The sequence below is a fragment of the Vulpes lagopus genome, chromosome 21, assembly GCF_018345385.1.
Source record: "Vulpes lagopus strain Blue_001 chromosome 21, ASM1834538v1, whole genome shotgun sequence".
In the NCBI taxonomy this organism is placed as follows: Eukaryota; Metazoa; Chordata; class Mammalia; order Carnivora; family Canidae; genus Vulpes; species Vulpes lagopus.
The window spans coordinates 28,538,661-28,682,839 of record NC_054844.1 but is presented as its reverse complement, the minus strand read 5'-3'; the positions used below and the strand labels follow the sequence as shown (position 1 = coordinate 28,682,839).

Sequence of the window (144,179 nt, the reverse complement as noted above, 5' to 3'; positions counted from 1 at the left end):
GGGTGGAAGGCAAGCACTAAACCACTGAGCCACCCAGGGATCCCCGATTTGTGTATACTTCTAACAAGACAAAAACTTGAGGTTGTTACCCAGAATGCACAGTTATGTAAATTATTTCTGAGATAAAAATTATTTGCTCTTCAAAAATAGAAATTATTTATTTTCCAAGAAATTATTTCCTGTTTAAACACAAATGAATAATAATGAATTAAAATAAGTGGCAGATAAGTAAAATAAGAAGATTCCTGTGTTGTTTTCTTTTGCTTTATGTGTAAAAATAAACCTTTCTGACAATAATCTCTCTCTTGTAAGTATACCAGGTATATATCTGAAACCTTATCACACAGATCAGAGTAACAATTCCCTGACTTTATGAAAGTAAACAAAACAAAAACTAGTGAGACAATCCTCTATTATGAATCAGAAAATTGTTTCACAGACCAGGAATGAGGAAGATTGTTTTTCTTCATGTTCTTGTTTTTTATTGTCTTCAAGAGTCCTCCCTATCTATCTGTTCATCCATCTGTCTATCTATCCATCTATCTATATTCCAGGTTTACTGAGATATAATTGACCTGGGTTCTTACTATTTATATCACCAGGTCAACTAGCCCACTCCTAATGATCCTGGGATGAAAGTCGTTTTTGTTTCTCTTGTCCAACAGTCAGAGGTAGATCTCTGAGGAGCTTGGCCTTCTAAGTATGAAACAAAATCCAGAAGAGATCTTTTTAAATGACAAACTTTATTACTAAAAAAAAAACTATTCAAAAAAAAAACTATTCATGGCATAAGTCAAGAATTTATTAACAAAGTCAAAAGACAAATGAGAAATACCTATCCAGTAAGAATCCCTGGAAACACATAAGATCATTACAGTGATTGGGATGTAATATCATTGAGAAAGGACTAGAATGCAATTGTACCCAACATTGCTAAAATATCAACTTTACACTACCCAAAGAAATTTTGTAGTAAAAGCAAATGTTAGAGGAGATAATGAAATGATACTAAGAGAGCAAGGTTTTGGCACTGATTACCGAATTACTATTTTGAGTCCTAAGAAATTGACTATAGTGGACACATATACTCTGATTTTGCGATAGTTCTGACTCCTGAAGGATAAAGTTGGTTTACTCTACTCATCATAGTTTGGATCAAGAATTTCACAGTTTGGATAAACAATATATTTCCCATTGCTCTACTTCTATTCTCCCCTAAAGAAACTGATTGTATAAATGCTTCCCAGTCACCTAAACAGAGGACATGAAAAAATACATAATTTCCACTATAAATTTTTCTGATAGATGTCCTGGCTTATAAATAGAAAGTTTCTTCTGAGTTTAGTTATCAGAGTATTGGTCAGAATCTGATCAATTCTGGGTTTATTAACAATTTTAAATTTCACATCTGTGAGCTGAGAACCAGACTGCACATTGATGGCTTTTTTTCTTTTTTAAGATTTTATTTATTTAGTCATGAGAGACACACACAGAGAGAGAGAGAGAGAGAGAGAGAAAGGCAGAGGGAGGAGCAGGCTCCATGAGGGAGCCCTACGTGGGACTCAATCCCAGGTCTCCAGGATCACTCCCTGGACTGAAGGCAGCGCTACACCGCTGGGCCAACAGGGCTGCCCTCAGGTAGCTTTTCTTGCATTACAAATCACCCCCAAAATTAGTAACCTAAAACCTAAATTTTATTTTTCATAATTTCTGTGGATTGCAGTTTGTCATCTGGGTGGTTCTTCTGCTGACTTTTCCTGGAATCACTCATGTGACTACAGTAATCTCTCCAAGAGAGTCTCATTCATACACCTGGCACAAGTGCTGGCTGTCAACTGGCATTCCTAGTTTATGGCCTTATGTTCCAGAGCTTAGCTTGAATTTATTTACACGGTAGTCTCAGGGCAGCGTTCTAAGAGAGCAAGAGCAAAAGCACAAGACCTTTGGAGGTTAAAATTCAAAAATCTGTAATACTGCTTCTACATTTTATAGAGCAAAGTAAGTCATTAGTCCAGTCCTAGATTCAAGAGGTAGGCATGATGGTTAATTTCATGCATCCACTCAACAGGCATAGCTGGTAAAACATTATTAACATTTGAATCAGTAAACTGAATAAAGAAAATCACTCTCACCAGTGTGAGTGGGCATCTTCCAGTTCTTCAAGGGCCTGAATAGAACAAAAAGGAGGGACAAATTCACTCTGTCTGCTTGAGGTGAGACATCCATTTTTTCCTGCTCTCAGACACTGGCAGTCCTGGTTCTCAGAGGTTCAGACTCAGTTCAAGACTCATACCATTGGTCCCCTGGGTCTCAGAAATTCAGACTTGGACTAACTTATACCACTGGCTTTCTTAGTTCTTCAGGTTACAGATGGCAGACCATGGGACTCGTTGGCCTCTGTGATCACATAAGTCAATTTCTCTTATCTAAATATCTAGATCTATTTCTATATCTGTCCTACTGGTTCTGTTTTTCTGGAGATCTCTGACTTATACAATGGGGGAACAGTCTCCACCTCTTTTCAGGGGAAGCTACAAGTAAATCTGTACTATATGTCATCCTCTACTATTTCTAACATAATTCATCAGTAATCCCAATGATGTCCTTTATAGAAATTATTATTGTAGATAATACCAATTATTTCATAAAGTTGTGAAGATTAAAATAACATATGTACTTAGAGTGATTATCATTTATTTATTTTAACTAATTTTTACTGGAGTTCTATAATTTTTATTAGTGTTCTAGAAATACATAAGTAAAACAATATCCTTGCCTTAAAAGAGATTATAGTCTAATCTACAACAGATGTTAGCAAACTTTTTCTATAAAGGACCAGAATATAAATATTTTAGGAGCCATACAAGAAATACATAAATGAATGGGTGTTGCTGTGTTCTAATAAACTTTACTTACAAGATATGCTGTAGGCTAGACTTGGCCCATGGGCCATTGATTGCTGATCTCTATTCTATAGGAAACAGATCAACAAATAAATAGAATTACAAGTTTCGGTAAGTGTTATGAAGGAAAAATTCAGATATTACAAGATTATATAACACTGACCTCATCTTGTCTAGAATGTCAGGGAGAATAATGCTGAGGAAATAACATGTATGCTAAGACCTGGAAAATAGATAGCCAGTAACTAAATATACTGTGGTAGGGAGATTTCCAGGCAAAGCAAATAGGATATGCTAAGGTACTAAGGAATAAAGTTGCAATGTATTTTTAAGAGCTCAAATAAAGCCAATGTGACCAGAGGGCAAAAACATAAGTAATGTGAAAGCCTCTAACAAATGTTTATTAATTTCTTACTACATACCATGCATTGTTCTAGCTAAAAGGAATATATTGGTAATTAAGACTGACATTTGGGATAGAGGTGGATAATACACTCACAAATAAATAGTTACATATTTAATATGTAACTGTATGTATGTATATGCATGTATAAATGAGTGTAGTAATATATTTTGTTAAGTGTTAAGAAGAAAGTAAATATTTTCTTCTGTGATATAAAACAGGATAAGGGCACTTTAGATTCATGGTTGGAGGAGACTTTTTGAGGAAGTGACACCTGATCTGATATTTGAACACTGAAAAAAGGCCAAACACAGAAAAGCAGGAAGAATAATGTTAAAAGTGTGAAAACAACAAAAATAGATGAGACAATAAAGAGCCAGTATTGAGGATAGAACCCTAAGGGAGCCAAAGTGAAAATGCTTTAAAATAAGATTGAAGAGGTAGGCATGGCTCAGACCATGTAGCCTTGAAGTCTTTGGTGAAAATTTTAGATTTTATTTGAAATGCATTGAAAATCCATTGCAAAGTGTTATTGAAGGGAGTTACATTACATTTATACCTTGAAACGATTTTTCTGGGTGGTAGTGTGGTGAATGCAATAGAGAAAACCAAGATCAATAAGCAGAAAGGCAAGTTAGATGCTATTTGCATTAATCAAGGTGAGAGCCTACAAAGCAGCTATGAGAGGGTGGCAATAGTATAGATGGAAGGAAATGAACAGATTAGAGAAATATTTAAAAGTCAAAATTGATTGGATTTGGTGGTTGATTGGATCTGAGCATTAAATGAGGAAGATGATCCCTAAGCTTCTGAAAGGAGATGTTGGGTGAACAGTGGTGCCATTCACTGGGACATCCCAGTGGAAATTTTGGTAAATATGTAGTTGAAAACAGGAGCTCAGAAGAGATTTTATGAAACTGGGGATGCACTTGTCCACTGATGGTCACTGAAGCCACAGATGTAGATAGTAACACTTGGGAAGAAAGCATGAAGTAAGAAGGGAAGCCAGCCTAAGACTGAGTCTTGAGAACTTGGACATTTAAAGATGGTAGAAGGGGACAAACTGATCAAGGAGGCTAGGAAGAACTGAATGTAGTGTAGGTGAAAAACCAGGAAGCATACTGTCACAGAATGCTGCTGAGAGAACAAAAATGAGAAGTGAAAAACAGCCACTGGATTTAAAGACAAGGAGGTCACCAATAACCTTGGTAAGAGTTATTTTATCAGAGAGGACAGAGCCAGATCACAGTGGTGACAGGCAGTAGACATTGAAAAATGTAGACATAAAAGGAATAGACATAGGCCACAGACTAATCTCTCAGTAAATAATAGTTTTTGTTACTACTATTTTATTGTCATTTAATAAATGCTATAGATAATTGAGAGCTTTCACTTGAGTATCCAATTTGCTTGCTTAGCCCATATTAATTTTTAATTTTGCCTTTTAAAATACGCAATACATCCAAATGGTTCCAAATTCAAAAGGAACAAACTGTACAGTGAAAAGTTTACTTCTCATCCTGTTCTTCAACCCCCAATTTCTTTCCCAGAGGAACCAATGTTATGAGCTTAGCTGTCTCATTCTTTTTAACAACTGCATGGTAAGTACCTAATTATATATGTTACCGTACTTTATTCAACCAGTATGCTAGCAACAGATACTTAGCTTGTTTAAAGTCTTTTCCTATTACAAACAATAAAACAATGGATAATCTTGTATGTGTAATTTCACATATGTGTGAGTATCTTAGGTCTGTCTCTCTAGAAGCAGAGATTCTGGTGGAGGCTCTTGTGCAAGTGTTTTATTAGGAGAACACTCTCAGGAGTAAACCTAGAAAAGTGAGAGAAGCAGGACAAGGAAGCAGAAGTTAAGCAAGAATGTGGTTTCAGAGGAAGACTGGACTAAGTCTATTCCTATAGGAAGCTGGAAAGCATAAATTGCAAGCAACTTTTACCTGCCCTCAGGCTAGGGACCAAAACATTTGCACCCTCACTGTAGGAGTGCTGACAACACTGACTCCATCTTTGGCTGTTCATCTTGTTCATGTCTTCATGATGACCTCCCTCAGGGCTATGCATTTCAGGCCCCCTGGAGGTTAACGTGTATGTCCTGATGAGAACACAGGAAAGTGTGCTCTGATCTTCCCTAAATAGGTGCGTAGAAGATGCCACTTTAGATAACTACTAGAGATGACTGGCCCAATAGAAGGCACCACTTTAGATAACTACCCTTTGACCTCACCACAATGATCCCTTCACTCTAAAAAAAAAACCACACAGGTTAAGGTCCAAACTGGGCAGAGAATAGCTGTCTAGTGCCTGGATCCTTGCAGGCCTGATTTCCTCCATCAGTAAGTCACTGTGAATAATATACTCTATACGTAGCATGGAGTGGCTTGCTTTGTTTTTCAGTCTCAAAGTACCTTCTCTGTCTGGAGAATACGTTAGTGTCCCTCCCTCTACCTTCTAACACCCAAATAGTCACTGGCTACTCCAGGATGGGTGTGAGGGTGGGGAGATATGAGAGAAACTCTTTAAAGTTCACGTGGTTCTAATCATCCAAAGGGAATCCTCTGGGGTTGTAGGTGGGAGCCATTCCCAGCAGCTCCCACTGCTGCCAGGGAGGAGTGGTGGAGGAAACAGGCCCAAAATGGTAGCAGGGAAGCCTGGGGGCACGACAGATTCTACAGTATAACTGTAGGGTAAATTCCTAGAGGTAAAATGACTGTATGGGGCTAACATTGCTAGTTGCCTACTCAAACAAGATCCACCCTAACCCTGCCCAACTCTTCTCCCTAATAGAGCACTGATTTCATTCGAAGTAGCTCTGTGCCCAATTCAAAAAATACTTCCCCATCCTCCTTGGCATTGGGGCTGGTCGTGACAGTTTTTGAAATAAGATGAATGTAGTAGTTTCTGAGAAAGTGTCCCTTACAGAACTCACTGTGAGTCATCTCACAGAACTCACTCTTTTCTGAATAAAATGACAAAGCTTATTTTGTCCTCTTCGCCCTTTACTTCACATCCTTCTTTCTGCTAGGAATGTACAGAAATGTGTCTATAGATGCTGCAGCAACCCTCTTGTGACCATGAGACAGAAAGTAGGAAAATGGAGGCCTACGCATGAAAGTGGGGGAAGTCAATACGAGCCATGAATAATAATAATGTCTTCCTGTACCCAGGCCCTAGTGTAGTAGCATTAGTAATAATCATTAAACAAACTGACATTCATTTATATGGTATTTTCCAAGTCATAAGTGTGCTTTCACAAAATTCACCTCACCCTCATTCTTTCTTTCAATGCTTCCGCCTCTGTGTGATAGGTATCAGTACCCCGGGGGTACTCCAGGTATCTCCTACAATATTAAGAGCACATAACTCACCAATGACTAATTTTGAGTTAGTTTGCTCTCCTTCTAGCACCTAGAAGTATGGAACTTTTTAATTTGGAGACATAGGACAAAAGTAATCTTGTGGCATAGAGTATTTTGAAAAGTATCCCATACCCCAAAAGTGATAGAGTGGAGTCCCACAAGAGCACCAAAGATCAAAGGAAAGATGTGCTAAATGGGAGAGAAAGAGTGCAGAAAGCATGCCCATACATTACACAACACAAATTTTGCCCATTCTGAAATTTTGCACTGTAGTCTGTGGGAAAATTAATTTTCCCTGTATTCCTGTGTTCCTGCAGGACAGTGATCTACTATGAAGATGAGAATGTTTGTTTACTGCCTTGCTTATAAAACTTATCTTACCTGGAGTCAAAGCGTTACATTCCAGGACAAGGAACTTTCCCTCCTTCCCTAGAGATGCCTAAGGAAGGATTTGGGGAACTATCTGACTGTGTGTTTACACATCAAAAGAACAGAAAATCCAGGTTCTGATTTCAAAGAGGCTGGTTTTATCTTCCCTCAGAGATAATTTAGATAGTTGAGCTTCCAAAGGGTAACAATCCAAGATTCTTCCCTTTCTGTTCCTAAGAAGAATTAGTTTACATTAGAGGCACACTTTTCTCCCTCCTTCAAGAAAGGGAAAGAAGAATGGTTATTCCTCCCTATGTCAACTCCCAAAGGCCCTCTCCGCTAGGGTGATCCCTCCCTACATGAAGGCCTCCCCACCTTATTCCCATTGAGTCTCCCTGTGTGGGGCTTGACGCCTGAGAGACAACACAACTCTGTTAGACCACCGGGTGTTATTGCTGTGAGTAAATAAAGCTCTGATCTCTCATCCAGACCAGGTGTTTTTGCTAGTACCAACCTTCCTCCCCCCTACCTACCTATCTCTATGCAAGCAAGGTAGCATCTAAGACCCATCTCAATTTCTTTTTTTTTTTTTAATTTTTATTTATTTATGATAGTCATCAGAGAGAGAGAGAGAGGCAGAGACACAGGCGGAAGGAGAAGCAGGCTCCATGCACCGGGAGCCCGACGTGGGATTCGATCCCGGGTCTCCAGGATCGCGCCCTGGGCCAAAGGCAGGCGCCAAACCGCTGCGCCACCCAGGGATCCCCCATCTCAATTTCTATCTTGGCATAATCTTCCTTTAAGTAATTAGTGAATTACTCTCTTTAACAATGATTCAATCAACACTGAGTTTCTAATATGTATACAATATCACTTATGCATTTTCCTGCCTAAAATGGGGGGAAATCTAAACATTGGGAAAAAAATCTTAAATAGTGAGCATTCTAAAATCATATTGGCCTCTGTGCTTCAAAAATGTCAATATCAAAAAAAAAAAAAAAAAGGTCAATGTCAAAGAAGACAAAGTCTGAGGAACTGGTCCAGATTAAAGGAGGCTAAAGGGACATAGGAACAGAATGAAAAGTATGAAGGAAGAGGAGTGTTACAGAGGGCATTATTGGAACAATTGGTAACATTTGCACATGACTGTATATTAATAATAATAGTGTATCAATATTAATGTTCCTGAATTTGGTAACTATACTGTGGTTTCATAAGTCATTACCTTTTTCTTTTCTTTTCTTTTCTTTTCTTTAAGATTTTATTTATTTATGCATGAGAGACACAGAGAGAGAGGCAGAGACACAGGCAGAGGGAGAAGCAGGTTCCCTGAGAGGAGCCTGATACAGGACTCCATCCCAGGACCCTGGGACCATGACCTGAGCCGAAGGCAGACTCTCAACCACTGAGCCACTCAGGTGCCCCTTTTTCTTAAAGATAGATCCTGAATTATTTAGGTGTGATAAGTCATGATATCTATAACTTAGTTTCAAAGAGAGAAAGGGGAAAAAAAATTCAAATCTGGAAAAATGTTTACTGAACATTTTTGATCTAGGTGAAGGGAGTTCCAGAGTTCATGGTACTGTTCTTATAACTTTTCTTTAATTTAAAATTTTGTTTTTGAAATAGGTAAGAGGAAATGTAGTCCTGACAAGAGAGTCTAATATGTGGCAGGCTCTAACCCAACCTATATAGCCCCAGAAATAGAGTAATGGATGTGATATATTCCCAGGCCTCAAAAATCTGGCAGCTTCTAGTGAAGGAGATAAACAAGGAAATTAATCTCATGTGATAAAATTAAAAAGCATATTGTTTATGTTTATGTATGCTTATGACTATCTCTTCACATGACTTATGTAACACCCATCTTTCTTGAGTCCCCCTCTTGTCACACTGGCTACTGCTTCTCAGTATCCTCTGCTAATTCCTTTACATCTCACAGAACTCACTCTTTGGACTTCTTCCCTTCTCTGACTAACCTTGCCCCTCAGGTGGACTTAATTAATTGTATGGCTTTAAAGAGAGAAGCTGATAACTCCCCAATGTTTTTTTTACATTTTTTAAAATTAATTAATTAATTTATTAATTAATTTATTTATTTGTTCATAGAGACAGAGGGAGAGAGAGAGAGAGAGAGAGAAAGGCAGACACACAGGCAGAGGGAGAAGCAGGCTCCACGCAGGGAGCCCGACGTGGGACTCGATCCAGAGTCCCCAGGATCACGCCCTGGGCTGCAGGCAGTGCTAAACTGCTGCGCCACCAGGGCTGCCCTACATTTTTCAATTTAAATTCAATTTGCCAACATATAGTATAACACCCAGTTATACTATATGGCACCTCATGCCATCAGGTGCCCTCATTGCCCATCCCCCAGTTACCCTATCTCTTCCTCCACCTCCCCTTCCACAACTCTGTTTCCCAGAGTTAGGAGTCTCTCATGGTTTGTCTCCCTCTCTAATTTTTCCCACTCAGTTCCCCTCCTTTCCCTTATAATCCCTTTCACTATTTCTTATATTCCACGTATGAGAGAAACCATATGATGATTGTCGTTTTCTGATTGACTTATTTCACTCAGCATAATATCCTCCAGTTCCAACCATGTCAAAGCAAATGGTGGGTATTTGTGTCTTCTGATGGCTAATAATCCATTGTATATAAATGCCACATCTTCTTTATCCATTCATCTGTCAAAGGACATCATGGCTCCTTCCGCAGCTTGGTTATTATGGACATTGCTGCTATGAACATTGGGGTGCAGCTGTCCCGGTGTTTCAGAGCAGAACTCAATGAAATAGAGACCAGACGAACTGTAGAACAGATCAACAAAACCAGGAACTGGTTCTTTGAAACAATTAATAAGATAGATAAACCCTTAGACAGCCTTATTAAAAAGAAAAGAAAAAGACTCAAATTCATAAAATCACGGACGAAAGAGAAGAGACCACAACCAATATCAAGGAAATACAAATGATTTTAAAAATATATTATGAGCAACTATGTGCCAACAAATTAGGCAATCAAGAAGAAATGGATGCATTTGTGGAAACTCACATATTACCAAAACTGGAAAGGAAGAAATAAAAAGCCTGAAGAGAACAATAACCAGTGAGGAAATTGAATCAATCAAAAACCTCCCAGGACACAAAAGTCCAGGGTCAGATGGCTTCCCAGGGGAAATTCCACCAAATGTTTAAAGAAGAAACAATACCTATTCTACTAAAGCTGTTTTGAAGGATAGAAAGGGATGGAGTACTTCCAAACTCATTTTTTGAGGCCTGCATTACCTTGATCTCAAACCCAGACAAAGACCCCACCAAAAAGATTTATAGACCAAACTCCCTGATGAACACAGATGCAAAAATTCTCACGAAGATACTAGCCAATAGAATCCAACAGTACATTAAGAATATTATTCACCATGACCAACTGGGATTTATCCCCAGGATGCAAAGGTGGTTCAACACTCGTAAACAATCAATGTGATAGATCACTTCAATAAGAGAAAAAACAAGGACCATATGATCCTCTCAATAGATGCAGAGAAAGCATTTGACAAAATACAGCATCCATTCCTGATCAAAACTCTTCAGAGTGTAGAGATAGAGAGAACATTCCTCAGCATCTTAAAAGCCATCAATGAAAAGCCCACAGCAAATATTCTCAATGGGGAAACACTAGGAGCCTTTCCCCTAAGATCAGGAACATTACAGGGATGTCCACTCTCACCACTGCTATTCAACATAGTACTAGAAGTCCTAGCCTCAGCAATCAGACAACAAAAAGAAATAAAAGGCATTCAGATTGGCAAAGAAGAAGTCAAACTCTCCCTCTTCGCAGATGACATGATACTGTACATAGAAAACCCAAAAGACTCCACCCCAAGATTGCTAGAACTCATACAGCAATTCAGCAAGGTGGCAGGACCAAATTTTTTTTTTAAGATATATTTACTTATTCATGAGAGACACAAAGAGAGAGGCAGAGACTTACGCAGAGGCAGAGGCAGAAGCAGGCTCCCTTTGGGGAGCCCAAGGCAGGACAGTCCTAGGACCCTGGGATCATGACCTGAGCCAATATATATATATATATCCAGCCTCAGCCTCTCCTCCAAACTCCTGCCTATTCCACATTCCCACCTGGATGTCAAATAGTGATCAAAAACTCAACTTCTCTAAAAACAAACTCCTAATTTCCTTTCAACCTTACCCTTCTGGGAAAATATTTTCAAATTATATATCTGACAAAGGACTTGACTCCAGGGTCAGCCTGGGTGGCTCAGTGGTTAAGCGCCACATTCAGCCCAGGGTGTGATCCTGGGGAGCTGGGATCAAGTCCCATGTTGGACTCCCCGCATAGAGCCTGCTTCTCCTTCTCCCTAAATATTGTAAAATCTTTAAAAAAAAAAAAAAAAAAGGACTTGACTCCAGCATATGGAAAGAACTCCCAAAATGCAGAAGAACATAAACAGTCTTATTTTTTAAATGTTAAAAGATTTAAATAATCACTTCACCAAAAAAGATGTACAGATGGCAAATAAGCATATGAAGTGATTTTCAACATCACTAGTCATAAGGAAATGCAAAACTACAATGAAAATGAAATGCTACATACCTCTTCGCAACACACACACAATTGACAATACCAAGTGCTGGTGAGGACTCACAGTAACTGGAATTCTTTTTTTTTTTTTTTTTAAGATTATTTATTTATTTATTCATGAGAGACACACAGAGAGAGGCAAAGACACAGGCAGAGGGAGAAGCAGGCTCCTTGCAGGGAGCCCAGTGTGGGACTCAATCCTGGGACTCCAGGATCACACCCTGAGCTAAAGGCAGGCGCTCAACGGAAGAGCCACCCAGGCATCCCAGTAACTGGAATTCTTATACATTGCTGGTGAGAATGCAGACTAGGACAACCAATTTGGGGAACTCTTTGGCAGTTTCTTTTAAAGTTAAACATATACTTAGCATATTTATCTAAAGGTAATGAAAATCAATGTTCACACAAAAAAACTGTATGTGAATGTTTAAAGCAGCTTTATTCATAGTCATCAAAACCTGGAAACAACCCAAATAGCACTCAACTGGAAAAAGAAAATCCACCCTCCCTATAGCATTACCCAGCTTAGTAAAGAAAAAATTCTATTCTATGCCTAGAGCAAACATCTTGGAGTCATATTTAATGTCTTTCTCTCAAACTCTACATGAATCCTTTAACAAATTATATTGGCTTTAAATTCTAAATGTAATATATCCGTAACTGACCATCTCATAGTACATCACTGCTACCACTGTGTTTCAGACCATCATCATTTCTTGCCCAGATTATTGCAATAACTTTCTAGTTAATCTCTACACTTCTCTGTATCTGTTCTTCATACTATTAAAAATGCAACCCGGATCATGTCAGATTTTGGCTCAAAACCTGCAATGAAGTCCTAACTCACTTATGATTTTACAACCAACACCTAACTCTAGCCTCCCTGGCCTCATCTCCTTTTATTCTTCCCATTGGTCCCTCAACTCCAGCTACACTGGCTTCCTTTTTTTTCCTGAATGGAAGCATGCTTCTACCTCAGGACCTTTGTACTTCCTTTTCTTTTTTTTTTTTTCTCAAATTTTTATTTAAATTCTAGGTAGTGAATATACAGGGCAGTTATTGGTTTCAGGAGTGGAATTCAGTGATTTATCACTTACACACAACACCAAGTGCTCAGCATAACAATGCACTTGCTTTTCCTTCTGTTTGGAATACTCTTTCATCACATAACCATATGGCTTCCTCCCTTACTTCCTTCAGGTCTCTATTTAGATGTCACTTTCATGGTGAAGCTTTCCCTGACCACCCTATACACTATTTTGTATTTCTGCCACCCTTCCCCAGGACTGCCTCACCCACCTTGCTCTTATTTTTCTCCACAACACCTATTACTATTTGATATATTATCTATTTATTTGTTGGTTTTTTTGTGTTCCCCAATTAAATGTAAACTCCCTGAGAGCAAAAACTTAGTTTTCAGCCTGTATTATCTCTATACCTAAACCAATGCCTGTCATATACTAGGTGCTTAATAAACCTTTGTTAAAAACATGAATGAATGAATCATAATAGAATGTAAGAAATACACATAGAATCTCCATAGAATTATTATATGTGCTGCCAAAGCAAGCACAGAATCTCCATAGAATTATAAAAAATAATTACATTTGGTAAAAAGCCTTGGAAAATGGTGAACAGGGTCTTATAGATACGGGTATTTTGAGGATTTTCAGTTCTACAGGAAAATTATTCTGGTCGTCAATAAAGAGGAATGAAGTTGCATAGCTGGCTCTCAGATAAGAGAATGAAGACCAAATTGTGCTTCAGACTTGAGACTACCAGACCTTACTTACCAAGTAAGTCAAGAGCACATTGGAAACTGGCCAAGGAAATGGGTAAAGGGCTCCACAACACAGGACTCCCCAGGCATGCACTGGTTACCAAGCAGATGCGCCACCTCCTGAGGATAATATTATAATGAGAAATGAAGTAAATTGTCAATAAGAGGTTGGTCTAAATAGTGCCACCTTGGAGGACGATTTGGGGGAGATGTAACAGTCGATTAAAGATAAGATAACCTGAGCACAGATTTTAGATTGTAAATAAAATATAAGCCAAGACTTGGGTTTAAGAACTCCATGGGTATTGAATATCTGTGAACCTTTCTGTGATTGGATTAGTGATTGGGGTTTGTGTTTATAAATTTGATGTGTGATTCAACAACATTGATTCATTGTATACTTCAATAAAAACAGAGTTGTTTTTTGTTTTTGGGTTTTTTTCTGTGGTGAAACAGAACTCCCTCTCTAGGTAGTTTATGTACCCTGGCAAGGAAGGAATGCCTATGGACTCTTACTGCTTTGTTTGCTTTCACTGCCTCTTACTATAGTAAGAGCAAATAAACTAGGCAAAGAGAGTATCAAAGAGAAGAGCAACATAAATCAATATTTAATATACAGTGGAGTGAACTAGGCTTCTTGTGGTGATTGTTTCCCAACATACATAAATATCAAATCATTCTGTTGTACACTTGAAACTAATATAATGTTATATGTCAATTATACCTCTACAAAAATTATATATTCATACACATATGTATTCACACAAAGTTTTCATGGTGCAGGTCAGCAATATTAGTAATAATTAGTGATAATCATTATTAAAATGTTATATTTATATGGTACTTTACATTCAAGTGTGCATTATACTCTCATTTCATTCTCACTACTGCCCCCTTCAGTTAGGTGTTAACACTCCCATTTACAGTTCAAGCAGTTAAGAGAACTTCGTCATTCAGCTGTGACCTACACCTAGAATGAAGATAGTCCTATTTATGCCTATTGTCCTAGAATAATTATTAAGAGCACTCTTTTTCCAAAGTCTCCCAGTCGGAAATAAATTTTATGGTCACTCTACCAAAAGCCTATTTCTTTCATTCACACAATTTCATTATCACTTTGTTTCTTCCATTTATAGCAACTCATGGTGGTTATAACAGCCTAAAGAGCTGTCTTCAGACCATGAAATCACTTCTCTAAGAAAGGGCATTTTAGTTTGCAAACAAACTCAGCCAGTAACTTTTAAAATGGAAAATTATCAATATAGTATAGCAGTTAAATGATCAGGGTCTCATCTTAGCTCTACTACTTCCTAGCCATGTGGCTTTGGGGAAATTAATGTGGAAAAAAATCAGCCAGAGCACCATTAGCATAAGACTTTATTTTAGGGGCACCAGGGTGGCTCAGTGGTTGAGCATCTGCCTTCAGCTCAGGGCGTGATCCTGGGGTGCTGAGATAGATGCCACATTGGATCTGCCTATGTCTCTGCCTCTTTCTCTGTGTCTCTCATGAAAAAATAAAATATTTTTTTAAAAAAACTTTATTTTAAAATGTTGGTCCTGGGTGCCTGAGCAGTTCAGTTGGTTAAGCATCTGCCTTCAGCTCCCATCATGATCCCAGAGTCCTTGGATCAGAGCCCTGCATCTGGCTCCCTGCTAAGGGGGAGCCTGCTTCTCCCTCTCCCTCTGCCCCTCCCCAATGCTCCTGCTCTCTCTCTCTCTCTCTCTCTTTCTCGCTTGTGCTCTCTCTCTCCAATAAATAAATAAAATCTTTAAGATAAAATAAAATGTTGGTCCTGACATTTCATGTCAGACAATTTTCCAAAGAAAACATCCAGATGAAAAAAATTAAAAAAAAAGAAAGAAAGAAGAAAACATCCAGATGGCCAACAGACACCTGAGAAGATGCTCAACATCACTCATCATCAGGGAAATACAAATCAAAACCACAATGAGATATCACCTCACACCTGTCAGAATGGCTAAAATTAAGAACACAAGAAACAGGTGTTAGTGAGGATGTGGAGAAAGAGGAGCCTCTTGCACTGTTGGTGGGAATGCAAACTGGTGCAGCCACTCTGGAGAACAAACAGTATAGAGGTTCCTCTGAAACTTAAAAATAGAACTATCCTATGACCCAGAAATTACAGTACTAAGTATTTATCCAAAGCATACAAAAATACTGATTCAAAGAGGTACATGCACCCTGATTTTTATAGCAGCATTACCAACAATAGCCAAACTGTGGAGAGAGCCCAAATATCCATCGACTACTGAATGGATAAAGAAGATGTGGTATATCTATATCTATATATACATATATATATGAATGAATAAAGAAGATATAAATATATATAATGGAGTATCACTCAGCCATCAAAAAGAATGAAATCTTGCCATTTGCAATGACGTGGATGGACCTAGAGTGTATTGTGCTAAATGAAATAAGTCAGAGAAAGACAGATATATGATCTCAGTCATATGTGAAATTTAAGAAAGAAAAAAGATGAACATATGGGAAGGGAGAGAGGGAAACAAACCACAGAGACTCTTAACAGAGAACAAACTGAGGGAGGTGGTGGGGGGAGATGGAATAGATGGGTGAAGGGAATTAAGGAGGGCACTTTTTGTGATGAGTCACTGAGTTCTACTCCAGGAACCAATATGCACTGTATGTTAACTAGTTAAAATTTAAATAAATAAATATTAAAAAAATAAAATGTTTGTCCTGAGAAGGCTCCTGAAGGAACTAGAAAACAGTTTGTCTTTAGGAAGGAAGGGTCAGGAACTTATAGGATTTTAGCTGGGATCAAGAAGGGGACTGTGGGCCAAAATTCAGTCAGTTCTGGGAATAGCTGGTCAGAAAAGCATCTAAGAATAGGAGGAAATTGTTATTGCAAATTAGTAGCCATTGTTTGGGCAATTTAAATTAATCAGAATGGATGGGAGCGACAGATCAGGAAGAAAATCCTGTGCAAGGGGCAGCCCAGGTGGCTCAGCGGTTTAGTGCCTGCCTTCAGCCCAGGGCCTGATCCTGGAGTCCCAGGATCAAGTCCCACATGGGGCTCCCTGCATGGAGCCTGCTTCTCCCTCTGTCTGTGTCTCTGCCTCTCTCTCTCTCTCTCTGTATCTCTCATGAATAAATAAATAAATAAAATCTTAAAAAAAAAAATCCTGTGCAAGAAGGAATGGGAGGAATAATTTAGGCCAAGTAGACACACAGGGGCCATGTGGAAAACTTTCAGGATGTCAGGGACTCTCACATAAATTAATTTCCTCATCTGCAAAAGCTCAATTTCCTCATCTGCAAAATAAGAGGATGTATAGTACTACCTTTTAAGTTGTTGAGAGGACTACATATGTTATTAAATATAAGGCAGGCAAAATATTAAGGACTTAATAAATATTATTATTATTTTCTTTCTTTACTTCCCTCTGCCTTCTGAAAGAGGGTAGAATGGGAATAAGGGTGAATCTATATTTTCCAGAAAGGTTTAAGGCAGTATCATCTCCAGAATTTTTATGAGTTTGGGCTTAGCGCTCACAATTCTTTTGGAACGGGGACAGTAACAAAAGGAGGCTTGGATTGGCATTAGTGCCTCCATAATTTTAATAAACTCTCCCACATGTGCCCTTTGATGTGGAAAATGACTTTTTCTCAAAGAACTAGCCCAACACTAATCCCTGTGATACCGTATACCATTCGCCATCCTTCTCAACCCAACCAAGCTGCCATCCGTAAACCCCAATGTTCTGGATCTGTATGGAACAGCTAAGGGACTTTCTCAAGGCTTTCTTGTATTTGCATAATAAGTTCACCATTCTCTATTTAGATTACATATTTTAGATAAATATATAATCATTTACATAAAAAAGCACAATTTACTAAATAATAAAACACAATTTACTAAAGAAGCTTGATTTACACTTTCCATAAGTTTGAGAAAAAAATCAGTTCTTTATAATAAAAGACGAAAACTCCAAAAGGCATCTGAAGTGAGGAATAGACAGCATGCATAGAGATTATGAAGGCAGGGAACTTTCCAAGTGGTACTCAGACTTCATCCACTCAACAGATTGAAACACAGACTGGCGATCCATGGTAGTTTGAAGGTGTTTTATATGTTATTCATTACTTAAAGATTTTACTATATTTTTCTTGGAAGAAAAAACCTCCTTCTTTTGGCTTTTTGAAAATAAGGTAGATTTCATCAGATGTCAAAAGTATCAATGACTAGTTCAATAGCTTCTCTTTAACTCTAAGACTAAAAGAATAGTGATTAACTCTGCTACTTAGTAGTTTCGTTCCATAAATCACAAATTTTCCATTATTTTCTTGCTGGAACTGTCTAAACTCTATTTAGAACCAAAGGCCCTGATGATACTAACAGTTTCTATTCTAAGTGTCAACACATTTACACACTTTTACTCTGTGCAATGGCACAAGTGCTTTATAGAGATACATGATTCTATGAATCAAGGTCTGGAGAGGCTGTCCATTTTTTCTTCTGTTCAAGGAGATCAGTGTCCTCTGAAATCAAAACTCACCTAACAAAAAAGGAACTTGATGTTTTACTCCATGAAACAAGTATCATGTAGAGAGGGGTAACACTTTTATAAAGGCAAATTATTGTTTCTAAATTCAAGTTTTATACTTCTGGCACCAGACTAGATGGTCCATCCCCATCACAAGATTACACAAATGTTTGACTAGGGTTTTTTTTTTCTCTTCTGTGTTTATTGTTTTATGACAAGTGTTTCATTTCATTTTGCTCCTTTATGTTTTCTATATTTTAAATTGAACAAGTCTTACTTTTATCATAAGAAAAAAGAAAAAAATAAATTTTAAAAACGCACACATACAGTATTCACATTGTGTCAAATAAATGACCAGATAGGCAATAAGGGCAGAAAGAGTTCCAAGAAAAACAGATGGACACTAAGGTGGCACAGCTGGGAGGGCAGTGGGATTAAAATAGCCTTGAAGATGGGCAGCCCAGGTGGTTTAGTGCCGCCTTCAGCCCAGGGCCTTATCCTGGAGACCTGGGATCAATTCTCCCTCTGCCTCTCTCTCTTTCTCTCTCTCTCTCTCTCTCTCTGTGTGTGTGTGTGTGTGTGTGTGTGTGTGTGTCTCATGAATAAATAAATAAAATCTAAAAAAAAAATGGCCTTGAAGAGAAGTGACATAGGTTAAGAGGAGAGGAAGGGGGGAACAAAGGATCAGGGAAAGGAAGAAAACAACAAAGCATTGTGAAGTTTATGCTTTAGGGGGAAATTAGTCAGTTCCTTTATTAGTTTATTTGAATTTTTATGCAAAAGAGAAAAATTGGGGGATATAGGACCCACATTGTAAAGAGTTTAGAATTAGGATTAAAGGAACTTTATTCTGCAAAACTCAGACACAAATTCAAGAACTGAGTAGTTTTAACTTGCATTTGCAAAAGAGACAAGTTAGTGCAGAATTGACTCACTTAATCAAGAAAATAGAAGCCTTTGAATTAAAAATCACAAGGTCAGGAGATAACTCTGTTCTATGGTAGTGAGTAATTCTAACTGGATAACTTTTGGGTCCATTTTGATACAAAAGAAAACATATTTCTGTCTTTTGAATAAAAAACAACTTTCTGGCTTATCTTAGAGTTCAAGGCTTTTAGAATGGTTCCTGTTTTTTAAAAGTTATCTTAGAGTGCAAAGTTTTAGAAATGTCAGTCTTTTCTAGGCTTTGGTACAGAATGGGCTTGATTAGTAGTTATTGTGGACAGGGCTAGACAAGACATCAGTTTTCTTTGACATATTGTATAAACTAGAGTATAGAGCTTCAAACGTCCAGAGGTTTCAACCAGACCATGGGGTAGAGCTGTGATCATACTGGTTGTGCATGGCACAACTGTAGGGGGTGCTATGTACACAGTGCCCTCTGGAGACCTACAATGCCAAATCTGCTCAGCTTTACTTGGAAACCTAGAAGCCAGCCAAGTAACATAAATCAGTGAAACATAAAATCCACCTAAAGGATTCCAACCAATAAAAAAAAAAAAGTTCAAAACACAGTGGAGCAATAAAACAAATTTGCAGTCTATGTCCAGCCTTGGAGCTCCACTTTGCAGCCTCTGCCTATAGAACCTAGAAACAGTCAATATTTTTGAGCAGTGTAATGATATATTAAAGAGGTCTGTAAAATGAATTAGAGAGAAAAAAGACTAGAAAGAAGGAAACCAGTAAGAAAACTACTTCAGTAGCCTAAAGTGGGAGAAACAAAGGCCTGTCCTAGGCTTATGGTAATTGGATAAAAAAGGAAGAATTCTTCAGATTCAGTGACAAAATTCAGATCTGATTCAGAATCAAGTCAATTCAGAGGCCTTCCCAGAAGAAAAAGAAGCAAAGGAGTTCAGAGTAATACAAGATTTGGAACATAGGTCCTTACGAAAATACTTGGAGAAGAAAAGATTTACCTTTGAAATAAATTCAGATTTTTTTAAATTTTTTTTAATTTATTCATGAGAGACACAAAGAGACTGAGACATAGGCAGAGGGAGAAGCAGGCTTCCTGCGGGAAGCCTGATGTGGGGTTCACACACTGAGCAGAAGGCAGACGCTCAACCACTGAGCTACCCTGGCATCCCCAGATGTTTTTTTTTTTAAAGAGATTTTTAGATTTTAGATCTAAAAAACAACTTAAATTTTACGTGCAAAAAAAGAAACAATTTTAGACTATGATAGTAAAAATCATATTTTGAAAGATTATTTAATGCTATAGTACTATGATTCAAAATACGTGGGAGAAAAAAGCCAAAAAAGAGGGAGAAGGGAATTGGAAAAACTATGCAAAAATGTTAACAGTGACTGTTTTTGAGTAATGTGATTATGAGTTCTAATAATTCTCTTCTTTATATTTACATGCAGTTTCCAAATTTTCCACAATAAATGTGTTATGTTTATAATTAGAAAAATCAAGTGTTTTAATATCCCAAGGTACTTACCTTTCATATAATCTATATATCTATATGTATATATATTTTTAAAGATTTTATTTATTCATGAGAGACATAGAGAGAGAGAGACAGAGACCTAGGCAGAGGAAAAAGCAGTCTCCCCAGGAGGAACTCAATGTGGGACTCAATCCCAGGACCTCAGGATCATGCCCTGAGCCAAAGGCAGACACTCAACCACTGACCCACCCAGGCATCCCTACATAATCAATATATTAAGTCTCCATTGGTTTTCTTGTTTGTTTGTTTCAACTATTTGCAAAAGCAAATGCTAATAGGTTAGTTGTTTGTTTGTTTGTTTGTTTGTTTGTTTGTTTGTTTTTTAAGTAGGCTTCATCCATGGTGGAGCCAAATGCAGGGCTTGAACTCAGGATCCTGAGATCAGAAGTCTGATGCATAACTGACTGAGCCAGCCAGAAACCCCTACTTTAGCTTCCTGGTGTTGGGAAAAAAGATCTTGTTCTAGGGTGTGAAATATAAAGTCTTTGCAATCCCAAAGATATATTTGATATTTTCCAGTAATATAGACTTGTTTTAGGCATTATTTTTGACTCAAAAATTAATTTCAAATGTGTTAATAATTTTGTTTAAAAAACAATGGGTTTGTTTTCTTTTTTCAGCATTAGCCATGAGTCTTTCTCACATTGCCCTCAAGACTTAAAGACCATCTGAGCTTTTGCCAAGAACATAAAAGTTCAAGGTAAGACGAAATGATAATAGAAACGGCAATAAAAATAATGTTTATAGCTTTAAAAATAGTTTCACATATATTTGATACAAGGCTCATTTGACTTTTAAGAAAAAAATAGAATGTAATAATGGCAGAGGGTTTTTTTAGCTCTACTTTGTGGAGGAGACATTGAGACTCAGAGGTCTTTCGCTCAGTATCACACACAGCTACTAAATTAGTAAAATCAGAATTCAAAGTCTTCCATTTCTAAGTACTGTAATTTTTCCTACAGAGTATTAATGGGAAACCATGAAAATTATGTCCATCTCCTTAGACCCTTCTCTGTACTGACAGCGGGGCCTATTAATCTTGCACCTTTGCCCAGGCCCATGACCTCTCACTATGGTCCAGCCTACTCTAACCTAATGAAACCCAAAATACAGCAAAGGAGATGAGATAGTGATTAAACACACACACACACACACACACACACACACACACACACACACACACAAACACCACCACCACCCTAAAAACAAAACTTGTTAAGGAAAAAAAAAAACACTGTCTTTCATTTCTTTGAGACATATTTGGCATTTTAAACGTTGCACAATGGTTTGCATATAAGTCCTTCCTAAATGAATACAAGAGTAAAGTTCTGAGATAAATAATGGAAATGATTGAAAATTCACAAGTTTATTACGCAGTAAGTCACACCCACCAAAAGAATAATTTTTTATGCATGAATCTTGTACTTATCATAAACGGTTAGAAAGGGGGTACAACTCTCTTGGATGACCTGAGGCATAACTGCAAGAATCAGCTTCAGTTCCACCTGGTTATATCCCCCAAATTAGCTTTCCCTTCATACGTCTTTTATATGATACCATTTGGCAGTTACACCTACTTGCTGGAAGAATTTCTCATTGTTCTGTGATCAAGAGTATCACTTGTCTTAACTGATACTCTACTGTTCGTCATGCAAACATGATTACATGATTTTTGCTTTGAACACCACTTTGATTTGATACATTCTCAAATTGTTCTTCATGCATGCATGGGTTCTTTGTGTCATTTTTTTTCTACCTGGATTATTAACTTCTCACATATACTATTTGGACATTTGTTCATGTTTTTATGCTTAACACCCACACTGCTTTGTTCAATATGGGTGGATAATTTGGATATACTAGCAAATAGCTCATCTGTCACTGTACTAATCACTTTAAAAGCACACTGCTTTTTCTAAAGTTTATTGTCACATAATAAGTAGTTATCAAATGAATCATTAAATGGATATCAGCTAAGAGGTATTATAGATAACTTTGAGTGGGATGTTACAAAAAGTAGATTCATGGGGGTTTTACTGAGCAATAAAGATGATTAAAGCCTGGTTATAAATTAATATTTGAAATTTTTTAATAATAAAGAATAAACTTAAAGAACAAGAACTTGTAAAAAGGATGACTTGATAATTTCTCAAAGGAAACAGAATATCCCTCCTGCCCAAAGGTACTCCCTCCTGTATTATTTATCTATTTATGCTGATGGGGTTCAGAACACGCTATCCCAAAATATGAATATTTTAACTGAAGGAGTTTGAGAAAACAAGCAGAAGCAGGAAGATCACTCTGACCTTCCTCCTACACTTCTGCCTTGAATCGGGTCATAAAACCCTCATGGACGAGGTGCCCTCCCTATACATGGTGGAAAGAGCATCATTATCTCCAGGACAAAAGGACATCAAGAGGAATCCAAACAAACGGCCTTGTTGAGTTTGTTACTATAATTACCTCATAATCTCTCATACTCCTCCATAACAATCCTCTCTTCAAACCTAGCATAAAAGTATTCAGGTCTAACTGTTTCTTTGGGTCTTCATTACCCTATGAAGGTTCCTGTGTCCCATAAAACTTGTATTAAATTTGTATGTTTCTCTTTTACTAATCTGTCTTTGTCGGTTTAATTTTCAGACTAAGCCAGGGACCTTCACAGGTTTGAGGAACACTTTTCCCTCCCTTACACTACATAGCAAATTACTTGAGACTTGGCAGTTTCAAACGATAAACATTTATTATCTCACACCATTCCAAATGGTGAGGAATCTGGGAGCAGCTTAGCTGAGTGTTTCTGCCTTAGACTGTCTCCTGAGGTTACAGCCAAGATGTCAGCCAGGCTGCAGTCATATGAAGGCTTACCTGAGCTAGAGGATCCCCTTGCCAGTTCGTCACCTGGTTGTTGGCAAGAAGTCTCAGCCTCTCACCAGATGTGCCTCTCCATAAGATTGCTTATGAAGTGACAGCTGGTTTCCCCCAGAATCAATGATGAGAGAGAGAGAGAGAGAGAGAGAGAGAAGACACCAAGATGAAAGCTACAGTGTCTTTTATGACCTCTTCTCAGAAGCGACATAGCATCACTTTTATTGTATTCAGTCAGTCATGAAGACCACCCTGGTATGACATGGGAGATGTCCCAAGGGTGTGAATACCCGGAAGCAGAGCTCACTGGGGGACATCTTGGAGCCTGGCTGTCATCCTTCCCTTGTATCCTTTACTATCTTCTTCCGCGCCCATCACCCTTTTGCTCTGTCAACTTAAACTACTTCCTCCTTGCTAGATCCCCCCCTATGTTGGTTCCAGGCACTCTGAAATTATACTCTGAAGCTTCACTTCTAATCATCTTGGGGGAAAAAGAAAACACAAAACCCTTCCTGAACTGCTCTTCCTACTTTGGCTCTAGTTACCCACTCTGTCTCCACGGTTGAACTCCTAAAAGAGAAGTCCATGCACACTCTGCTTCTTCACCTTCTATTTCTTTGTCCCACAGCAATTTGACCTGCACCCAAACTTTTCCAGTGGAACTGTGATCCCCAGGTCACTGGAACATTGCAAGGAGCTCTTGGTGTAAAATTCCAATACATTTTCAGCACTTACTTAATCTCTGCAGCGTTTCTTTTCATGAATCTCATATCCCTGGGCCACTGTGACACCATTCTTCCTTGGCTTTTGTCCTAACCTTTTTATGACTATTTCTCAGCTTCCATTGTTGATCTTCTTCCTTTAAGTAAGTATTGGTATTCTTCACAATTCAACCCTCACTTCTTTTTTCTTATTATTCTGAACACTGTCCTTGTATTTTTTTCTATTCCAGAATTTCTAATTGGGAGGGGAAATTTAAAAAAAAAAAAAAAAAAAAGATACTCTAAAGGAAACCTTATCTCCAAAAAGAGTTTTATCCATTTGGTAACAAACTCTAGTGCAAAGGCATAATGAAGTGTGATCTCAGAAGAAGGCTTCCCTCTCTTCCTAGAAGAATCCACCAATATATCCACCAAGTCAATATTCACCATTTTAGTTCAACATTAAGAAGAGCAGACTGCCTACTCTCATCATCAGTTTATGCAGAGATTGCTAAAAGCAAGAGCTACACCCAGCCTCATAGTCACCTCCTGTCAGCACCTCTTTCAGATACTTCATGGTGGCTGTGCCAAGACTCCCAGAATCGTGCCACATTCTGTTCTCCTAGACAAATTGTTCAACCAACCTCTCCCTGGAATGCTCAGGGTTTCAGACCTACACATCTCCTAAATTATTGTCATGAGACCACGTTCTGAGTCATACCCCACAGTGTGTTCTTAGCACAGACACGGCTATTGCTACTACAGCTAGTCCTGCTGTCTTCGCACTTCCACCATACTATGTACTATGAACAAGAGCTTATGATCAGTAACATCGTGATGCCCAGTAAAGGGCACTGGGCAGCAGCCTGCTGTTCATATACCTACTCGATCAGAAACTTTTAACATTTCCTTGTTGGTATGTTCCCCTTCTCAGGAGCAAAGCTAGAAGTCAGGTAGGTAGGTGTTTCCTTGTATTCAAGCCACAAACCTTATTTTGCCAATGAAATCACTGGCATTGAGAAAAGTTTTCTTTTTCTTTTTCTTTTTTTTTTTTTTTTTTGAGAAAAGTTTTCAATTAGCAATAATCACGCCTCAGATAAACCTCATTGGTTACGATACTGCCACTATGCAAAGCTGAAATCACTGGCATTGAGACTGAGCACCCAGAATTTCTCCACATCTTGGAGTCTCCAGAGCCTCATTCTAAGGCTAATGAAACCATCTCTGTACTTCAAGCCCATTTAGTCAGAGACTGCCAGAAATAGCTACTGCTCTTCTAACATATAAAACTGATTAGGGATCACAAGAAAAACTCATGTTTCATCTAGGGAAAAATATCTAAACATCAGTAGTGTGGGGAGGAAATTGTAAAATAAAATGAAATGTTAAAAGGAGAGAAAATCTGAAACATATGTTCCCAGAAAATGTTATGTCTAACAAATTTAATGCTAGTCCTAGATTATTAATGGAGAAAAGGCAGAGAAGAAGAAAGGAAGGAAGGAAAAGGAAGAGAAGGGAAGGGCAAAGTGAGGGGGGAGGTAGGGAAAGAAAAAAATATATAAAAAGAGTCTTTTTAGAAACCAATGAGAAAGGCACAAGGTTTGGTTCTAGATACCCTGAAACCACCTTTGCAAATTAGTCAAGTTTTCTTCATCTCATAGTGCTTTCTATTCATTGGGATTGCATACATTTATGGCTGGTGTTTATACGGATATGCTTGTATTTTTGTCATTTTGAGAATGCTTTATAGACTCATAATTAAGACATAATTCAAGGTGAAATAGACAAAGGGGATTGCAAGTACCACTTAGCTTGATGAGCACTAACAAATGTATGGAATTGTTGAGCCATTATATTGTATACCTGAAGCTCATATAGCACTGTATGGTAATTATACTTCAACAAAAAAAGACATAATTTGCATCCTTTACCACATTAATTATTTGTAGCCACATGTAATCTTGATGTTCTGATGATTGACTAGGAAGAAGGCACACAAAATTTCAAATAGCATCTCTAGTACTGGGACAAACCAGAAGCATTCTGATCCTGACAGTTGTTCAAAGAGCAAATAGTACTGACTTCACATCATACCAGAAGCCTGCAGTAAGAAGAGAAGTTACCATATATGACCTTCAAGTCCAACATCATCAAATTAGGAGGAAGAATTTCAGCAGCAGAAAAGAATACAACCTCACTCCATCCATCTGCCCAGTCTAACTGCATATTATACTGGTACATATATGCAAGAAGAATCAATTTAATTATTCTGACTATTATAAACACTTATTATAGGATGTAGGTAATGGTATAAAGAGACTCTTACCATTGTTGTAATCAATGTTGCAAATTTAGGATGGCTTTGATTATATATGTTTTTTTCAAAAGTTTATTCTCTTGAGCTAGGTTTGAGATATCATGACACCGGCATGAATCACAAGATCAATAAAACTTTCCAAGGTTCTGCAAACCTGGTACCTCTGTTTCCTTGACATTTTCCTGTTATGCTTAAGACAAGCTGTTGAGATTGAGGGAGAGGTTAAATGGGCAGCTTGAAGAAAATTGTAAATGTTTGTAAAATCTGCTGAGGGAATTTTGTAGAAGCAGATGGCCCAGAACAAATAAAAAGATTGTCAAGCTTTGTGGTAGGGTCACCTAGTTTCGAGGTCATGGATTTATTGTCGCTTTTGCAGGCCAGAATCACTAAGTTTATTTTCATATTTAATGCATGACATCTATATATGTAAATGTAATTTTTCTTGATTATACAGAATTTAAGTCACTAATATAACCTTCACAGCTAGTTCGTTAGGGTCTTGTGGTTGCAAACAACAGAAAATTGCTCTGGCTAATAAAAGATAAAGGGAATTTCATTGGAAGGATAGGTGAAAGCTATTAGAACAAAGGGAGGGCTAATCAACCAGTATCTGAAGGACAAAACATTTTCACAGATCTCAGTTGTAGAAAGAGATAGATGCCTATGTAAATCACTTAATGTCTTCGAGTCACTGCATTCCAGAGTCCAGTTCTAGAGAGAAACTGTTTGCCTTAGCAAGGGTCATATGTTTAGTTTAGGAGAGCTGCCAACAAGCCTGGAGGGTTGGACAGGTAATTCACTAAAGGAGAACTGTAGTGCTGTTGTCAAAAGAAAAGGGGTTGAATGATGGTGAGCAAAAATTAATAAATGTCCACTGAAGATAAAGGAGCAGAATTGAGATCCGAATCTATATTTGTCCCAAGTAAAACCTAATATGGTACGTTCTTTGTCAAGTTGCCTCCTAATAAGAATGGAGAAGGTATGCTGTTGGTCAAAGGGTTACAGTAAAAGTGGAACAGAAGAGTAAGAATATGAGAGAGTTTTGCAGGCTGCAAATAACAATGGACAGTGGGGCCTCCAAGCTAGGGATGAAAGTGAAACCAGAAGAGGCCTTCAAAACTAGGAGAACTGGAGGGACAGAGTGGTAAAACAGGCATTTCTGGGAGTCTTCTGAGAAATTTTGTGATGTAAACCAAGTGAGAGACATGTCCTGAGAAGCTGAGGTATGTCATGAGGGTCATGAAAGAACAAATAAAGTTCAGTTGTGTTTTAGTTTCTGAGAGAGTCAGAAGCACGCTAATTATGTGGTTATTGAAAACTTAAGGAGGAAGACCGTTGATTGCCATACCCATCTTAAATATAAAATCTGCTCCAGAGACTTTATGGCTTTGTGTTGAACAAAGGAACAATGAAAACTATATTGGCCAATGGTATTTACAAACTAAGTAAAGAATGTCTGAAGAATATCTTATGAATGAATTTATTTTTCTAACCACACCTTTCCCCAAAGAACTGTTTTATGACTCCAGGTAATTCTCTCAAACACAGTGTTAAACACAAGCCTAGAGGCAATAGCTTTTAGGTACCTAAAGATAGTCCTACTGATAAAAAGAAATTGAAAGCAGGTGTCTTTGTTTGCTTTATATTGAACTCACCTGTCCCCAAAGCTAGGAAAGTGCATTTTGTTTGTGCTGCTTTTCTTCTTAATTAAACTTTATTTTGAGGTAATGATAGATATACACACAATTGTAAGAAATAATACAGAGAAATCCCACGTAGCCTTTATCTGGCTTTCTCCTGTGATAACATTTTGCAAAACTATAGTACAATATCACAACCAAGGTACTGACACTGATACAGTCAAGGTACAGCTTTGGGGGAAAACGTCACCCCTACCCCTTGTGTTTCCATATGCAGTAATTTAAGCTGGACCAAAATGATTCTCTAACCTGATTGTTCATTTGTTCCCTGGGTGACCTCAAACTTCCTGGAAAGCTGAGAATCACTAAGTCTCTCTCTGCCCTTCATTTACTCCTCCCCAGGGGAATAGGGGAGCCTAGCTGGACAGGTGAGTTGAGGAGAATAAACAGCTCACCCTTCCCCCACCATTTCTAGATCTGTGTTTTGCAGAGAGTGCGTCAGCTTTCCCCTCACAGGCCTGTATTCTACAGGGAAGCTGTGTTGTTCAACAGTACCAGTAACTCCTGGACAAATCTCAGGAAAGTACGACAGCGCCCACTTGGCCATGTCTTCTAGTCAGTGTTACTAAGGACAGTTTGACCTTCATTTATCTGATACTGTATCTCTTTCAACTGGTTCTGACCTCAAGAGGAAGAAAGGGACAATACTTCTTAGGTACCCGTTTCCTACAAGAAAAGGGTTTTCAGAGGGCATGACCTCATACATCAGACGGGGGGACCCTGGGGATATGATCTTAGATTTGCCTTCGTGCCACTCTGCTCTCCAGAATGTAGCAAAGTAAGATAAATGTGGAATGTTGGCAGGTTAGATTGCACCTGGCTTACAGAAGCATTCATTGTGAAATCTCTGACTAATGAGTTACAGCTGCACCGGGAAGCATGCGACTTGGCATTTACTCCTGAAGAGCAAGCATGGGATTATACACAGGGAATAGAAGGGGGGGCTGCCCCAGCATGAAGTTGTCTGTCCCGGGTTCAACCTCATCTCTTGTGACTGAGCCCTGTTGAGTGGAGGAGAGAAGCTGCACCTCACCTGTCACCAGGTGTCATATAACGTGCGTAGCAAGTGGTCCACTAGAATTCCAGCACCTGGTTCCTGCTCTTCAGCAACTAGACAAAGTTCTTTGTTAAGATCACTTAGCTCTTGTCTTTCTGTAGGTTAGCATATCTATCACTCATTTCCACACTTATTTCCCTTTTCCTTCCCTTTTCAGAGATGCAGGGAAGCTAACTTAAACTTCTCAGACTACCCTGCAGTTAGAGGCGGCCTGGCCCCCAAGACTCAGTTCTGGCAAATGAAATGCCAACTGAATTTTTCCGGTACTGCCTCTTCTACTTCATTTTTCTTGCCTGGAACACGTGCACAACGCTCGAGGCTTAGTCATTGCTAAGGATGCATACAGCAAGACAGAAGGGGTCAGTTGATGGCACTGTTGATCTAGCATACAAGTCTTGGACCTCCTATCACCAGATCTGTGGAGTGTCCTGGATTATACAGCTGCACCCAACATGATCATAAAAGTCCTTATAAGGGAAAGAGGGAGGCAGAGAGAAGGATCAGAGAAAGATGTGACAACAGAACCAGAGTCAGAAGAATGCTGTGTGGCTGGCTTTGAAGGAGGAAGAAGGAGGCTACAAGGCAAGGAATGTAGGCAACCCCTAGAAGCTGGAAAAAGAAGCAGATTCTTCTCCAGAACCTCCAGAAGGAATGCAGCCCTTCCAACACCTTAATTTTAGCCTACTGAGGCCTGTGTCAGGCTTCTTCTCCTTTTTCTTTTTTTTTTTTTTTAAGTTTATTTATTTATTTATTTATTTATTTATTTATTTGAGAGAGAAGCACAAGCAGGGGGAGGGGGTAGGGAAAGGGAGAAGCAGACTCCCTGCCCAGCAGAACCCTGGGATCATGACCTGAGCGAAAGGCCAATGCTTAACCAACTGAGCCACCCAGGCACCCCCTGTCAGACTCTAACCTACCCAAATATAAAACAATACATTTGTGTTGTTTAAACCACTAAATTTGTAGTAATCTTTTACAGCAGCAATAGAAAATGAATACACTACACTAAGACCTTTTAATAACAAATTATGATTAGTCTAAGGAAATGGTTTCCTTTCAGTGCAAGACACCTCTAGTTTTCAAATCAAGGGCAAGCAAAAAAAAATTCAGTGCAAGACACCTCTAGTTTTCAAATCAAGGGCAAGCAAGGAAATGGTTTCCTTTCAGTGCAAGACACCTCTAGTTTTCAAATCAAGGGCAAGCATTTTTACTTTTACACCTTTTAAACCTCTAGTTTTCAAATCAAGGGCAAGCAAAAAAGAGGCATAACTTATTTTTTTAAGAAGAAAAAAAAAACCAGGATACTATGAAAAGATTGATGTTTATAGCCATGATATTTTCAAGCTGGTTTTATTAAACCTATTTAACTGATCAGTGACAACTTATTCCAGTAAACATGCCTCAGGAACAGAAAACACACTTCTATAACCCGTGTTTCTAAGGCTGATTTTTCAACTACTCCTGCCTCAGTAGCCAATATGTCCCCAAATAATACTTTCCATAGAACTTCTATTTGTTCTGCTCAGTGAGACTGTGTCTGATCAGTATAGCTTTCCCTTACCTAAGTAAGCAATAAATTTCTAGGTTTCACATTTTGGATGATGACCTCATCCTTTGATACACTGTACGTTCTTCGTAGAAGAAACTCGTTCTTAATTTTACAAGGGTCAAGGAAGATACAAAGTGCCAGGTTTTCCTACCAACTGTTAAGTAAAGGAGTTGGGAAAGCAGTATATTAGAGTTTTTTGATTATGTAAAGAAATAAATTTATATGGTTCCTTAAAATTCTTGATTTGTTCCTATATTTATATTTGAAAAACAAAAACTCTAAAACTAAATAAAAATCACTCATGATTCCACCATCTTCATTTTTAAAATATTTTTTAAGGGATCCCTGGGTGGCGCAGTGGTTTGGCGCCTGCCTTTGGCCCAGGGCGTGATCCTGGAGACCCGGGATCAAATCCCACATCGGGCTCCCAGTGCATGGAGCCTGCTTCTCCTTCTGCCGGTGTCTCTGCCTCTCTCTCTCTGTGACTATCATAAATAAATTTAAAAATTTTAAAAATTAAATAAAATAAAATATTTTTTAAAATACAAGTCCTTGATCTCCTTCCTACCAATCTCACCCAACAGGGGTAATTGCTAATAACGATTTTATGTATATCTTTTCAGATGTAAACTTAGGCATAGAGGTGTTATAATAAGCCTATTTTAACCTGTTACCATGGGGTTGCTGGGATCTTTGAAACATATTTTACATGGTTTAGTTTGGTATTTTAGCATACCATCAAGTCCCCCATCTGGCTCCTGTGGAGAGCCGGCTTCTCCTTCTGCCTGTGTCTCTGCCTCTTCCTTTCTGTTTCTCATGAATAAATAAATAAAATCTTTAAAAAATAAAAAAATAAATTTGTTTGTAAATTCCAATTTCCCCAGAACTATTCATTAGAGACTATTACTCCCACCCTCCCCCAACGTTGAATTGTCTCAACAGCCTTACTGAAAATCATTTTATCATAAGTATATGGTTTTTTTTTCTGGACTCTCAGTTCATTCCATTTATCTACATGTCTATCCTATGCCAGTACCACATAGTCTTGAATACTCTAGCTTTGAAGTAACTTGGAAATGAGGAATTGTGTGTTCTAACTTTAAACTTTTGGGGGTTTTTCCTGTTGATGTACATCTGACATAGTCTTTATTAAAACATAATTGACAAAAAAAAACATAATTGACATAAAATATTGTATTAGTTTCAAGTATATAACATAATGACTTGATATTTATATGCATTGTGAAATAGTCTCAATAAGTCTGTCACCATACAAAATTGTAACAGTATTATCAACTATATTCTCTGTGCTGTATATTATATCCTTGAATCTATATATTTTATAACTGGAATATTGTGCTTTTTTTTTTTTTAAAGATTGTTTTAGCTCTTCAGGGACCCTTGCAATTCTCTATTAACTTGAGGGACAGCTTTTCCATTTCTACAAAAAGGCAATTAGAATTTTGACAAGATTTTATGGAATCGGCAGATTAATTTGGGGGAGTATTGTCATCTTAATAATATTAGGTATTCCAATCTATAAGCATGGGTATCTTTCAATTCCAGTCCTCTTTAATTCCTTTTAATGGTGTTTTATTTTTTCACTAGGAGTCATCCACTTCTTTTGTTAAATTTAAGTATTTTATTCTTTCTACTACTATTGTAAATGGAATTGTTTTCTTCAGTTTTGGATTATAATTACTAATGTGTGGAAATACAACCCTTTTTGTATATTGATCCTGTAAATATTTGCAATATTGCTAAACTGGCTTATTAGCCCTAATTGATTTGTGGGCTTATATATATAGAAAATCCTGGAGATTTTGGAATTATGTCATCTGCAAAGAGAAATAGTTTTACCTGGAGATTTTGGAATTATGTCATCTGCAAAGAGAAATAGTTTTACTTCTTTTTTAATCTAGATGCCTTGTATTTCATTTTCTTGCCTAATTGCCTTGGCTGGAACCTCTAGTACAATGTTGAATGGAAGTAATGGAAGCAAACAGATTTATATCCAGTATTTTTTAACTTCTAATTTATCCCCAAATTATAAGATAACTGCATTAGCTAAGAAACTGTTAGTGAAAACAGTAGTGATCATTTTTTTTTAACTTTTGTTAATGAGAATGCTTCTAATATTTTCTTTTTGAACATAAGCTGGCTTGGGAGTTAAAATAGATTTATGTTAAGGTAGCATATTCTATTCTTATTCTTTTATAAACATCTTTGACTCAAAAAGAGATTTTAAATTTCCATCAAATTCTGTTTCAAAGTCTGTAGAGTTGATCTTCTTCATATCTATCCATAAAATATATGTCCTAATATTTAATCACCTTTATATTCCTGAAATAAATCCCATTTTGTCATGTTATTCTTTTAAGATATTGCCAGCTTCCTTTTCCTAATATTTTATTTAGTATTATTTCATCAATATTTATAAGTGAAATTAATGGGCATTTCTTTCCCCTACAGTCTTTGTCAGATTTAGTATCAAAATTATTCTTGCTTTGTATAAAGAATTTAGAAGGTTTCTTTCTTTATGTGCTGAAATAGCTTGAATAATTTTGGAATTATCTGTTCCTTAAGTCACAACATAACAACCTATAAAAATTGCTTTTTTATGTGTGGGATAGCTCTTTATATTTTCTTTTACAGTAATTGATTTGTTTAGACTTTCAGTTTCTTTTCAGATCAGTTTTGGTATATTGTAGCTTCTGAAAACCCATTTTATCTAGAATTTCCAAATTATTGCATCAAGTATATTTGTGCTTTTTTTCTTAATTAACTTACTTAAAACTTTTTCTTTCCTAAGCAACCAGCTTTTGGGTTATTTAATTCTGCCATTTTTAATTTTATAATTAAGTACTCTCTACTTTTATCTTTTTTTTTCTAAAACTTTTATTTATTTATTCATGAGAGACACAGAGAGAGAGAGAGAGGCAGAGACACAGGCATAGAGAGAAGAGAAGCAGGTTCCATATAAGGAGCTCGACGTGGGAATCCATCCCAGGTCTCCCTGGGCCGAAGGCAGGTGCTAAACCACTGAGCCACCTGGGCTGCCCTACTTTTATCTTTTTAATCTCTTCTGTTTCCTTAGATGTATTTTGATCTTTGTTTAATTTCATTTGGATTTTTACTTCATTTGTTTTCATTCTTTTTTACTAGTTAATGTGAAATTTTCTAGCTGCTTTGTAATTTATTCACCTGTAGGTAAGTCCTAATTTGCAATATTTATAGAGCATTATCCCAGGATATGTTTGTGTCAGCATGCCCTGAAATGCATGCAATTTATATCTGCTTAAAAACCAAATCATTCAAGTAGGCACTGATAGCCAATGACAAAACTGGTCAAACTTAATGTTTGACATAACTTTAGTTTACTAAGGGACGGCTTGACCCTGAACTTTGTGCAAACTTGCTGTGCTGTAACTTGTTTGTTCCACCTCAAACCCCAACTCCGCCCATATGCCTAACCACCAACTAAAATTTCATGCCTTGATCTTCCTGCTTTTACAATATTTGACACAGTTCATTAAGTTCAAGACCCCCTCCCCCCGGCCTTGCAATTCTAGTATACCCCTTCCTCTTTGCACAGCCATCTGTCCCATGGTGTCTGCATATAAAAGTTTTACTTGCCCACTTCTTCTCAGAGTTGTTTCTGGCTTAGGTTTTGAGTATTTCCCTATTGCAGTAGTTCCCCTTAATAAACTCTTACCTTGCGAATGTCCAGACTCACATTTTTGTTTTGACACCAGAAGAATTTGAAAGACACTTTGATTTCTAAAACTTTATTGATATTTGGATTATAATTTTGTTGCTGGCTTATTAAATAAGCAAAATATAAAAAATATTTTTTAAAAGTTTCAAGTTAATTTAGAAAAAAAGCACAAATATACTTGATGCAATAATTTGGAAATTCTAGATAAAATGGATTTTCCAGAAGCTACAAAAATAGGATTATAAGTGCCCTATTCTACACAATAATTAAATTAGTAGCTTGCTTCATCCTTCGTAACTCCCCTTTCTCTTCACAACTTCCTCATTTTAGTTAATTATATTATCTCTTAATATTTAGCTTTCTGTTTAGTAAAAATAATGCCCATATTTGTTTTCATTTTAATCCTATTTGTCAGCAGTCCTTAAAGCTATCTACCGGGCAGCCTGGGTGGCTTAGCGGTTTAGCGCCTTTAGGCCAGGGTGTGATCCTGGAGACCCGGGATCGAGTTCCACGTTGGGCTCCCTGCATGGAGCCTGCTTCTCCCTCTGCCTCTGTCTCTGCCTCTCTCTCTCTCTCTCTCTCTCTGTCTCTCATGAATAAATAAAATATTTTTTAAAATAAATAAATAAAAATAAATAAATAAAGCTATCTACCTTATGCTTTCAAGTCCTCTATTGTTTGATAAAATTTGTCCACTGGCAGAATCACCAAATAAGTTAATGGAAATATTATCCCTAGGATCTTGTGTTTTCAGAACTCTTTGCCTTTTTACTTACCCAACACTTTGGCTATGCAATTACAGGTCACACCTCTTTCCTTGACTTTGTACTCCTCTAACTACAATGTCTTACAGGAATGAATATTGTGAAGAAATCTGAAATCAGCCTCTTTTTCTCATTATAAGTGATTTATTTTCTTTAACTTCCAAAGAATGCCAATTTTTGCAGTTTAGTAATTTTATGAGGACATACATTGGTGTTGACCATGTGGCAACTATTTTGTAAAATAATTTTGCCTTGGGGATCCCTGGGTGGCTCAGCGGTTTGGCGCCTGTCTTTGGCCCAGGGCAAGATCCTGGAGTCCCACAATCGAGTCCCACGTCGGGCTCTTGGCACAGAGCCTGCTTCTCCCTCCGCCTGTGTCTCTGCCTCTCTCTCGGTGATAAATAAATAAATAAATAAATAAATAAATAAATAAATAAATCTTTAAAAAATAAATCATATTTGCCTTTTTATATTTTCAGATTTGAGTCTCTTTATTTCTATGATTTTTTTTCTTGAATTATAATTTTTAAATTTTTCCCTGTCCCATTATTTTTTTCTTCTTTTAAGATCTATGGATTTATGCTTTTTCATCAGTTCTAGAAAATTCACAGCCATTATCTCTGTATATATTGCTTCTCCTTTCTCATTATTCTTCTTATGTGGAACTCTGTTAGATCTTGTCATTCTGTCTTCCATATTTTTTAACCTTTTTTTTCTTATTTTTCATTTTCTTGCTTTTCTTTACTACATTCTAGATCAGTTCTCCAGCTATATCTTCTGGTTTGCAAATTCTCAATTGAGTTATCTAATCTAGTTAATCCCTTCACAGTTGTTTGTCTGTTTGGTTGGTTTTGCTACAGCAATTGTTATTTTTTATTTCTGGTTTCTTTTAGATTGTTCTCAAAATGTCTCTGAAAATTCCTAGATGTTTCTATTAGAATGGTCACTTGTTGCATTGCAGGCTTTATTTAAACAGTTCATACACAGCTGCTTTACGTTGTATGTATATAATTATGATTCCAATAATTTAAATTTTTAGGGAACCTAAATCTGTTGTTTGTTTCTGCTGACTCTCACTCATGGTCATCGCCTTCTTGTGTGTTTGGCAATCTTGTTTCTGAGTTCATTGCTTAATCATAGCCTTCTTGCTTAATCATAATAGGTCGGTAGTCTTCTGAACCAAACTTAGAGAGCTCTCCTCTGGACAATGTTTGTTTCTATTTCTGTCAGTAACTAAGACCCCTTTGTTTTCTTTGTGGCTTTCGTTTTGAGTGTCCCAGGTTCAGCTTGTCCAGATAGCTGCCCTTCCAAGGGTTGGTGTTCACAATAATTTTGTTGCTATAGGAATACTTCCTCAGACCAACACTGCTCTTCCTGGCTTCTTGCAGCAAGACGGCTTCCTGTTACTCTGGCTATCTACTGTTTTCCAAGCCAACAGGAATCTTGCTTATGACCCACTATTCTGTATGTCAGTTTGATTTTTCCCCCAGCCAATGGAGATAGGCCATCACAGGGATGTTGACAATGCAGTCTCTGTTCTCCCCCACTGTTACAGATGCAGACTGTTTTTTGCAACTACAACTCCTCCCTGTGATACATATGTTGCTACACTTTCTCTGCTTCTTGGATGTAGGGAAATTCTTGCAGCCTACCTGTGAATTGCATTCCTGCCTTTGAAATGAGATTTTTAGGCTCATGCAAGAGATTTAAGCTATGTCCCTAACTTTTAAGCAATATATTTTGCTGTTTAACCCTAACCCTGACCCCAATCCAATCTGAAACTCTAAATCCACTGAGATCTTTCTAAAATCTTCACTCTCAACATCCTCTCATTCTCTCACTACCATCCCCTTATTTTGTAACTTAAGGATTTGTCTCCTGGCTTTTCTTACTTTGCTCTTTACTTTTGGGTGATTTAGCCTTTAAAATGAAAAACACAAGCATCTGGGTGGCTCAGTCAGGTAAGCAACTGCCTTCAGCTCAGGTCATGATCTCAGGGGTCTTGGGATTGAGTCCTCATCGGGCTCCCTGCTCAGTGGGGAGTCTGCTTCTACCTCTGCCCCTCCCCCCTGCTCATGCTTGTGCACTCTCTCTCTCAAAATAAATAAACAAAATGTAAATAAATAAATAAATAAATAAATAGTAGGAAAAATGCTAACTTTACTGTCTTCAAACAGTAAGTCCTGCTACATTCCCTGTGATAATATCATTTTTTAAAATATCACATGAACTATAAAAACTGTATTTGGAAATCTGTCTCCACTAATATTCAATTACCAGGTATAGTTCATCTTGACTTCAAATAGTTTCACAATACTTTGTGTCATTCCTATTGTGTGGTCTTATATCTCCAATGTTTAAAGAAATGCTATCAAGAATTTTGGAAGGACTCAGGCAAAAATATAATGATGAAAATTGTAATGTAAATATTAAAATTCAAAATGTCATAAATATAAAAAATGAACAGGACCCCCACTTTTATATAAGAGGCAAATGTGATAATTTCAGAGAAACAAGTAAAAAAATATATATATATAGAAGTGTATGGTGAATATCTGAAAATTAGCAATGTAGTTATCTTTTTTCACACTGTGCTATCTTCTAAGAAACTGTCAAGTTTTGGCAAAAAATTGATGCTTTGATTTCAATTTCTAACATAACACTGTGGACTCCAGTAAACCAGTTAAAATTTTCATTACTAAAACAAAACAATATAGTACATAATTAAATAATTATTTTTGCTAAAGTCAGAATGAGACCAAAACTACCAATATATTTTTTTTAAGATTTCATTTCTTTATTCCTGAGAAACACAGAGAGAGAGGCAGAGACAGAGGCAGAGGAAGAAGCAGGCTCCCTTTGGGGAGCCTGATGCAGGACTCGATCCAAGGACCCTGGGATTACGACCCAAGCCAAAGGTAGATGCTCAACCACTAAGCCACCCAGGTGCCTCCAAAACTACCAGTATTTTATTCAGAGTTGTATTCCTTATATACCAAATGAGGTAGTTCTCACTGCTGTCAAACAGTTTATAAAAACTAGCTGGAGGGATCCCTGGGTGGCGCAGCGGTTTGGCACCTGCCTTTGGCCCAGGGCGCGATCCTGGAGATCCGGGATCGGGTCCCACGTCAGGCTCCCGGTGCATGGAGCCTGCTTCTCCCTCTGCCTGTGTCTCTGCCTCTCTCTCTCACTGTGTTCCTATCATAAATAAATAAAAATTAAAAAAAAAAAAAAACTAGCTGGAAAGTCATTGAAAATATTCTCAGAGAAAAAAAAAGAAAGAAAGAAAATATGCTCAGAGAAAGCAAAACAAGCTACTGGCAAAATTCCATTGTCAACTTATTTAACATTGTATAACATCAATGGCATTTAATGTGTTCTGTGCTCATGCTAGTAAATATCTTATTTAGAGTTGCATGAAGCCACTGATCGCTAATATCTAGAAAATCAATCAGTTCTTGCATATGTGTGGTATAAGGAGAAGTACTAGAGGACTTTTTATTACTAAAATCCAGTGTTTCAGAATAAATTTTTTATTTAGACAATCACTTATAAGCCATAACATGAACTGGAAAGGGTACAATGGATTCAGTTCTGATACTGGCTAGCTACACATAGCAAGGAATACATGCATTGCTTTATTTTTTTTTTTTAAGATTTTATTTATTTATTAGAGAGAGAGTGGACAAGCAGGGGGAGAGGCAGAGGGAAAAGGAGAAGCAGGCTCCCCACTGAGCAGGGAGTCTGATGTGAGGCTCGATACCAGGATTCTGAGATCATGACCTGAGTCAAAGGCAGATGCTTAACCGAGTGAGCCACCCAGATGCCCCCATACACTGTTTTATAAGGAAAGATTTGTGCCACCTGTTATTTTTTGAAAGAAAATGTAGAAAAGAAGAAAGTGAACAAACTAAATGGTGGCCACTGAGTATTCAATTCCCCAAGTGCACTATGTAAAGCCAATCAGGCTTTTGCCTGCTTCCTCCACAAGTATCTCTTATCAAACTTGCTGACCATCTATCTTCACTTTGCCAAATCTAATAATTAGTTCTCTAAATCACAGTTGATCTCTGAGCAGTATTTGACAACTCTTTTCTCTTTGAAACACTTTTCTAAGATTTCCTGAAACCACATACCTCTGCTTCCTTACTGGCCGCTCCTTCTCAGTCTCCTTGGAAGGACCCACCACTTCCTCTGCCCACCACTCTATGCTGCTGAGTCCTTGATGCTCTTCCCTCCTGTATCTATACTGTCTCTCTATGTAATATCAACCAGTTCCATAGCTTTATGACAGCTGTATGCCAGAGACTCACAGATATATACCTGTAGACCCTCTTTTCTCTCTAAACTCCAGATTCATATATCAGATTGCCTTTTGACTTCTCCACTTAGATGTTGAAAAGTTCCTCAAATTGAACATATCCTTAAGATAATTTTGTTTCTCCCCCCAAAACCTTGCTCCTTCTGCATTCATTGTTGCCTCAGTAAATGGCACATCTACCCTGTTACTTCGGCCAAAAATCCATAAGACATTCCAACTAGTGTTCCTGATTTGTCTTTCATTTCACTATAATGTATTCTCCACAAACAGGTACTCCACACAGTATCCCAGTAATTCTTTCCGATTTATATTTCTAAATCTATAAAACATATTTTACACATAGAAGAGTATATACAATATATTGTAAAGTAAATTTCCATGTATCTAAACACTGGTTTAGAAATAGGACATTATCTGCAAAAGAATGATGTTGGACTATCTCATACTATATACAAAAAATTAGCTCAGAATGGACTAAAGATCTAAATGTAAGAACTTAAACTATAAAACTATTTGAAGAAAACATAAGTTATAAATACTTGTGTCTGTGGACCTAGGAAGGATTTCTCTTTTTTAAGATTTTAAAATTTTGTTTTGTTTATTTATTTATTGAGAGAGAGCATGAGTGAGTGAGCAAGAGTGTGGAGGGGCAGAAGAGAGAGAATCAGAACCAGTTTCCCCACTGAGTGTAGCCCAATGTGAGGCTTCATCTCAGGACTGTGAGATCATGGCCTGAGCCAAAATCAAGAATGGAACACTTAACCGACTGAGCCATCCAGGTGCCCCAGGAAAGATTTTTTTAAGTATAACACCAAAAGCACAAGCAACCAAAGAAAAAGAAATAGATAAATCGAGCTTCATCAAAATTAGAAACTTTTGTGCTTCATAGAAATGGGACACTTTTAGTACCGTATAAGGCTGCTTCCTGCTCACATGTCCCTTCCTGTTGAGATAAGCACAATCCTTTTTTTAAAAAATCACTCTCTTGCCTAACTTCTGTTTTACCACATGATATATACATGCCTAAATAATATAGTTTCATTTTATCAATTTGAAATTATATAAATGGAATCCCACTGTATGTATTATTTGTGACTTGCTTTGTTTTGTTCAATATTATGTTCATGAGCTGAATCCTGATGGATATAGCTGGAGCTCTGTATAAAATTCATAATATAATACACTGTAACTAGTATCATTAGATTACACTATTTTTGGACTTTGGATTATTTTCGGTTATTACTAGTGCTACAATGAACATTCTGATATGTGTCTCCTAATGCTAACGTGCAAGACTTTCTCTAAGATCTATTTCTTTCTCTTTCTCTTATCTATATCTTTATATATATATATATATATATACAATATATACATATACATATGTACGTATATATTGGACTGTCTTAATAAACATGGTGTTACCTAGGTGGCTCAGTCGGTTAAGTGTTCAACTCTTGGTTTTGGGTCAGGTCATGATCTTACAGTCCACGCTGAGCATGGAATCTACTTGAGAGTCTCTCTCTCTCCTCTCCCTCTGTCCTACCCTTCCCTCTAATGCCTTTCCCATTCCCCCCACTCCAATTAATTAAACATGAAGATGTACAACTTCTATTTTCCAAAATGGTTACATCAATTTAACATTGACCACAAGAGGATGAATTTGCATTACTATTGTCAAAGTTCTTTGGGTTTTTTCTACTTTTACCAATCTAGTGGCTTATATTTTATTGTGGTTTTAGCACATATTTCCCTGGTTGATTAATGACATTGAACATTTTTCACACATTTACTGACCATTTGGATTTCCTCTTTGGGGGAACTGCTAATTCAAGTATTTTGCTGATTTTCCAATTGCATTTTTTGTCTTTTATCATATAGATCTGTAGGAGTACTTTTTATACTATAGATACTAGTCTTCTTTACTTTGTGTTGCAGATATTTCCCCCAAATATATGGTTCCAAATTGATCTGTTAACAATGCCTATCATACTGTCGTCCTTGTTTAAAGACTTCCAGGGGCTCCCAAATGCAGTTAGCTGTAAAATCTAATGCCTCATGATCATCAAGGCCCTAAGTGATCTAGTCTCTGCCTACCTCTTTGTCCGATCTCCTTCCTTAAACTTCAGCAACACTGGCCTTCTTTTTGTTCCTCAGTTATGTGTATGAAATAGACTTGGGCTCCCTCCCTTGCACAGCTTTGGACAAGTGCCAGTTCTTGACAAATGCTCATTTGCACCTCTGGAGAGTGTTAGAAAGGCCCAGCTGCAAGGTGCATAGCACTAGCTCTGATAAAAATGCTTTATTGTGATACATAGAATTGTTCAATCAGTATGTTTTACACCTGAAACTAATATAACATTGTATATTAATTATAATTCAATAACTTTATTTTTTTTAATTTTATTTATTTATTTATTTATGATAGTCACAGAGAGAGAGAGAGAGGCAGAGACACAGGCAGAGGGAGAAGCAGGCTCCATGCACCGGGAGCCTGATGTGGGATTCGATCCCGGGTCTCCAGGATCGCGCCCCGGGCCAAAGGCAGGCGCCAAACCGCTGCGCCACCCAGGGATCCCAATTCAATAACTTTAAAGTGATTTTTTAAAATGCTTTCTTGTAATTATGGTAAGACCAAAACAAACAAACAAACCAATCCCAAAATAGTAAATCTCAGCCACAAAAGAGAAAGACAGAAACTAAGTAGGGTAGTATCTATTGTTAAAGCTGTATCCAATGGAAAATTACCAGCTTAATAAGTAGACCAGACGTTACACGTAAGGAGAATGGAACGTCTCCCTGTAAGTCACAGGAGAAGCCCTTCAGATAAGATCTTACCTACTAGTGGTTGCTGCACCGGGAGCTCTGATTCTAATAATAATAATAATAGCCAATATTTATGGAGTACTTACGATGCGCTAAATCCTTTTCCAAACTCCTTAACACATAGTATTTTCTTCCATCCCCCAGGAACCTCATAAGGTTATACGGTACAAGTCTACAATCCCTTATCTTAATTTGGAAGCCCAAAAGACCGAAAACCAACAGACTTTTCCTCTATTTGCTGCCCAAATTCTTCTGGTGGCAAAATTTCTCTTGAATAGATGTGAGGCTATTTAGATTACTTATAATGCTTTTTATTTATAACTTTTAAAAATCAGGAGGTAAAAAGGTATGAATATCCATACATTTATTAATTTTATTGCTATGTAACAATAGGACTACAAACTTAGTGACTTAAACCAACACACATTTACTATCTCTAAGTTTCTATTGGTCAGAAGTCCAAGCTCAGTCTTCTGCTTAGGGTCTCACAAGGCTTCAATCAAGGGGTTAGCTGGGGCTGCAGTCTCCCCTAGGTTCAAATGGGGAAAGATCCACTTCCAAGCTCACTCATGTTATTGGTAGAATTCAGTTCCTTGAGGTGGTAGGATTGGGGGCTTTAGCTTAGTGTGTGTGTGTGTGTGTGTGTGTGTGTACATGTGTATGTGTGCTTTGTTTGCTGCCTGTCAACCAGAGGCTGCCCTCAGCTCCTACAGGCTGCCCATATTCATTGCTGCATGGCATCCCCTACCATGGTCATTTACTTCCTCAAAGCCAGCAAGGATAAGAGGTAGGGGTAAAAAAGACTGAGCCTCCAGCAAGATGGAAACTACAATCTTATGTAACATAAGCACATAATCATGTGCATACAATCACAGACATCCACTTACCTTTACCAAATTTTTCAGTTAGAAGCAAACACAGGTCTTGCCCACACTTGAAGGGATGGGATCCACAAGGGAGTGAACACCAGGAAATGGGGACTGTGGGGTCACTCTAAGAGTCTGCCCAGACTAAGTTTATTTAGAAATGTTGTGTTCAGTGCTTGAATTTGTTTTCTAGCATTCTGGATGGGTGGTCGTCCAGCCTAAAGGAGAACTGAATCCATCCCACGTCCCAGGAGCTTTCTCACATAATAATAGCTCATAATCCTTTCTGATACTTTAGATGTTGAAAAGCCTATGAAATTCTACAAGGCAGCTGCCAGTGGAATTTAGGGGTTGCAAGCTTGGAGGAATGTTGATCCTTTATCATTTTAGAAGGTTTAGATGTAGTTGTTAGTTTACTAATTAGCAATGTTATTTTGTAGCAAAACAAAAACAACAGAGGATCAAAAAACATTAATTACCACATGGGGTATTAATTTAAGGAATATTATGACACTTGAAAAATTATTTGAAAAAATGATTGTGTTATGAACTTTTTTGGTTCTTTTTTTTCTCAAGTTAACATCAACATAAAATGGCTGTGTTCATGTAATTTCTTTTCTCAATTTGGTTCAAGACTTGTATAGTTCCCAGTGGTAGATTTTGCAGTTGTATTGCATGATTAAAGTGTCCATCAAAACCGTACAGTTGGTAAACAGTATTAAAAATCCATCTCCAGGGATCCCTGGGTGGCGCAGCGGTTTGGCGCCTGCCTTTGGCCCAGGGCGCGATCCTGGAGACCCGGGATCGAATCCCACGTCGGGCTCCCGGTGCATGGAGCCTGCTTCTCCCTCTGCCTGTGCCTCTGCCTCTCTCTCTATCTCTCCGTGACTATCATAAATAAATAAAAATTTAAAAAAAATCTTTAAAAAAAAAAAATCCATCTCCAGCTTCTGTAAAATGTATAGAGAGCTATGAATACTAGAAGAAATGGAAATATTTAAATTAACTCAAGTAGGACTAATCAAAGCAAAGCAGCCAGTTTATTCAATTGAACATGTAAATGTCTATTCATCCATGACATGGCTGAACATTTATGTCATCTATTAAAAGCTATTCTGTTGCTTGAAAAACAACAGAATACCTTTCAATGCAGAAAAATTCATGTTTGATTTGCCCTAGGGCCCCATGGGGGTATCTCATAATGCCTGATATATGCACCATGATAACACTCTAAAATCCTACAATTTAGAAATTCTCAGACATATTGTCCTCATGGATTTTGGATAAGATATAATATTACTATCTTTATTTTACAAGTGAGGAAATTGAATTACCAAGGAGTTAAGAAATTCAGTCTAAGGAAAATGCACTTCCATGTGGTTCTCTTCCACTCTCAATATTTATTCCACTACTATATATCTTCCTCAACTTATGATGGGGTTACATCCTGACAAACATGAATTGAAAATGTCCTAAGTTGAAAATGCATTTAATACACCTAATTTACCAAACATTATAGCTTAGCCTACCCTGCTTTAAAAATGCTCAGATCACTTACATTAGCCTACAGTAGGGGAAAATCATCTAACACAAACCCTATTCTATAATAAAGTGTTGAATATCCATGTAATTTATTGAATATTAAAGGGTTAGTTGTCTACCTTCATAATCGTAATCGTGGTTGACTGGGAACTATGGCCTTTCACCCTTGCCCGGCAAAAGAAAATGATGCCACATACCATGAGCTTGGGAAAAGAACAAAATTCAAAACGTGAAGTACAGTTCCTACTGAACGCATATTGCTTTCACACCACCATAAAGTTGAAAAATCATAAATTGAACCATTATAAATTGGGGACCATCTGTACACTACTTCATTTCTGCCACCAGATGTGTGGGTTTTCTACACATCAAGCAATTCTGCAGTACCAGCTGAGTGTCCTACAATTTAATTCAATTCTGACACTATCTACCTGGAGATAGTACCAGATCCCACAGGTTAAAGACTCACAAATCCCTCCCCAGACTCACACCTGATGCCAATCACAAGTACAAGTTGTCACCTATGTTTCAGACCTACGGGCTATAAACCGGAGATTCCTATGAATCCCTTCTTGGGTTCAAATACTTTGGTAGAGCAGCTCACAGAACTTAGGAAAACATTTTACTTACTAGATTACCAATTTATTGCAAAAGAATATAACTCAGAACAGCCAGATATAAGGAATACATGGGGCAAGTTTTAGGGAGCTTCCATGTTCTCTCTGGGTGCACCACCCTCCCCAAATCTCCATGTGTTCACCAATGCAGAAGCTCTCCAAACCTGTTCTTTTGAGTTTTTATGGAGGCTGCATAAACAGGTATGATTGACTAAATCATTGGTCATTGGTGACTGGTTTAACCTCCAGCCCTTCTCCCCTCTCCAGAGATGAAGGATGGTACTGAAAGTTCCAACCTTCTAATCAGGTTAGTTCCCCTGACACCAAGCCTGCATCCTTAGGGGGCTTTCCAAAAGTCACTGCATTAACATAAATTCAAGTGTGGTTGAAAGGGGGTTGTTATGAATAACAGGACATATTCCTTTCACTTTTTTTTTTCTGGAAAGAGAAATTTTTTTTAAGATTTATTTATTTATTTATGATAGACATAGACAGAGAGAGAGAGAGAGAGAGAGAGAGGCAGAGACACAGGAGGAGGGAGAAGCAGGCTCCATGCTGGGAGCCCGACATGGGACTCAATCCCGGGACTCCAGGATCGCATCCTGGGCCAAAGGCAGGCACTAAACCGCTGAGCCACCCAGGGATCCCCTATTCCTTTCACCTTTAAGGCTTTGGAGCTATTTTAGGAACCAAGGACAAAAGACCAAATACTATAAGCAAAAGATACTTCCATTGCTCTTAGGAAACCCCAAGAATTTTAAGAGTTCTGTACCAGGAACAACATGAAGGCCAAATATGTATAAATTTTGTATTATTATTATAAATCACAAATATATATATATGTATATACACATATATATTATAAATCACAACTTAAATTCACCTTAGGCAAAAATAAGGGTTCAGATTCTGAGGTTAGAGCCTAAGCACTTAGCCACCCGCAGGTTCCATGGTTCTGAGATTTAAGAATCTCAGATTCTGAGTGCTCTCATTACCACCATGGCAACCCGGAATTGAAAACTGCAGAGTCCCAGGCTTGAAGGGCCTATGGATACACACGCTGCTTACTACATCATAGTTCTTCTCTTTCCCTGGGGACACCCTCCACCCGCTCCTTTCATCTTTCCAACTTTACCAAGCACAATTCTTGCATCAGAGCCTTTCTCTTCCATCTCTGGATCTCAGAGTGGTTAGCTCCTTTTATCCTTCAAATCTGTTATATTAATTAAACAAGTAGTCCATTAGACTGAGGTGGCTCTAATGCCACACTGGCCTACATGTGCAAACCCAAATCTAAGCCTATAAATGCCTCAATGTTCCAATATCAAAACACTAAGGATAATTAATCACTAAAAGCCAACTAGACTAATAAATAGCCAAATAATTTCCTTTCTTCACTTCTGTACTTTGTCTAAATAAGTCTTTCCCCTGAATTCTGTTGGCTCGGCACTCATAACTATGTTTGGTTTGGCACTGCCTAATTCCAATCAATTTTTGCTCTGATAAACCTTTTAATATCCCTTAGTTTATCTTTTAACAGGTCTCAGCAAAAATGTTACAGCCTTCAAGATGCCTTCCTTTGACAACCAAAGCAAAACTAATCCCCCTGTCTCTCCCCTTCCTTCTCCCTTTCTCCCCAGTAACCTTTTGCCCCCATCCTAACTTGTTCTTTATAGTCCTTATCTCTACACATTGTTTTCTTCATGTGCTTGCTTTCTTGCTCTCACACTTAAAAGTAAACTCCAAGAGGACATGTTTGTTTACTGATATATTCTGCCTGGCACATAATAGGGATCAAATATTTAAATAAATGTCATTCAACCTACAGAATGGGAGAAGATATTTGCAAGTGACATATCAGATAAAGGGCTAGTTTCCAAAATCTATAAAGAACTTATTAAACTCAACACCAAAGAAACAAACAATCCAATCATGAAATGGGCAAAACACATGAAGAGAAATCTCACAGAGGAAGACATGGACATGGCCAACATGCACATGAGAAAATGCTCTGCATCACTTGCCATCAGGGAAATACAAATCAAAACCACAATGAGATACCACCTCACCCCAGTGAGAATGGGGAAAATTAACAAGGCAGGAAACAACAAATGTTGGAGAGGATGCGGAGAAAAGGGAACCCTCTTGCACTGTTGGTGGGAATGTGAACTGGTGCAGCCACTCTGGAAAACTGTGTGGAGGTTCCTCAAAGAGTTAAAAATAGACCTGCCCTACGACCCAGCAATTGCACTGTTGGGGATTTACCCCAAAGATTCAGATGCAATGAAACGCCGGGACACCTGCACCCCGATGTTTCTAGCAGCAATGTCCACAATAGCCAAACTGTGGAAGGAGCCTCGGTGTCCATCGAAAGATGAATGGATAAAGAAGATGTGGTTTATGTATACAATGGAATATTCCTCAGCAATTAGAAACGACAAATACCCACCATTTGCTTCAACGTGGATGGAACTGGAGGGTATTATGCTGAGTGAAGTAAGTCAATCGGAGAAGGACAAACAGCGTATGTTCTCATTCATTTGGGGAATATGAATAATAGTGAAAGGGAATATAAAGGAAGGGAAAAGAAATGTTGGGAAATATCAGGAAGGGAGACAGAACATAAAGACTCCTAACTCGGGGAAACGAACTAGGGGTGGTGGAAGGGGAGGAGGGCGGGTGTTGGAGGGGAATGGGTGACGGGCACTGAGGTGGACACTTGACGGGATGAGCACTGGGTGTTTTTCTGTATGTTGGTAAACTGAACACCAATAAAAATTAATTTAAAAATAAATAAATAAATAAATAAATAAATAAATGTCATTAATGGATTTTCTTAAAGTCTATCCAATAGAAATGATAGGCATTTGATTCCATTTGCAAATGACCAATAAATTTGAGTTAGGAATTGCATAACTTTATAAAAATAAAAATAACCAATGAAGCTAACGAGAAAAAGACAGGGCTTAATCTGTCATTGTCCCGGCTCTCAGCATCTTGATGAGAGATTGCCATCCCCCTCATTGTTATTAAACAGTAACAATTATTACTTTGGCTCAGACTGAGCCCTTATTCTAATTTTCAAACTGTTGTGATATTTTTTATCTAAAAACCAGTAGCTTATAAATTGGTTATTTTCCAGTCTATCCTTCTCTACTCAGGGCTTTAAGAGACTGATTTTTATAGACAGACAAACTGGGATTTCTTGACCTCTAACTTATAGGTGGGTTGAAACTATAAGCAGAAGCACTGGGAGATCAAAAGGGGGATGGAGAATGGGGTTAGAGTATCTATTCTTCCAGGATCCTTCCCAGCTGGGCACCCCTTCCCTTTTTGGTTCCCAAAAGCCATAGCTCCTTGTAGGTGGCCTTACATATAGCCACTCTCTTCAGGTTTTGGTAACTGTTCGTTCCCTGCTTTCAGGACTAAGAGAGGTAAGGGCTTCCTGCTATTGCTAGTCTAAGGGTATTAAACCACCCTTATCCCTACTTTCCCTTAATCCTGTCCACACCCTTATAAACAGCCTCTTTATTAATGTCTCCTTGCCTAACCTGCTTGAACTTGCCCAGCTGTTTCCTGCAAGGATCCTGAGTCATACATTTTATGCCTCAAATTAAATCAAGGGTTTACTTAATGGAAAATTTTAACAATGCACAAAAATTCATGAGCATGGCATTGTTGTTTCCAATTTGGAGTAAGACATGATATGAGATATAAAAAGAAATTAAATAAAAAGAATATATATTATTTTCACTTTGTCATGGATTAAGGACACTCCCACTTGGAAATAACCTGCACTAGTAGAATAATAAAGAAGTCACTCGTTTGGCTTCTCTTTATTCTGTTTGTTTTCAGCCCCCTTCAGAGTTATAACCTAAAGATCAAGTTTAGGAAATGTACTGGACAAGGGATTGGCAAATATACTCTAGTCCCATCTTTGCTCAGAAATCTTGAGAAATCAACTCTTCTGAAACAGTTGCCTAAACTGCAAAATTAAGATGTAGCTAAGATATCCTTTAGTTTTACATCCCTGATAACTATATTTTAGGATTACCAAGAACTATCAAGAGTTTTTATTTTAAAGGTGTAGGGACAACCATATAGTATTAAGAACCCAGCTCTGCAGCCTAATTGTTTGGCTTCAAATCCCAGCTCTACCACTAACTAAACACATGAACTTGGTCATGTTTCTTAATCTCTTTGGGCCTCAGTTTCCTTGTCTGGAAAATGGGTATGATAACAGTAAAAATACCTATCAAAGAGGGTTTTTTTTTAAAGGGTGAAATGAGCTAGAACTTGTAAAATACTCACTGTGTGCAAGGATTATTCTAACCACTCAATAAGTGTTCACAATTATCCTTGATACTGTTAACAGAAAATTTCCCACAATTTACTGATCTAGGAGGTTTTATTCAGCAATTCATAAATGGGGCAACATCCAGTCTAGCAGATAGAAAGGAGCTCTAATGAACCATGCAAGGCAAGAAGTGTTTACAGACCAAAGTGAGAAGGAACAAAGAAGTTATACTTGGCATTTGCTGATTGGTTAAGGCAGGATTATTTCCCTTATATGGAGCAAAGGAGAGTCTAGGAGCGAGGTCAGATGACTTGTGCTGGGCAGGCAAGCACTGATTGGTTGGCTGAGGCCAAGCACTGATTGGTTGGCTCTCTTTCTCTGGGAGAGCCAAGCATAGAAATTTACTTCAATTCCAGTTTGCTGATGTGGGCTTAGCATAAGTGGTTCCATCTTGCACCTAGTCTGAACACTAACAATACCCAACTGAAATGATCCAGGGTTAGTAGTAAATGATAATGTATAAGTTACATTGAACTGAAAATTAATATTACAAGAGCAATTGCTAGGGTGCCTGGGTGGCTCAGTTGGTTAACCATCCGACTCTTGATTTCAGCTCAGGTCATGATCTTGGATCATGCTCCAAGCTCTCAGATTGAACTCTGTGTTGGGCTCTACGCTCAGCAGGGAGTCTGCTTGGAATTCTCTCTCCTCTTCCTCTGCTCCCCCAATGCCCCCCTGACATGTGCTCTTGTGCTCTCTCTCAAATAATTAAATCTAAAAAAAAAAAAAAAAAAAAAAAAGGAAGAGGAAGAGCAATTGCTATTTTGAATCTAAATATGAGCAGTAAGGTTTAAAAGTGAAGAACCTAACTTATTACATACATACATATACATATGTATACACACATACATACATATACACACACACAGTTGACCTTTAAACAGTGTAAGGGTTAGGGGCCCCAAGACGCCTCACACCAACAGTCAAAAATCCATGTGTAACTTTTGACTCCTCTGAAACTTAATTACTAATATTCTACTATTAAGGAACCTTACCAAAATATAAAGTCAACACATATTTTGTATGTTGTATATATTATATACTATATTCTTACAACAAAGTAAGCTAGAGAGAAGAAAATATTAAGACAATCGTAAGAGAAAATACATTTGCAGTACTGTACTAAAAAAAAAATCCACATATAAGTAGACCTGTGCAGTTTAAACCCACGTTGTCCAACGTCAACTGTGTGTGTGTGTATATACGCATACGTATACGGTAATATGCTTAATCATTTTATCTGTATACATTTATTAGATATTTTTCTACACATATAACTAGGAATAAATAGCATGATTTAAGGTAAGCAATGTTGCTTATTATTCTTATATAAGCTGCCTAGAAAATCACACTGTAAGTCTTCTTTAGATGATAGCTAGGGTAGGAAATGGAAGAGGTCCCCAGCTAGAGGAAACCACAATAATGAAGTGGGCACAGCAAGCAAAGAGGGGAGAATGGGAACATAACATCTTGCCCTTAGCCTAGTGCTGTCCACAAATCACTTACTATGCACCAGAAAACTTTTATTCTTAATAACCTTGCATTCCAAGATAAACCATGAATAACAGGAACCTCCTAAAAGCACTAACAGGAAATCCTGAAAGCTTTGCCTCTTGAGATAAGCCACAAAAATAAGAACATCCTGTTTTCCTTACAAAAAGACAGAAACATCTTGTTCTTATCCAATCTGAATTGTCAACTGCCATATCTGAGCTATAAATATCTGCTATATCGTCAGTGCTATAAATTCCTCCTCTTCTATGGGATGAGCCACTATTTCTGAACTGCTAGTGAAAATGTTTTCCTAAATGGCAAATAGGTAAAAGGGGATGAAGAGGTACAAACCTGCAGTTACAAAAGAAGTAAGCCATGAGATGAAAAGTATTGCACAGAGAATATAGTCGATAATATCGTAATAGCTTGGTATGGTGATAGATGGTAACTATACTTACCATGATGAGCATTCGTAATGTATATAACTGTCCAATCACCAGGTTGTACACCTGAAACTAATATACATCAATTCTACTTCAAATTTTTTTTTTTTTTAGGTTTCCCTGTGTTCACATTTGTCTCAATCTTATTTTGACAAAGAGTTACAGAGTCAGTAGTTGAAACTGATTTTCTTGGGAAGTCCTGGATATACCAAGGCCAACTTCATGGGTGGACCAATGGTGCAGTTGTACAGGGTCCTGCCTTGGTTTAATGCTCTACTATCACCACCTTGAAAAACCTAATAATTTTTTGAAAAGGTGCTTTGCAAGTTCTGATGATCTTGAACATACCATAAGCCTCTCTCCTAGCACCCAAATAAAGTAGAAACAGCATGATCTTTGGAGTCTGACAGACTCGTTTATTTAAATGAGCCTCAACTTCATCTATAAGATAGCATGCTATCTCAGACTTGATTGACAACTACATGAGATCAGGTGTTTACCATGATTCATACCTAGAAGGTCCATAAATAATAGTTCTGAATTATCCCATTTTACCTTGTTTAGAGCTATATCTTTATACAGTCTCCTTTTCTTCTCAGCATGAGTCTTAATAGAAGCAGCTATTCATTTGAACAAGTATCTATTGTAAATGAGAGTTGGGCTACTTGTGTGTTCATTTCCTTACTTACCATTCATTTCTCTCATTATAATCACACTGTATCCTCCACCACCCCCTCAAGGACCCTTGATGATCTTCTTGCTGCTAAACCATCTTCAAGTATTATATTAGTTGACATCTCTTCAGCATATGACGATTCTGGTCATGTGTATCTTCTGTAGCACCCACCATTTTTTCCCCTACCTCTTTGGCTGTTCCTTCTCAGTGTCAATTGCCAGTCAATTGCTGTTCTCAGCTACCTTTCCAAGGACTTGTTGTTCTCATTCTACATATATCTGACGGGTGAGCTCATCATTTCTCATACCTTCAATTTTCATTTATATATTTTTTTAAGATTTATTTATTTATTTAAGTAATTTCTACACCCAACATGGGGCTTGAACCCACAACCCTGAGATCAAGAGCCATATGCTCTATTGACTGAGCCAGCCAGGCCCCCCCAATTTCCATTTGTATGCTGGTGACTCCTGCTATGAATATATAATTGTTAGGATGTTTTAGCAGCAAGAAACAGAAAATTCACCACTGATTTTATCAATAACAAAGGGAATTAACTAAATTGTGTGACAGTGAAAGATGAAGCCACTCCTGCCCAGGTTGCCACATCAGCAAACCAGAACTAAGATAATTTTCAGGGCAGCCCAGGTGGCTCAAGGGTTTAGCGCTGTCTTCAGCCCAGGGCCTGATCCTGAAGACCTGGGATCGAGTCCCTTGTCAGGCTCCCTGCATGGAGCCTGCTTCTCCCTCTGCCTCTCTCTCTCTCTCTCCATGACTCTCATGAATAAATGAATAAAATCTTAAAAAAAAAAAAAAGATAACTTTCACTTTTCTATAAATGCTCTGCTTCACCAGAGTGCAGTATATCCAGCCAGCCAATCCCCAACTGCCAAGAATCTGTAATGATTTACTTGTTTTTAGATATGCAACTCTAGCCAATCAATTTAAGCCTAATATTCTCCCTTTATTCCCCGATTAACCTGCTAGCCTTATAAGGAAATCCCTGACCCCCTAGCCAATCATTCCTTTTTTTCTCATTGTTGCTTCAAACACTATAAAACTTGCTCTTGCCCAAACATCCCTCAGGAAGAGTACTCCACTGCTGTGGGGCATGGCATTTCCCCAATCCATGGATGTTTTCCAAATAAAGAACATCAAACTCGTTGCTAAATTGTTTTGTTTTTGTCTTTTAACAATAGTGAAGAGGGGTGGTGTTCAGGCATGGTTCATCAGGAACCTAGTTGTTCTTCTGTGATTCTCTTCCTCTATATAATGTCCTTTAACTTGACAATTCGTAGAATACTGATTCACAAAGCATTGTCATATATTTGAGAAAACTTCTTTACCAAAAGCCTGCAGCAAAATTTTTCCTGCTTTTTACTGGTCTTGAATGGGTCACATGCCCATATGCCCATTCTTGAACTCATCATCCCAGTGGCTGAGGGCATATGGTGACTTCTTGATTGGTTAAAGCCTCCTAACCCTTAAATCTATCACTGCAGTAATCACCAATTAGCCTTAAACTAGACCTCTGAAGAGAGGGTCAGTTCTCCAAACTAGATGGCTGCTATTAAAAAAGGTACAGATGAGGGGATCCCTGGGTGGCGCAGCGGTTTGGCGCCTGCCTTTGGCCCAGGGCGCGATCCTGGAGACCCGGGATCGAATCCCACGTCGGGCTCCCAGTGCATGGAGCCTGCTTCTCCCTCTGTCTATATCTCTGCCTCTCTCTCTCTCTGTGACTATCATAAATAAATAAAAATTAAAAAAAATAAAAATAAATAAAAAATAAAAAAGGTACAGATGATAGGGCACCTGGGTGGCTCAGTGGTTGAGTATCTGCTTTCAGCTCAGATCCTGGGATCAAGTCCCAAATTAGGGTCCCCAGAGGGAGCCTGCTTCTAGCTCTGCTTCTTTCTCTATGTCTCTCGTGAATAAATAAATAAATAAAATCTTTAAAAAATAAATTAAAAAGAGAGGGATGAAATAAGAATGTCAAGGCAACCACAGCATACATCAGATTTTATTCAGTAGAAACAAACTCAAAATAAATTTTTGATACAGTTATGCTAAATACCTGAGAGGCTAGTTTGTAGATACTACAGGTCCTAAAATCTCCAGGAAATCATAATCAAAACAGTTATAAGATGGGTGCCTGCATGGCACAATCAGCTGAGCATTTGACTCGTGGTTTCCACTCATGACCTCAGGGTCCTAATCTCAGGATTGTGAGATTGAGCCCTTAGTCCGGCTCCATGGTCAGTACGGAGTCTGCTCGGGACTCTCCCTCGCCCTATGCCCCACCCACTCTTGCTGTCACACCCTTGCTCCCTCTCTCTAACATACGTAAATCAATCTTTGAAGGAAAAAATAGTTCTAGGAATTGTGATATGATGCACCCATCTTTGACCTTTAAAATAATTGGCTAGAAATAAATAGGGCTTTGTCATCTTACTTCATTAGATAATTATTTTCTTAAAAACAAAAGCTATGATTTCCTTTGACTACTGAGAAGAATTCTGGCACCTAAAGCTGAACATCTCATAATAACAGGGCAATGATCTGTATTTTCCTAGTCTTGAAGAATCAAGTAATCAGTGGGAAGACCCCCAAGGTACAGCTGTGCAGCACTCAACAGTAGGAAAGACCATGAAGTCCTACCCTTATCTGTTCTGTCGAGCTCTCCTATGGTCTTCCAAGGTCTAACAGGCTCCCAGAACAGCAGATGACTCTTCCCAAAAATGTTACTGTATTAATAAGTAAATGTATGTATCATCACGGCTACTCAATCTCTTCTTTCAAAGCAAACCAGCACAATTAGCAGATCTATAGTTCCAGGCCTACATTTTCCATAGATACTTCAAAAGCCACAAGGGCTGACACTTAAATACTTTCCTCTTCAAAAAAACTCCTGCAATCCTCTTAGTGCAATAAATGGCACCACCATATGCCACCTAATTCTCTGAACCCAAAGCCTAGAAGTTAGTCTTGACCATTCACTTTCCCTCACCCCCACCAACCTCTGAATCCTATCAGTTCTACTTCCATTACCTCTTGAATTTGTCCATTGCACTGCGATTACTTTAGCTTAAGCTATCATCAAAAGACTCCTCTCTGGTCTTCACCTGTGACATCTACAGTTCTTTTAACATGTAACAGCTAGAGTTCTTTTCTAAAACTCATTTTTCCCATGCATGCCCTACCCCTGCTTAAAACCTACCTATGACTCCACCCAAAGTCCTCCAGACAAAGCCTAAATTGTTTAACATAACACAGGTCATCAGGCCCCATTTTGGCTTTCTGATCAGAAGGGGACACACCACCAGCCAGCCAAATCCTGCCTACTGCCTGTTTTAATGTAGTTTGCAATGTTTTTAAATGGTTGCAAAACCAAAACATGAATAATATTTCATGACAGTGAACACTACATGAAATCCAAACCTCAATGTCCACAAAAAAAAAAAAAAAAAAAAAAAAACTTTATGGAACACAGCTCCACCCGTTCATACTATGGCTTCTTTTGAGCTTCAAGTTGAGTAGCTGTGACCAAGACAATATGATCCACAAAACCCTATAATCTTTACTCTCTGGCCCTTTATAGAAAAAGTTTGGCAGCCTCTGCTTCAGATTCATCTCCCAGCACTCCCCATTGTAGCCACCACCTTAAACTGTCTGTAGTCCCTGAGACCACAGTTTTCTCTGAACTGGCCCCCCCTTACTCATGCATGGGTGTTTGCACAGAACTAACTTAGCATTTAACAGTTAACAGTTATTCTCATTGCCCTTCTGTTGGTCTGCTGCATGTGTTCACCACTGACCCCTCAGCACCAGCACTATCTCTACCCTCCTTCAGTGCTCGATAAATGTGTATAGACCGAAAGAGTAGCATCCTGAAAAGAGGAACAAAAATGGGTTCCAACTTCCAGGAGCTTACAAAAGGCAGACAGACACATAAACAAAAAAATAATCCACCAGGAAGAATGCAAAACACTACAAAGTAGCCGGTACTCTGCAGCATCACTAACCAAAGAGAAATAATTCCACCTGGGGAATAGCGCCCCTTCTTCAGAATCCTTTCTGATTTGAACAGATTCCCCCTCCCCGCCCCCCACGATGACATCCTTACTGAGCCTTTTTTGCTGGCATGCAGTGTCCTCATCTGTAACATAAAGCTAAATAATTCCGACTCCGCAGGATTAAATGAATGTAGGTAAGAACTGAGAGCACGTAGCTCAGAACATGCCTCAGAGAAAGTACTCGGGAAGCCGCGGTCAGTTCTGTTTGCTCTAAAAGTCTCTGCTTCACGTTAATGGAGTCCACGATGCAAAGGGGGGGGGTCTCCGGTGCGCGCCCCCAAACGCACGGAGCCGCAGCAACGCCACCCCTGCAGAGCGAGCTGCGACCTCCGGGCAGAACGCCGCCGCAGGTGGCCCCGCCTAGGCTGCGCGCTGGGCTCCGCCCCTAAACGGAGCCGCGAGGCGGGAGAACTACAACTCCCGTCGTGCCTCACCGAGGTTAGGGCTGCTCTGCATTTTATCACCTTCCCTTCTCTCCTTGCCCTCCGTAGTCACGAGCGAGGCTGCGTCGCGGTCGCCGGAAGAAGCCGTGTGACGTCACGAGGGCCTACGCGTCGCGCCGGGGGCCGGAGTTGACGGACGGTCTCTGGCTGCTTTGGGGCGGCCCGGGGACCGCGGAAGAGGCTCCCCGGGGCGGCCGCGATGCCTAGCTCGCGGCGGGTCAGTCAGCTCCTGGATCTGTGAGTCCACCCGGTCCCCGCCCTCCCCTCCGCCTCTGGGCTCGCCCTCCCTCCCCGCCCGCTCCCCCACCCCCGCACCTCTGAGAAAGGCCCGGCTGGTGTCTCTGTTCTGGGGTCCTGAGGTGCCGGTTGTCTTTTCGTAGAGGCCCGTTGCGCCAGGTGCGCTGCTGGGCAGGTCGGTCTCGGCAGCTCCGCGCCCAGCAGTTCTGGCAGCGGCCTGTTTCCGACGGGAGCTTGAACGCCTTGGAACAAAACAAAACCCTACACGTGGCTCTCGCAAGGTTCACCGGTTCGTGTAACTGGGATAGGTAGCGATTTCCCGAGGCAGCGCCCCACCCTGCTCGCGGGGCGGCGATGGCTGGCCCTCCGCCCGCTGGGTAACCATGGAGACAGTGGCCGGACCCACCGCATCCGCGCAGCGCCAGAGCCTCTCCCGTAGAGCTGCAGTGAGGAACGCATTTAATAGGGGCAGAGCCCTTAGAGGGATGCCTGGTGTCAAAGGAAATTTCAAGGAAGCTTCACCTGATAAAACTATGAGAGTGAGGGAGAAACGAGAATCTCAGAGTTCATGTCGTTGAAGGATGACTTACAAACAACGACCAGGTGGTTCAACCTTCACAGTGATTGGTTGTCACAAGGCCTGGTTACTACAGCTTAAAAGACCTGCAAGGGGTTGGTTAAAAGTGATTGTCTTACACTGTTTTAACAGGGAGACGATTTAAGTCTTATGACTATTATCAGATTATGATTACGATCATGATGATTATCAGAGGAACTTGGCGAGAAATACAACCTGTTAAATTCGCTCATGTTCATGAAATAAAATGTCACCTAACGGGTTGGGGGAATTTTCAAGCATGATCTCCCATTTTATTTCACCAAAAAAAAAAAAAAAAAAGACACCACCCTCCCCCCATTTTGGTCATTCCCTCAGCAAGCTGAAAGTGGGAGCCAGTGTACTGTTACCTTCACTCCCACTAGTGATGTAGTCACTGGGTTGCACGGTCGTGTAGTTGCATAGTCATCGTAGACATGGGCAGTGGGATTAGGGAGTTCCTTGAGTTGTGCAGTCCTGACGGATGTCATGTAGTGCGTGAGTGGCTGCTGAAAGGCATTTAAAATTCTCAAGAGGATACCACGCACCAGTGTTAGAAGGTGGGAGAGGTAAAGTACCCTCCAGACCGAGTAGGCGCTTTGAAGCTGAAAAATAAAGCCACTCCATACTGTTTACACAGACCTTTTATTCAGGGTAACTATTGACAAGGGGGAGCCAGTGGATAGATGATCCAGGTGCTATGCACCTGTTCTCCACCCAATCCAAACCTTAGGCTATAGCTTTTATAGTGCAAGGGGCATTGTGGTGAGGTCAAAGGGTGGTTATCTAAAGAGGCTCCATCTATGCACCAGTCATCTATCCTACTTATCTAAAGTGGTGCCTTTTGTGCATCAGTCTGGCCTACTAGTTATCTAAAGTGCGCCTTCTGTGTGCCACTTGAGGGAAGATCAGCACAAGCCTTCCTGCGTTCTGGTCAGGGCACACATTAACGTCCAAGAGGCCTGGGACATGTAGCCCTGAGGAGGTCATTGCATCAGCATAAACAAAGGGAGGGCCAAAGATGGAGTCAGTGTTGTCAGCACTCCTACAACTAGTGAGGTTAATATGATGTCTAAGAGGAAAATAACAGACAAGGATTGGAAAATTATTGGGAGCAGAGATTCCCAGGAGCTAAGATTTAACCATCCAAGTAAACCAGTGGTGGGGATCCCTGGGTGGCTCAGCAGTTTAGCGCCTGCCTTTGGCCTGGGGGTGATCCTGGAGTCCCCGGATGGAGTCCTGCATCAGGCTCCATGCCTCTACCTGTGTCTCTGCCCCCCCCCCCCCCCCGTGTGTGTCTCTCATGAATAAATAAAATCTGGGACGTCTGGGTGGCTCAGTGGTTGGGCTTCTGCCTTTGGCTCAGGGCATGATCTCACATCGGGATCGAGTCCCACGTCGGGCTCTGTGCAAGGAGCCTGCCTCTCCCTCTGTCTGTGTCTCTGCCTCTCTCTGTGTCTCTCATGAATCAATAAATAAGTAATTTTTTTAAAAAATGAATAAATAAAATCTTTTAAATAAATAAACCAGTGGAAGAAACATCACCCATTTGATGAAAGATTGACATCTGATCTTTAAGATCGTTTTTTTTTTTAAGACTTTATTTATTTATGAGAGACACAGAGAGAAGGCAGAGACAGAGGCAGAAGGAGAAGCAGGGGGTGAAACCGGCTCCCCATGGGGAGCCCGATGTGGGATTCAATCCCAAAACTCCAGGATCACACCCTGAGCCACCCAGGCGCCCCTGATCTTTAAGATCTTTTAAACTGGGGTAATAACTCCTAATTTATTAACATGGTAATTAAAAAAAAAAAACAGAGCATATGCATCTCCTTGTTAAGCAGTTAGGGTATCTAAGGCTGTGCAATTGTCTAATATAACTCTGGCTAGAGAATTTCTAGATTTTTGCTGTAATTGTAGGGATTTTGCAGAAGAGATCTGCAAAATCCTAAAAAGATTTAAAAGCGATCTTTTGTTGGTGTCTTTTCCATTAAGTTAAGTCTTTAAGTTTTAATGTCTTCTTTGGAATGATCACAGAAAGGTTATTAGACCTGGTGGAAAATAATTTTTAATATTGCGTTAGTGCCTTACACTATTGGATCATGTTATGATTACTTAGGATGAACGTGAGAATGTCTTATTTCATGAGTATTACATATGAGCTTCCACCTAAGTTGGGCCTCTATAAGGTATGAGCAATCAGGCATTTCTATGGAAACACAAGAAATATAAAAATTAATCATTGGAGCAAATTACAAACTCAGTTTCTGAGTCTAGAGAGCAGCCAGTAAAGAAAATTACTAGATTTGAGCTCAAAATACCTATAGATAGTAGAGGGAGGATGGCAGTTTCAATCTGTTAGATTTTCCTGGTTTGCAGTTTGAATGACTTTGATGATGTCATTAGGTGTTCCGGTGAATGCGATGAGTGGCCTGTATAGAAATAGGCAGGAAGATTGTCTGTACATGATCTGTCATGGTGATCTCTCTGAAGTTTATATCAAGTTGCCTGGCTTTAGGTTGTAGGGCTTGGGTTAAAGGGCAATGTTAGTTTTTATACAGAAGGGTAAGAGACAATTGGAAATGTTAGTTTGGAAAGTTGTAGCCAGATGTTGGAGGAAACTAGAAGAATTCAGGATCCATTACAGTTTACAGATAGATAACAAAATCTCAAAGATAATGAACAGGACTAGAATCTGCTACAGGTATGCTATAGTTTTCTATTGAAACATAATTTTTCTCTTCATAGTCACTTCATTTTTACCAAAGATGATCACAATAAGACTGTTTGTAAAATAAGTCTAGTCTCATTACATTTAGCTTGTTATTTATAGAAGTGCAGCAGAATAGTGATTTTATGCACATTTTCAAATATGATATTCCAGTCTAAGCTTTGGTACTTCAGACGGTTGTATTGGCTCTACAAATCAAACCTTAGTTTCCTAAAAACTGTCTGGTAATAAATCTCAGATTAGATCTTTAAACACCCCTTCAGGGCAAGAAGCCAAGCCAAGGATTTATCCAATTGCATCCTGTTACGAAGAGAATAAATTTTTATTGAATTTATGCAAATACCTACACTGCCATAAAAATGAGTATACTCAATAAGGGATTTTGTTGTTGTTTTGTTTTCTCTTTAATTCTGAAAGGATCAGCAGAAAGAAAATGATAAATGTTTAATTTTAGTTTACAAAAGGTTACCAAATTGTGAAAAGCATATATATATATATATATATATATATATATATATGCCTCTCTCTATATATATACATACATATATAAATATACACACATACATATGTATAGATATAGATATATAGATATGTTTTTTTGAGAGAGAGAGAGAGTGAGAGAGGCAGAGAGAGGAAAGGTGGGAGGGAGAGAGAGAATCTTAAGCAGGCTCCATGCCCAACACAGAGCTCGGTATCAGGCTGGATCTCACAACCCTGAGATCGTGACCTGAGCTGAAATCAAGAGCTGGACACTTAATTCACTGTGCACCTCAGGAACCTATCTATCTATCTATCTATCTACCTACCTACCTATCTATATATAGTGTCTTAAAAGAAAGGGGAAAAGGGGTACTTTAAATTTGGAAAGCAAAACATTCTAGAACCAAAAATGTTGCAAATAATGTCATAAAAATTGTAATCATCTCCATTAGTTGATTTAGTCCCATGTAATCAATTCTCGTTTTCTTGCTCTTGGTTTAGGAGTTTTATGAATCCATCAGTTTCTACATAGCTTGCCAAGAATTCTTACCTAGTTAAGTGGTATGATCTTAAAGTTAGCAGAAACTTGTATTCTAGACTACTTGTCAGTGTCTTTTCCATGAACCTCCTTGAAAACAAAGCATTTTGGCTTGTAGTTGATTGTAAATGTTTTCAAAGAAGAATTCACTGTAAAACAGTAACTGTCTGTGAATGACAAAAGACTTAAAAATAGCCATGGTTAAAGAGTTCACTATTTTAAAAAATGATGTGATTGACAGGTAAGTTTGGCTATTCTTGTGGCATACAACATTTAAAAATAATTGGTAACATTATATCAGGGCATATCAGATTCCTAGGAGTTCTACGCAATTTCTGGAACATTTATATTAATAATATATCCATTCAAATACAACCTAAGAAGATTAAGCATCCTCTTTACTTGATAATGTTTCCCATGCAATTTAACATTTGAAAAATCTATAGCTTAATGTCTCCCTTTTTATAAAAAGAGAAAAAGAACTTTGAGATCTTCCAGGGAGCCTTGGAAATATCCCAAAGTTAGTTCAAGGTCAAAAAGACTTCATTTAGAATTTGATTTCACAAAGTCTGTAAAAACTGTCAAAAGGTTTAAATCACTTAATTAGGGGTTCCTGAGTTGCACAGTGAGTTAAGTGTCTGACTCTTGATTTCAGCTCAGGTCATGAACTCAGGATTGTGAGATCCAGCCCGATATCGAGCTCTGTGCTGGGCATGGAGCCTGCTTCAGATTCTCTCTACCCTGGGTGACGGGCACTGAGGGGGGCACTTAATGGGATGAGCACTGGGTGTTATTCTATATGTTGGCAAATTGAACACCAATAAATAATTTGAAGGCCTCCAAAAAAAAAAAAATTCTCTCTCCCTGTCCCCCTCCCCCACTCTTTGTCTCTGTCTCTCTCTCTCTTTTCCTCTCTCAAAAAAAAAAAAAACAACAAAAACCTCATTTGATTAAATAGGATCACAAATCATTGTGAAATAATATTTAGTCATCTGTTCAACCAAAGTGACAAAAAGATTTCAAAAGCAAATATAAAAAGCACATAGTTGTTTAAAAAAATACCTTAACTCTTTAAATATTAAAAAGATTGCTTTCCTAAGCAATCAAAAATCTGATAAAAACAAAGTGAAACACAAGAAGTTATTTTAATAAGATATGGAATCTTTGTTTCCTAGACAAAATATATATAAGGTAAAGAAAAACCTTTCATAATCTCTTATTAAAAGCAGACTAACACTCTCAGAAACTTTGTTCTTTTAACAGAGAAAAAAAGTGTGGTTTTGTATTATATTATTCAACTCAGTTTTGGACTTTTTTTTTTTTGAAAACTTTGTAACTATATATGAATATAAATTATATATAATAAATATATTTATATAAAATATAAATTACAATCATTACATATTATATATTTATAATTTATAAATCCATTTAATTTTAGCTAACTTTGGCCATCCAACATGAAATTTCTTCACAAGTCTTCTACAACTTCTGTATCTATTTAGATTATTTTTTATTCCTTTTTTCTTTCTCATTCTGGGATAACCAGTCATTTTACTCCTTTTTTTTTTCCTTAATAAAAACACATCCTACATTCTTTGCATTCTCTTCATATAAAAAACGCATCCCCCCCCCCCAAAAAAAAAAAAACGCATCCCATTCTCCTCTCATACTTTGTATACAAAGTTGTTTTCTTTCATTCTTGTTTCTAATAGGCTTATTTTTATATATGGATTATAAATTTTAACCTTTAGAAACTTTTATTTTCCAGTGAAAACTAGGAAGCAGAAAGTTGTGAACTGTCTGGAATATATCAGCATCTTGTAGTAGATTAGCAAATTTATGAACACATTTTTTAAAATTATATTTTTTAGAGACATCTGCATCTTCATAGTATTTTTTTTTAAGATTTATTTATTTATTTATTTGTGATAGACATAGAGAGAGAGAGAGAGAGGCAGAGACATAGGCAGAGGGAGAAGCAGGCTCCATGCACCAGGAGCCCGACATGGGATTCGATCCCGGGTCTCCAGGATTGTGCCCCCGGCCAAAGGCAGGCGCTAAACCGCTGCGCCACCCAGGGATCCCCATTCATAGTTTATTTTTAATTCAGCAAAAGACATGTATACAAATAAAAAGAAAAAACAAATAAATTGAAGTATCTTTTATCTCTTTATAAAGTTTAAGCAGCCAAAAAAAATAAATTTAAACGTGTTTTAATATATTACCTAATTTGGAAATCATGTACATTTTATTTCTCTACATTAGATGAATATCCATTATCTAATCTAATCGAGTTTATTTATTTGTTTTTAATATTTATGCTTGGATTAAACATGAAATACCTAACTAACATCTTAAGTTTTTCTTGCTTACAAATTTTGTAACAGAGATAGATAGCATCAGCTTATTTGACTAGTAAACCCAAGAAGGAAAGATTGTATGTTTGCATTATATTTAATGTTGACTACTGTGAAGACATCCTGTTTTTATTGTCAACACATTTAAATTGTTTGCAAAGCTTTTATGCATTAAAGATTATCCCAGATCTTATGAACTTGAAAAGCATTTGGGTTAGTTTCTATATTTCTGAGAGTTTTAAGAATAATTTGTGTGCTGTAAGAATTCTTTAGAGAACCTCTTTTTGGAGTCATTTTGTCTTTTAGACACTTGGCATACCAACTAAAGAATACATTTATTGTCTTTAGGAAATATGTGGTCTCCTTTTTTAAAAAAAGGTGCCTAAGGGGGGAAAAAAAGGTGCCTAAGGTGGGTTATTTTATCTAAGTTAAGGATTTTCCCAAAGTGATCACTGCAGTTCTAGTCATTCTTTGTAAAGTTTGCCGATTTTCCAGAAAGGCATAATTTTTTTTATTTTTTTTTAATTTTTATTTATTTATGATAGTCACACAAAGAGAGAGAGGCAGAGACACAGGCAGAGGAAGGAGCAGGCTCCATGCACCAGGAGCCCCACGTGGGATTCGATCCCGGGTCCCCAGGATCGCGCCCTGGGCCAAAGGCAGGCGCTAAACCGCTGCGCCACCCAGGGATCCCCCAGAAAGGCATAAGATCCTGGTCTGAGTTTTAGACCACGTAGAAACCATCTTTGCCTTATATTCCCTAAAAAATCTTAATTATCAGGGGTTCTGTTTTTCAACAGCTGTTCCAAAACAGAGGGAATCACACATTTCCCCCTCTTTTGAACAGAATAGCATGACTTACTGAAAAACTTCAACAAAGTTTGCTCAGTAAAAACCAGAGAGGTCAACACAAAGGGAGCAGAGTTTGGATCTGAGAAAGATTTACCCTGGAATTCCATGGTTAATAAGAAAGCAGTGTGCAATGGGTTTCATGGGTGTTGGCACCAGCTGGCTTTGGGACTGAACAGGGTCATCTTTGGATCCCACTTCTGACACCAGAAACTATCAAAAGAAAATTCAGAGTTTTACTTGATATGAATATTTTACTGAGTGAGAAACAAATTGTTAGCAAACAGAGACTTCAAATGAAAAGTGGTTAGAATCTCAGAGGTATGTCATTAGAGGATGGCTTATAAAGTGAGAACAAGAAAATTGTTTAACCTTGACAATGATTGGTTATTACAAGAGGAATTTACACAGTATAGAGGGTCCTCAGAAAGTTAAAAATAGGATCATTGTATGATCCAGTAATATCACTATTGAGTATTTACCTAAAGAATACAAAAACACTAATTCAAAAAGATATATATATATATATATATATATATATATATATGCCACTATGTTTATTGCAGCATTGTTTTCAATAGCCAAATTATGGAAGCAACCCAAGTATCCACTGATAGATTAATGCATAAAGAAAATATGATACACACACAAACACGCACAGATACTGGAATATTATCCAGCCATATAAAATGAAATCTTGCCATTTGCAACAACATAGACAGAGCTAGAGAATATAATGCTAAGTGAAATAAGTCAGTCAGAGACAAATACCATAATATTTCGCTCATATGTGGAATTTAAGAAACAAAACAAGTGAGCAAAGGAAAAAAGACAAACCAAGTCTCAGATTCTTAAATACAGAGAATAGATTGATGGTTACCAGAGGGGTGGTGGGAAGGGGGAGGGGTGAAATAAGTGAGGGGGATTAAAGAGTACACCAATCATGATAATCATTGAGTAATGTATAGAATTGTTGAATCACAGAGCACCTGGGCGTCTCAGTCAGTTAAGCATCTGTCTCTTAATTTCAGCTCAAGTCATGATATCAGAGTTGTGAGATTGAGTCCCACATTGGGCTCCATGCTTACTGTGGAGTCTGCCTGAGATTCTCTCTCTCCCTCTCTTTGTTCCACTCTCCCTGCTTGCACTCTCTCTGTCTCTAAAATCAATAAATAGGGGCACCTGGGTGACCTCAATCAGTTAAGCATCTGCCATTGGCTCAGATCATGATCCCAGGGTCCTGGAATCAAGCCCCACATTGGGCTCTCCCTGCTTCTCCCTCTCCCTCTGCCTGCTACTCCCCCTGGTTGTACACTCTCCCTCTCTCTGTCAAATAAATAAAACCTTTAAAAATGAAAAAGTTAAAATAAATAAATAAAAATCTTTAAAAAAAAAAAAGAATTGTTGAATCACTATATTGTAGACTTGAAACTAATGTAACAACATATGTTAAGGGATCCCTGGGTGGTGCAGCGGTTTGGCACCTGCCTTTGGCCCAGGGTGCGATCCTGGAGACCCGGGATTGAATCCCACATCGGGCTCCCGGTGCATGGAGCCTGCTTCTCCCTCTGCCTATGTCTCTGCCTCTCTCTCTCTCTGTGTGTGACTATCATAAATTTTTAAAAAATTTTTTTAAAAAAACAACATATGTTAAGTATACTGGAATTAAAATTTTTTTTTAAATGGGAGTTTATAGATGGCAGGGGATTATTTAAAAGTGATTCTCATACCATTTTAGGAAGATGATTTAAGTGTTATCATTATCAGAGATATTTACAAGAAATAACCTAGGTTAAGTTTCTTTTGCATTCATGATATAAGCTAGATTAAGTTTCACTTATGTGACCTAACTGGTTTTGTCTGGTTGAGGAATTTTCAGGCTGATCTCCATGTTATTTTATTTTAATGCTAGCAAGTAATTAGCACTAAGTGTTAGTTACTGTTATTAATTATTTCACATGAGATTTTTGTGCTGGAACTTGCGGTTACAATGGCAATTGCTTCTCTCCAGGAGCTTTCAGTTTGTTAATATTACATTAAAAATATTGCCATGTAAAAATTAAGGCTGAGGAGAACAATTATCGTAATCTGCTGAGTCCTTTTGAAATCACTGAGATGTAACATTTACATTATATCTCATAAACTTCTGGCCCTCAGTCCACAGTCATGTGTTTGTTTGGGTTTTTTTAAGATTTTATTTGTTAGAGTGAGAGAGAGCACAAGCAGGGGGAAGAGCAAACGGAGAGAGAAGCAGACTCCCTTCTGAGTAGGCAGCCCCACATGGGGCTTGATCCCAGGACCCAGGGATTGTGATCTCAGCCAAAGGCAGACACTTAACCGACTGAGCCACCCAGGCATCCCCACAGTTATTTTTTTATAAGAGAAATTTGTTGATTTTTTTATATAACTCAGGCTTGTTTTAGAGTCCTGAGAAAAGTATCTTGCTTTCATTCTTGGCTTACATTTTATACCTAATCCAAATTGGAATTCCTTTCTGTCAATACAAACTGTTGGAGAAATAGTTAAGAGTGCAAGTTAGAAAGACAGACTAAAGCCTCGCTGAATACCTGGCTTTTAATTCCTGTCTTTGGGCAGGGCGCAGCAGATTAGTGCCGCCTGCAGCCCGGGGTGTGATCCTGGAGACCCAGGATCGAGTCTTACATCGGGCTTCCTGCATGGAGCCTGCTTCTCCCTCTGCCTGTGTCTCTGCCTCTCTCTTTGCTCTGAATGAATGAATGAATGAATGAATGAATGAATAAATAAATAAATAAATAAATAAATAAATAAATATCTTTAAAAAAAAATTCCTATCTTTATCCTGACACTTCCCTGACACATTCATACCAATGATCCTCTGAACTTCTATGGCCAGAAGTCTTTTATCTCTTCATAGCCACAGTTCCTTATTTTTAGGAGATGCTCAATATTCAATTAAGCATGTATTTAAAGTGCATATTTGGCATATGAAGCACTATGCTGATGATTGTGGGAAGTAACTAGCATTAAAAAGGTACAGTTTTGTGGAACCAGCATAAAGCAAATATATAAATAATATAGTTAGAATAATAGCACAAAAGAGGGATTAACAAAGTTTTGAAATTTCTGATGAGGAAAAGAATATAAAGACTAGGAGAAGGTTTTGTAAAGGGGGTTGTAGCTGAAGATTGGTAGCATCTGACAGTTGGAAATGGAAAGAAATACATCCAAGAAGGAGTGGAATAATAAGGGCAAAGCCTTGACAAGCAGGAAAGGTAGAAATATGGGAGAAGGCCAGAAAGTAGCATTTCAGTTTGTCTGGGGAATACAATATGAATAGCAGAGTATTAAGACATAAAGCCATATAATTAGGAGTAGAACTTTGGGGACCAGAATGCTATAACAGTGTTTAATTCTGTATGTAGCCATGGGAGCTATAAAAGGTTTTGGAACTATACTGGAGTAGAGAGAGATTTGAATTAGGGAGAAATTGGGAATAAAGAGATACTTAGGAAACTTGCAAAATCTTGGAAAGAGGTAAGGAGAGCCTAAACTGGAGACATATGTATGAAGATGTTCATTGTAGAATTCCACTGTGGTGACAAAGAATTTGCCTATCACTGGGAGAGGTGTCATCGAATATTATGCAGCTGTTAGGAAAACGAAGAGTAGATGTATATGGATGGAACTTCAAAACATAGTGCTGGGGCACCTGGGTGGCTCAGTTGGTTAAGTGTCAGACTCTTGGTTTCAGCTCAGGCATGATCTCATGGGTGGTGGGATCAAGCCCCGTATCCAGATACATGTGCGCGTGCGCTCTCTCTCTCTCTCTCTCTCTATCTCATAAATAAATAAGTTTTTAAAGAATCAAACATCGTGCTTGGTGAGTTAGGAAGGATGTTAGGTTTGAGGTTGGTGTTCAGAATAACGACCATGACTTCCAATGCTTTGACAATACCTCAGATGTGAGGCTTTCTGGCCAAGCATCTGTGATTTCATATTGTTGGAACATTCACTGTATCCCTGGGGTTGCATCTCTCTGTAATTTTGCTGTGGTCTAATCAATAAAGAAGGAGTATGCAGATTTATACAGAAATTATGATTCCTTGAAAGATTTTGAGGAGGTGAAGAAGGCTGGTATCTTTCAGAGTGCAAAGTGATTTTCTTTGGGTTGAATTCCATGGGAGTTTGTCACTCACCTGTATTTCTGAACTATGAAACATGAATATTGGATTATGGAATAGTTTCTCTTGATGAATAACTAACCTATAATTAATAAATAAATAAAACAGTACTTAGTGAAAAAGAGGAAACAATAACACATTAAGAAAATTATCTAGACCTTGGAAATAAAGCAAAAAATGACCATATGACCTTTATTGTCATACTAAAGTGTTGTTCTCCATATGAGAGTCCATATTTGCCTTGAGAATCATATTTCCTAATCCTTTTGGGGAAATGGATGTTCAGGCTGGTGGTTGGTCAGCAAGCTATTTCTAGATTGTAACAAGGTAAGGAGCTTGATCCAGGATAACAGTCAACTCTTACTGAGTGTACTGTTTAGTCCAGAGAATGGAACTTCTCTGTGAAGGAAACTGCTTGGTTTACATCCTTGCATGAGATCCCAGTCTCCTCACTTACTAGCACTTCGAATAGCACTGCCTTAGAGATTCCTTTGGATCCGGGATGTGGTCAATAGTTTTGAATAGAAGGATGAAAGAAAGGGAAAAGGCAAAACATATTCTAAAGTTTTTAGCTTTGTTGACCAGGAGAATTGTGATGTCATTAGATAATCATGGAGAAGTTAAGTGTCTTATGAGGAAAATGAATCAGAACATCCAGTAGAAATATCATACAAGCAGATAAAGATACTATAATTTATAATCTGAAAGCAAGATCAAGGATTGAGTCTAAAATTAGAAGTAAAATCTAATAGGTAATAGATGAAGCCATTTTTAAGTTTAAGGGAGAGAATATGGGGAGGAGAAAAGACCAAGACTAAATTTTATGCAATATTCATAATAAAAGTAGGCCATTTTGCCAAAAATCATTTCTTTGTATATTAATTCACCATATAACTAATGGGTTAAATATAAATAAGTTGTTTCTTTTAACTACAAAATTTGGAGCAGTTCATATTGGATATCTGTCTCTCCCCACCCCACCCTTTTTTTTTTTTTTTTTTACAGCTTTTGAAGATTTTGCTAAGTTTTAGCTGGCCAGTTTTCATTTTGTCTTGAGAACATAGACCACCTGTGTCAACTGTTAGGCCTGAAAACTGAGATCGCTTATGTCAATATAACTTGCTCCAGAAAATTTTTGCAATCATTTTATCTAAACAAACATCTGGTTGTTAAAGCAAACATTATGTTTATCAGGATGGATTGTTCACCTGCTTTGAGACCCTGTGTCCGTCAGTCTTACACTACTAAGTCACAGATTATGCCTAATATTAACCCATTCTCCATCTTGGAGGGAGAATCCTGATGTACTCTTTATGTAGCTCTTCCCTATTGAGACACTATCAAAATCCTGTCAAATCTGTGCTGCGGTAAATTTAATAAACTTTCTTTGTTTGACCAACAGACTTTTTAGATAGTCTTCATGAGCTATGTAACACTTCTCAGGGCAGCATTTTTCAAAATGCTGAATTTATTTGTGTCCCAGTTCACTGATGTTGCTGCTGGAGGGAACTGGAGCAGAAAGAGGAAACCATTGACTGTGGGAATACATGACACAGGCTAGACAGCTGAGCTCAAAGAGGACCCTAAAGGACTCAGATGAAAAAGGAAGAGAGATGGGGCAGAAAAAGAGGATGGCATTGTGGGGAAAAAGGAAACATTTAAAACATAGCTGAAATCTGCAAAAGGAAAATATAAGGGGAGTGAATATCAGTATAGAATTTGATTTTACCCTTCTTATAAGCTAATACATTTTTTAGCCTGGTCTTGTTTCATGGACGCTGGTAGAACAAAGTCTCTTGGGTCAAAGGCACAATGGACTTTATTATTTATTGCACAACAAGCAGCATGAGCATTAGCATGTTTATGTCACTTCCTCTTGACCTCCAAGACACACAGAAGCAACACAGATGGCTCAGATGGATGCCAACACAAGCAGTGGGTAGCATTCTAGGAGAGAAACACAGCCCAAATGAATGTCTAATCAAGCCATGAGGTGTGTTACAGGAAGGAAATTTGGGGACTTGCCATTGTATAGTAAGCAGTAAGCAACCTCTTTGTCCTGGAGGGAGATGTTACTTTATTGGACAGGGTTGATCATTATAAACACAACCCTGAGAGTGGACCAGATAAAACATATTAGGACCATGTATTCTTGTCATTCACAGCAAGACTGGCATGATGATGAAAAATCCAGAAAGAACTGCCTTTCCCAACATCCCACCTTTTGGTCCTACCATCTTGGCTCCTGACAAATTATCACATGAGCATGACACTTTTTCAACCTCACTGATTAATTTTATCAGCAAAGGCTAGGACCAAATGTATTTAATTTGTATCATACAGCATTTAACAAAGGCTATTAATAGAGTTTCAAGAAGCAGGATGAGGCCAATCTGCAGTATTGACCTCAGTTCTGCCCCCAAGATCCCAGACTCGGCTAACTGAATAAATCCCAAGGGAGACCAATAGATCTTATTTCAGACAGCCAAGAGGTAGAATAAGCCCAGAATAGTACCCATTATGACCTGCACAATGAAATTTAAGCTCACCCGTTAATCTTTGACGATATCATCAGTAATTACAAGGGACAAAGAGAAATCCTCAACCCAACTGAGAAGTATTCCATGGCCTATTCTTCTCTACATATATCCATATAGACTAAAGAGACACAAGTCACTCTAGTTTGAATTTATCGTTAAGCTTGATTTGGATCACTTTGACATCGTTTTGCTTATGCCAGGTGGGCAATGTCACTGCTTAATTGCAGCCTTAATTGTAATACAAAGAAGTTCAGAGCCATCCATATCCATGCAAATTTTTCTGGACAGGGATGAGAAACCCCACAGCAAGTCAGATTGACAGCTGCAGCTGCTGCTTGCCTCAGGTGGATCATAAAATTGTCTTGCCAGAGTACATTGACTAGAGGTGGTATTTTTTTTTTTTAATACCATTTTGGGTTGGAGCACAAATTGCTATAAATGAGGAGAGCATTTGCTACCAGGTCTCAAAGAATCTCATATCCCCAGACCTGGCCCACAGAACCTTTCTTTTCCCTCTTCCATAAAGCTCTGTTTCCATTAGCATCCAGTTCTCATCACAAAATCATTAGATCTACGATTTGATTTTACTTGAGACTGTTACTGTTTCGTGGATGCTAGCAGAAGACACAAGATTTCTGGGCTAGAGACAAAGGACTTTGTTAAGGCACAGCAAGCCACAAGAGCAATTTGCCTCAGTTGCCCTTCTCCCCCACATCCTATAAGGGTGACAACAGAGGGCTCAGATGGATGCCTGCACAGTGGGTATCTTACAGGAAAAAAACATTGAGCTTGAGTGATAACAGTTTCATAACTAGAAATAAGCAAACCTGTCCTTTCTTGGAGGGAGACAATGCCTTATCTCTCAGAACTGTTTGCTGCAAACACAATCTACCTGAGAAATGGCCCAAATAAAGAGCAGTCAGGACCTTACCTTCTGTGCATACCAATGGATGTAAAAGACCTAACTGTGACCCCCAGCCAGAAGTTGGAAAACTGTCTCACCTCAATTTTTTAAACAATTTACCAGTTTTATGGATTTTTTAAAATACATGAGTAGGTCTGTCTTTTGGTGAAATGTTTCTCACCATTTCTTTCCAAGAATTCTAGAATCAATTGGGATAGAAAGACCTCATACTGAAAAGTAATCAAACCTAAAATGACCACTTTATTTAAAGAGTCCAAGTACATCTTTGAAAGAAAAGGAGTTACCATGTTTCTTATTAATAGGATACAGGTGTTACATGGATGAGAAGATTGATGATATTTGGAAGACTTACAAAAAGACAACATGAGGAGCTCCACATTTGCTCCCTCATTAAGTAAGAATAAAAGTTGAAAATTATAAAAGACAACAAACTGCTTAAAGTCTCTGGAAATCTTCCTAAGGGCATACAGCAAATGAAAAAACATTCATTCAATATAATCTTTTAAAACTCAATAAGAAAAATAAAATAAAACTCAATAAGAACAGCGAGAGTCTATGCCACTCCAGATGGATATGGCTAAGGTGATGGGGCTACCTCCCCCCCCGCCCAGCTCCTAGTCAAAGACTTCAGTATTTTCCTGAGAAGAACAGAATGCCAGCATTTCTTGTCACATTCCTCCCCCCGATACTTGTTCACAGGCTAAATTATGGGTGAGTATGATCGACAGTTGGGGGATTGCTACCTTCACCTAACCCCTGCTTCTAGGGCAGAAGCTCTATTTCAGCATGGCATGTTGAGAATACTGGGATGCTGATCTCCCTTATCCCAGCTCATTCATGGGTAGAGGTTCCATCCTAGGAGAGGCAAGCTAGGGAGACCAGAGACACTTCCCAGCACTCTGATCCTAAAGTAGGGTTCACTCAGAAAGATCATCCTTGGGGCACCTGGGTGTCTCACTGGTTGACCATCTGCCTTTGGCTCAGGTCGTGATCCTGGGGTCCTAGGATCCATTCCCACATCAGGCTTTCCCCACAGGGAGCCTTCTTCTCACTCTGCATATGTCTCTGCCTCTGTGTGTGTCTCATGAATAAATAAATAAAAGAAGGAAGGAAGGAAGGAAGGAAGGAAGAAGGAAGGAAGGAAGGAAGGAAGGAAGGAAGGAAGGAAGGAAAGAAAAAGAAAAAAAAAGAAAAGAAAAAAGAAAAGAAGGAAGGAAGGAAGAAGAAAAAGAAAGAAAGAAAGAAAGAAAGAAAGAAAGAAAGAAAAGAAATCAGTCGTCCTTGTTTCCAGCTCTGAAATTGTAGCTTTGAGATTTGTCTCAGGAACAAAGGTATGCTGCAAAACAATTCTAAAGCTGTCAAGAAGATTTTATTTGAAACAGAGAGTGGAGGAAATTCAAATCTAAATAAGTATTAACAGTCTGATAGCTTCATGTGAAATGCAAGCTGAACCATAGACCAGGAAATTCACCAGAGAGAACCATGGAAAGGGACATCCAACAAGAGCCTGCCCTACAGTCAGAGCAAACCTTAAACACTGATCTCAGAAATGAATACTACACAGGAGTCCAAAATGAAGTGGATGACATTGTGGAGCAATTTATACTCCACACATTATTGAAAACATTAGAGCAATTAATCTGTAATGAGCTAAGGTTGACAGCTGTGTGATACTTATACAGACTTAACAGAATAATCAGAAAAAGAGATAGTTGCAGAAGCCCTACTGAAACCACTGACATCCTAGGGAAATAAGGTTTATGTCCAAGCTGGGCCCACTAAGAAGCAAATCAGAGGTTGCAGACAGGGAAATGGCCTTCACTAAAATATTCCAACCATGTCACTAAAGTAAATAATCAGAAATGTGTGGGATCAGTATCCAGAGTTACTACATTATGCTATCTAAACTGTCCTGTTTTCAAAAAACACTTTTTTGAGACAAACAGAAACTGACCCATACATAGGGAAAAAATGGGCAGTAGAAACTGCCTTAGAGAGGAACCAGATGTTGGAGTTAGCAAGACTTCAGAGAAACTATTATAAATGTATTCAAAGAACTAAAGGAAGCCATATATTAAGACATAAAGGAGAAAACTGCTTGGCCATTCCTTAAGAAGTTAAACATAGAATTATCATATTACCCAGCAATTCTACTCCCAGATATATATCCAAAAGAACTGAAACTAGATACTCAAATACTTGTATATATATGTTCATAGCAGTAGTATTCACAATAGCCAAAAAGTGGAAACAACCAAAATGTCCATCACCAATGATCAATAAATAAAATGTGGGGGGTGTCTGGCTGGCTCAACCAGTAAAGCATGCAACTCTTGATCTCAGGAGGATTTTGAGTTCAAGTCCCATGTTGGGGGTAGAGATTACTTAAAAATAATTTTTTTAATGTAGTATACCCATTAATGAAATACCATTCAGCCATTAAAAAGAAATGAAGTAAAAAATAAATTAAAAAAATAAAAAAGAAATAAAAAGAAATGAAGTACTGATACATGCAACAACATGGATGCACCTTGGAAACTATGCTGAGTGGATGAAGCCAGAAACAAAAGGCCACATATTATATGAATTCATTTATGTGAAATATCTGAAATAGATAAATCCATAGCAACAGAGAGCTAGTTGGTAGTTGTCAAATATCCAGTGGAGAGAGGAATGGAGACTGAATCCTTAATAGGTACACATTTTCTTTCGAACTAGTGCAGATGTTTTATAACTAGATAAAGGTGGCAGTTGCACAACATTTTGTACATTTGTGAATGTACAAAATGCCACCGAATGGTACACTTTAATTATATTTTATGAATTTCACCTTGATTTCAGGAAAGATGATGACAGTATCTCATCAAATAGACAATATCAGTAAGGAAATAGCAATTGTATATTCGAAAGAACCTAATGGAAATTCTGGAATTGAAAAAGTACAGTAATTGAAATGGAAGAATTTAAAAAATGTTATGCTAAGTAAAAGAACCCAGTAATAAAAAACCATATATGATTCAATTTATGTGGATGTACAGTATAGGCTAACCTAGGGAGACAAAATAGATTGGTGGGAGATGGGAGAGATTGGCAGCTGACTGCTAATGGGTACAAGATTTATTTTTTTTAAGATCTATTTATTTATTATGAGAGACACAGAGCGAGAGGCAGAGACACAGGCAGAGGGAGAAGCAGGCTTCATGCAGGAAGCCTTATGTGGGACTCGGTCCTGGGTCTCCAGGATCACACCCCTGGCTGCAGGCGGTGCTAAACCGCTGTGCCACCCGGGCTGCCCAAAGATTTATTTTTAGAGTAATGAAAATGTTCTGGAATTAGTGATGACAAATGCACAACTCTGGATATGCTAAAAAACACTAATGTTATGTCAGTTAGATCTTAAAGCCATTACAAAATCTGGGAATGTTTTCATTAAGCTTTTAACTTTTAGAATAAATGATAGAAATTTCTGTTGATGATGGAGTATCTGATTTCAATATAACAAAGTCAAGGAGAATGAGAATTGGGAAATAGGAACTTACTACCCATTCAGTATGAATTACTTAAAATGTACAAACACCTAAATGAAAGGTAGTTTTGGAAAATGAGAGTGATACACATGGAGATGTGCCACTCAGATCACTCTTCTGGGAAGGACTTGCTGCTCACCCGTGAAGAGAATAGTCAACAGATAGTTTGCATTACTCAGCTCCTTCAGAATATACCCCTGCTGCAGAACCACCTAGCTTGAGGTTAATGCCCCACCTGCCAAGAGAAACCCGTATCCCCTAACAAGGATGTAAAGTCCCAGCCAAAAGTGAAATTCCTGTTGAAAAATTGATCTTTCATGTTTATTATGCACAGGTGTATGGTTTGAATTTTCACCATGAATATGTTGCAGAATGCTCAAGGTGAATAAATGACATTAACTTTGCTTTGGGGGATCCCTGGGTGGCGCAGCGGTTTAGTGCCTGCCTTTGGCCCAGGGCGCGATCCTGGAGACTCGGGATCGAATCCCATGTCGGGCTCCCGGTGCATGGAGCCTGCTTCTCCCTCTGCCTATGTCTCTGCCTCTATCTCTCTCTCTCTCTGTGTGACTATTATAAATAAATAAAATTTAAAAAAAATTAAAAAAAAAAAACTTTGCTTTGGAATTTGTGAATACTCCTGGGATCTGCTATGGGCTAAATGTTTTTGTAAGTCCCAAATTCATATGTTAAAATCCTAACACACACACCCTCCCCCCCAGATCCCTGGGTGGCTCAGCGTTTTAGCACCTGCTTTCAGCCCAGGGCTAAAAGTGATCCTGGAGTCCCAGGTCAGGCTCCCTGCATGGAGCCTGCTCTCCCTCTGCCTGTGTCTCTGCCTCTCTCTGTCTCTCCTGAATAAATAAATAAAATCTTTAAAAAATAATAAAAAATAAAAATAAAATAAAATCCTAACCCCCCAAAGGTGATGGTATTAGTAGGTGTGGGCTTTTTGGAGGTGTTTAAATCATGAGAGTAGAGCCCTCATGATTGGAATTAGTGCCCTTTAAAAATTTCCAGAGAAATCTCCAAACCCTTCTACCATGTGAGGACAGAGAGATGGCACTGACTATGAACCAGAAAGAGGGCCCTTATTCAACCATGCTAGCTAGCACTGTGATCTCAGAATTAAAGCATCCAGAGCTGTGAGGATTAAATTTGTATTGTTTATGAGTCTGCCAGTCTGTGGTATTTTGTGATTAAAGCCCAACCAGACAAACACAAGATCCTTAATCAGAGAAAACTCAGACCTTCACTATGGGAATGGCTTCACAACACAACACATAGGTCTCTCGTGCAAAACTACTTGAGTAAAAAACTTTAACAATAAAAACTTTTTTAAAAAAAGAAGGGTGGGTGGGCACCTGAGTAGAGTAGCTCAGTTGGTTAAGGGACCAACTCTTGATTTTGGCTCAAATCATGATCTCAGGGTTGTGAGGCTGAGCCCTGCCTAGATCCCTGTGTCCAGCCTCACATCAGGCTCCAGACTCAGCAGGGAGTCTTCCTGAGATTAAAGAATTAAAAAAAAAAAATCTACAAAAAAATAGCACGAAAGAGACTCAGCAGAAAATATAGAACTGACACTTGAAGAACTACAAATAATAGAATAATTTGAAAGGTATTTTAAACAAATGTATTGAAAGTATTTAAAAACAAAGGAACAGTTATCCTTAAGAGAATACAAATAATAGGATTTTTTTTTAAAGATTTTATTTATTTGAGAGAGCAAGAGAGCACAAGCAGGGAGGAAAGGCAGAAGGAGAAGGATAAGCTGACTCCTTACTGAACAGGGAGCTTGATGTAGGGATTGACTCCCGGGACCATGGGATCACAACCCAAGCCAAAGGTAGACACTTAACTGACTGAGTCACCCAAGTACCCCAATTTTTTTCTTTTAATTAGAATCCCTAAAAAAAAAAAATAGAATCCCTACAAAAGAAAAATGTAGTCATTGAAACAACAATTGAAATTCCTTTGCATGTTTCATAGTGGATGATAGATTGGACAACATCTTGTCTAAAATAGACTTACTGTTCCTCCCCCCTCTTGCATACTTATTCACAGTTACCTGAGTCTGGGACCCTGGGGGTGCTGTCAAGGTCATTACTAAAGATGGGCTTTATCCTGCTACTTGGAATACTATTGATAGTAGCCTTAATTAAATGCTTTAAGAGACAAATTGAACAGATTTGGCTTCTGCCTTTGTTGGTCAAATTAATTAGAGTTGCTGACAGAGTGGTATACAAATATTTGAGTTCAGCCAAGAACATCTTGGGGTAGATGTTGGGAGAAGCAATCTGCCATGAACCTTATGGGTATGCCAAGAATGTAGGATCTTTTTTTTTTTAAGATTTTATTTATTTATTCATGAGAAACAGAGAGACAGAGGCAGAGACACAGGCAGAGGGAGAAGCAGGCTCCATGCAGGGAGCCTGATGTGGGACTTAATCCTGGGACTCCGGGATCATGCCCTGAGCCAAAGCAAACACTCAACTGCTAAGCCACCCAGGCGTCCCAAGAATGTAGGATCTTGACTACTCTTTAGCTGGGGCATTGCTGAAGGTTGTTTGTGCAGCAAATATTGTCTCCTTCCCCCCAAAAAAGCAGACTTGCTTCAGTTTACTTATAAAAGTTGTGAATCACCCAAGCTTAGTGTCGTCTTCTACAATATAACCTGCTGTGTGAGCAAGCATTCATCTGAGCTCTATCTACATTATACTGTAGGACTTAAGACTGCATAGGGGGAAGAAATAAATTCTATTTTTTAAAAAAAGGTGGGCATGGGAAACTAACATAAATGTGAAGCTCTGGCTACTGCTCTTGTCATGAGTAATAAAGCCCTTTTTCTTTGACCCAAGAATTTCTTGTTTTCTGCCAGCATTCATAAATTGATAATAGGCTCACTTGTAAGTTTGTAAGTGGGGTAAAACTCAGACACTGCATAGTTTTTTACACTTGCAATAATCAATTCCAGGTAGTTTTTATTTTTTTATTTCTTTTATTTTTTTAAGATTTTATTTATTTATTCATGAGAACACAGAGAGAGAGAGAGAGAGAGAGAGAGAGGCAGAAACACAGGCAGAGGGATCCCTGGGTGGTGCAGTGGTTTTGCGCCTGCCTTTGGCCCAGGGCACGATCCTGGAGACGCGGGATCGAATCCCACGTCAGGCTCCCGGTGCATGGGGCCTGCTTCTCCCTCTGCCTGTGTCTGCCTCTCTCTCTCTCACTGTGTGCCTATCATAAATAAATAAAAATTAAAAAAAAAAAAAGAAAGAAAGAAACACAGGCAGAGGGAGAAGCAGGCTCCATGTAGGGAGCCTAATGTGGGAGTCGATCCCAGGACTCCAAGATCATGACCTGGGTGAAAGGTAGACGCTCAACCACTGAGCCACCTAGCCGTCCCCTCCAGGTAGTTTTTAAGTCAAAAAGTAGGGGTGCCTGGCTGGCTCAATCAGTAGAGTATGCAACTCTTGACCTCAGGATTGTGAGTTTGAGCCCCACATTGGGCATAGAGATCACTTAATTAAAAATTTTGTTTTTTAAGTGAAAGGTAAAACAATTCATGTAATGAATTTTTTTAGAAGAAAGCATAGCAGAATATCTTATGAACTTAGGACATTGAAAGAGTTCATAAACAGAACACAAAAGAAATTTATCATAAAGAAAACAATATATTAGGCTGCATTAGATTATACTTCTCTTCAACATAAGACATAATTAAGAAAATGAAAAGACAATCCACAAAATGGGAAATATATTTGCAACATATATAACCAACAGAAAGCTCACGTCCAAAATATAAAAGGAACTCTACATACCACTAAGTAAAACATAGACCCCCCAAAAACTGGTCAGGATACTTGAACAGATACTCCTCAAGAGACTATCCAAATAACAATAAAAAAATGAAAACATGCTCAAATTAATGAATAAATAAGGGACTGCAATTCAAAGTCACATTGTGTTGCCACCATTATATTCATAAATTGGCTAAAATTAAAAAGACTGATAATGCTGAGTGTTGGCAAGGATATGGATTCCAGAAACTCCCATTGAATGAAAGTAGGATCAGTACAGTCATTTCAGAAAACGTTTGGCATTAAGCTAAACATTTGCATACCTTATGAGCCAGCAATTCCACTCCTAGGCATATACTCGATCAAAACACAGGAACACATGCACCAAAAGACCTGTCCAAGAGTATTCATATGAATATTATTCATAATAGTAAATTATAAACCACCCAATTGTACATCAGCAGTTCAAACAATGGAATATTATGCAGCATTGAAAATGGACATAAACTGAAAATTAAAATGGACAAACTACAGCTACCTGCAACAATTACAAGATGGGTCTTATAATCATGTCAGCAAAAAAAGATGGTAGAACAATATTAAAAACAGACTGAATACAATCTGATGTGAAAAATAATATGGATAGAGAGATATTACTTAACAATAAAGGGACTATTCCACAAGAAGATGTAATGCTCATGAATTTGCCATTAACACCCAAGTCTTATAAAACAGGAAAATTGTCACATACAAGGACAGCTGACAAGTTCAGCCATGGTAGGAAACTTAATATACTTCTCTACATTTTACAAGTATAGAAAACAGTGGCATCCCCGGTGGCTCAGCGGTTTAGCACCACCTTCAGCCCAGGGCATGATCCTGGAGACCTGGGATCAAGTCCCACGATGGGCTCCATGCATGGAGCCTGCTTCTCCCTCTGCCTGTGTCTCTGCCTCTCTCTCTGTCTCTTATGAATAAATAAATAAAATCTTAAAAAATAAAAAAGCAAGTATAGAAAACAATATTATTTATGCATATATATTATAGTAGTAAAATGATAATAAAATCATGGATACAAACTTTTTAAAAATTTCATGGTAGTGGTTACCTCTGCAAAGGGAGATAAAGAATAAACCTATGTGGGTGTACACAGGAGGCTTTATTTATACCTGAAATATTTTATGTCTTAAGAAAGATGTCTGACACACTATGATAAAGAATAAATTTTGAATTTATTAAAAATTATTTAGAATTATTAAAAATTTAAAATTCTAGATTTATGCTGCATAGATTTTATGTCATCCTAGTTTATTTTTATGTATTTTAAATTTTTTCATTATAAAACAGTAATGTACAAAAAACAAAAACCAGTAGAAAGGAAAGTAAAATTTGATTTCAAAATATAAGTATTGTCAGGGCACTTGGGTGGCTCAGTCAGTTAAGCATCTGCCTTTCGCTCAGGTCATGATTCTGGGGTACTGGGATTGAGCCCACATCAGGCTCACTTCCCAGTGGAGAACCTGTTTCTCCTTCTCCCTCTGCATGCCCCCCGCCCCATGCATGGTCTATCTCAAATAAATAAAATCTTTTTTAAAAGTACAAGTATTGTAAATTAGAAATTCTAAAAATTTAGGGGCGCCTGGGTGGCACAGTTGGTTAAGCATCCAGTTCTTGATTTCAGGTCAGGTCATGATCTCAGGGTTGTGAGATCAAGCCCTGTGTCCAGATCCATATTCAGTGCAATCTGCTCTTCCCCTCCACTCACACTAGTTCTGTCTCCCTAAAATAAATAAATAAGATCTTTTTTAAAAAAGAGTTCTATAAATACTGTAGAAAAAATAACAGAAGAATTAAATAATACTATCATATTCACATAATATATCTGTGTGCATATACATATACATACATGGAGAGATATATTTAGGCATACATGTATAATACAACATTACATCTCTTCGAGAATATACATTCTCTGAATACTCATAAAACAAATACAAATTTAGTCATTTATTTGGCAAAAAAAAAAAAAAAAAAAAAAAAACCTCTTAGGAATTTAAGTCAAAAAATAGCAAAATAGGGGCAGCCCGAGTGGCTCAGCGGTATAGCGCCGCCTTCAGCCCAGGGTGTGATCCTGGAGACCCAGGATCGAGTCCCATGTCAGGCTCCCTACATGGAGCCTGCTGCTCTCTCTGCCTGTGTCTCTGCCTCTCTCTCTCTCTCTCTCTCTCTCTCTCTCTGGGTCTCTCATGAATAAATAAATAAATAATCTTAAAAAAAATAGCAAAATAGGCAAAGGAAATTAATAGACAATTTAGAGAAAAGCATATCCAGATGGCCAGCAAGTTCATGGAAAGATATCAAATTTACTAGTAATGAGAGAAATAAAAATTAAGGTAATAATGAGATACCACTTTTCACACATGAGACTGTCCAACATTTAAGGATAGGTAGATCTTAAAAACATTGGTAAGTGAAAAACTAAACAAATCTATGACAAATACCAGATATGTAAATCAGAAATACAACAAGCATGTTAAAAGGATACATACAATGAAAGGACACACATTAGACATTAGAATGGATTCCTCGAGTGGTGGGAGATGGGATTGGGAAACGGAGAAAACTGAAATAAATGGAAAAATAAAATGAACTTGTTGCTTGAGAGATGTAGAGGAATACAGTACTCTAGTATTGCTGATAAAAATATGAAGTATTACAGACTTTCTAGAAAACAATCTGACAATGTATATTAACATGTCCCAGAAACAGTGGAATGTTCGTAAGTAGGAGAATGACTAAATAAATCCTCCATGCTGTAAAATATTTTAAAGCCAGTAAAGAAGCATTAGAACTATACCTGATGATTTGAAGAATTTTGTAAGATATTATTGAATGAAAAAGGGTACAGAAAACTGAGTCTACAGGTGAGGCTATTTTAGGAAACAGTGATCCACCCTCAAAATGCACATGTGTGCACACGTACACATATAAAAAAAAAAAGAATATACACTAGATATTAGTGGGAGGAACTAATCTAACAGAAGGGGAAGGGATAGGACAGGGAAATTCATGAATGTAAAATTATATATATGTGGAAGTATTTGTCATCAGAGGTTTAAGTAAGATATATGTTTGTTTTTTGTTTGTTTGTTTATAGTATGAGTTTCTCAGAGAGTTGGAATTTCAGACTACATATGAGATATGTTGGTCATATGGGCCTTGGTTATTGCCTCCTCTGATAACTCTGCTTTATGCATGTACATTCCTGACACCAAGTTTGTTATCTCTATGACTTGTACAATTTATGCAATCTTTGTGGTTGTAGTTCTCTCATGATTTCATTATACACATAACTTTTAAGAAAAATAGAGAAAATTTTGCTGCATTAATAGATAAAACTTGTCAGTTCGTAGGCCCTAGCTCAATATTTATTTAGGAATATGTAACTGAAATCTTGATAGTAACTGTATCTTAGGAATTAGAGAGGCTGCCTTAGTAAAAGTGTTTTTTGTTTGTTTTTTTGTAACTTAGAATGCATTTTAGTAAATGAGGTTTGCTTAGAAAAAAAATGTAAAGGGAAAAGCCTCAGAGCCTAACTAGGCATGTCCAAGGCTTTTGAATCTTAGCAAGCTTTAGTTGCAAATATTAATAAACCATGTACACCCTGTTTATGAAAAGGCACTTAGTCAAGCAAACAGCATAAGTTATTAGGAATCGGTACCAGTACCATGTAATTTATTATATTGTATTTGTATTTCAGATGCCTGTGGTGCTTCATGAAGAATATTTCCAGATATATCACAGACATTAAGCCTTTGCCTCCCAACATAAAAGATAGACTGATTAAAATAATGAGTACCCAGGGGCAGATAACAGATTCAAATATAAGTGAGGTAAGAGTGTACAATTGCAAAGCAAGCATATTATATTTTACTGTTTGGATATGGTTTCGGGGCAGCCCAGGTGGCTCAGCAGTTTGGTGCCACCTTTGGCCCAGGGTGTGATCCTGGAGACCCAGGATTGAATCCCAGGTCAGGCTCCCTGCGTGGAGCCTGCTTCTCCCTCTGCCCGTGTTTGCCTCTCTCTCTGTGTCTCTCATGAATAAATAAATAAAATCTTGAAAAAAAAAAAGATATGGTTTCAGACTTTTGGAGCAATGACATATGGTGGGATTAGTAATAATTTTAAAATATAATAAAACATTGGGGTTCTTTTTTTTCTCCAGATAACCAAAATGTTCATGTGTAATAGTTACTAAAAATATCTTCTCTCACCATTCTTTTAGCTGCTCCCCTTGTCTTCATCCTACCAGCACCCTGGATCTCTACATTTTCAAAAAGTTTTCAGCTTTTTGATCAACTTTACCTCAATAAATCTGGAAAAAGTAAAAATAAAAATGCAAAATGAATACACAAATGACAAAAAGAAAAAAAAAACCTGCAGTAAGAAATACATGCTATATTATGTCTCTGGTCCACAAACCCATTTACATGTAACCATACTATGTATAGCACACTTGGATATTTTCTACTTTATTCTATCTTTTTTCAATTTACAGAAGTGTTGATCAGAGTCTACTAAATTGATTTTATCAATCAGCAGTTAGGGACACCTGGGTGGCTCAGTGGTTTAGCATCTGCCTTTGGCCCAGGACATGATCCTGGAGTCCAGGGATCGGGTCCCACATCGGGCTCCCTGGTGGAGCATGCTTCTCCCTCTGTCTATGTCTCTGCCTCTCTCTCCCTCTCTCTCTCTGTGTCTCTCATGGATAAATAAATACAATCCTTTAAAAAAATTTTTCTTTAAAAAAAAAAACAATCAGCAGTTAAAAGCCACTCTTCTAAACTTCCCTAAAGTTAAAATAGCTAAAATTGGCTATTCTATAAGGCAGTAAGTATAGTAAGGCCCTCCAGCCTGAATTAAAATCCTGGTTCTGCCACTCTTTCTGACATTGAGTCTCAGTTCTCTTAACTGTAAAATGGGTTTGCAGCCATCATCACTGTCTGCTGAGACTCTGCACTAGACTAGTCTACTACAGAAACTCTGGTTCTAATGACCAAAGCCTATGATCAAAAGAGAACAAACTCTGATTATAGCACTCCAGTACATGACTGTCCCTGTAACCTCATATTGTAAATGCACTTAGATGTGCCATTACTGTTTCTTTTAACGTTAACCCAATGTACCTCTAATGCTTTGTTTTCTTCATGACAGCTTGCATTGGAACATAGACATTTTAGTGTTGTAGTCTGCTTAGCTCTGTAAAGATAGAATAATATCCCTAGGTTCTTACTGTTGATGGTTCTGTGGATGTATATAGTTTGTGTGTGGCCCAAAGAAGAAATATTATGACACTACCAAAAACTGGTGGTTTTCTTCATTTTCCCATCATCTCCATTTTGTTCTCACCCTTTAGTCTATATTCCAGTGGTTTAAATTTTTGTTTTATGGCAATCTTTAATATTCATTTAAACCTAATTTTAATCTAAATAGAAAATAGCTAAGGAGTGAATGAGATAGAAAAAAAAAACTTGGGGTGCCTGGGTAGCTCAGTTGGCTGTTGCCTTCAGCTCAGTCATGATCCCAGAGTCCTGAGACCCTTGTCAGGTTCTCTGCTCAGCAGGGAGTCTGCTTCTCCCCCAGCAAGCTATGCTCTCTCTCACACTCTATCTCAAATAAATAAATAAAATATTTTTTAAAAGCCCAGAAGTATGATTTCTTTGGTGTTCTCCCTCAAATCTCTATCTGTATGAGTCCTGCTTATGAAATTATTCAAAAAGCCGGATTGAACATCTGTTGCAAAGTTGCATGCATCATTGGATGGCTCTCTTTGAAATATTTCCTAACTCTTTTTATAGTTGGATGGAGGAGGCCTTTCTAAACATGACACCAAAGTTAGAAACCAAGAAGAAAAAAGTTGATGGACTTGATTACATAACAATATGAACTTCTTATAGCAAGAAGAAAAAAGAAGCAGAGTCAAGTAACAAACTTGGAAAAATATTTGCCACACACATGCAACTCCATAAGTTTGTTATCTTGACAATTTAAAGAATCCCTACAAATTGATAAGAAAAATCAAAACAAATACTAAAAAGAATCAGGAAGTACTCAAAGGAAAAATACTAGGGGATCCCTGGGTGGCTCAGCGGTTTAGCGCCTGCCTTTGGCCCAGGGCGCGATCCTGGAGTCCCGGGATCGAGTCCCACGTCGGGCTCCCGGCATGGAGCCTGCTTCTCCCTCCTCCTGTGTCTCTGCCTCCCTCTCTCTCTCTCTATGTCTATCATAAATAAATAAACAAATCTTTAAAAAAAAATACTAAAAAGAATCAGGAAGTCCTCAAAGGAAAAAAACCTTATTAGTCATAACAGTCACAGTTTGCCTTTCAGTTTGGCAGACTTAAAAAATAATAATATCCAGTGTTGATAATAGTGTGGGCAATGGTCACTTTTATCTCCTGTTGGTGAGAGTGTAAATTGATTTAAAAAACCTTTTAGAAAAAAATTTTTTAAAAAATTTTAAAAAAAACTTTTAGCTAAAAGGAGGACAGCTTGCCATTAACAGAAGTCCTAAAAATGTGCTTACTATTGTGACTCAACAATTTTAGTTCCAGTATTTTTCCAGTTTTATTGAAATATAATTAACATGTAACATTGTATAAGTTTAAAGCATGCAATATAATGTGATGATCTGACATGCTTATTTTTTTAAGTGTTTGTTGTTGTTGTTTTATTTGAGACAGAGAAAGAAAGAAAGCACAAGCAGGGAGGAGAGTCGGGGGAGAAGAAGCAGAATCCTCACTGAGCAGGGGGCCTGATGGGGCCTCAATCCCAGGACCTTGAGATCATGACCTAAACTGAAGGCAGATGCTTAACTAAGCCACCCAGGCACCCCTTGATGCATTTATACATTGCAAAATGATTACAATAGGGTTATTTAACATCTCCATCACTCTATATAATTACCATTTACTTCTGAGATTAATCCCCAGAAAATAATTGGGAAAGCACACAAGTATGCCTACCAAAATATCATTTATAATAATAGTTGACAATTATATATAGCATATATTGTAAGCAAGGCACCTTTATTTCTCACAAAATATTATGCCCATTTTAAGAATGAGGATATTGAGGCACACACACACACACACACACACAAAAACCAGAGCTTGATCATACTTATAGGGTTCAATATCAGGCAGTCTGCTCCAGAAGACATGTTCTTAACACTATACTATATTGGCTTCTAAATCAGCCTGAATGTTCAGTTGAAGTGTTTGTCAAAACAGAGGATCATAGAAGAAGAGAGGAAAGTATAAAATAAGGTGAAATCAGAGAGGGAAACAAACCATAAGAGACTCTTAATTAGAGGAAGCAAACTGAGGTTCACTGAAAGGGATGTGGGTGGGGGGATGGGGGTAGCTGGGTAATGGGCTTTAAGGAGGGCACTTAATGTAGTGAACATTGGGTGTTATATATAAGACTGATGAATCACTGACCTCTACCTCTGAAACCAATAATACATTATGCTAATTGAATTTAAATAAACTTTTAAAAATTATTTCTTTTAAATGAAGTGTTGGGATCCCTGGGTGGCTCAGCAGTTTGGCGCCTGCCTTCGGCCCAAGGCATGATCCTGGAATCCCAGGATCGAGTTCCACATCAGGCTCCCTGCGTGGAGCCTGCTTCTCCCTCTGCCTGTGTCTCTGCCTTTCTCTGTGTCTCTCATGAATAAATAAATAAAATCTTTTTAAAAAATAAAATAAATAAAAAAAAAGAGAGAGAGAGAGAGAGTAAGAGAGAAACAAATTTAAAGTAAACGTGGATGGACATCTGTGTAAGAGAGCTCAGAACACTTTGAAATTGATTTGCCATTGACCAGTTCATACTTTGTTAGGGCTTTCTTGATGCAAAATTACAAGAGAAAGTTAAATCATCATCAGATTAAATTTACTAGCACTCTTCTATCAGTCTGTACAATGATAGCTTTTTTTTATTGAAAAGAAATTTTATTAGAGTTGACGTACAATGTTACATTAGTTTCAGATATACAACTTCATGATTAGACAAACTGTATTTCATTATACTGTGCTCACCCCAAGTGTCACTACCATCTGTCACCATACAACACTATTACAATACCATTGACTGTATTCCCTATGCTGTACCTTTTATCCTCTATAACACATAGTTTTTTTATAACCAGTCAAACCACTTTTTTAAGTGAAACTATTACATAAATTAGAGGATTTTTATTCTTTTTTGATCAAGAAAGGATTTTAACTCTTTCTAGAAAGTTTTGTGAGTAGTTTGCTATATTTTGCAATCATCTTGGTTAGCAAGTTAGGCTACTCATAATACTACAAAGAAACATACATTTTTAAGTATTTACACAAATGATAGCTCACTAAAAAGAACTTTCATGCTGGACATTGATGAATAAAACAAAAGTTCTTTCAGGGGCATAAAAATTAATTAATTGATTAATTAAAAGCCCTGTCTTAAGATATGGAAAACAGTAAAAATTACCTACACATGAATTCATCACCTTGTTTTTTGTGTATTTTGCTCATAAAGGCATCTCTTAACATTGTTTTAATGTGTATGCATGATTGAAGGGCCCAGGATCCCCAAAGTACTCTTTTATTTTTGTGATACATTATGTACCAGTCTCCAATGTGCATTTACATCAATTTAATTGGAATTAAAAGTCAAAAGGGGGGATCCCTGGGTGGCGCAGCGGTTTGGCGCCTGCCTTTGGCCCAGGGCGCGATCCTGGAGACCCGGGATCGAATCCCACGTTGGGGTCCCAGTGCATGGAGCCTGCTTCTCCCTCTGCCTCTCTCTCTCTCTCTCTCTCTCTCTCTCTCTGTGACTATCATAAATAAATTTTAAAAAAAATAATAAATAAATAAATAAAAGTCAAAAGGGGAAGAGAGAATGGAGAGACATAAATATGATTCTTAAGGATAAGCATGAAAACTGTTACCTAAGACATTGGGCAATTTCCCTTCAGAGTGCACAAGAAAACTAACCTTATTACTTTATTTTTTCAGTTTATTTTTTTTTTATTGGAGTTTAATTTGCCAACATATACTATAACACCCAGTGCTCATCCCATCAAGTGCCCCCCTCAGTGCCCATCACCCAGTCACCCCCACCCCCCACCCACCTCCCTTTCCACCACCCCTTGTTCATTTCCCAGAGTTAGGAGTCTCTCATGTTCTGTCTCCCTCTCTGATATTTCCCACTCATTTTCTCTCCTTTCCCTTTCACTAACCTTATTACTTTAAAACTTTTTTTAAGGTGTAAAAAAAAATTTTTATGTATTTGAGAGAGAGACAGAGCACAAGTAGGAAAGAGGGCAGAGGGAGAAGGAGAAGCAGACTCCAAGCTGAGCAGGGAGCCTGACATGGGGCTCAATTCCAGGATCCTGGGATCATGACCTGAGCTGAAGGCAGATGCTTAACTGACTGAGCCATCCAGGTGCCCCTAAAACTTTTGTTTTAACAAAAAGAAGATCCATCAATTATTTAATTAGCTAATTTGATTCTGAATGACTTTTGGCTATCTCCTAAGGGCAGATTTACTGGTCAACAACAAAGTCTGGCCATTCTTTGTGGATATTCTGAATGATATATTACAGACTATGTAGAGAATTCCTGAAATATTCCAAAAAAGTTTTAATAATCACAGCATCACTAGAAAGTAAGTATAACCTCAGAGATGGACTCCTTAGCAAAAAGCTAACATATAGTTGGGCATGTCAATACAGGTGATTGCTAAAAGGAAAACCAGTCGCATTTCTCCTATATATACATATGTATGTGCTTTCCCCCAGGAATAAAAGCTGTGGCTTCCTCTTGTTCATACCTCCATGAAGCTTCTTTGAAAAGATGCTGCAATCTTACTGACGAAGGAGTCCTTGCTCTTGCACTCAACTGCCGGCTGTTAAAGATCATTGATTTAGGTGGCTGTTTAGGAATTACTGATGTGTCCTTACACGCATTGGGAGAAAACTGCCCATTTTTGCAGTGTGTTGATTTTTCAGCTACTCAGGTAAGTGAAATACAGACTTGAAATATAAAGACTGCATGTGTTTGCCCAGTGAATTTCAGTGACTCATCAGAAGAACATAATTAATTTTTTGGTTTTTGTTGAAATTGTTGACCACCTCATGCTTCAGTGGTTATACAATTGCAATATAATTTGGCACAGTCCCCTCAATTACTTTAAGTAAAGGCAAAAAAGGTAAGTGTGGCTAAAACACATGTTTGCTGAATGGGGAGGCAATAAAACCATATATAAATGATTAATAATATTTAGAAAATTTTACTTTCAGCTTTCCCATTTATGTGCCATGTTGCATGTTCTCTTTGCTTAGGTATCTGATGACGGTGTGGTTGCTCTTGTTAATGGACCTTGTGCCAAGAAATTAGAGGTAATTTAAAAATATCTATAAAGTTGATGCTAACTAAATTTTTATATTATCCTCAGAAATTGCTTTTTGAATATAGCAAACAACCAGCCCCTTAATATCAATTAGGGGTTCCCATGCCATCTGTTTGGTGGTTTGGTTTGGTTTTTGCCTCCATCTCTTTATTTCCAGAGTGAGGAAAAACTGTTAAAGTTAGGAGGTAAAGCACACTTTAAATAAAAACCCATTTTAGTTCAAATGAAAATTCTCATTTTCCAGAAGTTTTAGCTTCCAACACATCTAAGGATAATCTTATTACAGTGAAGATTATGAAAGTTTATCAATGTAAAGAGATATTATTTAGAATTTTCATTACCAGGACTACTTAGTGTCTTGCCATCCTATTTTCTTAATATACATGAAGTGATCCAGAATATACCTGTCACATAAAAATTATTTTGAGCTAGATGTTTCAGAATCAACAGATGCTTTTAAAAGAGGCTTTGTCTGAAGTACTTTCCTTCCATCTACCTAAAAACAGAGTCAAAAGACTTCAACTGCCATCAAACCCCCTTCAAGGAAGACTACCCAATACCAGAAAGATTACTCCTCTCACTGCAGGAGTCAAATGAGAAATTACATAAACATTGTCAGAAGACTATCATACTCCCATCTACTCTCTAAAGGCGCACTTTGTTTTCCCTAAAAGTCATTTGTTTTTCTCTAAGTGTCGTTTCTCCCCCTCCCTTTCTCCTATGAAGATGATATATAAACTCTATATTGTAGCCATTTCTTTGAGCCACTTTCTTTGTGAGCTTGTGTGTGACCAAATTTGCCTTTTCTCTTGCTAGTCTTTGTCATTTTAATCCACAGGCTCCCAAAGATAAAACCTAAGAGAAACTAAGAGGAAAAAGGTTTTCTTCTCCAACAAACATATTTTACAGCTATTTAAGAAGATTCTAAATTAGGAATGCCTGGTTGGCTCAGCGGTTGAGCATTTGCCTTTGGCTTAGGGTGTGGTCCCAGGTTCTGGAGATTGAGTCCCACATCAGGCTCCTTGCACGGAACCTGCTTCTCCTCCCTCAGCCTGTGTGTCTGCCTCTCTTTCTGTGTCTCTTATGAATGAATAAATAAAATCCTTCAAAAATTTTTTAAAAAAAGATCCTAAATTAGGGGATGCGTGGGTGGCTCAGTGGTTGAGCTTGTGCCTTCAAGCTCAGGGCCTGATCCAGCCCACACTGGGCTCCTAGCAGAAAGCCTGCTTCTCTCTCTGCCTATGTCTCTGCCTCTCTCTATCTCTGTGTCTGTCATGAATAAATAAACTAAAAAGAAAAAAAAAAGAAAAAAAAAAAAAAAGAAGATCCTAAATTAGTGTTCAGCCCTTCTATTCAGTGACTCATGTGGCACCTACAACCTGTTTTTAGGTTTCCTCCTTTCCCGATTTATAGTGAGGTTTTTAGTCTTATTTAATATAGATATGCTTTTCAATGATAAGCCACATCAAATTCTTTATGGAAGTAAACAGGCTATACATGAATTATAAATGTTACCATTAACTATCATGAAAGAATAGCAATACCATGTTTTTGCCAAAATATTTCTCCTTGAGTTATTGCCTAGAGACAATTTTTTTGTTTTTATATCTACATCCTGCTTTTATGTATGTGTGTGCATGAGTATGTATATAGAGCATATATATAGCATATATTTATAGCACATATATTTTTACAAATCATCTGATTAAGAAATTACCATATTTTCTTATACCAAGTTCCAGATTCCAAATTGATCCTAACTGTAGGAGCAATAAACTCTGCCATAATGTTTACTGTTTAAAATACTAACATTTGGAGAGATCCCTGGGTGGCTCAGCGGTTTAGTGTCTGCCTTTGGCCTAGGGCGCGATCCTGGAGTCCCGGGATCAAGTCCCGCATCGGGCTCCCGGCATGGGGCCTGCTTCTCCTTCTGCCTGTGTCTCTGCCTTTCTCTCTCTATGTCTATCATGAATGAATGAATAAATAAATAAATTAAATAAATAAACTAAATAAACTAAATAAATAAATAAATAAATAAAATACTAACATTTATTGAATACTAACTATATTCCAGCCTCCATACTATTGCCTTATATTCATTAGGTTTTTAATTCTTACAATAACATTATCTTATAATCATTTTTAATAAAATTCCCAGTTAACCTAGTTTATCATTCCCTAATAAAGCCACCAGATTAGTGGTCATGCAATGATAGAAAACACACCTACATATTTACTTCAGCATTATAAAATTAGGAGCACCAGGATACCTGGGTGGCTTAGTGATTGAGTGTCTGCCTTCAGCTCAAGGCATGATCCCCAGGGTCCTGGGATCAAGTCCCCTGTGGAGAGTCTGCTTCTCCCTCTGCCTATGTTTCTGCCTCTCTCTCTGTCTCTCATGAATAAATAAATAAAATCTTAAAAAAAAAAATAAAGTAAAATAAAATTAGGAGCACCAACCTAAGCAGACTTAAAAAAAGATTCAGTTACCAATAAGTGTTGGCAGTTATACTGCCATATCATTAAGGGTTTTTTTTTTTTCAATTTTCCAAATCTTATTTCTCTAAGTGCCAAGACATTTCAGTGGAAATCTTTCTAAACTTTATTAGAACTTAATTCCTTCCTTAAACAAGGTGAATATACTTTAATCTTTGTTTCATAGCATCCAGTATTTTTGTGACCACAATTTCTGACTCAAATTGAAATACAAATTTTTTCATCTTTTTTACTGACTTTTCTCTAGTGGACAATATAATATGGATTCCTGCTTTTTATCACATGCTCTGTTTTAATCTCTCTCTTTTCATATATTCTATTCCTGGAAATTATATTATCAATCTTGCTTAATTGCTTATAACTTGAAAATCAATTTGATTTAAAGTCTAAGGACCTCAGGGCACCCCAGCTGGCTCAGTCAGCAGAGCATGTGACTCTTGATCTCAGGGTTATGAGTTCAAGCCCCACGTTGGGGGTAGAGTTTACTTAATAATAATTTTTTTTTAAATGGGGATCTCTGGGTGGCGCAGCGGTTTGGCGCCTGCCTTTGGCCCAGGGCGCGATCCTGGAGACCTGGAATCGAATCCCACGTCAGGCTCCCGGTGCATGGAGCCTGCTTCTCCCTCTGCCTATGTCTCTGCCTCTCTCTCTCTCTGTGTGACTATCATAAATAAATAAAAATAAAAAAAAAAAAACCTAAAGACCTCTTCTAAAGATTGACAAACACACAAACATGTTACAACATATATTGAGTGTCATGATTATTTCTGAAATTTCTGTTGATTTGAGCTCCAGTGAGCAGAGACCATTTTGTTCATCATTTTATCCTCTTTTTATCCTCATGTTTTACTGCAATTCTAGGCACTTATTCAACAAGTATTTATTAAGTACCTGCTATGTTCTAGGCATTGATATATCAGAGAACAAAATCTATTCATAGGATGTATCATTCTTTCCTTTTGTTGTTGTTGGCAATTCAGGTTATTTCTACTTTTTAGCTATTAGAGATAATTATATGTTGGGGTTTATACTTTTTTTCTTCCATTTCTGTAATGAACTCCAAAATCCAGAAAAAGTGGATCAGTAGATATGGATACTTTATGGTCCTAATTCATATTGTAAAATTGGTTCCTGTGAAGGTTACATTGTGAATTCACAATTTTGCCAAGACTCCAGTTTGCAGCATTTTTTTTTTTGTGCCTTGATATATTTTAAATGTTGAACACTATTCCTTCCATCTGTTCTCAAATTGTATTTCTTTGTAGACTTTGCCAATTTATAGCAAGATGCTTTTTTCCTCAAATGTTTTTAAAGATTTTGTTTATTTATTTGAGAGAGACAGAGAAAGATCACAAACAGGTTGGGGAGAAGGAGAGATTAGCAGAGGGAGAGGGAAAAGCAGACTTCCCACTGAGCAGAGAGCCCCATGTGAGGCTTGATCCAGGACCCTGGGATCCTGACCTGAGAGGAAGGCAGATGCTTAACCAACTGAGCCATCTAGGCACCCCTTTTTTCCTCAATTTTTATGAGTTTTCAATATACTCACATTTCCTTTATTTATAAGATATGACTGATTATAATATGTACACCAACTTCATAACTTTTCAGGAGGAAAAAATACTAACATCATAAATATATGTGTCAACTATTAGATAAATCTTATTTCCAGAATTCTTAAAATGTTTTTTTATTGAGGTCAGATATACACAACACAAAACTTACCACTTTACCTATTTGGGGGGTACAATTCAGTGGAATTAAGTACATTCACATTGTTGTGTAGCCATTGCCACAATCCACCTCCAGAACTTTTTCTTCATCCTGCACTGAAACTCGTTACCCATTAATCAATATCTCCCCATTACCCCTTCCTCTCAGCCTCTAACTACCTCTGTTCCAGTTGTTCTCTATGAATTTGCCTATTCTAGATAACTCATAAGTAGATCATACAATATTTGTCCTTTTGTCTGACATGTCACTTAGCATGTTTTCAAGGTTTTTCTGTGTTGCTACATGTATCAGAATTTCATTCCTTTAAAGGCTGCATAATATTTCATTGTATATATATGACATATTCATATATATATGCACACATGTATATATGTTTATATATGTATATGTTTATATACATGCTTATGTGTGTGATGTATATATGTAAACGTCTTGTTTATCCATCTATCAATATTTGTTTCCACCTTTTCACCATTGTGACTACTACTGCTATGAGCATAAGTGTACAAATCCCTGGCTTTCAAATCCCTGTTCCAGTTCCTGGCTTTCAATCCTTTGGATTTATACCTAGAAATGAAATAGTTGGATTATATGGTAATGCCATGTTTAATTTTTTAAGACACTGTCATACTGTTATCACAGTGGCTGTACCATTTTACATCCCCACCAGCAGTGCAGAAGGATTCCAAATTAGAACATCAAACAAGGGGTATATGATATTTCAAACATATGAAAAGGACAGAAAGTAATATAACACAAACCTGTGGACCAACCACTTAAATTTCAACATTTTCTGTATTTATTTCAGTTCCTTGTTAAAAATAATATATCATGTATAAAGCTCCCCCCACATTTATTCTCCCTTTCTTCCTTCAAAATAACCACTATTCTAAAGACACCTGTGTATGTTACCTTGTGTGTTTGTATACTTCCATGTATATGGATAGACAAATATAGATCGATAAACAAGATATAGTATTGACTTATGTTTTAAACTTTCACATGATAGTTTTATAATGTATGTGTTCTATTACAGTTTGCTTTTCATTCAAAACTGTGTTTAATTTTTCATGCTTTATTAAGGTATAATTTGCATAAAAAGTTACCCATTTTAAGTGTATAATTTGATGAATTTTGGTAATTGTTGTACAGCCTTTGACCACCCAATTAGGTATAAAACATTTCCACCACCCTAAAACATTTTTTCCATCCCTTTCCAATCAGTTCTCTCCCATGCCTCCATCCCTAGGCAACCAGTGATTTACTTTGTCATTATGCTTTTAAAATTTCTAGAATTTTATATAAATGGAATCATGTAACACAGTTTGTTTTTTCACTTTTTTCTTTTACCTCTTTAACCTAGCATAATGTTTTTGAGATTCATCTATGTTGTTGCATTGTTAATATTTCATTCCTTTAAAAAAAAATTTCATTCCTTTTACTTACTTATTTATTTTGCTGAGTAATATTCCATAGTGGGGATATGACACAGTTGTTTAGACATTCACCATTTGATGGACATTTGGGTTGTTCAAATTTTGGAGTATTATGAATACTACTATGGAAATTTGCACACAAGTCTTTATAATAGACATACATGTTCATTTTTCTTGTGTAAACACCTAAGAATGGAATTACTAGGCCATATAGTAAGTACACATTTAGCTTTAAAAGATACGACCAGGGGGGAAATCCCTGGGTGGCTCAGCGGCTCAGCAGTTTAGCACCTGCCTTTGGCCCAGGGTGTGATCCTGGGGTCCCAGAATCGAGTCGCACACTGGGCTCCCTGCATAGAGCCTGCTTCTCCCTCTGCCTGTGTCTTTGCCTCTCTCTCTCTCTCTCTCTGTCTCTCATAAATAAATAAAATCTTTTTAAAAATTAAAATTAAGGGGATCCCTGGGTGGTGCAGCGGTTTAGCGCCTGCCTTTGGCCCCGGGCGCGATCCTGGAGACCCGGGATCGAATCCCACATCAGGCTCCCAGTGCATGGAGCCTGCTTCTCCCTCTGCCTGTGTCTCTGCCTCTCTCTCTCTCTCTGTGACTATCATAAATAAATAAATTGAAGAAAAATTTAAAAAATTAAAATTAAAAAAATAAAAGATATGACCATACTATTTTCCAAAGTGTCTCAACTAACATTATGTTTGAGATTTATGGCTATGAATACAAGTAGATATTTTTCATTTTAACTGTTTCATCTGTTCCATTAACAAACCACCATGTGTTTACTCATTTTCCACCTCCTTACTATTACAAATAATATTAAAATGAACACATTTAGGGATGCCTGCATGGCTCAGTGGTTAAGTGTTTGCCTTCGACTCAGGGTGTGATCCCAGAGTACCAGGATCGAGTCCCACATCAGGATCCCTGCATGGAGCTTGCTTCTCCCTCTACCTATGTCTCTGCCTCTCACTCTCTGTGTCTCCCATGAATAAATAAAATCTTTAAACATTTTTTTAAATGAACACATTTATAAATTGTTTCCTTGTCCACATACACAGGAGCTACTCTGTATAGTGGACATTTGCAATTGGAACTGCTAGGTTCTGGGGTATACTCACCTTCAGCTTTAATAGATTTTGCCATATTGCTTTATAAAATGGTTGCGCACTTAACTTTTAAATTATACTTTCCAAATTACTGCATACTTACATTAGTCCTTCTCTAGAATTTTTCTTGCAAGTAGAGATTTGGTTCTTTTTGTTTGTCTTGTTTGTTGCTGTTATTTTTTAAGGATTACTTATTTATTTATTTATTTGAGAGAGAAAGCACATGAAGACAGAGGGAGAGGGAGGAGCAAACTCCCTGCTGAGCAGAGAGCCTGACAATGTGGGGCTTGATCCCAGAACCCTGAGATCATGACCTGAGCCAAAGGCAGACTCTTAATGGACTGAGCCTTCCAGGCACCCTTGTTTGTTGTTTATTAAGTTTTATTTATTTGAGTAATCTCTACACCCAATATGACGCTTAAACATGACCCTGAGATCAAGAGTCTCATCCTCCTCCAACTGAGCCAGCCAGGAGCCCCTGGTTCTTTTTGTACCAGAGTATTTCCTAAGTTTTTCATGTTGTAATCATAAATCTGTTTTTTCTTTTGACTATCCTTTCTTTATTTTTAAATAGGAGATTCATATGGGACATTGTGTGAATCTGACTGATGAGGCTGTAGAAGCTGTCCTTACTTGCTGTCCTCAGATACGTATATTACTCTTCCATGGATGCCCCCTAATAACAGGTTAGTATGATAGACTGGTTGGGCTCAAGTTCTGGATTCATCTTTTAATAACTGCATGACCTTAAGTAAACTACTCAACCCATTTCGTTATTCGGTTTCCTCATCCGTAAGATGGATATAATAGTTGTACCTACCTCATAGGCTTAGTCATGATAATTATCCTCTATATGGTGGCTGGCACATAGTGAAGGTTCAATAACTGTTAGTGATGATGATGATGATGATGATGATGATGGTAGTGGTCTTGATATTAAACATGATGTTTTATGTAGACCAAAAAAAAAATCAAGCTTATTGTATTACATCTATAAAATGTGCCAAATGACCTGTTGATTCTTAAATCTCATCAAACTATAGCCATTGCGATTCAAACCAATTGGGACTCTTAGACTAATGTGATAGATAACTTACTGAAGGAGAACAAAATAGTCACAGCCCATTTTGGCCTGTATAAGAGCCATGATACCAGAAATAAAAGGTACAGCATAGGGAATATAGCCAATAATGTTGTATGGTAACAGATGGTAGCTACATTTGTGGTGAACATAGCATAACATACTCAGAGCAGTTTGGATGCTTGGCTAATGTGATCCTTCACTGAAGGAGAATAAATTAGTCACAGCCCATTTGGTCTGTGTAAGAGCCATGATACTGGAAATAAAAGGTACAGCATAGGGAACATAACCAGTGATATTTTTATATGGTGACAGATGGTAGCTACATTTGTGGTGAGCACAGCATAACATATAGAGATGCTGAATCACTGTGTTGTATACCTGAAACTAATATGATATTGTGTGTCAACTATACTCAAATTAAAAAAAAAAACTTTTTTAAAAGAGAAAAGAGGGGTACCTCTTTGGTTGGCTAAGTGTCTGACTCTTGATCTCAGGGTATTGAGTTTAAGCCCTCTGTTGGGCCCCCACGCTGGGTGTAGAGCCTACTTAAAAAAGAAAAAGAAAGGACTACTAAAGATAGTAAAATATAAAGATTCTACCTTTAAGATTCTGCCCTGAGTCAATCTATTATATCTATAAGTAATAATAGATTTTAAGTAATCTATAAGTAATAATAGATTTTATTATTTATAAAATCTAGTTGAGCTAATAGTGATATATAAGAACATAAATTTTAAAATTGCAAAAATATCATTTTGGTGTCATAATTTACATAAAATAATTAATAAACTACAATATTATTGTGGTGAAAAAAAGAGCCACGATACTATATATGACCATGTCCTGAAACTACACCACATCAGCCCTTTTGCATTATACCTGCAGTGGGCCACGTACCACAGTATATAACCTGTACCTCACTTGTGTGGTTTTTTTTTTTTTTAAGATTTATTTATTTTATTCAGAGAGAGAGAGAGAGACTGAGAGACAGAGACACAGGCAGAGGGAGAAGCAGGCTCCATGCAGGGAGCCCGACATGGGACTCGATCCCAGGTCCCCAGGTTCACACCCCAGGCTGCAGGCGGTGCCAAACTGCTGCACCACTGGAGCTGCCCTGTACCTCACTTGTGAGTCAGCACTGATGCCCAGTCCTTCCAGCTTGTTTCTCTAATTACAGTCTAAACAGTTACTCTCCAGGTTGAGTTATGATCCTTGAAGTCCTTTTAACCTCTGTTCTTTTTTTTTTTTTTTTTAACCTCTGTTCTTATGTTTGGACTGTCAATGTAAACCAAGCCTACCACAAGTTGTATTTGGTATCAGTGACATCTATAATTTAGACTAAATACAAAATAATAATAGTAATAAAAAGACTAAATCTTTTGGGCAGGGATGCCTGGGTGACTCAGCATTTGACTCAGGGTGTGATCCTGGAGTCCCAGGATCCAGTCCCGTGTCAGGCTCCCTGCATGGAGCCTGCTTCTCCCTCTGCCTGTGTCTCTGCCTCTCTCTCTCTCTCTCTCTCTCTGTGTCTCTCATGAGTGGATGGATAAAATTAAAAAAGAAAGAAAGAAACTGTTAACAGTGCTTACCTCCAGGGAAAATTATGGAGGGACAAGTGTAAGAAAAAGCTTGCACTATATAACCTTTGTACCTCTTGAATGTTATATCATGTGGATAGTTTTATCTATTAAAATTAGTAATAATAATTTAAAGAAAATTACTTAGAACAAGAAAAGCTCATAGGACTGAGTGCAGGGGACTGGTACCTGTGAACGTTATCCTGAGGATTGTGAGAAGGCAGAGGTTCTCTGATCATCAAAGGAGGCAAAAAAATGTATTCTAACAAGTAGGATCTTATTTTAAGATAGAGGAGACCATAGTACATGGAATGTGATAACAGCAATCTTTGATAATCTTTCCTGAATGCTAACCAAAGTGTGTAAATCTGTCCACTGAATTATATGTGCATTTGATCAATATCAAGCAAGGGGTACTCGTAAAGTGACTCTATTTTCTTCACATTACTTTATTACAAATCTGCTCTAAAGAGGCTGATTTTTCCCTACTGCCAGATGAAATCTCAGGTGTGATTGACTTTTCTTATCATTCTCAGATAGTTAAAATGTCTTGCCATTTCATATCACTGAAACTGCTCATTTCAGTAATTAGAATGTCTTAGGTACATGCAGTACTCCAAGCAAGTTCAAATTAAAGATTTTGCTCCTCCAGTAAGTTCATATTTGGCTGCAGTGAATAAGGGAACATTGTTGTTTCTGCATTTTACCATCCTCCTCACTTCTCTTCTTTCCCCAATTCTGATCCCACCAGTGTTAGTACAGGGTGGGATGGAGATAAGCAGGAACAGAGGGAAGAGAAGGAAAAATCTTACCTGACCAGTGCTACTGTGATCAAGTGTCAGCACTCCAAGCCCTATGGGTGAGCTGATCCATATTCTCTCAAAAGTGGGGCACTTGGGGGTTCTTCAGGACACATCCCCTATCTGCTTTTCTTTTTCATTCAAGCCAGCATGTCTCTTCTGGCTAGTAGCTACTATTTTCTTCCTCTGTCCCCAGGCATCCAGCAATATACCTTCAGTCTCTTTCTGTTCCGGTTTCCTAACTTAGCTAGGTTGCTTTCATGAGCAAAATATAAGGCAACCCCATCTGTCCACAGGAAACCCATACTTTAGGCAATGAGAGTACAGGTACATCCCAACCTCCATCTTCTCTTTAGCTGCAGAGACTCTCACCGTAGCCTTTTGCTCTTTAGTTTTCTCAGGGATGGGTCAGATATTAGTGCCCTGTGTTTCCCCAAGCTCCAAGGGACATGTCAGACTCTCCAAATGATCTTCTCAGAGTTTCTTTTTACTAGGCTTAAATGGAAAAGCAAGCATCTCCAGCCCTCTTTTGAGAACTCCAATCACAGCTGTCTTCAAAGAAATTCTTTCTTCAATTTCCAATTCTCCATCCCTTGTCACTTTAATACTTTTGTATCTTTGAATGGATGAAGTGCCATGGATTCCAAAATCAGATTTCAACCAAGCATTTGCAAGTCACGTATAAGTGATCTGGAATCTCACTGGAGTGAGAGAGTAACTGGTACCTTTAGTCCTGGAACCTTAGCTGAAATAGTTCTATTTTTTTTTATATAAATTTTTTTAATTTATTTATGATAGTCACACAGAGAGAGAGAGAGAGAGAGAGAGGCAGAGACAGGCAGAGGGAGAAGCAGGCTCCATGCACCAGAGGCCCGACGTGGGATTCGATCCCGGGTCTCCAGGATCGCGCCCTGGGCCAAAGGCAGGCGCCAAACCGCTGCGCCACCCAGGGATCCCTGAAATAGTTCTATTTTAATGTTCTGTTATATTCATCTCAGAATAACTTGGCTAGGCAACATATAAAATCAATCTTTGCTAATTTTACTTTCATTATCTTTCTGGTTACCCTGTGGACACTCTTCTTTGATATTACCCCCAAACTCAATAAGTGGTCATTCCTTAAAGGTTAGTTTCAGTGTGGAAAGTGAAAATATATCAATGAAATTTTTATACACTCACATTATAATCCATTGGTCTATCTTGTATTTTGATTGGATCTTTTACCCATACATGATTTTGTAATGTCATGCATTGGCAGTTTGGAAAATATTGATTCTCTTAGTAATATGGATCCTCCAATGTTGACATTTTATTATAGCAAAAAAAAATCACATTTGTTAATATCAGTATTTAGGTAGTTGTCAAGATCATAATGGCAGCTACAAATTTTCCAAAATTCATTTGAAAGCTAAAATTTTATCATTGGCCACAAACTCTGAGATTTGTTTTATTTGAAGTGATAAGCTCATTTTTCTCTTTTCCAAGAAATAATCTGTGCTGGAGCCATAGGGTAACTGAATGATGACATTAAGGAGAGCACCTGATGCAATGAGAATTGGACATTATATGCAACTGAGAAATCACTAAACTCTACCTCTGAGACTAATAATATCTTATATGTTAATTAATTGATTAAAAAAAAAATTTTTAAGATTTTATTGGGCAGCCCCGGTGGCACAGTGGTTTAGTGCTGCCTACAGCCCGGGGCGTGATCCTGGAGACCCTGGATCGAGTCCCGCGTTGGGCTCTCTGCATGGGGCCTGCTTCTCCCTCTGCCTGTGTCTCTGCCTCTCATTCTCTCTCTGTGTCTCTATGAATAAATAAATAAAATCTTTTAAAAAAAATATTTTATTTATTTACTCATGAGAGACACAGAGAGAGGCAGAGGCATAGGCAGAGGGAGAAGCAGGCTCCCTTTGGTGGGGAGCCTGATGCAGGACTCAATCCCAGGACTCTGGGATCACAACGTAAGCCAAAGGCAGATGCTCAACCACTGAGCCACCCAGGTACCCCTAATTGATTTTAAATTTAAAAAAAGAAAAAAAATCTTTAATAAAAATAAAAAATAAATTAAAAAAAAAAAAAAGAAATAGCCTGATGAGTCTGAATGACTTTGGGTTGTCAGCTGTTCTTTCAAGTAAAAAAGATGTTCCATGAATAAAGTGACTGTCTTAATTCATAACCCTAAAAGACTCTCAGACTGTAAGAGCTACAGACCATACTCTGAGAACCACTGCTTTACAGTAAAAAACAATCATCAGTTAACTTTAGCAGTTGGAGCAGGAATACAATATCCCTTCCAAATCACTTCTTATATTTTCCATGTGGCTATACTGGAAGTGAAAGTAGATATTAAAATGACAAGAGTTCAAAAAACTTGGAATAGGGTAACAGTAGTTTTAACCTAGAAGGTTATCTAGGCCAGCATTTACCAACAAAGATGGTCTTATGTAGTTGTTTCATCACAGCAGATTGGGACTATTAGTTCAAAAGCCCACTGGCACCAAATATCTATTCACCCAGTGATTTGATTTGATTTATTTGAGAGAGACAGAGAAAGAACATGAACAGGGTGGGGGAAAGGAGAGAGGAGCAGAGAGATAGAGAAAAGCAGACACCTTGCTGAACAGGGAGCCTAAAGCAGAGCTCAATCCCAGGACCCTAGGTCATGACCTGAGCTGAAGGCAGACGCTTCTACTGAGCCACCCAGGTGCCCCATTCAGTGATTCTAAACACAACCTAAAGAAGCAGATTTTTAGTCATCTATAGCCTTCCTGCTCTGCATACCCTGAAAAACTGCACTCAGGCCAGTTTTTGGAACTCTCTGACCCAGAGACTCCTTATCTTGATGCTGAGTGACATTATGACACATAAACCTTCTCTCCAGTCCTCTGGGAGTTCTTTTACCCTCCTTCCTTTCTCAGTAGTGCCCCCACACATACACACACACACATTGTTGTCTTAGGAAAATCTCATGTTGTGAGGGACTTCTGAAAGGAAATCTGTCAAAGTGCGGCCCAAATACAACTTGTTGTGTCCTACTGCCACCTTGTGGTCATATCTTTTTCCTTGATCTGCCCTGAAATCCTTTAACTACAGTGACATGGTATGATGTTCGAAAATACCATAGGCATAATGCTAGGGCTTAGGGCAGACCACCCCAAAATATGCCATGGAGTATATTATTTTGAATTAAGGTTACTGAAGAAACAGCCAGTGCAAGAAGAACACTCTGACCTCCTTTTGTCTCCAAAAACCAGGAAACAAATCTCACATGTGAAAGGTACCATCCCTGCACCAAGAGCTAGAAAGACATCCTTATCGTCAGAGATGGGGAATTCAGGGCCTAAGAAGTCTATATAAACAAACCTTGTTACTTTTAATAATTTATTATCCCAGCCTCAATTCTGTTTAGATTTCTGTTCGAAGATCTCAAACATAAGTTTTCTTTGTCCTGTCAATTCCTCACAAAGTTATTGTTTCTCTGTCTAAGAAGTATAAAAGCTTGAGACTCCTGAGTGGCTCAGTGGTTGAGCACCTGCCTTAAGCCCAGGTCATGATCCCGGTCCAGGGATCGAGTCCCATATCACGTCCCTGTGAGGAGCCTGCTTCTCCCTCTACCTATGTTTCTGCCTCTCTCTGTGTGTCTCTCATGAATAAATAAATGAAATCTTTTTTTTTAATGAAATCTTTAAAAAAAAAAAAAAAAGAAGTATAAAGCTGTCTTGGTCATATCTTATATCCCATATCTTTGAGAACTGCATACATGCAAATTTAATTTAATTTTCTCCTCTTAATCTGTCTCCTGTTAATTTAATTCAGTGACCAGCCAGAAGAATCTTGAAGGGTAGAGAAAAATTTTTCTTCCACAACAATAGCACAGAACTAAAAGTGGTTTTTGGTGGGGGGGTTTAGATTTTATTTATTTATTTATTTTAGAGAGAGAGCATGCAAGACCAGAGGGAGGGGCAGTGGGAGGAGATGGAAAGAATCTCAAGCCTACTCCATACTGAATGCAGAGCCCAATGTAGGGCTTGATCTCATGACCCTGAGATTATGACCTTGGCTGAAACCATGAGTCAGATGCTTATCCAACTGAGCCACCCAGACACCCCAGACCTAGAAGTGTTCATGCATCCAAAAAAGTTTGAGAAATGCAACATACCACTATAATGAATGTGATACAGGAAAGGTTGGTTCTTGTCTCACAGAGTCAAAGAATGAATCTCGTGGACAACAGAGAGTGAGTAAAGAGATAGAAGTTTATTAAGCAGAGATACAGAGAAAGCTCTCAGAAGTGAGAGGGGTCCTGACAGGGATGACACTGAGGGCTTTTTGATTGGCCTTTTATGAGAACTGACTGGGAAACTTGTGGCCTTGAGATTCTTGTGCTGTTTTGGTTTGAGTTAGAACAGGTGATAACATCCTTAATGGCTTACTTCTTCTTTGGGGTCTGATTATTCTTTGTTGGCCATATATGACCGTCATAAAAAGACACCCTCCCCATCCACACTTAGGGCAGGGTGGTCTGGCTTGCCAACATTTTGGGTATTTCTGTGAACCTGATTCCGTGGCCCCCTACCTAGCCCTAGCCTAGCCCTATTTGTCCCTAACTTAAATGTTAATTTATCAAAGGCTCTGAGAAATTATAGCTAAGAAACTTGTTTAACTGTCTTTATGCAAGCATTTCCCAAAATTTTTTTAGCATAGAACACTTTTATGGACCTCAATTTGCCCTTATGTATAATTGTCAATTATAAAATTGGGAAATCTGATAATAATGCAAAAGAATTCATACACCATGGCTTTATTAATAAAGGCTCATAAAGAGAAAAGCAGTTGAAGTTTTTCAACTACCCAGATCATTTCTACTCTTCCCTTGTATATTATTGCTACGATTATTGAATGAAAATAAAATGGGATAATATATTCACCTTTTATTTTAATTTTTATTTATTTTTTTCCAAAGAAAATAAATGGTTTTTTAGGGGAGGGGGACTCCCCTTACCTAGGCTGGTAAATGAAAGTTTTTTCTTCTTTCTTGATAACTTATATGACATTTTTCCTCATGCTTATATAGTTTCGTGGTTGTTTGTATATGACTATGTAAAACAATATGATTTATTATCCGTGAAAATATATGTATATAAGTATGTTCAACTGTAATGTTATCCTGAAAGCAATCTGACCCCCAAATTGACAGTGTCACCATCATTTCTCCTCAAATTCCTTAAATTAATAGATTTATCTTCTCTGCTATAATTCTGTGTACTTTTTTAAGTTTCTTAACCTTAAAAGTTAGACTATAAACAAAACTCGACATTATAAATCAGGTCTTAAACTGTTAGAAACACTCTGACTTGGGGCAGCCCGGGTGGCTCAGAGATTTGGCGCCTGCCTTGGGCCCAGGGCATGATCCTGGAGACCTGGGATCAAGTCATGCGTTGGGCTCCCTGTGTGGAGCCTGCTTCTCTCTCTCTGCTTCTCTCTCTCTGCCTGTGTCTCTGCCTCTCTCTCTGTGTCTCTCATGAATAAATAAATACAATCTTTAAAATAAATAAATAAAATAAAATACTATAAATTATAATTTTTAGAAAGAAAACCACAGGCCCAAGGTAGATTCATTTGCCACAGTACAGCAAACTAAGACTTAATTACAGTTTCAGCTTTTCCAGAAGTAAAATTTTAAGCCAATCAACGTAAAACTTTCTGGTCAGCACCAATGAGATAATCTGTCACGTGAGCCCACTTCATCCCCCTCAAAGAAAGGTGAGGTAATCCACTTCATAGGACCCTTTGTCTCTCCTCCTGTGAGAAGATGAGCTCACCTAAGCCAATCCCTATTTTTCTTTTGATAACAACTTCTTGCCCTACTCTCCTTCCTATAAAAACCCTCTATTTTGTACAACAGTAGAGAGAGCTACTCTCTACTTGCTAGATGGGATGCTGACTGATTCATGAGTTGTTTAATAAAACCAGTAATTCACTTGTTCTTTAACATAATGTACTTTTTATAGATGTTATGGAAGCAGGAAAATAATCTTACAAGTTATTAAATTCTTTTTAATTCAATTATGTCTGCAGTGGTAATCAGTAAGTTCAACCCACTCACCTTTACTAATCTACTACAACAGACATGCATTTCAGTTTCTCATAATTCTCTAAACATGTTCCACAGTGTTTGCAGGCATGGAGGTTTAGATTTTAGGACAATAAAGCAATAAGACAGCACTAAATTAATTTATGTCTTACACTGAAAGGCAGGAAAAATCAACAGGAAATCTGCCACTTGTGATTGAACTGACCCAAATTTTAGTAATATGTGAGGATTTGTTTCACCCTGATTACTATACAAGGAAGTTTTTTACTTAGATTCCTAGATCGCAAATATGTCAAGATTTACCACATAAAGTCCAAAACAAAAAGTATTTTAAGACCCTAGTGGTTTCCTTCAGTTTCCTTTAAGTAAAGTTGATTCCTTGCTTAAAGGACAACTCTTTCATTATTTTATATTTTAATTTTTTCTAAATCCTGTATTATTGTTTCCTCATCATTATTTATTCATTACCAATACTGTGCCACAGAATTTCATTATTACAGACACTGTAATGAAGCATTATAGCCTTGACCATTATTTGTAAAAATCTGCCAGCCTTACCTTTTTCATTGTATATTCTACAAAAATATCTAAATTACATTTTCTTGATCATTTGAAAAATCTAATTTATATTTCCCACAGTTTCTTCTTTTTCTTGGTGCTCTAAATCTCTTGCCATACATCTCTTTCAAAAGGTGGTCTCCATCTATTTTAATCATATATTTTGAGAGATAGTAAAATCTCCCTGTAGATGTAGAGACTTCATCTACACAACACCCTTGTTTTAAGGATAAGGGAACAGAGAATGAACTTAAGTGGAAATACTTGATAGTAGAACTGGAAATAAAAACCTTAAGTGACCTTATTACAATCTCTAATTCTTTCCCTAGTGGAACAATTTCCTGAGCCATTGATGTCAAGTGGCTTAACTATTACTAGAAAAGGGAGGGAAAAAGGAGTGTGACAGCAAGCAACAGCGGTGTGATTGGTATTGATGATGTTTTGAGTCTTTTTCAATCTTGAGAATCTGTGTTTGGAAGGGTGCCACAATATGCCACCCCAAAATATGCTTTCTTCAGGATAAGGACTTTTTTGACCTGATTATTTTTGAGAAACAGCAGACGCTAGAGGAGTTCTGAATATGGAGAAGTTCTTTTTAAGAGAAATTTGCATTTATAAAGAAAAATCTCCATTTGTAAGTATCTCCCTCTATATACTATGAAAAATGGGTGCCTCTAAATCACAAGAGAATCTTATCAATGGCAAAGACACCAACATAAATCTATGTAGTAAACCTTACCTTTTACTTTTTACTGTGCTATGTCTAGTAACCTCCTGTAATTGGCCTTCCCACCCCTACCCACCCCAATATCTTTCTTTTGTCTTTAGCCGAAGATGGTACTTAAGGTTGTAGCTAGGGCCATCTCTGAGTGTTTCTTATTTTCCTTGGGTATCTCTCATGCATATATGAGGTATACATATTGATAAGGTATTTGTTTTTCTCTGATTAATCTATCTTTTATTACAGGGTGGTCTCAGCCAAGAACTCAGAAAGATAGAAGGAAAATTATTTTTCTTCTCCTACAGTTTCTACACTGTTCTGGCAAGGGATCACCAAATCCTTAGAGAACCCACAGTTTCTCTTTGGAGCATTGATTATTCCTACTACTCAAACTCAGTCCTAACTACTCAGCATTTTCTCAGGAAAAGGGTGCCTGACAAGACTTTGAGTAATGTAATACTGCCACCTAGCAGTATTACATTACAGAATTTTAAAATTACATAAAAATATACTGTATGGAAAAATATATATATATACTGTATGGTTTATTGGAGGGAAAAATATCATCCTATTCATGTGCAATAATAGATTTCTACAGAAGGATGACACAAGTAAAGTTGGAAACAAATATGTATTTGTAATGTTTGATAACATGTTCATAATTAGTAAAAATGTCAAAATAATCCTGAAAACACCAATTAAAATGAAATTGGGGGCAGCGCGGGTGGCTCAGGGGTTTAGCACCACCTTCGGCCCAGGGCGTGATCCTGGAGACCTGGGATCGAGTCCCACATCGGGCTCCCTGCATGGAGCCTGCTTCTCCCTCTGCCTGTGTCTCTTCCTCTCTCTCTCTCTGCGTCTCTCATGAATAAATAAATAAAATATTTAAAAAATAAAAAAATTAAAATAAAATGAAATTGGGAAGTATAAATTTCCAATTGTATTCTTCTTTTTAAAATTGTATTAGTTCTGGATCCCTAGAATCCCACATACATATTAGGATCATCTTGTCAATTTCTGAAAAAAAGAGAGAGACAACTGGGATTCTGAGAGAGATTGAATTGCATCTGCAATCAATTTAGGGAATATTGCCATATTAATATTATCTTCTGACCTATGAACACAGATGTCTTTCCATTTCTTTAGATCTTGAATTTCTTTCAACAATGCTTAATAGTTCTCAGGCGGGAACCATGGGTGGCTCAGTGGTTTAGTTCCTGCCTTCCGCCCAGGGCCTGATCCTGGAGGCCCAGGATCGGGTCCCGCATCGGGCTCCCTGCATGGAGCCTGCTTCTCCCTCTGCCTCTCTCACTCTGTGTGTCTCTCATGATAAGTAAATAAAATCTTTAAAAAAAAAAAAAATAGTTCTCAGGCTAAGTTTTCCAGTTCTTTTATTAAATATATCCCTGAGTATTTTATTATTTTTGATGGTAACATAAACATAATTCTTTTCTTAATTTCATTTTTGGATTTTTCATTGCTAGTGTATAAATACGTTTGACTTTTGTATATTGATCGTGTACTGTGAAGCCTTGTTGAAACTCATTTATTCTAATCTTCTAGTGGATCCGTTGGAACATTATATATACAGACATTTTATATGTATGTACAAATACAGATAGTTTTACTTCTTTCTAACATGAATGCCTTTTATCTCTTTTCCTTCCCTAATTTCCTTGGCTGGAACCTCCAATGCAATGTTGAATAGAAGGGGAAAAAGCAGAGGCGCCTGAGTGGCTCAGCAAGTTTAGCGGCTGCCATTGGCTTGGGTTATGATCCCAGGGTCCTGGGATTGAGCCCTGAGTCAGACTTTCTGCTCAGGGTGGAATCTCTTTCTCCTTACCCCTCTGACCCTCCTGGCTACTAGTTCTCTCACACTTGCTCTTTCTCAAATAAATAAATAAATAAATCTTTAAAAAGAAAAAAAAAGATGAAGTGGAAAGAGCAGACATTCTTGCCTTATTTCTCATCCTAGGGGGAAAACATTAATCTTTCAATATTAAGTATAATCTTAAAACTTTAGTTATTTCATAGATACTCTTTATTAAGTTGAGGAACTTCCCTTCTACTCCTCGTTTGCTGAATGTTTTAATCATCAGTGTTGTCAAATGCTTTTTCTTTTTTTTTTTTTTTAAAGATTTTATTTATTTATTAAGGAGAGACAGAGAGAGAGGCAGAGACACAGGCAGAGGGAGAAGCAGGCTCCCTGCAGGGAGCCCGATGTGGGGCTTGATCCCGGGACAGTGGGATCAAGACCTGAGCCAAAGGCAGACGCTCAACCACTGAGCCACCCAGGTGCCCTCACATGCTTTTTCTGTGTCTGTTGAGATGATTATGTGGTTTTTGTCCTATATTGATATGGTATATGTCATAGGCAGAATAATGCCCCCACCCAAAAATGTTTAGAACCTGAATATGTTATATAGGGTTGCATATGGAACTAAAGTTGCTAATCAGTTGACCTTAAAACAGGGAGATTTTCCTGAATTATCCAGGTGGGCCCAGGGTAATCATAAGGGTCTTTTTTTTTTTAAGATTTTATTTATTTATTCATGAGACACACAGGCAGAGGGAGGAGAAGTAGGCTCCATGCAAGGAGCCGAATGTGGGACTCCATCCTGGGAATTTGGGATCAGGCCCTGAGCCAAAGGCAGACGCTTAACCACTGAGCCACCCAGGCGTCCCCATGAGGGTCTTTATAAGGGAAGGAGGCAGGCAAAAGGAAAATCCTAGAGAAGGCAGTCTGAGAAGGACTCTAGCTACTGTTGTTCATTTTGAACGTGGAGGAATGCCAGGAATGTGGTAGCCTCTAGAAGCTGGAAAAGTCAAGGAGGCGAATTCTCTTCCTTGAGCCTCCAAAAAGGAATGCTGATTTATTTTAGCCCAATGAGACCTAATTTGGAATTCTGACCTCCAAACTATATAATAATAAATTTGTGTTGCTTTAAGCCAACAAGGCTATAGTAATTTATTAAAGTAGCAATGGGAAAGAAATACAGTGTATTACATTAATTGATTTTCAGATGTTAAACCAACCTTTCATTCCTGGGATAAATCTCTGTTGATCATGGCATAGGAGCTTTTCTATATGTTGCTAGACTTGACTTGCTAGTGTATTGTTGAGGATTTTTGAGTACATATTCCTAAGAGATACTGGTCTGTTGCTTTGTATGTGTATGACGTTATTTGGCTTTAGCATCAGGGTTATACTGGTCTCATAGAATGAGTTAGGAAGTACTCCCCATATCTGCTATTAGTAAAGCCATTCTAGCTTTGTTATAGTTACGGTTTTCATGATATATCTTTGTGCTTTTACTTTCAACCTAATTGAAACCTCTCTTTGATTTAGAAATCAAAAAAAAATTGAAATCCTATATAATGGATTTCTTCTATAATAAAGGATATATTATCACAAAACTGCATTTGTTCTCTTATGAGCTGTTTTTGAAAATTAGTTTTTGTTGTAAACCTTTGTTTTTTTAATTGTAATTACTTCTCATTTCCATACATTCTGTTTCTCTTGCTTGCAAGAGAAAGACGCTTTCTGCGTCTTGGTATTTTGGCTTATTTTTGTTTAGTTTAAAATAAAATTTAGGAACCATATGTAGGGCCCACTTTTTTTTCTATTGGTTTGTGAAATCCATAACTAACAACCACTAAACTAGAAAATTTCCAAGACTGGTTTGGAGCTCTGATGTCTATGCAACATAGGCTGTATCTATTAAACAAGCTTGGTAAACTTATGAATAATTTGTAAAGTAGTAACATTTTATTGGTATTTTTGCTTTAATTCATGTTCTTAAAAGACATTATAAAATTGACTTTGCAAAAGAAATGTAAACCAGGGCAGCCCCGGTGGCTCAGTGGTTTAGCGCCACCTTCAGCCCAGGTTATGATCCTGGAGACCTGGGATCGAGTCCCATGTCGGGCTCCCTGCATGGAGCCTGCTTCTCCCTCTGCCTGTGTCTCTGCCTCTCTCTCTCTCTCTGGTCTCTCATGAATAAATAAATAAAATCTTTAAAAAAAAAAAAAGAATTAAAAAAAAAGAAATGTAAACCATATTAAAATCACTACTATACATTCTGAATAACAGAGAATCTAAATGCCCTAAAGATTAAAGTATATTGAATTCATTTATCTATTAAAAAATCATGCTTTATAATACTATTGCACGATGTGGGAGATGTTTACCTACAGGTCAGATTACCCTCTTCTAGTAACTGCTCCTTCCCCTTACCATTTTGGGCAAGTTGTATCTTACCACCCCTATAGGCTTTCTTTAATCCTGCTCACTCCTTTGTAAATAATTGCTTTGTTAAACTCTGTTCAAGCTCTTCATGTTAGTGTGTCTGTTGCTTCCCAGAACCCTGAGAAAGTTTATTTACAGGTTAATGGCGAAATTATACCTTTACTCTCTGGTTGATGAAATTAAGACAAAATTACAGAGAAAACAATGAATGCCTATTTTTTTACAAGTATTACTATGGTATGTGCACTGCAGCTAATAAGGAGGGTTACCACTAATTGTTTTTAGTTGTATGTGATTCTTTATATATCATCCCCTTTAATCTTTTCAACAACTCTATGAGATACAGTAATCGTCATTCCTACTTTATACCTGAAGACGTATTAAGTATCTTTGATTATTGCGGATTAACAGATTGTCATTGTTTTTTTCTGTAGATCATTCACGAGAAGTCCTGGAGCAATTAGTAGGCCCAAACAAACTAAAGCAAGTGACGTGGACTGTTTATTGATGCTTATTGAAGCTTATCAAAGCAATGATCTTCATACTACATTCCCAGGAAACAATGGTTTTAAGACATTGGCTTTCCAATAATGTGGTTTTTGCTTTGAAGTTAACAGACTCTTAAACATTTTAATAGTGCATTATCCTGTTTGCGGAGTCATTGTTTTTGACGTGGTAAGCCTAGCATGCCCTCTAATGTATGGGGGGGTGGGGTGGGCAGGGACTATTGTGTTTGCTCCTTAAGTAACAAACTTTTAAATTACCGGTTTTCCCTGAAGATTTCCTTCTCCTACCTACATATTTGAGCTATTGTAAGATAAATTTACCGTTATGAATAACCATTAGGCAAATTCTAAGTATCTCTAAAAGCATAATTCTCTTCCTTGCTATTTTCTGGCCCCTACCTTCCATAAGCATTTAAATGTTCATTGGCCAAAAGCAAAGCTGAACATCAGGCCCGTAAATCCTCACAGAATTTATTATTTCAATTTAAAAATAATAATAAAATAAAATATAATAGTTTAATGTCATAAACCCACATCATCCACCTTAACCGTTCTAAGAGGCCTTTGCCCAGACACTTATTTGATTCCTATGGCTACTTTTCCCAAATAGTTGCTATTCATCTATGAAATTTCTTCCTTAAATACTGCATTCAGGAACATGTAAGAATGAGTAAATACAAAATATCATTGGACAGTCCGGGTGGCTCAGCAGTTTGGTGCCACCTTTAGCCCAGGGCATGATCCTGGAGACCCAGAATTGAGTCCCACATTGAATCCCACATCGGGTTCCTTTCATGGAACCTGCTTTTCCCTCTGCCTGTGTCTCTGCCTCTCTGTCTCTCTCATGAATGAATAAATAAATAAATAAATAAATAAATAAATAAATAAATAAATAAATAAAATTTAAAAAGAAAAATACATGGGGCAGCCCTAGTGGCTCAGTGGTTTAGCGCCACCTTTGGCCCAGGGCCTGATCCTGGAGACCGGGGATGGAGTCCCACATTGGGCTCCCTGCATGGAGCCTGCTTCTCCCTCTGCCCATGTCTCTGCCTCTCTCTCTCTCTCTGTCATGAATAAATGAATAAAATCTTTAAAAAAAAGAAAAACAATACAAAATATTATAGAGGCTACTTCCTAAAGTTTGGTTGGTTTCATATTGTGAAATAAACAACATAGATCTTAGTTTTCAAATGAACTGTATTACTCTTTTATAATCACAAAATTCTCAAGTATACTATGCTTAAACCACCCCAAATTCAGTATATTCCCTGTACCATGAGCCTGTCTCAGTGGGACCTTCTTAAAGATTTCCTATTCTAACTGTGATGCAATACAAAGGAAGTTAAGTATGATATAGTAAATTTCTTCTACCTGTTTAGAAGGAGGGTTTATACATTCAACTCTCTTTCTTGACCTTACTATTAATTACTTTATAAATGTGGTATGTATGGTATGGATATATATATATTGCCCCAAGGTGGTACATATGTACATATGTGTAAAATGGTAAGACCTGTTCCACCTATGAAATTTTTCTAAAGACAAATTCAATAAAACATAATAGTAAACATCAAACAAAGTCAGTAGCTTTTCCCCCTTTTTGGGAAACAAGTTTTTCAAGACCTAAAGTGTCAGCTTTTTAGGGTCTGTAAAGGAGTATCTTCCTAAAAGCACTTTGCAGTTTGATATTCTTACCCTTTTATATTGCTGGTTGTATTAGCTATTTCTGTTTAAAATTTCAGTACCCTCCCCCAAGAAGTAAATGAATAAAAAGAAAAGAAAATTTCAGTACCCCAGTCCTACCTATCACTAATCATCCTCACCTATCACTTTGATCTCTTTATTTTTCTCCTTACCATCTATCACCACCTGGCATCTTGTCTGTTTTAATTATCTCTCTACCTGGGATCCCTGGGTGGCGCAGCGGTTTGGCGCCTGCCTTTGGCCCAGGGCGCGATCCTGGAGACCCGGGATCGAATCCCACATCAGGCTCCCGGTGCATGGAGCCTGCTTCTCCCTCTGCCTGTGTCTCTGCGTCTCTCTCTCTCTCTCTCTGTGACTATCATAAATAAATAAAAATTAAAAAAAAAATTAAATTAAATTAAATCTTCTCTTTCTTTCATCAAGTTGATTTCCACAGTGCTCCAGAATATAATTTTCTCTTTATCTTGCTGAGAAGGGCAATAACCAGCAGAGTACTCTGAATTTTCAAAGGACGTGGTCAACAAAACCCTTTCCTCTCAAATATCACCTAATGCCAGTGTAGTCTGTAATTTCTATTAATTTTAACCCAAGGCTGAATCAAAATTCAGAGCTGATAATGTTTAAGACCCAGTAGACGAATGGGAATTAGATGCACAAGAGTTGTTTCCCTGGACTGGAATAAACTCTGGCTTCCAAGTTCAAGAATCACAAGATCCTCTGCAGCCTCAGCTCTAAAACTCCCATCTAATTATCCTCTTTTCCTATCTCAGCAACAACTTGCCCTTCACATTTCTGCTATATCTGAAACTGTGATCACATCTCCCTGGTACCCAAATCCCAGTGGTGTGCGTGCATTATTAGAAAGTTTATATATGATGCACATGTTGTAAACCATTCCTATGCAGTGTGCAAGAACATGAGAGGACATTAGCAAGGCTGCATTTTATATTTTTTTTTCCAACACATATAATGCTCATGTTCAGTTTTAAATTAGAGATTAGAAAATTTACAGTACATATAATTAGTACAAAATCTTAAGTAAGACCCAAAGGTAAAACCTAAGTCTCTCTCTCACCCCAGTCTACCAGCTACCCGGTACCCTCCCAAAAGGCAACCACTGTTCAGTTACATATTTATCTTTTCAGGGACATTCTATGTATGTTGCAAGCAACTCCTGTATTTTATATGTATATTCATATGTAGCTATATATATATATATGTATATCTTTCCTATACAAATAGCAGGGTCCTATACCTATTCTTCTTCACATTCCCATTTATGTCATAGAGTTTTTATTGATAAAGAAGATCCTGACAAGTTGGTACATGTCAAGATAGCATAACCAATTTCTAGCTAACCTTGGTGAGCCATAAAGAGGCATGAATCATAAGGTAACAGTATTCTAAAATCTTTATTTTTATCCAGGACTGCCAGTTGAGGTCCTATTACTTACTAAATACTGTATGAGGCACTTTGATGCCTCATTGATCTTTACAGGTAACTTTTTTGAAATACAGTATTCTTCTATATTTTTTATTGTATCTAATTCAAAGATACAACCTACAGTTGTCCTCAACTACTGAAACAGACTTCGCTACACTTTCTCGTTCCTCTCCACTACTTGAATTACATGTTGCTACCATTTTGGTATTGTCCTCTAGGATTCTATTCCTACAGCTGTAAAACTAGAAAACTGCAGGCAGAGATTTGTATATTTGATGTAATGCAGAACAAAATTACATGACAAAGGCTGACAAAACTTTAAGACTTCATATTTTAGAAACAAGATTTGCCATTTAACAAGAACTACATGCTTTAAACTGGAGAATCTTTTAGGGTTAAACCCAAACATAATATATTCATACTTGGAAGCACTTGGATAACTCAAGGCTGAAAATCCCATACTGTGCTTGTTGTCAATCCATTGTTTTCCCTCCTAGTGGGCTCTGGAAGTGAATATTCTATCAGTTTGTGTAGCTGATGTTGAATGCTATGTCCACTGAATTGGGGTCGTCCAGGGTCACCAATCAGTACTCGAGTTCTGTGGGTCCAAAAGCAATTCTTCAGCCATTGATGAAGACTGTCTGCAAGGTCCTCATCATAAAACATATCTCCAAGCACAACAAGGTCCCACTTATCTTGTTCCAAATCCAAAATGTTTTTGGTTAAAATGGGAAAAGGATTCAGTTGGTTCAATTCACAATTCAGTCTGATAGCCATTCCTGCAACTTTAAAAAGCACATAATGAATTGGTATATGCTAGGCAGTTTTAATCCCCTATTAAGTAATTTAGAAAATATCCTAATAATATTTTTTTCCCTTTTGTTCAAAGTGGTTTTTTAGATAAAGAAGTTTCTACCAATACAAACTATTTACTACAATTTTCAGATGCATGAGTGGACATCCTGAAAACAAAACAAACAATACAAAACACCTAGAAATGTCAAGGCTTTCAGGAACATTTGCTGATCTAATAACCAAGAGGTTTGGTTTGTTATAGCTGTCCAGGAGACAGGGAATCAAGCCTTGAGCTTGAGCAACGTGGCAAGTTAGAACTGAGACCCCTGGGTGGCTCAGTCTATTAAGCATCAACCATCAGACTCTTGATATCAGCGCAGATCATGATCTCAGAGTTGTGAGATCAAGCCCTGTGTCAAGCTCATGCACTTGGGCGTGGAGCCTGCTCAAGATTCTGTCTCTCCCCCTCTCCAACCCCTTTAAAAAAATAAAATAAGTATAATCAAGAGCTAGATCCTCAGTAAAACTGTAAAGTAAAAGAAAATCAGATAAGATTAAAACTGACCTGTCTCAACTTGGGATTTAATAGAATAAAATCTCCCTCAAAACACAAGGCCTATCCTTACTTGGGTTTTGGGTCAAATACACACAACCTACATATTTCAAGAAATCTCTAGCCCAGAAATTAACAGTAAGCACTCCCAGGTTGGTACACACATAAATACAAATCCTCTTAAGAAATATGCACTTCAATTCAGGCTTCATAGGAGCCTCAGAGATAAAGTCCCACTGAACATAATAAGTTCACAGTATCAGATTACAAAATACACATGGAAATAAGCTATCACGTTGAGGCATCTATAGATAATTATCCCAAAAGAGAATAAAGATAAGCTTTAAATATTTTTAAGTTGTGGGGCACCCAGGTGATTCAGTTGGTTAAGTGTCTGCCATGATCCTGGGGTCCTGGGATTGAGCCCCATGTTGAGCCCCAGGTCGAGCTCCTTGCTCAGCAGGGAGCCTGCTTCTCCCTCTTCCTCTTAGTCCCATCGCTCATGCCCCCTTGCTCTCTATCTCAAGTAAATAAATAAAACCTTTAAAAAATATTTTTTTAAATATGAAATCCTTACTAGGGTCTATGTCGTTGGCCAAGATCCTTGATGCCCCACTCATCTTAGCAGCAATAGCTGTAGCTCCACATCCACTCCCAAGATCTAACACAGACTTTCCTCTAACAACATCAGGATTATCCAAAAGATACCTAATTTGGAAAGAAAGCAAAAAACACCGAGATGGGAGAAGGTCAGTAAGAGGTTTAAAAAAAAGTCTTTTTTAAGCTCTACACCCAACATGGAGGTTGAACTCCTGACCCTGAGATCAAAAGTCTGTAAGCTCTAATGACTAAGCCAGCACCCTCCCCCCAAAAAATGTCTTTTTTTCAAAAATTTATTTTTAAAATATTGAGCACTTCCTATGATCCACAAACTGTCAAGCCCCAAGAATACAGACTAACAGAATGCTGCTATAATACGGACTCAGTAAGCTAGATCCAAAATTCACTGTCCTTTTGATTATTCATCATAGAGTGTTTTTTCTACTGCTTATTTTGTGTTACAATAACCTCTCTGGTAAGGCACAAAGTCCAGTTCACCAAAGAATTTGGACAAGGGCAAAATAGTTATCAAACAATGCAGATAGGGATCCCTGGGTGGCGCAGCGGTTTGGCGCCTGCCTTTGGCCCAGGGCGCGATCCTGGAGACCCGGGATCGAATCCCACGTCGGGCTCTCGGTGCATGGAGCTTGCTTCTCCCTCTGCCTCTCTCTCTCTCTCTCTTTCTCTGTGACTATCATAAATAAATAAAAATTTAAAAAAAAAAAAACAATGCAGATGGATGAAAAACCCTGAAATAATGTGTCAACTGACACTTGAGCAAACTACGGGAAAGGAAAGAATATCTGGGATTATGGCAAAGTAGGGGTGTAGTGGCCTGTCTAAAGGGAAAGCTGCTACCCATCTTCACCTCACTACTACCATATAGAAATTCTATGTTAACAGATACTCCTGTTCCTCAAATCACTTTAATAGATGTCACTGAAAATGTCAGTAAATGTCAGTATTTTTGAGGTATGATGTAAGTAATAAAGCTTGAAACTTTGGCAACAACAACCAGAAAATCAGAATTGTTTGAAAATACCTAGAAAGCTCCCATCTCCAGGGTTCCCCAAAAAACTATATATATGCATTTATTTATTTTGCATTTAAAACTACATAAATTTTGTTAGGCAATACCCTTGCTGCAACTCCTTATCCTTTTCAAAGCTCTATAACCTCAAGGTATAAGCACATTTAATCATTTACCAATCTAAGAGCAAAAAACCAGATTGAAATGCTGAAAACTCTTGCCTTTGTCTCAGCAGCTGTGTTTTTTTTGTTTGTTTGTTTGTTTTTGTTTTTTGCAGCTGTGTTTTAATAAAAAGCATAATGCAATGTGTGAGAGAATGTCCTAAAGCCCCATGATGGGCATAAAGCTTACTTTAAAAAAATTTTTTTTAGGGCAGCCCCGGTGGCGCAGCAGTTTAGCGCCACCTGTAGCCCAGGGCGTGATCCTGGAGACCCTGGACCGAGTCCCACGTCAGGCTCTCTGCATGGAGCCTGCTTCTCCCTCTGCCTGTGTCTCTGCCTCTCTCTCTCTCTCTCTGTCTCTTTGAATAAATAAATAAAATCTTTTTTTTTTCTTTTTTTTTTTTAATTTTTTATTTATTTATGATAGTCACAGAGAGAGAGAGAGAGAGAGGCAGAGACACAGGCGGAGGGAGAAGCAGGCTCCATGCACCGGGAGCCTGATGTGGGATTCGATCCCGGGTCTCCAGGATCGTGCCCTGGGCCAAAGGCAGGCGCCAAACCGCTGCGCCACCCAGGGATCCCAATAAATAAAATCTTAAAAAAAAATTTTTTTTAAATGCAGATTCAAGTCCAGAGTTCACCTGAGATGTCAGTAAGCCACTAAAGAGGGAATCCTTGCAGGGCCCACTCGCATCCCCTGTTCGTTGGGATTGAGCAGAGGCTCAAGGGTGGGAGTATAAGACTCAAGGAGCAACATTTATGAGATTAAACTAGGAGAGCTAGGGATCCCCGGGTGGCGCAGCGAGGATCGCTCGTCCAGGATCGAGTCCCGCGTCGGGCTCCCGGTGCATGGAGCCTGCTTCTCCCTCTGCCTGTGTCTCTGCCTCTCTCTCTGTGTGTGTGTGACTATCATAAATAAAAATTTAAAAATAAATAAACTAGGAGAGCTAAAGGGTTGGGGCTTTGGGGTCCATCTTGAAACTGCACTGGCCCTATCTTATGAACCATGAACCAGACAATACTGTGAAATTTAGATCACTTACAGCTATCTAGGGTCTTGCAGTTAATCCGAGGGTTTCTCTTAAAGAACTGTATTTGAGGAAATAGCTTGATAAACCTGGAGTATGCTTAAACTGCTCCAAATGTGACAAGACTTTGAGGTTTTACTGTTTGTTTTTTGTGAGGAGAAAGGAGAATATAGAGTTGGAAGGGGCTAAAAAAAGAATCTGCAGAAAACAGAAAGGATCTGGAAGGGCCTTAAGGCTTCCCATTTCAGTCAGGAGAGTACCTAGACAGGGCTTGGCCTCCTGGCCAGTAGATTGCCCAGTATGGTTCACTATAGGGCCACAGGTCAGCTCTCTGCCACCAGAACTTGCATCTGGGTGTCAAAAGCCGCAACTGGATTTCAGGGGTGAGGCTGCCACTGCTGGTGACTTCAGTGTTCTCCTCCAGGAAAGCTTTCATCTCAGGGTCCAAAAAGCTTCCAGTTCGTCTCCAAGGGCAGTGGCCCCAGGAAAACAAGGAAAGACCACTACTCCTCACTGCTTTCAGAAAGATACTACAGTGATTCGTGGCAAATGGTGCAAATGTTCTCCAGCCTAGGCTCAAAGCCATGAGTCCTTTTCCAAATCACAGGTTCTGTCAATGTTGCTGTTGATAAGAGCTGCTGCTCCTTGTGAGGAAGGAAAGGTCTGGCTGCCACGGTGATCTCAACTGGAATTGGTGGGTCTCTAAAAACAGAAAGAATACTGAAAATCCCAAGGCTCATGCACACTTCCACATTCCCATTGTGTAGTAAGAAAATAGTGCAGTGTAAAATCTGTAGCAGAGGATTCACAAGTGCAAGTCCATTTCAGATGGAAGTGTTGGTACATCAACTCAGGAAAATCCAACCGTTTTAAAGGAAGCCTTTTGGGGTGCCTGGGTGGCTCAGTCAGTGAAGCGGCTGCCTTCAGCTCAGGTCATGGTCTCAGGGTCCTGGGATGGAGCCCCTGGCATCAGGCTCCCCGCTCAGTGGAAAGTGTGCTTCTCCCTCTCCCCCTACTCATGTGTGCTCGCTCGCTCTCCCCCTCTCTCAAATAAATAAAATCTTAAAAAAAAAAAACACACACACACACACACACACATACACAAGCCTTTTTCACAACAAAAGCCTTTTAATACTTTAGAACAAATATACAAGCATTTGATTTTGAGAGAAATCCTCGGAAATATGCCTGTTACATAAAATAAGGTTTACCTTTAAAATCCTTTCTCACATACACACAAGATACATTTAATAAACCACTTACTTTTAAGCAGGCACTGTGAATAAAAGAAGTCTCCGACTTCAGGAACCTTAGACTAGCGGTGAGGTAGAGCTATTACCAGGGCAAACACGCTTCTTGCCTGTATGAAGTCTTGCCAAGAGTTGTGGAGGTTACCAAACCATAATTGTGGACAAAGATAATACAAATTATCCTCAGTACCCTCTATTTCAATAACGGTTGTTGTAGCATAAAACATCATGGTAATCAAGATTCAAATTTTTTTCTCTAAAGAAATTTTTACAGATTTGTCATTACAGAATATCAATTCACAAACATCTTTCCGTAAATATCTCCTGATTCATGTTAACCAAGCCTGGGCCAAAAAGACTTGTTCCAATAGGAAAAACACCTTGATAAGAGTAAGAATAGGGCAGCCCGGGTGGCTCAGTGCTTGAGCATCTGCCTTCAACCCAGGGCGTGATCCTGGAGACCCGAGATCGAGTCCCGCGTTGGGCTCCCTGCATGGAGCCTGCTTCTCCCTCTGCCTGCGTCTCTGTGTGTCTCTCATGAATAAATAGATAATATATTTAAATATATATTATAATTATATATTATGTAAATGTATATTATATATTATTATATAATTATATAATTAAATTATATAATTAAATTATATAATTAAATTATATAATTATATAATATATACATTATAATACATTATATGTATTATAGTATATTATACAATATATATTTAAATTAATATACATTTGATGTATTGATATAGTATATATTATATAAGTATATAAATATATAATTAAATTATATAATTATATAATATATACATTATAATACATTATATGTATTATAGTATATTGTACAATATATATTTAAATTAATATACATTTGATGTATTAATATAGTATATATATGGTTAAGTTACATGTTAATATATATTTAATATTTGATATATGTTTAAATTAAATGTGACATATTTAAAGATTATGCATTATATATTTAGTATATTAATATATTTAATTCATACATATAAATATATCAGAACACAAGGCAGGCTAAATGCCCGTCAGGCCACCTGTGTGTGAGCTCAGGCTAGATTTTCAGGCCCCGGGACCCCAGGGTCTCTGACAGCCTCGCTTCTCTCTCCCTGGCCCGATCCCGTTAGGAAGTGCTGGGTCTGCCCAGAAGCCTAAGCTTAAAAACGCGGCGGAGCTGGTGCCTGGGCGGCGCAGGCTGTTGAGCATCTGCGTCGGGCTCAGGTTAGGACCCCGGGGTCGCGGGATCAAGTCCCATAGGGGCTCCCTATGCAGTGGGGACTCGGCTGCTCCCTCCATCTCTGCCCCTCCCCACACAGAGCTCGCTCTCAAATAAAACCCTTATTTTTTTTAAGATTGTATGTATTTATTCATGAGAGACACAGGCATAAATAAAATCTGTAAAACCAAAACCAGAACCACAGCAGGGACGCCCGGGTGGCCCAGGGCGTGATCCCGGGTCGCGGGATCGAGTCCCGCGTCGGGCTCCCCGCACGGAGCCTGCTTCTCCCTCTGCCTCTCTCTCTCTCTCTCTCTCATGAATAAGTAAAAATAAATAATTAACTGAAAAGTTTTTTTAAAACACAGCAAACAGGATTGTGGTTCGGGACACCACGCGGGCTAGCGCGGCGCCTCCCGCCCCCGTGAAGCATCCTCTGGGAACCCGGGACTGGGCGCGGGACACTCGGTACCTGTGTTCGTTGTTGAGGAAAGAGGACGGGTTAAAAGGGGGAAGCTCCATACGCGTCCGTGACCACGTTATTTCCCTCCGAGAACGGGAGTCCGCCTTAAAGGCGCAGGCGCAGTCCTTTTGTCCTTCCCAGGCTGGGCTATGAGCGCGCGGGGAAGCTAAGCCCTCGCCTTTGAGCGTCTTTCCCGGCATGCTTTAGAGCCGCACACGGCGCGCGGCGGCCCCGCGGGGAGGCGGACGCTGGGCTCCCGGTGCGGAGCGCGGAGCGCGGGTCCCGCCCCCCTTCCCAGCAGCCTCTCCGCCTTTGCCTACCTTTCTTAAAGGGGCCGGGCCTCCCGACGAGGAGCGGGGCACCTGAGGTCGCTCAGCAAGGGAGGGACCCTGAGCTCGGGTTCCTGCGAAATCCAAACTGTGGAGCGTCTGCTCTGTGCCAGTCACGCCTCGGAGACGGGGCAGTGTTGCTCTTCCCTTCCTCCACCCTACAAAGCTTCTTCCAGCTGTTCGCAGAATTACATTGACCTTAAACGCATCCACAGAACAACCCCGAGTTGCATGTTGTGCCTGGGGGGACGAGGAGCTCTAGACGTCATCCTGAACGGAGGAGAAGGGAGTTGGGCACTTCAAAGGGAAGGAGAGTCATTCACAGAAGACGACCAGGGGTAAGTGTGTGCTGGGCCGCACAGAAGCAAGGGGATGGCGAGAGCGATCGTCAGACTTTGCTCCACTCCTACCTGTCACACCTACGTCCCGCGGTACTGCAGTTACCTACGGTGAGAGATCTCCTCTGGAGCAGGTCCTCTGTTGAATTTTTTTTTTTTTAAGAGACACAGAGGCAGAGACACAGGCAGAGGGAGAAGCAGGCTCCATGCAGGGAGCCCGACGTGGGACTCGATCCCGGGACCCCAGGATCACGCCCTGGGCCGAGGGCAGGTGCTCATCCGCTGAGCCACCCGGGCGTCCCATGTTTAAATTCTTTTAAGCAGTTGGGGGAGGTCAGTTTCTCCCTGAGTCTTTTATACCTTGATGGTTTTCAGCTCAGAAATAATCCAAAAAAAAAAAAAAAAGAAGAAGAAAAGAAAAGAAAGAAGAAATGAAACGATCCACAAGCCAAATAATCCACAAAAAAAAAAAAAAAAAAAAAAAGAAATCCACAAGCCAAAGTGGCACCTCTCGGGGCAATTCCTCCACAGCCCCTACGCACACCTGGGCACCAGGTATGCAGCGCCGAGCAACCCAGACGCAGCATAAGCCCTCCGTGACCCTTACCTTCGACAGCTTAAATCCCGAAGGACGTCCTCTCTTTCCTAATTTTCATAGATATTCACTATAAATCTGTTTGCAACCTTTATCACTCAAGTTCTGGACCCACGTGTCCACCTTGCAACCCTCCACATACTCCAAACTCCACTCGCCTCCGCACCTGACCATGAAAACCATCTCTGGGGTGTCAAAGGAGAAAGAAAATTGACCTCCACTAAGGAACAGGCAAATCGGGTTTCTGCACCTGAATCTGCAATTAGGGGAGTGATTTGGCAGCCACCTGTTCAAAATTAGAGCCTGTTGCTTCTGTTCTCCATCTCGGCCCTCTGTTCGAGGGATTTCCCACTTTGCCTACAAACTGGAACCTCTAGGAACTACTTAGAAGGAGATGAAACCTTGTTCCAGGTAACAACCCCAGAGGCATCCTTCTCATTTGCTTTTGCAGGAACGGCTGTGCTTATTTCAGAAGGAAGGAGAGGCACCTAGCCTCTCTGAGTCCCTCTGCCCTACATTTCCTCTATAAAAACTAATATTGATAGGGGAGAGCTTCGTTCTTGTCTCACAGAGTCGAAGACTGAATCTCATGGACAACAAAGTGAGCGAAGAGGTAGAAGTTTATTAAGCAGAGGTACAGAGAAAGCTCTTAAAGGTGAAAGGGGTCCTGACAGGGTGGCCCCCTGAGGCCTTTTATGGTCTTTTGTAGGAAACTGACCAGGGAACTTGGTAGATTTCTCATCAATATCGGGGTGGATTTGTAAATATCATGTCTATATTTAGAAACAACACGGTGAATTTGTAACTATCACAATGACAAACAAGATGTTCTTATAAATATCATGAGCCCAAACAAGGTGTTCCCTTCTCTCTGATTAGTATCTCCTGCATAACATTTCTCTACATCTGGGATTTCTCTGAGCCTAGTCAGGTAGCCCTTGGCCTTGAGATGCCATCTTATTGCCATCTTGGTTTGAGCAGGGACTATCGATAACACCTTAATGACATTTCTTTGTAGTCTGGTGAGTTCCTGCGATTACTCAGTAGCCATTAAATTAGGGGGATACTCCTAACATGTTGGAGCTAGGGAGCCAGGTTTATTTTTTTCTGTTTTTACTGTCTTGTGTCCCTTTTCTTGAGATCAGTAAGAGCCTGACTCTTGGGCCTTTCCTTTATCTTTCCCTGCCTAGCCCCGTCTGCCCCTAACTCATGACTGTGAATAAAATTGTATTTATTAACTAGCTATTTAAAAAAAAAAAAAAGGATCCCTGGGTGGCACAGCGATTTGGCGCCTGCCTTTGGCCCAGGGCGCGATCCTGGAGACCCTGGATCGAATCCCACGTCGGGCTCCCGGTGCATGGAGCCTGCTTCCCCCTCTACCTATGTCTCTGCCTCTCTCTCTCTCTCTGTGACTATCATAAATAAATTTTTAAAAAAAATTAAAAAAAATAAAAATAAAAATAAAAACAGCTGCTGATGTATACCTTTGTTTTCTCAACCAGAATTTCTCATTTCCGCACTCCGATTATCTTACTAGCAATAAACCTTAATACATGTTCAAGATCAATTGGTTAAAGAATTGTTTTTAACTTGATTCTGTATTCTATCCCTGTGAATAGCAAGGATATCCCAATTATTCCCCAAGACACCAGGGAGAGGAGACAGACCTAACATTTCTACAAAAGAGGGTTTCCAGTAAAAATCTTAAGTGCTCATCATTGAAGATGCATTTAATAATGTGAAGGAAAAAAAAAAAGTGAAGACACCTTAACTAAAACTTGGAACTAGGCTAAAGGGACTGCTAAATGTCCTTTCCCCACTTTAGTAATTTTAAAATTGATCCACTTTCTTTTCCTTTTGCTATTGCCTTAGTTCAGTCTTATGATCCCTTGCCTGAATTCCTAGAACTGGTCTCTTTCCAATCCTACCTTCCTCTCTCTCATTCTCTACAGTACAACTTAAATGTTTTTGCTTTGGGTTTTTTTTTTTTTTTCTGGACTATTCTATAGTTCAGAAAAACCCTTATATTCCTATAAGATAAACCAGATAAGCCATGAAAAATAGACCTGGATTTTCTTTTCTATTGTTGTGTGGTATTGATGTATTGTTGTTTAATTAAAAGAAAGAGCTGTCATGCTTTTATTTAAATGGACCCAAGTGCTACCAAGCAGACTTGTCAACTGATAACAACTGAGCTATCATGTGGCTTTATGATTTTTGGCGCAGGGCCTTGTTCTCTCTGTAGGCTCTCTCTCCTTGGTTAAGACAGCAAGCTGTGGACACTGCCCCATAAACAACCGATCTTCACTGTTCCATCCACCTTCTCAACCTTCAGAGCTCAGGTCCGGATCAAGGCCCTCTGAAAAGCCTTCTGCAACACACACACACTAATCTCGACATTTTCTTAGCTTCCTATGGGTACATCCAATGAGAATATCAAGCAGAACTACCATTGCCTGGCTTCTCTACTAGACTTAGAGAAAGTCTATGTCTTTCCTCTTTTATCTTCTGGCACAGTTAAGACAATTCTGTTAAATGAAAGACAAGCAAACAAATGAATAAATTAGTAAACATTACATATCAGTGTCTCATTATTAAATTTTATTTTTAGGGATCCCTGGGTGGCGCAGCGGTTTGGGCACCTGCCTTTGGCCCAGGGCGCGATCCTGGAGACCTGGGATCAAATCCCACGTCGGGCTCCCAGTGCATGGAGCCTGCTTCTCCCTCTGCCTGTGTCTCTGCCTCTCTCTCTCTCTCTCTCCCTGTGTGACTATCATAAAGAAATAAAAATTTTAAAAATAAAAATAAATTTTATTTTTAACAGTTTTATTGTATAACTGACAGGCAATAAATTTCACGTAAAGTGTATACAGTCTGATGTTTCAATATACATATACACTCATAAAACCATCACCAAAATCAAGATAGTGAGCATATTCAGTGCCCCCCTGTCTTTGCCCACATCCCCCCTATCCCATCCCCACGCAGTCACTGATCTGCTTTCTGTCACTATGGATTAGTTCGCATTTTCTAGATTTTTATATAAATGCAATCATACAATATGTACTCTTTTTTGTCTTTGTTTTCACTCAACATGCTTATTGTGAGATTTATCCATGTTGTTTGAGCATCTTTCTATGTGCTTCTTTGCCATCCATTCATCTTCTATTCAAATTGTGTCTCATTTTAAGTCCAAACTTTTGCATTGTTTTTCTGTTCTTACATAATTCAGGTACATTAAAAATAAGTGCTTTGTATTTTTGTTTTCCCTCAATGCTGGGAGAACAGTTCAACAAAGCTAATGGAATTATCTGGAATGATGAGAAAAACATAACTTCTTTTGCCACATTGGGAGACTAGTGTTTATAAATAAAACATAATTTTTAACTGTTTATAAATATAAATGACAAACTTATAAATATATTCATTTATTTTTTTGGTAAATATATTTCTAGTAAAATATTGACATTTCAGTTTTGTTTTCAAATCAGCCCTGAGGGCAGCCTGGGTGGCTCAGCGGTTTAGCGCTGCCTTCAGCCCAGGGCCGGATCCTGGAGATGCAGGATCAAGTCCCACCTCAGGCTCCCTGCATGGAGCCTGCTTCTCCCTCTGCCTGTGTCTCTGCCTCTATCTCTCTCTCTCTGTCTCTGTCTCTCATGAATAAATAAATTTTTAAAAATCTTAAAATAAAAACAGCCTTGAGATGCAGAAAACATAAATTGCCCCCAAAGAGGGGTGCCTGGTTGGCTGTCTGTAGAACATGCAACTCTTGATATTGGAGTCTTGAGTTCAAGCCCTTGACTGAGTGTAAAGCTTACCTTAAAAAAAAATACACACGCGCAAGGAAGTGTGAATTTGCCTCTGCCATCTCAGAATGGGTTTCTCCCCAGACTTGTCAAGTGTGAAGTTTGGGGTTTTCTAAGAGCTTAAACTTCCTCCTAACTTCTCTCCACAAAACTATCCTTGCAACCGTTCTGTAACACCATGTCTGTGTGAATGTGCAAGTTTCCTCTTTTCAGTTCCTCATCTGAGGTTTGCACTTGCTGCTCCTTCAGGAGGCACACTTGTAAATCCAGAGAGTTAAGTCACACCTAAAAATCCTGACTGTGGGTCCTTTAAGACCTGTTTGCTATAAAAGGGATTGAGAAGTTGCAGAGCTGCTCAGTCTTCAGCCAACTAAAGCTATAGTGCCATCTAGTGAAAATTTAGTTTAACATCTGCCAGGTGTGTCAGTTAAAATGGTGAAAGCAAAAAACTAAAAAAACAAAAACAAAAACAGCAAAACTGAAACTGTGAAATAGACTTAATTCTGTATAAAGAGCAGATTCTCACCCACAATGTTACCACAGTGGTACACTTGTTCAGTTGTAAAATATAGTGGAAATACTTCTCACTGGTAATAGTTAAAGCCTAAAGTTTAAAGAAAGACTGTGTTGGGGTGCCTGGGTGGCTCAGTTGGTTAAGCATTGGACTCTTGATCTTAGGATCTTGAGTTCAAACCTCATGTGGGGTTCCACACTGGGTATGGAGCCTACTTTATTTTTTTTTTAAGATTGTATTTATTTATTCATGAGACACACACACACACAGAGGTAGAGACACAAGCAGAGGGAGAAGCAGGCTCCATGCGGGGAGCCAAATGCGGGACTCACAACCTGAGCCAAAGGCAGACGTTCAGCCGCTGAGCCAGCCGAGCACCCCTGGAGCCTACTTAAAAAAAAAAATTGGTGACACAATCCATGACACATTCTCGGCCTCTCTCTCACACACACACACACACACACACACACACACACTCCACAATTAATCTACCTGCCCATCCTCTAAGTGATAGCTTCAAAATATACCCAGAATCTAACCACTTCTTACCACCTGCACTGTTACTCTAGCCCAAGCCACCATCACCTGTAGCCTGGATCATTACATCAGCATCCTAATTAACTCCTCCAGGTCCATCCTTGCTCCTTGAGGTCTGTTCTCAACAGAGAGCCAGATCCATCCTTTGAAAAGGAAGTCAGGTCATGTCACTGCCCCACCGAATACCCTCCAGTAGCACCTCCACCCACCATGCCTTCCGATCACATGCCTGGCACCTTCCCTGGCTTCCATTCCTGCTACTTTCTCCCTTCAATAATACCTTTTCCAATGCACTGGACTCACCGTGTTGCTGCCATCTTGCATTTTTCAAACACATTTGCTGTTTCCCAGCTTGCTATACCACCAGCCTGGAGTGGTCTTCCCTCAGAAAATGAATACCACTAAACCCCTCATTTCGCTTGATTTTGTCAAATGCTTTTTCTGCATCAATTAAGAAGATCAAGTGGTTTTCCTGCTTCATTCTGTTAATCTGGTATATGACAGTGATCAATTTTTGTATGTTGAATCATCCCTGCATTCCAGGGGTCAATCCCACTTAGTCATCATGTGTAATCCTTTTACTAGGCTGCTGAATTCGGTTCTCTGGTATTTTGTTGCAGATTTTTACCCCTCCTCTCTTCTAAGTCTGCTCAGATGCTAACATCTCCACAAGGTCTGACCACCGTACTTGAAATTGCAATGCTTTCTTTCCCCGCTCTGCTTTTCTCCACAGGCATTCATCACTTATTTTGCTTATTGAACTAAAATGAGCAGAAGGACTCTCCATGAGGACAGGGATTTGTCTCCTTCTCTTTTTCCCACTAATTGAGGCCTAATTCACATGCACTGAAATGCACAAATCTCAAGCAAACAGTCTGATGAGAGGTGTTGGGTTTGGGCGTGGGTTTTTTTTTTTTTTTAAGATTTAATTTTTGAGATTTCCCACCAAGTCCTCCGAAGAACCAGTCAATACCTTAATTGCAGATTTCTTGCTTCCAGAACTGTGAGACAAGGGATACCAGATATGTCACACACAGTTTATGGCACTTTGCTATGGCAGCCTTGGGAAACTAATACACAAACCAAGAAGAAACTATTGATGCTTGAAAGTTCAAGGTCCAGAGAACACTGGATAAGCAGATTCAGAAGAAAAATTAGACACTGTGTATTCCCAGAGAAGGAAGACAACCAACTTCAGTGGAGTCCCTGCCATCTACCAGGCACTTGGAATGAAATTCCTGCTCGGCTGGTGAACCTGCCGGTGCCCATGTGTGGTTCGGAGCAAGCCCTCCGAGCCTCTGTATTCCATTCTGCAGGGAGGACAGCCCGGCCTCCTGGAAGCCCCAGTTGGAAGCTGCACACAAAACATTTGAAAAAAGGACTGAATGGCGCATTTGCTTTTCTTGTTTAGTTTTTACTTTCCTTTGTTTTTTAAAGCCACCGGAAGTTTGGTTTTATTTACTTGTGGTCAAAAACTTCCTAAAAACAAACAATTTGTAAACATTTTCTCTCTTCCAATCTAAAAAAAAAATAAATAAAAAATAAGGATTTAATTTTTAAGGAATCTCCACACCCAACATGGGCCTGGAACTTACAAGCCCGAGATCAAGATTCAAATGCTCTACCAACTGAGCCAGTCAGGTGCCTCTGATAGAGTTTTGACAAATGCATGCACGCATGTACCCACAACTGTCAAGATGCAGAACATTCCCTTTGCCCCCAGAAAGTCCCTCCTGCCCCTTCTCAGCTAATCTCATCCATCTACCCACCCACCTCTCAGGACCACTGTTTGGATGTCTGTTCACCATTGGTTAGTATTACTTGTTCTAGAGTTTCTCATAAATGGAATTACACAGTGTGTACTCTTTTGTATCTGGCTTCTTTTACTTAGCATTATGTTTTGGAGATTCACCATGTTATTGCTGATAGTGGTACCTTACTCTTTGCTGTCTTTCCGTAGCCTTCCATTGTGTGAACAGACTTTAGTTTACCTCTTTTTCTGCTTATTAACATTTCTGTTGTTTCCAGTTTGGGGTCATTACAGATAAAGCCGTGAAGCAGCTTAAACATTCTTGTAGGACTTTTCTTGTGGTTATATGTTTTCATTTCTCATGTAAATACCTAGGAGTGGAATTGCTGGACTATAGGGTAGGTGATGGGGTTCAGGGCAAACTGCCCCAGGACATTCTACTTTGGCATGTAGATTATTTCCAGCTGAAGACAACAAAGCCCAACAGACTCAAAAAGAGTTTCTGACCTCCCCCTTAACTGACTAAAAGAATTTAGATAGGGAGCCTGTACCAGAAAGAGAGCTATTCCCAGAGAGAAATTTTTACATCAGAAAGACTTATCTGGGGATCCCTGGGTGGCGCAGCAGTTTGGCGCCTGCCTTTGGCCCAGGGCGCGATACTGGAGACCCGGGATCGAATCCCACATTGGGCTCCCAGTGCATGGAGCCTGCTTCTCCCTCTGCCTATGTCTCTGCCTCTCTCTCTCTCTGTGTGACTATCATAAATAAATAAAAATTTAAAAAAAAAAGAAAGACTTATCTGCTGGGGCACCTGGGTTGCTCAGTGGTTAAGCATCTACCTTTTGCTCAGGTCATGATCTCAGGATCCTGGGATCCAGTTCCACATCGGGCTCCCCACAGGGAGCCTGCTTCTCCCTCTCCTATATCTCTGCCTCTCTGTCTCTCATGAATAAATAAATGAAATCTTAAAAAAAAAAAAAAAGGGAAGAAAGAAAGACTTATCTGCATAGCATGGCAAACACATTTGCTCTTCCCATCTCCCTGTGAATTGTCTTCCTTCCCCTTGAAACCCTAGACCCCAGACTGATAAGAAATCATACAGAAAAGTTTTAGGACAGCAAACAAGTATCGAATTCTAAGGCCAGTCATGAGCTAAGCTTAAAGTAGATGCTTAACTGACTGAGCCATGCAGGTGCCCCTAAACCAAGCTGATTTTTATTTTTTTTATTTTTTTTTAAAGAAAGTTTCTTTTTTTTTTTTTTAAGATTTTATTTATTTATTCCTGAGAGACAGAGAGAGAGAGAGGCAGAGACACAGGCAGAGGGAGAAGCAGGCTCCATGCAGGGAGCCCGACGTGGGACTCGATCCCGGGACCCCAGGATCACACCCTGGGTGGAAGGCAGGCGCTTAAACTGCTGAGCCACCCAGGTTGCCCCCAAGCTAATTTTTAATGTTTCATTTGTTTAAAACAAAAATGGCCCTGCAGCAGCACTGAGCCTTTGCCAATTTTCTCATCAGCAAAATCTTTTTTCAAATGAAATATACCCCAGAACCTAAAAAGGTGTGGTGGGCCCCTTCTCCCAGCTGACTTGGTGTCTCCCCCCTGGAAGGAGACCTGTGCTTGTCCCACATAAAATTGGGAATCAAAATACTTGCAGTTCCAAGTACCCCATGGCAGTGCTTCTCAAACCAGGACATGCATACCAACTAACCTAGGAATCTTGTTAAACATCCGATTCTGGTTCAGGTCAAGGAGGTACCTGTTTCTTTCTTTGCTCAACTTTCTTTCAAGATTTTATTTGAGAGAGAGAGAGAGAGAGCGCACAAGTGGGGTGGGAGGGGCAGAAGGAGAGAGAGAAGCAAACTCTCGACCGAGCAAATTGCTCAATGCGGGGCTCAATCCCAGAACCCCAAGATCATGACCTCAACTGAAGGCAGACTCTCAATCACTGAGCCACCCAGGTGCCCCTGAAAGTCTGCATTTCTCACAGGTCCTCCAGGAAGGCAGTGCCATCAGTGGGTATCACCGAAAAAGAGTTTTAAATTATACACGCACTCTCCTCAACACATATTTAGGTACAGAATCCTCAGAATGGAATCTGGGAGCTATAATTTTTAAAGCTCCCAACGCCAGTTCTATTTACAAACACAATTCCAGAACCATGTGTTCCAAACTCCCTTGGTGATAAGACCCATCTGAGACACTTGATTAAATTCCAGTTCCCAGACTCTGGCCTAGAGATGCCGACCTAAAATGGTGTGGGCTGGAACCCAGGAATCTGTTTATTTTATAAGAGACACAGCTGCGTAGGAGGCCAAAAGTTTGACAAACAGTGGACTTCAAACATAATTTTAAAGCCACTCTATTCTGCGTTCCAGCTCTCAGATTTCTTCATTCTTTCATTCATGTGAAATCCCTGTTAACTTCTGAATGATCTCCTCCAGGTCTTGATAAGCTGCTCTGTTTCTTTATCTTGACCTTAATCAGACTTTCCAGTGGTGTTTCTAAAAGGAACTCAAGCATTCCCCCCAGAGGGCAGTTTAGAAAGTTTAATTATTGTTTACATAGGAAAAAAAAATAACCCAAGAATTTTAGCATGACCTTTTATTAGAGAATGCCTGGCATGAGAACTCTCAAGAGGAGCAGTCAGTTTAGAAGAAGAGTGGAATGCTTTATAGGACGTTAGCAAGAGGAGTCTGCCAAAATTCAGGTGGCTTTGGAAATAGAGAGGAATTGTTCTGCAGGCTCAGCAGCCATACCTTGAGCAATCTGGATTTTACCTAGAGTGATGATGGGCAGGATCAGATGGGGCTAAAGTCCTGTGCAGGAGGGATGGGGCAGAAAGCTACTGGACAGACACCTGCCAGGTCCTCGGAGGAAAATGTCCAGCCTTTCAGGGTCTTGAAATCTCTCATCTTGGTCAACAGGGATCTCTAATTTCATATCTTGGTTTGACCATCTTAGCTTGTTTAGTTCACGAGATCTACATGACTCCTGAAGATTGCTATCCCAGACTCTGGTAGGAATGAGCATCAAGGCTCTCCGTGCCTTTTACCTTTGTGGTTAAATTCCAGTCATTTGTCAAGTGAGTGGTAGCACAAAGGGGACAATAGGGAATGACTATGGAGACAAGTATTAGCATGAGATTTATCTGAAGGTCTTGAACAGTGCCTCTAAGTCCTGTTAATAATGGCTCTTAGGGTCTGTGTGTTTATACCCCCCTCCAAATCCATATGTTGGAACCCTAATTCCCTGTGTTGATGGTATTTGGAGATGAGGCCTTTGGGAATCAATTATGGCATCAGTGTGGAGGCCTCATGATGGGATTTGTGCCCTTATAAGAAGAGACAGAATAGAATTTGCTTCTCTTTCTGCTCACCACCATGTTTACACCATGGCCATGTGTAAAACAGGAAGAGGAACTTGACCAAGAGCCTAACCGTGTGGCACCCTAATCTTAGACTTCCGCTCTCCAGAAATATGAGAAACATGTGTTTGCTATTTAAGCCACCCAGCCTATGGTATTTTATTAATTCTGAACTGGACCACCTGGGGTTAGGAGGGAAAACCAATATCATCCTCATCCTAAGCCTATAGAGAAATGAAATTTGATATTAACGGTTTTGTGTAACATTTTCTTTGTTCATCCTCCTTTGTTGCCCAAAGTATCAAATATTAGAGAAGGAAACTTTAAGTATTTATTTTTAGCAATAAAAGCTTAAACTAGGGGCAACTGAGTGGCTCAGTCAGTTAAGCATCTGACTCTTGACCTCAGCTCAGTCTCGGCCTCAGGGTTGTGAATTCAAGCCTAGGTTGGGCTCCATGCTAGGCATGGAGCTGGGCATTGTTTCCAAGGTCTTGGGTAGAAGCTATTCATGGCTAGCCACCTACTGGGTACATTGAGGCCCTTGAAAAAATGATCTTCACAATGTCTTCTGTTTCTTTCTTTCTTTTTTTTTTTTTTAAGATTTTATTTATTTACTCATGAGAGACACAGAGAGAGACACAGAGACATAGGCAGAGGGAGAAGCAGGCTCCCTGCAGGGAGCCCAATGCGAGACTCCATCCCAGGACCCCGGGATCACACCCTGAGCTAAAGGCAGATGCTCTACCACTGAGCCACCCGGGCATCCCAATGTCTTCTCTTTCTGATAGAGTTCTTCTTGATACTGTTGGAGAACAGTCTTACATTGATATGATTTTCAGTATGCCAAGTCTCTAAGATGAAGGTTATGAAGGGATTCTTGTGGTTTATCTTTTTTTTTTTAAGGTTTGATTTATTTATTTATTTATTTATTTAGAGAGAGAGCTTGAGAGCATGAGTGGGGAGAGGGGCAGAGGGAGGAGAGAGAATCTCCAGTAGAATCCCTGATGAGTGTAGAGCCCAACCTAGGGCCCAACCTCCTGACCCTGAGATTACAACCTGAGCCGAAATCAGGAGCTGGGCACTCAACCAACTTAGCCCCCAGGTGCCCCAGCTTATCTTTTGGATTTGATTGGAGAACATACTTTGTATGATTTTAATACTTTTAAACCTATTGAGACTTGTTTTTTCCCTTAATATATCATCTATCCTGGAGAATGTTCCTGTGTACTTGAGAAGCACATGTATTCTGCTCTCATTGGATATAGGGTTCTATCAATGTCTGTTAAATCTAGTTGATTTGTAGTTTCTCTTCTGTTTCCTTGTTGATCTTCCACCTAGTTGTTCTAATTATTGAAAGTGGGACATTAAAGTCTCCACTTTTTTTTAAAGATTTTAGAGACACAGAGACAGAGAAAGGCAGAGACATAGGCAGAGGGAGAAGCAGGCTCCATGCAGGGAGCCAATGTGGGACTTGATCCCAGGACACCCTGAGCCAAAGGCAGACACTTAACTGCTGAACCACCCAGGTGTCCCAAAGTCTCCACTTATTAAATTTTCTACACCTCCTTTCATTTCTGTCGGTTTTTGCTTGATGTATTTTGTGGCTTCATTATTAAGTGTGTATATAATTGTAATACATTCTTGATGGATTGGCCCTTTTGTCATATAATGTCCTTTGTTTCTCATAACTATTTTTGTCTTGATGGTCTGTTTTGTCTAATATTGTTTTAGCCACTCCAGCTATCTTCTGTTTACTCTTTTCATGGAATATAGTTTTCCATTCTTTACTTTCAAGTGATTTATGTCTTTGAATCTAAAGTGAGTCTCGTGGAGACAGGATATACTTAGATCATGTGGGGTTTTTTTTAGTTCACTCTGCTCATCTCTGCCTTCTAATTGGAGTTTTAATCCATTTATATTGTGCATATACTGATAAGGAAGGACTTCTCCCAATTTGCTACTTGTGTTCTGTCTCGTGTCTCTTTTGTTTTTTCATCCTTCTATCACTGCCTTCCTTTGTGTAAATATTTTCTTGTGTGCCATTTTAATTCCCTTGTTATTTGTTGTAATATATATTTTTTGAGTAACAGTAGTCCCCCTCTTATCCAGGATTTCATTTTCCATGGTTTCAGTTACCTGTGGTCAATCTTGGCACATGTTTTTTATTGTTATTGTTTTTTATTGTTGTGGCTTTTTTTTTTTTTAATTTATTTATTTATGATAGTCACAGAGAGAGAGAGAGAGAGAGAGGCAGAGACATAGGCAGAGGGAGAAGCAGGCTCCATGCACCGGGAGCCCGACGTGGGATTCGATCCTGGGTCTCCAGGATCGCGCCCTGGGCCAAAGGCAGGCGCTAAACCGCTGCGCCACCCAGGGATCCCTGTTGTGGCTTTTTAAGATTTTATTTATTTATTCACAAGAGACAGGGAGAGGGAAGCAGAGACACAGGCAGAGGGAGAAGCAGGTTCCATGCAGGGAGCCCGATGTGGGACTTGATCCCAGGACTTCAGGATCAGGCCCTGAGCCAAAGGCAGATAATCAACCACTGAGCCACCCAGGCGCACCTTGACACATGTTTTGAAAACAAAATCCTTGTCCTAATGGAGTCCTCTTTCTCATGGAGGAGACAGGTAATGAAGACATAAAGACATATGTCAACTATTGATAGTTTCTAAGAAAAAAAGGATGCCTAGGTGGCTCAATTAAGCATCTGCCTTCAGCTCAAGTCCTGGGATGGAGCCCTTTGTTGGGCTTCTTGTTCAATGGGGAGCCTGCTTCTCCCTCTCCCTCTGCCCTTCTCTCCACTCATGCTTGTTCTCTCTGTCCACTCACTCTCTCTCAAATAAATAAGATCTTTAAATTTTTCTTTTTTTCTTTTTTTTTAAAGATTTTTATTTATTCATTTGACAGAGGGGAGGTGGCACAAAGGGGGAGAGGCAGGCATAGGGAAAGGGAGAAGCAGACTCCCCACCAGGAAGAAAGCCTGATGCAGGGCTCCATCCCAGGACCCTGGCATCATGACCTGAGCCAAAGGCAGCTACTCTACCAGTTGAGCCACCCAAGTACCTCTAAAAAAATTTTCTAAGAAAAAAGCAGAATAAAAGGATTAGAGAAAAATGTGTTAAAGTGCAATATGCAATAATGTTTCCTTTTTTTAAAAAGATTTATTTATTTATTCATGAGAGACACAGACAGAGAGAGAGGCAGAGACATAGGCAGATGGAGAAGCAGGCTCCTCGCAGGGAGCCTGATGCAGGACTCTATCCCAGATCCCAGGATCACAACCCGAGCAGAAGGCAGGCACCCAACCACTGAGCCACCCAGGCGTTCCGCAATAACGTTTCATAGGAAGGGTCAAGGAAGTAAAAAGATGTCAGAACAAATGTTTCATAAGTTACACAGGATGGGGGATGTCTGGGTGGCTCAGTAGTTGAGTGCCTGCCTTCAGCCCAGGGTATGATCCTGGAGTTCCGGGATCGAGTCCCACAGGCTCCCTGCGTGGAGCCTGCTTCTCTCTCTGCCTGTGTCTCTGCCTCTCTCTATCTGTGTGTCTCTCATGAATAAATAAATAAAATCTTAAAAAATTTAAAAAAAAATAGTTACCTGGGAGAAAAAGAAATGTATGTACAAATTGCTTTTCTCCTCAGAACAAAGCCAAAGTCCTTACAATGAGTTTTAAGGCCACCACTGCACCTCTGAGATCACCCCCAACTCTCCTCCCCTGGCCCTGTTGAGGATTTAGTCACCCTGGCCTTCCTCCTGCTCCTCCCATGAGCTAAGCTAGCATTCCCACTGCCCTTTTGCTCCCCACCCAGACAGCCAGGATTCCCTCTTGCTTCCATCAGAGCTCTGCTCTGGGTCACCTTGTCCTAGGGTCTCTTCGAAGACCCCATATAAGATGATACTGCCACGCCCACCCCAGCATTCCCCAACCCTCCCCTATTTTTCCCCCAACATTTTTATTACCATCTGACAAACCATATGGCTTCCTTATCTAATTTTCCAACTGCTTGTGTCCCCGCTAAAATATAAGCTCCACAAAGACAGGGACTTTGTTTTGCTTACAACACTGAGAACGTTGAATGGCACATCACAGGCACCCAACAAATATTTATGGAATGAGTGAATATGTAGCAAAGAAGTAACGGAGACAGTGTATGAATTTAGAAAAAGGAGCTGTTATTGTGAAAAGGTTCAGGCCAGAGAAGACAACACGAACAGTAACAGCTGAGCGGACATGCTGTGGTCACACTACCCACCAGATAATGTTCTCAGTCCTTTACTTAAATCATCTCTTTCAAGCTTCAAGATAAGTCTAGAATGTAGGAACTATTATGACTTCTGTTTTACAGGCAATGAAATGGAGGCCCAGGGAGGTTAGATAACATGCTCAAGGGCTCATAAATGATTTGCAGGGGAGCTGGGATGGCAAAGTCTGGTTCTGGAGCTGTTCCCTTATAAGCTGTGCACCAGGCTCTATTCCCTTAGTCTTCCAGGATTTAGACTTGGTAATGAGAAAGGAGAAAGATATTTCAAGCACAGAGTGAAAGGCAAGAATTTACATGTTTTTTTCTGGAGAGAATAAAGAGCATTCATGGACGCCAGGGAGTGGGAGATGAAATTAGGATAAGGTGGGGGCCAGTTGGTAGAGGGCCTCAATGGCCTGGCTTAGAAGCTTAGATTCCATTAGTAATTTTAATGGGGAATCAATCATGGCAGGTGGGTGATCAGAGGAGTAACAAAATGAAGATGGCAATTTAGTTCCTGTCAACGTGTTAATGGCCTCTGAAAATAAAGTACACAAAATAAGGACCATTGGGAAAGATAAAGGAAAAGCTTTCTCATCACCAAGCTCAAACTACCGTGTTTTAATTATGCGTTGTAAAAAGATGGTAAGACAGCCAGGTATCCTCACCAACTTTCCCTGTCTGCAAAAGACAGATGTACAAGTCAACAATTAGCCATTGTTAGCAGTGATGATACAATCATGACCTAGTATCACCCATGTCCTTCATTTCACGTCCTTTACATAAAGTATTTCGTTTAATCTATGCAGAACGTGATGCTCAGTTCTAGAATCTTAGGCTGTTATAATAACAGAAAAGAAACTTTCATGTCACCCACATATGTCAATTTTTTTCTACAACATCTGAAGATGACTGGAGTCACTAGACTCTAGTGCCCTGCCTATTGAGCCATGTCTGCCTCTGTAGCAGCATCTCACAGTCTGTTCCCAACCCTCAGCCCACAGTGATCCTTGGGAGCTGAACGTTGGGGACAGCGCCAGTGCTCCTTTGATGAAATCAACACATATGGCACTGACGTTTTTTGAATTTGCTAGTGCATGTCCCTCAGGGGCCTACTGCGAAACCTCATAGAAACCTCATGTATGATGGCTAATGATAACCATTAGAGAGATCGCCCCAACCAGCTCACTCGTCAACAACACTCTGCTGAGAATCTGCTAGGGGTAGACACTGTAGGAGAAATGAAAATGGGTAAGACTTGGTCCTTGCCTTTAACAGTGACCTTGATTAAGTAACTTAGCCTCTCTTTGCTTCAAAGTTCTGTTCATGCCCATAAAATGAGACAGTGAGAGGTACCTGCATCATAGGGCTGTGGTGAGGATTAAATGAACCAATGCGGGGACGCCTGGCTGGCTGAGTCAGTTAAGCCTCTGACTTCAGCTCACATCATGATTTTGGGGTCCTGGGATGAAGTCCTGAGTCCAGGACTGCCCTGCTTCTCCCTCTCCCTCTGCCCCTCCCTGCTTGTGCTTTCTCTGTCTCTCTCTCAAATAAATAAATAATCTAAAAAATATTATATGAGTCAATGCATACAAGCTTCTTAAAGCCTGACCGTAAGAAATACTCAATAAGTGTTTATAGTAATAATAATTATGTAAACTACCAATGAGTATTATATCCCTACATGAATCAATCAGCTAAAATTTTTATAAACTCACCACCTGAAGTCCTTGTCTGTTTGTTATTTCAGGAGTTGGAGTGTATCTTTACACAATAACATTGTAATAAATGATTCTTAGTTCCCAGGCCCTCAAACAAAAGGCTCATTATGCCATGCTAGTTTAAAAACAAATTTAAGACTATTCTATTGTAATAACAGAAAATAAATGGAACAATGATTAAAAATATAATCAGTAGCTTTTTATTTATCTTGAAAGTTGGCACCTGAAGAAAAAGAGTAGAGTTTTAAAAGGCTCTAAAGGGGGACGCCTGGGTGGCTTAGTGGTTGAGCCTCTGCCTTCGCTCAGAACGTGATCCTGGCGTCCCAGGATCGAGTCCCACATCGGGCTCCCTGCATGAAGCCTCCTTCTCCCTCTGCCTGTGTCTCTGCCTCTCTCTCTCTCTGTGTGTGTGTCTCTCATGAATAAACAAATAAAATCTTAAAAAAAAAGTTATTTAAAAAAGTGACTTTGTAAAAAAATAATAAAATAAAAGGATCTAAAGGAAAATAAATAAATATTTTAAAAATAAAAGGATGAAAAGGAATGTGGAAAAGTGTGACAAGAGGAAGAGAAGCATCTAGGTACTTAAAAGTTTTTAGGGGTTGACACTTCAGTTTTTTTAGAAACTCTTATTTTATTCACTACTTATATGGCTTTTGTTTTCAGCCACTATTAGAAGTAGTTTTGCAGGGTGCCTGGGGGGCACAGTTAGGCATTGCACTCTTGGTTTCAGCTCAGGTCAGGATCTCAGGGTGGTGAGATGGAGCCCCTCCCCACCCCACCCCACCCTCAGCCTAGGGGCTCAGCGGGGAGCCCACTTGGGATTCTCTCTCCCTCTGCTCCTCCCCCCATGCCCTGTCTCTCTCAAATACATAAATCTTAAAAAAAAAAAAAAAAAGTGGTTTTGCACCTGTACACGGAATTAGGGACAGAAGAGGACCAAAAGAAGCTATATTTTTCTTAAAGCTATGTGTATACATGTAGGAGGAAAAAACTGGAATGGAACTAAGTTCTTCATTAAGAAATAAGGGCAAGCTAGAGGCCCCCAAAAAGAAAAAAAAATATTGCAGCAGTTCTTGACTTTCATAATTTCAACCCCTGCACGTTTCAAACCTGCACTGCTACACAGTAAATATTGGGACCCACCGAATGAGGAAGTTGAGCCCCTCTGCAGAGGTTTCTAACAGCCAGCAGGACAGTATGCCATCTTTGCTTGGTGCTGTTTGCCATGTGATTTAATACCCTGTTTTGTTTTCCATTATTTTAATTTTAAAAATGTGAAAAAAAAAAAAAAAGCGGGGCGCCTGGGTGGCTCAGTGGGTTGAATGACTCACTCTTGATTTCTTTGGTTCAGGATCTCAGGATCCTTGGAGGGAGCCTGGTGCCCGGCTCTTGGCTCAGCCCCACGGAGTCGGCTTGAGATCCCCTCCCTCTGCTCGCTCTCTTTCTCAATAAATACGTAAATACATACATACATGCATAAAATCTTTAAAAACAAAAAAAAAAAGAAATGCTGTACATAGGTAGGTACAAGTGGAAAGAGATGGGCAAGCCCAAAGCGAGCAGCACGCGCGCCTGGTGGTCGCCCGGGTGGCCACCAGGGGGCGCCCTCGGCCCATAACTGCCTGGCAAGCGGCGCTGCAAGTGGGGAAGGGCCGTTTCCAGGGCAGTTGCAGTAGGAAAAACCACCAACCTGCTGTTTCATGCATTCATTCAGCTGAGATTTTTACAAACTAGTATTTGTAACCTAGAGACTGCCAGAGATTCAGGGTGTGATTAGGGGTTCACTGTGTCACTAAGATACCTTGTTTATGTGTTTTTAAAATGTAGTCTTGGGAGTAGTTGACTTCTCCATTCTCTCAAGAGCCTGTAGAATTATTCCAGTTCTGGCTTGGCCCTGTAACTTTTATCTGCCCGAGTAGATAATCTTATCTCTTTGAACTCTGAAACACCAAATCTAAGAATCTGACCTTAGATTTTTATCTCTTTAAATGAGATAAATGGGAGACGCCAGTGGCTCAGTTGGCTAAGCGTTTGCCTTCCGCTCAGGTCATGATGCTGGCATCCTGGGATCAAGCCCCACGGGGGGATCCTTGCTCAGGGAAGTCTGCTTCTCCCTCTGGCTCTGCCTCTGCCTCCTGCTCCTGCATGCTCTCTGTCAAATAAGTAATTAAATCTTTAAAATAAATAAACGGTTTGCACTTACATTTATTTGCATAAGTAGTGCTATTTATGTCAAGACAAGACTCAGATTCTAGACCAAACCAAACCCCCAGTCAAGGAAATGGCAGTCATCCAACCCCACTCAGTTTCCATGGCTCTGCCTGTCGTGAAGGCATGTACTGTTGCTGCATGATGGGTACAGGGCCCCTTTCTCTTGCATTTGTACTGTTCAGTAGTTTGCTTTTCCCTTTCAGCTATTTCCTCTTGCTGACGATCTGCTTTTTTAAGGCCTCAGTTACTTTAAACCACTTAAAGGACAGCTGGGCTGCGTGAGAAATTGTGGCTGGTAAGCTTAGGTGGCCACTAAGGTAGGGCTTCCTTGGAGCAGAAAGCAGGCGGGGACCTCACATTCCAGAGTCTGGTCCTTCTTGCCACACAGTCCAAAAACCAACTGTGGCAGGGCATGATGGTTGAGTCTTATACTACCATATTCCCAAGCGGTTATTGCATGAAAAACAATAAGTTGCAATTTATTAAATCATAATGAACAACTAGGGCATAGAAGTAATGGTGGAGGCACACTGTTCAATGGAAAGAGCTCTGGAGTTATTAAAGTTGGGTTACTGAAGTTATTTTAACAGATGGCAGGGGATCCCGGGGTGGCTCAGCAGTTTGGCGCCTGCCTTTGGCTCAGGGCATGATCCTGGAGACCCAGGATCGAGTCCCACATCGGGCTCCCAGCGTGGAGCCTGCTTCTCCCTCTGCCTGTGTCTCTACCTACCTCTCTCTCTGTCTTTCAGGAATGAATAAATAAATAAATATATTTAAAAAAAAACAGATGGCACCCTAATCTATTAAGTGTGAGTTTTGTTGGGTGATTTCCCAGTGGGTACATTATTTCCAGGTATGGGGAATACCTTTTCCTGTAATATCCCATATATTACAATATGAGTGTGCCTTACTTTGTACCTACTTACCATACTGTATATTCCTGAACTCTCAGGGTCTTAATACGATAAAGGTTCCTTTCTCATGTATTCCTGGTCAGAGGGTTCAGCAGGTAGTTCTCTAAGCAGCAAATTAGGGATGGGTGCTCCTTCTTCTATGTGCTTCTGTCATCCTGGAACCTTACTTTCCAGCCATGCACATGGATAACAAGCCATCCTGAAAGATGGTGAGAGGTATTTTATGCAAGTGATGCTGGGAACTGTAGTCTTCCTCAGAGCTCAAAAGGAAAATGAAATGGAACACATGAAACTGGCTTTGCCACAATTATTAATCATTATTTCTCACCAAAGGAACTTTCTGTAAATATCAATTTCAGCTTTTTGTTTCAATTTTACCTTTCAGATTCTGTAAAATTTCTAGGACTTTTTTCTCTTTTTTTTTTCTCTTTTCTTAATTAGTTTGTTTATTTATTTATAATCTCTATATACCCAATGTGGGGCTTGAACTCATGGCCCCCCACATCAAGAGTCACATGCTCTTCTAATTGAGCCATCCAGGCATTCCCTCCAATTCTGTAAAAATTTTTTTAAGATTTCATTTTTTTTATTCATGAGACACAGAGAGAGAGAGAGAGAGAGAGAGGCAGAGACACAGGCAGAGGGAGAAGCAGGCTCCATGCAGGGAGCCTGACGTGGGACTCGATCCCGGGACTCCAGAATCATGCCCTGGGCTGAAGGCAGACGCTCAACCGCTGAGCCACCCGGGCTGCCCTAAAATTTCTAATAACAGAGGAGTTAAGTAGAACTTTTGCCGCCTTGTGACATTATCAAAAACATTTTAACGTGCATAAGCATTTTAATCTGTGTAAGATTTTACTTAACCTGGAAGAAATAAACCACTGACCATAGATGAAGAACATTGACCCTACTTCCTCTCACCCCACCATTCTCTCCCTTAGACTTTAGACCATGTTATGGTTAGAACCTAAAAATCACATGTAGGTTCTTCTCCACAGTTGCAAAGCCTTAACCCTCCTATACATAACAAGGAACATTAACTACAATAATGGGGACACCCGGGTGGCTCAGCGGTTGAGCCTTGGCCTTTGGCCCAGGGCGTGATCCTGGAGTCCCAAGATCCAGTCCCAAGATCCAGTCCCAAGATGGAGTCCCACATCAGGTTCCCCCGCAGGGAGCCTGCTTCTCCCTCTGCCTGTGTCTCTGCCTCTCTCATGAATAAATAAATAAAATCTTAAAAAAAAAAAACTAGAATAATGTTTCCAAATTCCC

General features: G+C 38.8%; 2 protein-coding genes and 1 pseudogene across 3 annotated transcripts; 1 reads left to right on the top strand and 2 right to left on the bottom strand.

Annotated features, from left to right (window-relative positions):
• Window positions 1-25,036: 25,036 nt before the first annotated feature.
• Window positions 25,037-25,119, bottom strand: LOC121480429 (annotated as a pseudogene).
• A 31,663-nt stretch (window positions 25,120-56,782) lies between these two features.
• On the top strand, window positions 56,783-112,831 carry AMN1 (antagonist of mitotic exit network 1 homolog). Its single transcript, XM_041735578.1, has 6 exons — window positions 56,783-56,980; window positions 83,240-83,367; window positions 89,323-89,540; window positions 89,866-89,922; window positions 97,286-97,397; window positions 112,235-112,831. The coding sequence occupies exons 1-6, from the start codon at window positions 56,943-56,945 to the stop codon at window positions 112,306-112,308; spliced, it is 627 nt and encodes a 208-aa protein (XP_041591512.1). The 5' UTR covers window positions 56,783-56,942; the 3' UTR covers window positions 112,309-112,831.
• Window positions 112,832-115,767: 2,936 nt separating this feature from the next.
• ETFBKMT (electron transfer flavoprotein subunit beta lysine methyltransferase) lies at window positions 115,768-122,768 on the bottom strand. Of its 2 annotated transcripts, XM_041736156.1 has the most exons (5): window positions 122,584-122,768; window positions 120,885-120,992; window positions 119,882-120,323; window positions 117,380-117,510; window positions 115,768-116,239 (listed from the first exon to the last, which is right to left on the bottom strand). In XM_041736156.1, the coding sequence occupies exons 3-5, from the start codon at window positions 120,205-120,207 to the stop codon at window positions 115,896-115,898; spliced, it is 801 nt and encodes a 266-aa protein (XP_041592090.1). In that variant the 5' UTR covers window positions 120,208-120,323; window positions 120,885-120,992; window positions 122,584-122,768; the 3' UTR covers window positions 115,768-115,895. The 2 variants fall into 2 exon arrangements, with proteins under 2 accessions (XP_041592090.1, XP_041592091.1); XM_041736157.1 differs by lacking the exons at window positions 120,885-120,992; window positions 122,584-122,768 and having other exon boundaries at window positions 119,882-120,620.
• Window positions 122,769-144,179: the final 21,411 nt, after the last annotated feature.

Coding starts and splice junctions, on each gene's coding strand:
- AMN1 (XM_041735578.1), top strand. CDS start 56,943: ATGCCTAGCTCGCGGCGGGTCAGTCAGCTCCTGGATCT. Junction 83,368..89,322: donor GATAACAGATTCAAATATAA/GTGAGGTAAGAG, acceptor GCTTTCCCCCAG/GAATAAAAGCTGTGGCTTCC. Junction 89,541..89,865: donor TTGATTTTTCAGCTACTCAG/GTAAGTGAAATA, acceptor CTCTTTGCTTAG/GTATCTGATGACGGTGTGGT.
- ETFBKMT (XM_041736156.1), bottom strand. CDS start 120,207: ATGGCTTTGAGCCTAGGCTGGAGAACATTTGCACCATTTGCCACGAAT. Junction 117,511..119,881: donor GGAGGCCAAGCCCTGTCTAG/GTACTCTCCTGA, acceptor TTTCCAAATTAG/GTATCTTTTGGATAATCCTG. Junction 116,240..117,379: donor GGCCAACGACATAGACCCTA/GTAAGGATTTCA, acceptor TGCTTTTTAAAG/TTGCAGGAATGGCTATCAGA.